The 140649-nt window shown below is 41.9% G+C and overlaps 15 protein-coding genes and 2 non-coding genes across 25 annotated transcripts in view; 9 read left to right on the top strand and 8 right to left on the bottom strand.

Annotated features, from left to right (window-relative positions):
* Nucleotides 1-2308, top strand: part of LOC109166145 (protein FAR1-RELATED SEQUENCE 5-like) — a 3934-nt gene extending 1626 nt beyond the window's left edge. Inside the window, exons 4-5 of the mRNA XM_019315029.1 lie at nt 1-504; nt 1198-2308. The exon at nt 1-504 is cut by the window's left edge and continues 568 nt beyond it. Of these exons, the coding sequence (XP_019170574.1) occupies nt 1-504; nt 1198-2308 (1615 nt within the window). The remainder of the gene's footprint in view (nt 505-1197) is intronic.
* Nucleotides 2309-6646: 4338 nt separating this feature from the next.
* LOC109166144 (zinc finger protein ZAT1-like) lies at nt 6647-7681 on the top strand. The gene has a single exon (XM_019315028.1). The coding sequence runs from the start codon at nt 6647-6649 to the stop codon at nt 7679-7681; it is 1035 nt and encodes a 344-aa protein (XP_019170573.1).
* Nucleotides 7682-8168: 487 nt separating this feature from the next.
* On the top strand, nt 8169-10885 carry LOC109166163 (60S ribosomal protein L13-1). Its single transcript, XM_019315057.1, has 5 exons — nt 8169-8274; nt 9428-9543; nt 9620-9753; nt 10214-10372; nt 10452-10885. Exons 2-5 carry the CDS (start codon nt 9438-9440, stop codon nt 10671-10673), a joined length of 621 nt encoding a protein of 206 aa, XP_019170602.1. The 5' UTR covers nt 8169-8274; nt 9428-9437; the 3' UTR covers nt 10674-10885.
* A 2837-nt stretch (nt 10886-13722) lies between these two features.
* LOC109166158 (S-adenosylmethionine decarboxylase proenzyme-like) lies at nt 13723-16346 on the bottom strand. The gene is made up of 3 exons (XM_019315049.1): nt 16330-16346; nt 16065-16247; nt 13723-15209 (listed from the first exon to the last, which is right to left on the bottom strand). The coding sequence occupies exon 3, from the start codon at nt 15035-15037 to the stop codon at nt 13904-13906; it is 1134 nt and encodes a 377-aa protein (XP_019170594.1). The 5' UTR covers nt 15038-15209; nt 16065-16247; nt 16330-16346; the 3' UTR covers nt 13723-13903.
* Nucleotides 16347-20718: 4372 nt separating this feature from the next.
* Nucleotides 20719-21786, top strand: LOC109166143. Its single transcript, XM_019315027.1, has one exon. The coding sequence runs from the start codon at nt 20719-20721 to the stop codon at nt 21784-21786; it is 1068 nt and encodes a 355-aa protein (XP_019170572.1).
* A 419-nt stretch (nt 21787-22205) lies between these two features.
* Nucleotides 22206-23315, top strand: LOC109166142. Its single transcript, XM_019315026.1, has one exon. The coding sequence runs from the start codon at nt 22206-22208 to the stop codon at nt 23313-23315; it is 1110 nt and encodes a 369-aa protein (XP_019170571.1).
* A 10283-nt stretch (nt 23316-33598) lies between these two features.
* LOC109166151 (probable LRR receptor-like serine/threonine-protein kinase At2g23950) lies at nt 33599-38331 on the top strand. Its single transcript, XM_019315034.1, has 11 exons — nt 33599-34083; nt 34156-34288; nt 34383-34454; nt 34568-34711; nt 34889-34960; nt 35120-35179; nt 35609-35709; nt 35779-35913; nt 36007-36351; nt 36878-37257; nt 37596-38331. The coding sequence occupies exons 1-11, from the start codon at nt 33930-33932 to the stop codon at nt 37959-37961; spliced, it is 1962 nt and encodes a 653-aa protein (XP_019170579.1). The 5' UTR covers nt 33599-33929; the 3' UTR covers nt 37962-38331.
* A 1965-nt stretch (nt 38332-40296) lies between these two features.
* LOC109166157 (eukaryotic peptide chain release factor subunit 1-3) lies at nt 40297-43538 on the top strand. Of its 2 annotated transcripts, none has more exons than XM_019315047.1 (3): nt 40297-40415; nt 41549-43006; nt 43105-43538. In XM_019315047.1, exon 2 carries the CDS (start codon nt 41566-41568, stop codon nt 42877-42879), a length of 1314 nt encoding a protein of 437 aa, XP_019170592.1. In that variant the 5' UTR covers nt 40297-40415; nt 41549-41565; the 3' UTR covers nt 42880-43006; nt 43105-43538. The 2 variants fall into 2 exon arrangements, with proteins under 2 accessions (XP_019170592.1, XP_019170593.1); XM_019315048.1 differs by having other exon boundaries at nt 40307-40478.
* A 1067-nt stretch (nt 43539-44605) lies between these two features.
* On the bottom strand, nt 44606-49238 carry LOC109166155 (lactation elevated protein 1-like). 4 transcript variants are annotated; one of them, XM_019315043.1, is made up of 15 exons: nt 48954-49234; nt 48237-48510; nt 48037-48116; nt 47814-47914; nt 47589-47711; nt 47428-47497; nt 47233-47319; nt 46866-46931; nt 46667-46759; nt 46513-46569; nt 46281-46409; nt 46020-46110; nt 45842-45930; nt 45476-45666; nt 44606-44905 (listed from the first exon to the last, which is right to left on the bottom strand). In XM_019315043.1, the coding sequence occupies exons 2-15, from the start codon at nt 48454-48456 to the stop codon at nt 44839-44841; spliced, it is 1464 nt and encodes a 487-aa protein (XP_019170588.1). In that variant the 5' UTR covers nt 48457-48510; nt 48954-49234; the 3' UTR covers nt 44606-44838. The 4 variants fall into 4 exon arrangements, with proteins under 4 accessions (XP_019170588.1, XP_019170590.1, XP_019170591.1 ...); XM_019315045.1 differs by lacking the exon at nt 44606-44905 and having other exon boundaries at nt 45559-45666; nt 46016-46110; nt 48954-49238; XM_019315046.1 differs by lacking the exon at nt 44606-44905 and having other exon boundaries at nt 45560-45666; nt 45861-45930; nt 46016-46110; nt 48954-49238.
* A 5909-nt stretch (nt 49239-55147) lies between these two features.
* On the bottom strand, nt 55148-58097 carry LOC109166159 (cinnamoyl-CoA reductase-like SNL6). The gene is made up of 5 exons (XM_019315051.1): nt 57736-58097; nt 57425-57585; nt 56210-56398; nt 55681-56030; nt 55148-55479 (listed from the first exon to the last, which is right to left on the bottom strand). The coding sequence occupies exons 1-5, from the start codon at nt 57902-57904 to the stop codon at nt 55386-55388; spliced, it is 963 nt and encodes a 320-aa protein (XP_019170596.1). The 5' UTR covers nt 57905-58097; the 3' UTR covers nt 55148-55385.
* A 3504-nt stretch (nt 58098-61601) lies between these two features.
* Nucleotides 61602-68445, bottom strand: LOC109166152 (5'-nucleotidase domain-containing protein DDB_G0275467). Of its 5 annotated transcripts, none has more exons than XM_019315035.1 (15): nt 68236-68445; nt 68011-68059; nt 67712-67927; nt 67481-67617; nt 67208-67357; nt 66408-66509; nt 65940-66104; nt 65720-65830; nt 65194-65291; nt 64894-65017; nt 64692-64781; nt 63845-63889; nt 62891-63211; nt 62236-62465; nt 61602-61857 (listed from the first exon to the last, which is right to left on the bottom strand). In XM_019315035.1, exons 1-14 carry the CDS (start codon nt 68278-68280, stop codon nt 62439-62441), a joined length of 1680 nt encoding a protein of 559 aa, XP_019170580.1. In that variant the 5' UTR covers nt 68281-68445; the 3' UTR covers nt 61602-61857; nt 62236-62438. The 5 variants fall into 5 exon arrangements, with proteins under 5 accessions (XP_019170580.1, XP_019170583.1, XP_019170584.1 ...); XM_019315038.1 differs by having other exon boundaries at nt 67712-67918; nt 68236-68444; XM_019315039.1 differs by having other exon boundaries at nt 68011-68044; nt 68236-68444.
* Nucleotides 68446-69181: 736 nt separating this feature from the next.
* LOC109166162 (HD domain-containing protein 2) lies at nt 69182-74164 on the bottom strand. Its single transcript, XM_019315056.1, has 9 exons — nt 73879-74164; nt 73151-73275; nt 73029-73066; nt 72314-72424; nt 72133-72212; nt 71731-71767; nt 70757-70798; nt 69676-69815; nt 69182-69454 (listed from the first exon to the last, which is right to left on the bottom strand). The coding sequence occupies exons 1-8, from the start codon at nt 74107-74109 to the stop codon at nt 69739-69741; spliced, it is 741 nt and encodes a 246-aa protein (XP_019170601.1). The 5' UTR covers nt 74110-74164; the 3' UTR covers nt 69182-69454; nt 69676-69738.
* Nucleotides 74165-74222: 58 nt separating this feature from the next.
* Nucleotides 74223-74296, bottom strand: TRNAN-GUU. The gene has a single exon. It is a non-coding gene; the product is annotated as a tRNA-Asn (tRNA).
* A 67-nt stretch (nt 74297-74363) lies between these two features.
* TRNAN-GUU lies at nt 74364-74437 on the bottom strand. Its single transcript has one exon. It is a non-coding gene; the product is annotated as a tRNA-Asn (tRNA).
* Nucleotides 74438-77073: 2636 nt separating this feature from the next.
* LOC109166140 (keratin, type I cytoskeletal 9-like) lies at nt 77074-77481 on the bottom strand. Its single transcript, XM_019315025.1, has one exon. The coding sequence runs from the start codon at nt 77479-77481 to the stop codon at nt 77074-77076; it is 408 nt and encodes a 135-aa protein (XP_019170570.1).
* An 18741-nt stretch (nt 77482-96222) lies between these two features.
* On the top strand, nt 96223-106411 carry LOC109166153. Its single transcript, XM_019315041.1, has 5 exons — nt 96223-96392; nt 97271-97875; nt 98764-98903; nt 105315-105727; nt 105802-106411. The coding sequence occupies exons 2-5, from the start codon at nt 97340-97342 to the stop codon at nt 106378-106380; spliced, it is 1668 nt and encodes a 555-aa protein (XP_019170586.1). The 5' UTR covers nt 96223-96392; nt 97271-97339; the 3' UTR covers nt 106381-106411.
* Nucleotides 106412-120460: 14049 nt separating this feature from the next.
* LOC109166139 lies at nt 120461-121491 on the top strand. Its single transcript, XM_019315024.1, has 2 exons — nt 120461-120874; nt 120953-121491. Exons 1-2 carry the CDS (start codon nt 120461-120463, stop codon nt 121451-121453), a joined length of 915 nt encoding a protein of 304 aa, XP_019170569.1. The 3' UTR covers nt 121454-121491.
* Nucleotides 121492-140649: the final 19158 nt, after the last annotated feature.

The following is a 140649-nucleotide window of genomic DNA, read 5'->3' as shown; positions in this document are numbered from 1 at the left end:
GAATGAACCCGACTTTTTCTTTGATTTTGAATTAGATGAGGATGCAAGACTGTGTAATTTTTTTTGGAGGGATACAAGAATGAAGGAGGATTTTGTGTTGTTTGGTGATTTGGTAGTGCATGACACAACGTATCGTACTAATAAGTATGATATGATTTGTGGTCCCTTTGTTGGAATGAATCACCACTGTATGAATATAATGTTTGGGTGTGGGTTTTTATTGAACAAGAGGACTGACTCATTTGTTTGGTTGTTTAAAACATTTTTGCGAGCTATGGGTGGTAAGTGTCCACAAACAATCATGACCGATCAATGTGCTGCTATGTCTGCTGCAATTTCTCTGGTTTTCCCAAGTGCAAGGCACAGACTTTGTATTTGGCATATTGGAGAGAATTCAAAGAAACATATTAAATGTCTAAGGAGTCAAAACGGCTTTATGGAGTTATTTAATTTTCTGTTGAAGTACACAGACACAGAAGCTGAGTTTGAATTTTATTGGAATAGGTACATATGCTATTAAATTTATCATTTTATATATTTGATTTGCCATTCTTGCATTGTGACATAGATTACTTTGTGCTTATAAAATCAAACACGTGATGTTTTACCTTTCATGTTAAGTTGGAAATTGTAGTGTTTAGAAAATGTACTTTATGGGTTATAATAATGTACCTTATGAATGCTGTAAATGTATCTTTGCAGCAGCAGCAATTTGATAAAAAAAAAATTTCCTTATTTTTCTAGTTGCATTTAAAACTTAGATCTTTTCCTTGTTCTCTATGTGTGATTCCTTTGTAGCATGTAGTAATTTGTACTAATAAAATGAAGTGTCACACAGTTTTACCTTTCATGTTAAGTTGGAAATTGTAGTGTTTAGAAAATGTACTTTATGGGTTATAATAATGTACCTTATGAATGCTGTAAATGTATCTTTGCAGCAGCAGCAATTTGATAAAAAAAATTTCCTTATTTTTCTAGTTGCATTTAAAACTTAGATCTTTTCCTTGTTCTCTATGTGTGATTCCTTTGTAGCATGTAGTAATTTGTACTAATAAAATGAAATGTCATACATTTTTACCTTTCATGTTAAGTTGGAAATTATAGTGTTTAGAAAATGTACTTTATGGGCTATAATAATGTACCTTATTAATGCTGAAAATGTATCTTTGCAGTCACACTCAGTTTTGTTATTTTCAGGTTGGTGACGAACTATAATTGCCATAAAAATGTTTGGTTAAACAAATTGTATGATATTAGGGAGAAGTGGTGCCCTGCTTTTAATAAAGATTACTTCTCTGGAGGTATCTTATCTTCTCAACGGAGTGAGACTACAAATCATTCAATTTCAAAAAGGTTATCTAAAACATCTGGGTTGTCTGATTTTTACAACTCTTTTGTTAATGTGGTTTCTGAGTGGAGGAGCAAAGAGAATGGGGAAGATGTGCGGTGTTCTCAAGGGTTGCCTACAATGGCATTGGATCATGTAAAACTTCTTTTACATGCTAGGAATGTATACACTATTGAGGCTTACTACTTGTTTGAGCAACAATTTTTGAAAGGTGCTGCTTGTCACCAAGAGAGTGTAGCGAGCAATGTTGATGAGCTTAAATATCACATATGGCGGCCGGATATTGACATTATTCGGCATGAGGTTTGTTTCAATATTAAGGATATGAACATATGTTGTACTTGCAAGTTTTTCTCCGAGATGGGTATTCTTTGTTCACATTGTTTGCGTATTTTGAACATTCATTGTGTTGAAAAAATTCCTGAGAAATATATTTGTAGAAGGTGGACAAAAAAGGTTGTTGAACACAGGATTATGGACATTGCATCTTCTTCTAGTATTTTGACAGTTGCTTCTCCAATTTGGGTTATAGATATGGGTAGAAAATGGCAAAGGTTAGTTCTATCAAGTCAAGACAATTGCAAAGCTCGACAAGTATGTGAAAACCTTATTGAAGATGGAAGAAGAAGGATTGAAGGTGAGGTTGGTCCTATTTGCTTTGATGATTTGGAAAGATCTATGCGAAGTAATGCTATACAAAATCCAGAACGAAGCGGTGTGAAAGGCGATCGTAATCGAAGGCCAGTTAGTACAGTACAAAAAAAGTATAATCAAGCAAGTGGCCGAAAAAATTATGCAAAAAGAGTTGAATCTAACACAAAGGCTGCCGTCCAATCTTCTATGCAGGAAGTTGTGTCTAATATTGTTGGCAGTGGGTATCTTGTTCATCCTAATGACACTACTAGTTCAGAATTGATTTGTGTTAGGTCTAAGTCTCAAAACAATTCAAATGATAATTAGGAGTTGTACTGAAATTTTGTTTACTTATATATGCACTTCACAGATTATGAATTGGTTTTATATTGTGTGAGTTATTTACAGATTATGAATTGGTTTTATATTCTGTGAGTTTTTAAAGGAAATATTTGCACTTGACAGATTATGAACATTTGTGTTTTATGCAATAATAAAATCTTTTCTGATTTGGTAATGTATTCAGTGGGTTATAATAATGTACCTTGTGCTCTAAAATAATGTACCCTATTTGTTAACAAAATGTATCCTTGCAGTCTTGATTTTGAGTAATGTACTTTATGGGTTAGAATAATGTACCTTGTGCTCTAAAATAATGTACCCTATGAGTTATCAAAATGTATCTTAGTTAAGGTCACATGTTCATGAATTGATCACCACTTAGAGTCTTAGAGATGATGGGTGGTATACTCCTCAACCCCAACCCCGTCCACGCCACCATGGGAAATTAGGGGAGGGGTTCGTTGGTAAAACGAACTATTATTTTATATTTTTAAAACATATTTTAATAATTTTTAAATTTGACTTTTAATTGTATGTTACTTTTTATAGTTTCTACAAACATATTTTTGATTTTATGCATTAATAAAATGTTTTCTTATTTGGTAATGTTCAGTGGGTTAAAATAATGTACCTTGTGCTCTAAAATAATGTACCCTATTTGTTAACAAAATGTATCCTTGCAGTCTTGATTTTGAGTAATGTACTCTATGGGTTAGAATAATGTACCTTGTGCTCTAAAATAATGTACCCTATGAGTTATCAAAATGTATCTCATCATGCTTAAACATTAGTGGCATTTTTCCAAGACATCTTCACCAATTCATGGTTAAACACATCATCCTCATCATCATGCTTTGTCATTTTGTTTAACAAAGTTGTGATCCTTTTAAATTTGCAATACTCTTTGAATGCATTAACCTGCACATTAGTTAATGTTCATTATAATATATCAAGTACCTAACAGTATTCAATTTAAACTCATAACAATCTTAGATTTTGCAACTTACTAGGTTTTGATCACAATTATCATATCTTTGTAGAAAGTTGGTATTCTTGCCCAGTGTTCTATTGTCAACTACTTGGACAACCCTTTTCTTGAAGTTCAAGCACATGATGAAGTAGTGATGATAGCGTATAACAGGGAAGAAAACCTAAATACATATGATTTTAGAAGTATATCCAATGAGTGTATATAAAATGAATTTCACATAATTTATTAATTTATAATATTATGCATGATAAATTACCAGTTCAGCATCAGAGATGTCAATGTTAGAGGCCAATTTAATCTCATAATCCAAAGATCCATTGAATCGTCTTTGTTTTTCCTCTGCAGAGAATTCTATTTTCCGTTCAGTAGCATCATCAATTTCCATCTGAACACAAAATTATATTACTAAGTAAACATATTACACCATCAAATTCTGTATTATATACACCAAAGCTTTATGTACACAAATAATGTACTCTGTGAACAGAAATAATGTACCCTGTGAACAAGAATAATGTACTTTGTGCAGAAAAACTAATAATCAATAAGAACTTGCATTATCAATTTTCTTTTTTAATATAAGAGAAAGTTCAAGCACTTACAAAAGGATTGGTGGTGAAGTAGATGCATTTTGGTTCACCCATTCCACGAGTGATATTTTCATAATTCATTCTTAAGCTCCAAACATCTATAATGGTCTTCTCTACTTCACCATCCCGTAGAGTCAAGAACTGGTCCCTTGCAATGTGGTACCTTTTATACCTAAACAGTGTTTCACTGCAAGAAAAATAACTTTTTAACACATATTAAAGACAAACATTAGTATTAAACATAATTAAAGTGAAAACCTACTCTATTGGATGTTGAATAGACGGTTCCATGAATGCAAAATCAGACAACATCTTCTCTTTCGCAGAGACAAAGGAGAGTTTTTCATTGTTTTTCGTCCAATATGGAGACCTCAATCGCAATGGAACATTTTTCAATTTTCTTTTCTCTCTCTCCCCATGTTGGACATTCTCCCTCTCTGATTCCTCAAGTGCACTGCCACATAAAAATAATGTACCCTACTCATTAAAATAATGTACATAGTGACCAGAAATAATGTATCTTAATCAGAAACACAACTTTTAGAGTTTAACTTACATGTCAAACAATGTTTGTTCCTTTTCTGTGCTTCTTTCCTCACCAGGGAGTGTAGTAGTTGTTTCGTTTGGTTTTTGAATATCCGGGGGGGTAGGTGTTAACAAATTGAAGCGTGGTGGTGAAAATGTTTCAGGATTAATAGGTTCTTCGGTGATTGTAGTGGCCTTTTCCAATGCTTCCATTGCTGCCTTTTCCAATGATGCAACTGCTGCAAGAAAGCTCTCGCTACTGAAGATTGGATCATCATCCAATAATGTCGAAGTCTTGTCAGGCTGGGAAGTTGAAGCAATGTTCAGCATATCAGACATCTTGCTAAAAGTCTTCTTTATAATTTCTTGTCCGGTGTTTTTGCTCCCAACTTCAGCCATAACTTCCCCAAATTCAACTATGGCTGCAGTCAATTTCTTCATTCCCATAGATATCTTCTCTACATCACTCATTTTAGTTTTATCACCAACTGCCTGTGCCTCCACCCCATCCCCAACAATGTTGTTTTCAATCTCAGCAACCGATTTCCTAACTCTATCCAAGACTTTTCCCCTGCCATACCCACCAGAATTCTTTTCATCTGCTAATCTTTTTTGGACCATATCCATTGTCCAAACTGATATCGCAGGGTATTTCCTTGGGATTTGCTGCCCTTTAAATTGCATCCTATCAAGGTATGAAACCTAAATAAAATAAAATAAAAAAAGTTAGTATGAAAGCCAAAAATGCATTAATAGAATAAGCAACATAAATTGAATTAAAGGTATTACCATCAAGAAGACCAAGGGTCCAGTGAAGAATGTACTTCTTGCCTTCTTCCATTTCTCCACTGTTGTAGTAAGACTATTAAAAATGTACCTACACCAATTCAAATTCTTGATGTTTTTCACGTCTATCAATGAGTACAAAATTTTGAAGTTTGATGTCCAATTAGCGTGGCCCTTGAACAAACTAGAAACAACAAACACCACAAAATCCCTTTTGAACATGTCCCCGTGGTCTTTCTTCTCAACTATACCATGGCCAAGTCTTTTCACCAATGGAGAACAATTGTCTAATTCCCAGCGTGTTCTCCATTCCTCCAACAAGGTTTTGTATTCTTCAGTTGCATTTGAGTTGTTCCCTTCAACAACTTCAACCTCACCCTTGGGGAGACCTAATGTGCTCTCCACATCATCCTCTGTGAGCTCCATCTTTGCACTCTCCAACATTAGGGAACAACTACAAACATCATAGTTTTCTACCAAATATGTATTTAGTGTATTGTCCATGCTGGACAATCTAAGCTCGAGTAATGATCCAAACCCAATCTCTTTAATCGCATTTTTTTGTTCATCACTGAGATTTGCTACCATTTTGTTAAACTCCATTGGTGACATCCTAGTCTTGAGCTGAATTTTCTTTGGAGCCTTTTCTTTCTTTACAGTCCTATTAGTGGCCTTTTCTTTATTTCCGTCTTCTTCATTACTGGTAGATCTTTTCCTTTTCCGATAGGTTTTGGTAACCTCTTTTAATGATAAATCTACTTCTTGGCTAGACATAGTTGCTGCAAGTAAAATGTTAGTTAAGGGAATAAATCCAGCGATGCTCTATTCACTACAAAATGTACAAAATAAATCATGCATAAAAAGAGGGTACCCTGTGTATTAAAATAATGTACCTAACGAACAGATATAATGTACCTAACGAACAGACTAAATAGCATTTTCATTTCCCTATGATCAAGATTCTGGTTGTCTATTTCTGATGTTGTTATAAATGATCATTTGACTTCCTATTTAGAAGATTTAAGCACAGTTTACATACAATAAGTAGTTAACATTCTGCATAGAAAGACAACAAAATGTATTTTGAAGCTCAAATACATTTATACAATTTCTATCTGCAAATTTAAATAGTGATACGGAGTACTATTTAAGGTCCTAAAATACAATTGTTCTACTGAGAATTTCAAATTACACTCACATTTTCCTTATTATTTCATAGTCCTTATATCCGTAAGGGCAGCCATACATCTATAACATTTTATCAACCATAATTTTGAAAGGTAAAGTCATAATTTATACAAAGCACTCCCTATATAAGAAATAATAACCTTATCAAACTATCAGTAATACAAATGCAGATGGGTGCAATCAAGAAACTTCCTTACAGTCTGTTGGCAATCAAATGGCAAGAGTATAGCAAATGTGAAAAAGATGGCATCTTTGAAGATGCAGGCAAGATTTGAGCTTGGTGGGAATTCTGGGTATGGCTTAAGAGAGAACCTTAGGAAGACATGGAGGGCAACAGACTCCAATCTCTCTGTGCCCCAAGAAAAGGTCTGTAAGCAATGTGGGAAAGTTTTCCAGTCCATCAAAGCACTGTGTGGGCACATGGCTTGCCACTCAGAGAAAGAGAAGGGTGGTGGGTTGAAGGATGAGCATTCTTGGACTAGTGAGAGCAAGAAGGTTATGGTGGTGGATAGCAATTCTGACACAGAGGCAGAGGACCTGAGGAACAAATCATCTTCTGCAAGGCCTAAGAGGTACAAGAAAATTGTCCACACTTGTTCATTTACTTTGCCTAATCATGTTGTTAATACTGGGTCTGAGATGTTTGAGCAAGATCAACAGGAAGTAGCCAAGTGTTTGATGATGTTGTCTAGGGATTCTGGGAACTGGAATGGTGTTAGTTCATTTATGGAGTCTTCTGATAATAACTCTGTGGTTCTAGAAACTAAATCATCTTCTATTGACATGAAAACTCCTAAAATGGATGCCTCCAATAGAGAAAAGTCAAGATCAGGATCAAAGGACTACGATTATCGTGATTTTGGAGTGGCTTCAAATGCAGGGAAGCATGATTCAAGAAAGAAAAGCAAAGATAGCTCTTATGATCCTGAATACAAAACTGATTCCTATAAGAAGATAAAGCTCAGTTTTTCTGAGACTAAGAAGAAGAAGAAGTACGAGTGTTTGAACTGTAAGAAGATCTTTAGCTCTTATCAGGCTCTTGGTGGACACAGACCGTGCCATAAAAGAACTCTCGAGTCAAGATATGAGACTGGTGAGAACCGCCTGGATGTTGATACTACCTATAATAATAACATAAATGGTGGCAACCATAGGGAGTCTCTTGGTAGCAGAAAAGCAGCTGCTGAAGGTTCAGCTTGCTACTTGGGGACAAAGATTAAGGCCAAGAACGCAAAGGGCCACGAACGCAAAGGCCAAGATAGTGTCAGGAATGAATAAATACACAGCTACAAGTAAAACCCTAGGTAGTTGAAAATGTACCTAATCAGTAGATGGAGATGGCGTCAACGGTGTACAAGAAAGCTCTTGTGGCGTTGGTTTGTAGTAGCGCGCGCTGGAGGTGACGTCGGAGACGGTGGAGATGCGCGAAGAAGCTGTTGAAGAAGCTGTCGGAGACGATGTAGAATTTTTTTTTTTAAACGTTGTTTAACGGCGCCGTCTCTCCTTAAATGGAGAGACGGCGTCGTTTTGGACCATGGTTCAGCAAACTTGGCTGGACCATGGTCCAGCCAATAATTTGCCTTATTTTCCTTCAATTAATTTTATTTTTTAAATAGGAACCGATTAGGTTCAAAATCTGAGTGTCAGCCCGATGGGCTAAGCAACTTGGTTGGGATGTAATTGCATAGGTCAATATTATATAAAGCCCAATATCAAATTGCAGCCCATAAAATGTACTAAACCAATATGTGCCGTCCGATCTAGGTTTTCTTACTTCAGTTGGAGATAGCACCCTTAAATACCTGTAATTGCTCAGCTCTCGCTTCTCTCCAGACTCCAATAGCAAGTGAAGCAGCAGCTCTTCTTCTCAGGTTTGTTATACCCTTTGCCCTAAATCCTAATTATTTCCCAAATCCGTGAATATCCTTAGATGGTAGGATGTTGAACTGGTTTAATTCTTCTGAATTATGTTTTCGATGATTAGTCTTCTGTTAGTTCTAGCATTGTTTGGGTTCCTATGTTTGATCTGATTATTTCGGGATTCAAAAGTTTTGAACTTGTAGCTACAGACTCATTCTTATGTTTTCTCCCCCCTCCCAAATTTTTATTGATATATGTTTTGCTGCAATATGAGGTAGGTATTATAGTAAGCATGGTGTTAATCTGCGATGGGTTTAGTATAAGTCCCAGAAAAGTTGTGTCTTTGGGGCTCTAAAGACAAGTCATGGGGTTTAAGGTTTAGATTGCTCAGTTTTAAGTAATTTGGTAATTATGTCTGCATTAATGGTGGAAGATTTCAAACATAAAACCCTAAAATGGTTTGGGTTTAGTATATGTCCCATAAAAATGGTGTCTTTGGGGATCTAAAGGCATTACCTGGGGTTTATGGGTTAGAGTGCTTAGTTTTAAGTGATTTGATAATTATGTCTTCGTTAATGGTGGAAGATTTCAAGCATATAACCCTAAAAATGGTTTGGGTTTTGTATATGTCCCAGAAAAAATGGTTTCCTTGGGCCTCTAAAGACATTACACAGGTTTATGGTTTAGAGTGCTCCGTTTTTAGTGATTTGGTAATTATGTATGCGTTGATGGTGGAAAGTTTCAAGCATATAACCCTAATATATTGATTAAACATGTATGTTGTCATATCATATATTCATATATGTGATTTATTTTGTTGGTTCATACTTTAATGTTTTGCAAGTGGTGGATTACATAATTTGCTTGCTATGACATCGTCTCCTTTTGCTCAAATTATAACAACAGAACATCCTTGTCGTGAGGCCTTCGTTGTTTCTCAAATGTTAATTTTGATAATTAGTTGTAAGTAGATGATGCCATGAAATTTAGTTGTACTCGGGGTTCATGAAGAGTTATGTTTCTTGCTCATGAATACCAATTGCTCCTATTATCCTTGAGGTCCTCGGTTCTTTGCATTCTTTATTTCAAAATAATAATAGAATCAATTCTACATAGCTGTATTGATTTGACGTGATTGTTATTTATTTGATATGTTGTTTGCAGGTAAGACAGAATGAAGCATAACAATGTTATTCCGAGTGGGCATTTCAGGAAGCATTGGCAAAATTATGTCAGAACCTGGTTTAACCAACCAGCTAGAAAAACAAGGAGACGTGTAGGTAAGTCATTGTCCTTTAAAGTTCTTATTTGCGGTTTTGATGGCATTTTCTCACATCAATCTGTATGCTTCTGCAGCTAGGCAAAAGAAAGCTGTTAAGATTTTCCCTCGACCCACTGCTGGGCCACTTCGACCAATTGTTCATGGGCAAACACTCAAGTACAATATGAAGGTCAGAGCAGGCCGGGGGTTCTCTCTTGAAGAGCTGAAAGTAAGCTTCTTAAATCTTACTATCTATCAATAAATTATGAGATTCTTGTCACTGTTATTGGCCACTTTTTGCTTATTTGACCACCATTAACTTATTGCTCCAAAATGCTAAAATTCAAGAAGCTGCTCAAAGTAGCTTATTCGACCAGCTTTTTGAGAAAGTCATTTTATATGTAATCAGCTAACAGCTAATTTACCAAATACTTTTCTACAATTAGCTAATGCTATCAACTAATCAAACCCTTGTCCGCTAGTAGCCATTTACCAAACACCCCCATTAACGGCTGAACCTACACTCCACTTGTTTAGATCTTTTGTGTTTTGTAGATGTTATGAAACTTGAAAATGAGCTACCTTTTGATTCATGGGGCCTCAACCAAGGCATGATTAGCAACTCGGTTTAACATTAGTTTGTTCTTTTACGTAATAAAAGATTAAAAAGTTGACTTTTTGTTCTGCAGGCTGCTGGCATTCCCAAGAAATTGGCTCCGACCATTGGTATTTCTGTTGATCATCGGAGAAGGAACAGCTCATTGGAAGGCCTCCAAACTAATGTCCAAAGGCTTAAGACATACAAAGCTAAGCTTGTCATCTTCCCAAGGCGTTCCAAGAAGGTTAAGGTAAGCAAAGAATCGTTTATATATATGTAGGTTGGAAACTTTCATGAATAAAAACTTAACCGAGCTGTCATGTTTGCAGGCTGGTGATTCATCTGCCGAGGAACTTGCAACTGCAACCCAAGTCCAGGGTCCATACTTGCCAATTACCAGGGAGAAGCCATCTGTCGAACTTGTGAAGGTCACCGACGAGATGAAATCATTCAAGGCGTATGATAAACTGCGCCTTGAACGCACAAACAAGCGTCACCTTGGTGCAAGGCAGAAGAGGGCTGCCGAGGCAGAGAAAGAGGACAAGAAGTAGAGGGCATGGATAGTGAAGTTTTGTGCTACAAACAATTTTTGAAATTTCTCCAGTTCATTTGTCGGAGTTTTATGTCTATTCTGTTGGAGTTATTGTTTTGCTTAGTGATGTTACAATTTGTATCCTTTGGATATCTTGAGTTGCTTTAACCTCTAAAAGAAAGTTGCTTGTTTTGCCTTTCATGAACCATAAGAATGGTGTGTTTAGTCCTTTCTTAGCCTTTTCTAAGCATGTTTTGGTGATGATGGGTACCCGTGCTGATAATATTGTTTTGTCTTCTATGAACCATAAGAATATCGTGTGTTGGTTAGTATCGGTGGTGATAATATTGTTGACAAGTATTGGTGTTGATAATATTGTTGACAGTATTGACGTTGATAATCTTTGTGAATAATAAGAATGTTGTGTGTTGGTGTTGATCGGTGCTGGTATTGAGTCAATTAGCCCCCTAAACTTTATAAAAGTGCAAAAATTGGTAAATGACCTGTTATTACAGGTCATTTCAATTCCGGCAACAGACTCTGGTGACAAATTTTGGTCACCGGTGACAAAATCCGGCCGTCCGGTTGTCTTCCACTGGAGAAGGCGGCCGTCCAGTCATCTTCTCTGGAAGATGACCTGACGGCCAGATTTTGTCACCGGTGACTGGATTTTTTTACTGGTTGCCGGAATTGAAATTACCTGTAATAACATGTCATTTATTAATTTTTGGGCTTTATTGATCCAATTTGACATGTTTGAAGGTTTAATTACACTTTTATAAAGTTTAAGGGGCTTATTGACCTTTGAAGTAAAGTTTAGAGGCCTGTTTGATCATTTTCTCTATTATTGTCTTTCATGAACTATAAGAATGTTGAGTATAACCATTGAAACTATTGGTACTAATGTCAACTAAATTTATATATTCATTTGATTTTGGGATAGACTTTTGACAAATTATTTTATAATCATAGCCCGCCTTTATCCATTGTCATGCATGCAATGTGGCTATATTATTTAGAATTTTTTAATTAAATAAAATTAATTAAAATAGATAAATAAATAAAAATACAAATAGAGAGGCAGATGGAGATGAAAGTGAGGACAACGAACGCCTGGCGTGGATGTTGTGAGGTAAGCAAAGAAGCTAGCATGCTCGTAATCTTGAATTAGTTGAATCAAAATCTAGGTTTAGTTGCTAAACACGGGATCATTAACGCATGCTTCATTGTTGGGTGAATCTTGTACTTGTATTTTGACTTGGTATTGTACCTCAACTTTCTGCACTGCCGTCTTTAAAGTTATTTAGAGCGACAATATATACATTGATTCATTTAGCTGTGTATATGTATGTTCAATCAACTCCAACCATCTAATTAGCAATTGTTATATATTGGACTAGGGTTCACTTTGCGTTGTGGAACATGCTCCAAAAATTATGTGTCTGTAAATAAATTGAAGGCACATAATAGGTTAACTAGTGACACATATATAATATGTTAAGTGTAGGTATATAATATTTTGCAGACAAATAATAATATGAAGGGAAAAGGGTCAAATACATATTCGAACTTTATACGAGAAGTCAATTAGGCTTCCGAAATTTTAAAATTACAATTAAGCATATGAGCATCAATTTTGTGCATCTAAACCTAAATTAAACCAATTAGTGACATGTGATAACATGTCACTAGGTTTCAAGTAATGTTCCAGCGATACTGTTGGCTACTCTCGAGAAAGAATCGGTGACGAAATACCTTTTTTGCGACCAGCAAGTTGCCTTCCCTAGACGTCGGATTGGAGAAGGCGATCCAACAACTAGAGGTGGCGGCCAACTGGTCGCCTTCAATTCTCCAACAACCTGCTGATCGCAAAGAAGGCAACCAACTGCCGATTTTTCCAGGAATATCGCTAAAACCTTAGTGACATGCTATCACAAGTCACTAATCGATTTGGACTTCAATGTACTAAATTAACATGATTGTGCTTAATTACAACTTTTAAAAGGTCAAATGCCTAATTGACTTTTCGTGTAAATTTCAAGGGTGTATTTGACTCTTTTTCTTAATCTGAATGTCATTTTTATTTTTAGACCAGAGTCCACCATACTTTGCATTGTGAATCCTGATCCATTTCCTCTAATTGGCACATTAACGCGTTCAAACCACATTAGCCAAGGCTGGCAGACTACCTCATTACAGGGACCCCTATCTAGCGAAAGCCTGTGCTATTAAGGACACTTTGACATGGATTAAAGGTCGGCCTGCTAGTGGTTACATTTTGGAGTCTGATTGTTTAAATTTTTGTACTACGTTTAATGCAAAAACTCTAGATTTTTCTTATGTTGGCTCGATTGTTGAGCAGTGTCGCATTACTGCTAGTGGCATTGGGAACATACTAGTTTGCCATGTCAGAAGGTCAGCGAACCAAGTTGCTCACACGTTGGCGCAGGTAGCTGGTTCCACGTCTGTCCTGTGGGAGTGGGTTTCTGTTCCTCCGGATTGTATTTCAACTCTTTTATAATACAATTTTTTCGTCCGTTTTCAAAAAAAAAAAAAAAAAAAGCTCAAACAAAAGGTTAATAATAATAATAGTCCTGTCAAATAATAATAATAATCAAACTCATAGTCTTTAGGTATGAGAATCATGTTTACTCACTCGAGTAGGGATTTCAGGGCACCATCTTTGTTTCTATGCAAGAATTACTCCCCTAATAGGCCACGCTCTTGGCACCTTTGGCTTCCCTCCAAAACATGCTTCAATTTTGTTTCAACTCTTATTCTTGAATGGAGTAATAATACCCTGTTTTTTATTTATTTATAGAAACCTATTAAATTTAAATCATTTTCGGCCTTTTAAGTACCCACCTATTCTTCACCTAACTCATTTGTCTTAAGAACACTTATTAAATGTGGTTCTATAGTTAGCCCACAATTCTTGGAGAATGATTTTCTTTTCTTGCGCTACATTTTATGTAGATAGTGCACCATGCTACTAGTAATTATCAACTTAAACTTTTTTCCGGATTTTAAATTTTTGATACCAAGACAAAAAAATTACTAATAAATAATTACAAAATTACTCTTGTTTAGTTACATACTTACATACATGGCTTGAAAAGCCTTTTTTTTTTAATGCATCTATCACTCATCATATCTAAGACCTAATTAACATAAACCAAAATATGGATTATAACTAAACCCTTTTCTTAATAATAAATTTCAACAACTTAATGGTACAAAATAACATGACTAGCAGACTAACTCACAAATCGCCGGTGACCCTACAGATGACGCCGTCGTACCAAAAGGCAAGCCACCGACAACTGCCACTTCCTCCTCTGTTTCCTTCCAGCACTGCAAAGCGGAGGGACGCGAAGCCACCTTATTGGTTGTGAAGCACCGGTAATCGATGCGACCGTCGCCCGGGAGCTCTTGTGTTACCCTGAATCGACACGCGTACCTGTCCACGTCAGCATTGCCGCCACGCCAAATCTTGTCTCGCGCCGGAACTCCAAAGCGAGTGACGGCCACGCTGAACTCGGCTGGCTCGAAGCAGTTGAGGACCCGCTTGACCAGGGCCTCAAGCCCGACGAGGCTTAGCTCGACCCCCATGGCTTCGTAGCTAGCGTAGCTGAAGCCTTCCTCCGGCGTCACGTGTACCGTGGAATAAGCCGCGCCGTCCATCCCGTTCATTGAGTAGCCGCAAGGGTCAAACTCGAAGTCGCAAATCACGTGACTCGGAATGACGTCACATATCCGGGACATTTTCGTCATTTCACCATCCCCACCGGGTCTCTTAAAAAACATAGCCGCCTTCTCCCGGCTCAACCCCGTCATACAAATCTCCACCGTCGTCTCCGGCGCCGGTGCTCCCGACCCCACCTCCGCCACGTACACATGCCAGTTCCGGCCTGGCGATTCCGGGTCTCCGAGCACGAAAGCGACGCCGTTCTTAAACTGCGAGTTCAGGAACGCCACTTCCTCCGAGAAGCTTCGGTGAGGAGCGGGCTGAGAATTCTGGAAGACGAAGGTTCCCCGCGAGTACTTGACCGAGTCAACGCCGAGCGATAGCAAGTCAGCAAGTTTCAAGATCACTGGAACCGATAACAGCAGCCTGGTAGTCCCACAGGTCTTGAGAACAATCTTCAGAGGGTAAATAAACATGCTCGACTCGGAGAGAACGTACGAGTCAAACTCGGCGCCGAAGAGCTCGGAAACAATGGTGCAAAACGCCGGTTCAAGAATGGAGTCGAGTTGATCTCGGGTCAGGCCCCGGAGCCCCATTCCTCGCGGGTCTCGGAACAATGGCGGCGGAGTGAATGAGATTTCCAAACGCTTTTCAAAGCCTTCAAAGCCTATGGCCGACGACAGAGCTTCCGCCATGGCAGCACAGATTGTAAAAAGAGTTCACTTTTCTATATTTCTATATAAAAAAAATCAAAAAACAAAGAAAAAACTGCAATCTTCTTCTTCTTCTTCTTCCTACTCTACTGGAGTGTCCATATTCATCTACCTCACCGACAGGAAAATTGTATCAGGATGGCTTCCTCACGCACTGCATTCATATAAAAAAGACATTGTCAAGAACAACAAAATGTTACCTAAAAAGAAAACACAATCTTGTGTTCTCCCAAAAGGTTGAATCCCTAACCCCAAGCGTTTCTCACACCTCATAGAATGTTTGGGAGGATGTAAGTGATTTAATGGCTTAGCACCAAATGTCAAGTCATGGTCAAATGTCGGTGTCACAAGGTGCCCACTGCCGTCACTTCGAACATTGATTTCTATGTGAAATGTGTATATGAAGTAGAGCCCTAAGGACAAGAGAATTTTGTTGCAGTTGATTTTTGGGTGATAAATTGTGTGCAAAACACAAGATCAAGTTTTAACACAATATAAGAGTTAGGACTACTTGTGAGTCTGAAGCACTTGTCCTCTCATCTAATAAAGGGTGGAGGGTTACCGTTATTTATCCTTCTATTATTCAATCAAGCTAGGGTGTGGAGACTGAGGGCGGCTAGAGAATTTTGACTTTGGATAAGGGCAAAAAAACACAATCTTGCTTTTAAGCTAGGACAATTCAATTGATTTTTTAGTGATAAATTGTGTCCAGAACATGTAATCAAACCCTAAAAGTGACAGTATAGAAGTTAGGAATCAAGGTGGAGCTCCTTGTGGGTACCCGGGCCCGAACAAAAAAACACAATCTTGCTTTTACGTTAGGATAATTTAATTGATTTTTGAGTGATAAATTGCGTGCCCACCCCTGAAAATGATAGTATAGGAGTTAGGAATTATGTTAGTGTTCTTTATGGGTACCAGGACCAAATAAGGCTGAGGACTAGAGAATTTCGCCTTTTGGACAAAGAAAAGAAAACACAATCTTTGCAGAAACCATATATATACACACGTTAGAGTAAGCAGGCGATTGGAATTTGTGAATGCCACCGTGAGGACGAACGTCTTCGATGATGAAACCGAGAGGGGTCTCGTATTGGGAACTACTGGAAGGATTCTTCTTGCCACCTTTGATCTCCATTAAAACATCAATCCTCGCTCTCTCCAAATTCCGAACGACCACGACCACGACAACCTTAAAATTCAAGAATGCGTACCATTCATGAGGAGAATATAATGAAACAAATGAAGAATGGACAATTTCTCCGGCAACTTACGGCGGTGAGCGGCGGAGGAGAGGAGACAATATTGGATGAGGATGGAAGCGGTTTGCGTTGAGGGTGTGTGTTGCGTGAAGGAAGAGGTTCCAAGAGAGGGTATTTATAGGTAAATTTGGGTGGGGGTAATATTGGAATTTCACAAATGGAATAAAACATTACAATTTTATCTCAATTCTTTAATAAAATTTAGTGTCTTAAACTATAATGTATTATACCGTGATCGATATGATTAAAAACAAAAAGGATATTGGAGTTTACCTTTAATGTGGGTTTGCAGACTAACATAAAAACATGGTTTACTCAATACGCATTATTGGTTTTTGCCCACTTTTATTTTCTACATTTATTACGTTCATTCGGCCCCAAAGCACAATAACTCATTTAGTCAATTAATTCAAAATAAAGTCATGAGTTTTGCTTTGTTAGCAGTAGTAACTCGTAAGGTAAAAATTATTGGGGTCTGTAGACAAGTTAAAGCACATTACGTGATTTACTTGCTTTACATACTCGTCTCCAATATCAATGAGGGACCCTTAAATTTGGGATTTAAATATATTTATTTTTATTTGTGACATTGTTTACAACTCAAATAAATGTCATATTTTCTCATTGAGAAGTTACATTTAAAACTTTCTCCCAAGTATGGATGCCAGACAATCTAAAGATGAAGAAGTGTATTATATTGGATATGTATTAATAGATTTTTCTTTAATTGATTCTTTATGCCTACTACTTATTAGAGCATCCTTAGAGCATCCAGACTAGTAGTTATTTAGGAGTTATTTCTACATGAATTCTCTCCACTCAAAGTTAATAGCTGATGTGGGGAGGAGTTATTTCAAAAATATTTATTATGCAAAGTATGGTATATTTGTGGTCCCAATAAGTGAGAGAAATAATTAAAATATAGTGTGTTAAATGGTGGGTGCATAAAAAACTGAGAAATAACTCAAAATTGATGTGGAGAAGAGTTTTTTGTAATTGAATGAGATGATAGAGGATGAGGTGGATGCTGGGACCCACAAATAATTGAGAAATAACCTCAACTGATAAGGATGCTCTTATCAGTTGGGGATATTAGGGGGAGAATGTAGGAGTGAGTAGGAAAGAGAATAATGTGGGAGGGGAGGGTAAAAAAATCAAAACTAATTTTATAAAAAAAAAAACTAAAAAAAATAAGCATGTCATTTCTCTATTGGTTCTCTTTCCTCCATCATTAATTTTTTTTCTTGGAAAAGTAATATCCCAACCTTTGCAGATGTTCCCTACCCCTTCTCTCTCTTTATTCTCTCTCTGCCACCATGAAATTTTAGTCTCAAAAATAGTAAATTCTCCTCCATTTCTCCTCTAATGTATATGCTCTTAGATCTTAATTTATGGCTCTCAAGAAAAGTGGACAAGAATCTACATTTTTGGCCCCGGCCCAAAATTTCCTAAACCATTGGTGATAGATTCTCCATTACCATAATTTGGCACCACCTAGATATGGGCAAGATTACTTGTAACTTACCCATTAGTTCATTACTGAATCTTTATAATATATACTCACTTTCACCCTATGAGTCACATTATAATTGTATTTTTTTATATTATCTCTCTATATATACACATATAGTGCATCCTTCTAGATGTAAAGTAATCACCACCAAATGTTTGGATAAATCACACTAGAGAGTATATGATGTGATATATTTTTTTTAAAATGTTGTCATTCTTATGCCTTTTAAGAAATATATTTGGTTGAAAAATTGTGACTACATTATCCTGATATTTATATTTTATAAAATGAGGTTAATTCAATCAAATTTTATTTGAATTGAACCATGAGTACTTTTTCTAATGACATATTCGATAGTATTAGTTCCATTCAATTAATTAAATTTCGTTCGAACTCTATTAGGGAGTACTACTATACATTTCCTAGTGACATATTGAATAGTGTTAATTCCACTTATATCAAATTTTTTAACTTAAAAAATTTGATTGTATGTACACCTCTACTAACATGTGCTTATTTGTCAAACAAATTAAACTTATATTAAAAAATATCTCTATATCGCATAGAACTTGTCTCGTACAAGAGATTCCATATGTATTTTCAATTGAAAACTTATTTATATTTAAAAATATCTCTCATCTCGTATAGCACTTGTTTCGCACGAGAGTCACACAAAAGATTCCATGCATTATTTGATTTAATTTATTTCAATTGAAAATTTCTTCTTTTTTTTTTTTTTTTTTTTTTTTTTTTTTTTTTGAAATACTAATAATTCTTTACAAGGTAGTATATATTCTATACATTTTTAAACATTTTGGACAAAAATAATCTAAGCCCCACCACGGGAGTTCAAGCCTATGATCATTCATTTGGAATAATAATCGGAATGCCATCAAACTATATGATAGTTGACAATTGAAAATTTCTTTATATTCAAAAACATCTCATATCATATCACATTATTTTGTATCACACAAGAGTTACACAAAAAGATTCCATGTATTTTTTTTTAATGAAAACTTATTTATTTTCTAAAGTATTATCCCATTTTATGTATACCCCCCCCCCCCCCCCTTCACCTCAGTTGGATCCCCTATTAGGTGGTCAAGTGGGTAAAACATGATTCTTGTGTATAAACATCTGAGTTAGATTTTTACAAACACTTTTTTTTCTTCTTGCTCGTCGCACTAAGTCTTTTTAATTTAATTTACCTCTCTTGTATATTTTGCAGACTATTATCTTTCCTATGTGATTCTTTGTGCAATTTATGAAATATCATGTTGAAATTTTTACCCTATATAAACTTTTAAGTAATGGTTACAAGTTTTTCTCCTAACCTAAATATTTTTATTTTTCTTTGGGTAGAGTTAAAAGACTTTTGAAGTATAAAGATAATGTGCATTTTTCACTAATTGGGAGAAGAAAAATAGAGGGAGAAAAAGAGCGTTGGAGGCGCATGCTGCTGCTCTATATATATTTTATTGTGCGTGCCGGCGACGTGCGTATTATGAATCGAATCTTTTCGTGCACTTGTCTCTTTACTCTTTTACCTCTTTATTTTTAACCCAATTTCTTTTGTCTTTATTCCCTCCGATTAGCATGGCATTATTAAAAAAAAAAAGTATAATGAAAATAATCCATCTTTATTTTTCACATCAGGTGGTAGAATTCGGGAGTATGTTTAATTTGGTATTGTGTCTCATAACTAGATTACTTCAATTTATCTCATCACAGGTCACAGGACAGATTCGTGGAATCCAGAATATAGTACGCGAAAATCTAATTAGGCTATCCAACTCAAGAAAACAGCAATTTGATCTTTGAAATATCTAAATTTATGTAATTTGACATGTTCCTCTAGTTATACTATTGTGGCAATCATTCTATTAAAAAAATATTGTTTTAAATTTATTTCAATAATTTTAAACAAAAAAAAAAAAAAACAAAAAACAAAAAAAACCTCGCCCTTCTCCTCGCCTTCGTCTCCAGACAAAGACAAAGAGCTTTCTTTGTCCCCAGGCCGGAGACGGAGACAGAGAGGGGGTGTGTTGTATAATTTTGGACAGTTTAAAGAGTTAACTATATTTTTTAAAAAAGTTTAATGGTCTAATTCACTTCCCCGTATAGTTCAATAGCTACTTTAAACATTTTTATCCCAAAAAAATGTATATAATTATATTCTTGGCTGGTGGACCTTCTGGGCCGAGTTAGTGATTATTGTTGAGCTCATAATTCAACATCCAATAGCCCATACAAAAATAGGCTAATGGGCCGACCACTCAATTGTACACCTCATTGGTGAAAAGAGGTCCATAAAATTAATCAAATTCCAATGTCAATTATGAGAAGTATAATATATTTACTTTGATGAATTAAATTTGAACCTATGATCTATTCAAATAATTAATCGTTGAAAAAATTGATATGGCCTCATGTTAGCAGAAACGCCTTCTGAAGTCGCCATACCGACGGCGACCAATCGGTCGCTGGAGGTACCTGATTCACGCGAAAGATCGAACAAGAAGACGAAGAGATCCCGAGACCAGTTAGACACGCCGGTGTCTACTCCACAAAACGACACAATTCCAGACGCCCCATTCTCGACAAGCACGAATTCCAATGCAGAGCTAGGCCCAGATACGATGGATACGACGGTCAAGAACAACCAGTCAGAGCCCTCGAATCCACCCCTACCAGCGAGCTACAAACTTAGCTTACGACAATTCATGACATACAAGAAAGACGATCTTGAAGGATTGGAAGAGGATACTAGTGATGATGAGGGCTTTGAGGAGTAAGATGACCCGGAATGCCCAAGAATTAGGTTATCAAAGGAGGAGAAGATCAGGATTAGGAGACCTTGGAGAAGAACGCTTATCATCCAGCTTATGGGGAAATCAAATGGATACAACTTCCTAATTCGTCGTATCCGCTCTCTATGGAAGCCAGAAGGACATATGGAACTCATCGACCTAGAGCACGATTACTTCTTGGCTCGCTTTGAGTTGCAGAGAGATTATGATATTGCTAGGTGTGAGGGGCCTTGGGTAATTCAAGATCACTATCTTATTGTTCAACAGTGGAAACCAAACTTTAGGCCTCAGACGAACAAAACTCAGAAGATCTGTGTTTGGGTTCGGCTTCCAGACATACCAATTGAATATTTCGATGAGGAGACCTTGATCAAACTAGGCGACAAAATCGGTAAAACCATTAAGATCGATGACATGACCTGCCTTGAGTCACGAGGGAAATTCGCCCGCATCTGTGTAGAGATAGACATAACCAAACAACTTCTGGCCAAGTTCACAATTGAAGACGAAGAGTACCCAATTGAGTACGAGGGCATCCACCTCATCTGCTTCAAGTGTGGAAAGTATGGACACAAATTCGATTCTTGCGGCCAAGATGTTCAGCAGCAACCTAAGCCTAGCACTGAGTCTATGGAGGATGATTCACCCAAAGAAAAGACAGACGACAACCCCCAGAAGCCAGTTGAAAACCTCCAAGAAAATACAACTAAAGCCCACCTTAAGGATAGATTTGGGCCATGGATGCTTGTATCAAGGAAAGACCGAAGACCACCCGGAAGAAGTGGAAATCAAGATGCCACACATAAGCAGTACATGACGGAAAGAAACCAAGATCCAAGTTCTTCCCGTGGCCCTATCCCCCAGAAATTTAATACCAGATTTGGCCCCCTCAACTACCTGAACGAGGATGATGAAGGCGAAGAAAGGAATGAAGATGTTAATACCACCCAGAGGAACCCGGGCAAAGCACCAATGGCAGGTCCACCGGCTAATGGGCAGAACAAGATTCGCCACCCATCTGCGCACCAACGAGCTGGGGGGAAACAGATTTTCCCAGATAAGAACCAAGAGAAAGGGAGGGACTCGTGCTCACCCAGAAGAGCCAGTCCAGAAACAGAGAGAGGAGCTGCTATTTGTCCTTAAGAAGAGGTCCTGCTAGCCGGCGGCCGGAAGGGTGGTGGCACCAACGACCTTCTCTCTCCGACAAGCCGACTCCCGGACATTAGGATCAATGAATCCTCTCAGCAAGGGAGAAGGGGTAGATCAGCCACTCCCCGGAGGGCAGCAGCTGAAGATGAACATACCCTGGTGCGAGGTTCGGCAAGAGGCCAACCAATCACAAGGATAACCGTCAACCACCACCAAATTAACCCGGGAATAATGCCTAACCGCTCGTCAGCAAGCACCAGTATTGAAGTACCCCCGGACGAGGGAGCTGACTTCTACGACTGTGATACGCCAATTGATGCCATGGAAGATGATATGACAAATCGTGGCCAGTCTAATCTGGCTATGGATCCAAATCTGCTCAATTGAGCAATCCCTTTACTCTTTTAGTTTTAATGAACGTCTTAGCTTGGAATTGCCAAGGGGCGGCGTCCAGAACGTTTCGCCGCACCCTCAAACTTTTCTTACAAGATTTTAAACCCAGCATATTGTGTCTATTGGAACCAAAAGTTTTTGGTGACCATGCTAACGAAATTTGCTTTGATCTCTCTTTTGATCATTGGATAAGAGTTGAAGCTTATGGCTTTTCAGGTGGAATATGGGTTTTTTGGAAAAATGAGATTCAAGTTAGGATCTCTAGAACCCATCCCCAATTCGTCCTACTAGAAATTATGGAAGATAACACAACACCGTGGAATCTTTCCTTCGTATATGGTAGTCCTGACCATGCCCTCAGAAGACACCTCTTTGAGGACTTGTCTCAGGAGGGCCTTAATTTCCATGGTCCTTGGTTAATAGCAGGGGACTATAATTCAGTTCTCTCAGTAGATGAAGTGTCCGGCAGTACTAATTTTTCGTCTTCCAGATGTGCAGGTTTTAGGAATTGGATCTTTGAGGAAGGACTAATAAATGTCGGATTTGAGGGCCCTCAGTTCACATGGTGTAGAGGACTAAGCTTAACATCTTTTAAAGCAGCTAGGCTAGATCGTGCTCTGTGCAATTCGGAGTGGAGAATGCGCTTCCTGGATGCAAGTGTACTACATTTGCCCATGGTCGGATCGGACCATGCACCTCTCCTTATAAGAACAAAGGAAAGTCAGAAGTGTGCTGGGCTGAGAAACTTCAAGTATAATGTAGCTTGGTCCACTCACCCCGATTTCTCGAAATTCATTAAAGAAAATTGGAATGCTGATTATGATCTGGATCATGCTAAGGAGGAACTAGCAAGGAAACTGCAAGATTGGAATCATAGCTCTTTCGAGAACATTTTCCAAAGGAAACGAAGGGTACTAGCCAGGATTAAAGGGGTCCAAAGGGCAATCGAAATTCGTCCAAGGTCGGACCTAATAAAATTGAGCAAGAAGCTGCAAAAAGAGTTAGAAAAAATTTTGAGCCAAGAAGAGCTCTACTGGTTCCAGAGCTCACGAGAGGAGTGGATAGCAACGGGGGACAGGAACACGAGGTTCTATCATGCCTCGACAGCTGCCAAAAAAACCACATTCTAAAATTTCTAAGCTAATGGACAGCCAAGGTGAATGACTAGAAACGGAGGAGGCCATCCTAGTTTATATTACAGAATTCTTCTCAAAGCTGTACACGGAAGATGTGATCAATCGTGACAAGCCTGACTGGAGAAAGACCTTTCCAACTCTCCTAGAAGCTTATTGGAATTATGTAAATGCCCCCTTCACACCAATGGAAGTCAAGCAAACATGTTTTGATATGTCACCCGTTCAAAGCTCCTGGGCCGGACGGCTACCATGCTGGATTTTACCAACATTACTGGGTAGTGGTGGGAGAAAAGTTGACATCTTTTGTGATGAATTACTTTGCTACTGGAAACCTTGCCGAAAAATGTAATGATACTGTTATATCATTTATGCCAAAAGTACAGTGCCCGGAGAATGCAAAGCAGCTAAGACCCATAAGCTTGTGTAATGTATCATACAAGGTAATATCTAAGACGCTTACCTCTAGATTGAAAGTAGCTATCCAGAAGCTTGTTGGTCCAAACCAATCGAGCTTTGTCCCCGGTAGGCAGATAGTGGACAATATAATTGCCTACCAAGAAGTGTTGAACACAGCAAATCACAAAAAAGGAAGAGTGGGACTGATGATCCTGAAAATTGACCTTGAGAAGGCCTACGATAGGCTGTCATGGAGTTTTGTGCAAGATACTCTCCGGGAAGCAGGCTTTAACGAAATATGGATTAGGAACATTATGAGATGTATCACATCTACTAGGCTGGCAGTTACTGTGAATGGACAAAGGTCGCATTGGTTCAAGCCCACGAGGGGTATTCGGCAAGGTGATCCTATATCTCCGCTAATTTTCATGCTTTGTATTGAAAGATTAAGTCATTTGATTAATGAGATGGTTGAAGGAGGTCACTGGAAAGGAGTTAGTGTATCTAGAAATGGCCCTTGCATCTCGCATCTCCTATTTGCGGATGATATGGTGCTATTCGGGGAGGCTACACCACAGCAAGCACATGTGATTAAACGATGTTTGGACCTATTATGCAATAGCTCAGGGCAGAATGTTAATTACCATAAGTCCCTTCTCTACTTCTCTAAGAACACACCTGAGACTGAAAGACGCTAAATTGCGGGAATCCTAAACATTACAATGGCTGATAACTTAGGTAAATACCTGGGGGGTACCCTCGCTGCATGGTAGGATGAAAAAAGATTCGTTCCAAGGGCTTGTGAACAGAGTTCGAAGCAGGCTTGCAGGTTGGAAAATGAAATCTCTCTCCATGGCAGGTAGGAGAGTCCTTGCTCAATCGGTCCTCTCATCTATACCTATCTATGCATTACAATCTACAATGATACCACTGGGAGTACTCGAAGAAATTGAAAAGCTAATTCGGAAATTCTTATGGGGAGGGTCAGCTGACGAAAGAAAATGCAGTCTTGTAGCTTGGAATATAGTCACTAAAGACACGGAAAATGGAGGCTTAGGCATCAGGAAGTTGGAAAACATGAACCTAGCATTCATGACAAAACTTGGGTGGAGATTACAATCAGGAGAAGAAGGTTTATGGGCACAGATTCTGAGAGCGAAGTACGGGATTCAAAGCTCTGACCCCAATACATGGCAACCAAAGGCAGGTATGTCCAATGCCTGGAAAGGAGTCCTCAAGGCAGCACCAACACTCACGAAGGGCATCAAGAAGCTAGTTGCAGATGGCAGAAATACTCTCTTTTGGATGGAGCCTTGGATAGACCAGCAGCCCTTGATTAATCTAGTTACCATTAACCTGTTGTTACCAGTCCTATATGCTAGAGTCTCGGATTACTGGGATGCTACTACAGGATGGAAATGGGATGATATAATAGACCTACTGCCGGCTCATACTTTGCAAAAGGTAGCGGCCTTCGTTCTAATGGATGATGAAGAGGAAGATAGAGTTGGCTGGGGATACAGCTCTTCAGGAGAATTTTCAGTCTCATCAGCATACTCACTGTTAACCAACCCACAGTCACACCCCGAGACGAGTAAGTGGAGTAATATATGGAAGTTAAAGGTCCCTAGCAAGATACAGTTTTTTCTCTGGTTGGTAAGGCACAACAGGATCATGTCCAACGAAAACAGAGCCAAAAGAGGATTTACGGATAATAGCAGATGTGATTTATGCAGAGACCAGGTGGAATCAACGGAGCATATTCTCCGAAAATGCCCTAATACGAGGCAGCTCTGGGAACAAATAATGCCAAACACAGGTAATACAAGTCAAGCTTCGTCCTTCTTGGAATGGTTTGATGCAGGGATCGAAGGCTGGAATTGCAACAGACGTAGCCACAACAACAAAATTATGTTTGCAGTCTCCCTATGGTGGCTGTGGAGATGGAGAAATGACAGAATTTTTAACGAGAAGAATCTAAGCCTTAACCAGAAGGTCTACTGGATACATCTGCAATGTAAAGAGATTAATGAAGCATTTAACAAGGCTAAATTGATGGGTCCAAGGGCATCATCACGGAACTGGAAACTTATCAGATGGTCCAAGCCCCCACAAGGTTGGTCGAAGGTGAACATTGATGCGTGCCTCAGCTCAACTTCAAATCTGGCTAGGTGTGGCGAGGTGGTCAGGAGCGATCAAGGGAACTGGATCAAAGGATTTACATATTCAGTCGGGGCATGCTCAATTGATGCCGCCGAAGCCTGGGCACTCCTTAAGGGTATTCAGCTAGCAATCTCTCTAAATTTGGAAAAGGTCGTTTTTGAAAGCGACTCTTTGAGCACAGTAAAGGAAATCAATCAGGATGGGGTTGTTGATAATGTTACAAGGAACATATTACATGCATGCAGCCGAGAACTTAGCAATATTGCTACTTGGACAGTTTCCTACGCTCCGAGAGAACAAAACCGTGCCGCAGACTGCCTAGCCAAAGAAATCGATTACTCCAATGGCCTAAAGATCTTTGATACTGCGCCGGAGGTACTGAGCCAAATCATAGAAGAAGATAGAGTCGGTCTACAAGTTTGGAGACAGTTAGACTGCCCCCTTTTGTAATTACCTGGGTTTCCCCCTTCCATATTTTCTATAAAAAAAAAAAAAATTGAACCTATGATGATAATAATTGATGAGTGGACTATGCACTTTTGCATTTTCTGTAAATGCAATTTTTAAAATTAAATGTAAAAAATGTTAATGCTAAATGTACAATATGTTAATACTAAATGTGTAAACCTCAAAAATTATGAGAAGCGTAGATTTTAAAGTTTAAGTTTGCATAGTAAAATTGATGATAATAATGAAAATGTCACCTCATTTTTTTAATTTGATCTGGTCCGTCCGATATTTTAGTTGGATGTCCATTGTGCAAGATATGATAAGTTAATATTTAATGTTTTTTTAACTGTTTTTTTTCTCCTTAATTTAAGTGACGGGTATGATCAGCTGAATGAGAAGTTGCTCCCACACGGTAACTAATGAGACTCAATTCTTAGTCAAACTTTTCAAACTTTACTCTTATAACCAACTGAGTTGTTCATGCGAACATTTCGGAGTATTACGTAACTATATACATAATTACATATGTGTATAAGTGTATTGAAATTGGTATTGTTTTTATTTTTTGGGTGGAGGGGTGGGGGTGGGGGGATAATGTGAAGGCAGGGGTGGGGGTTAACTTTAGGGTTGTCACCACCACACCACCATACATACCCAACGTGGAAGAATCAATTCTTCTCTTTGGGAATGAGAAGGAGAAAAGAAAGAGTAGAGAATAAACTCGCACCCCAACAAAGATTTTACTATCTATTTCCCAATATTATTTTATGTTCCCTCATAATTACTCCTTCCTCTCTCTGTAAATTGTGAACTACGAGGAAATATTTAATGTTTTTTTCTTGTACTTTGTTTTTCCTTTTATTATTTATCTGAAAACTCATAATACCCTCATAAGTCATAATCAAAGTAGTTCTCTAGGTTGGGTAGGTCGAATTGTCTATCACACTATTTTTAACATGATTTGTAAACTATTACACATGAATATAATTTACATGTAATGCACACTCTCAAATAATGACTGTGATTTTACGTATCCAATAAAAAGATGACACATCATAGATCATAGAGTAGCTAATATAGATGGATAATTGTGCACGGTCATTATTATTCTATTGGTAGATTTGTAGATATGTAGTATAGATAATGTTATTCTGAAATTGTTTATAAAATGAGTTTTTATTTTAATTCATGGTTCCAATTTATTAAACTTTGGGGTGAGTTTGAGTTGTTTTAGTATGAGGTCATAAGTTCGAGCTGTGTATATATCAATATTATGGGGAGAGTTGTGCTATGTGTGGTCCTATCGGGACACGATTGAATTAGTCATACCTATAAAAAAGAGTATATTTTATTATCAAATTATACTTTAACCATACAATGGAGTTGATTATGTAATTAATACACGATAATAATTTATAGTTGTTAGTAAAGAGATAAAGAATTTTTATTTATTTTTCAATGACGGCGAAGAAAATTCACAGTTACTATTTGAGTGTGTATTGAATAAACTTCGTTCCTATGTATTAGCTCGTAAATCATATTATATATATTTATATATATATATATATATATATATATATATATTGAGTATCTTTACTTTATTATATATGATATCGACATTAATTAATGTTAATGATGTTGTGATGAGTGTTTGTTGTGTTGCCCTATCATCTCTTCAAGTATTGCTCTCCATTCTAGCACTTTCTCAACGTTGGACTTTTTTAAAAATAATAATAATTGGATCATAATTAACCATAATAGAAATAACACTTGAAAATAATGATTAAAAAGAAAGTACAAAAGTTTGGTATCCCTTCACTAGTGTAAGTAATCCCCCCCTCCCCTCCTTTTTTTAATATACTAATTTTATACGCATATTGTGCGATTGATTTAATGCACAATATTTATATTTATATTTAAATAAGTAATTCAAAATATATCAATGCAATGTTTATATTGGCGCACCTTCAGTCTTAGAAATGATGCACTTTAAGTGTTAAAATGACGCACCTCAAGTGTTAAAATAGCACACCTTAAGTGTTAAAACGATGCACTACCTTAAGTTTTGAAAATACGCACATTAAACTTTACAAGTCCACACCTTAAGCTTTTAAGTATGGAACTAACGCACCTTAAGTGTTAAAATGACGCATTTTAAGTGTTAAAATGATGCAGCTTAAACTTTAAAAATACGCACTTTAATTAAGATTTCAACAATACACAAAATTATCATAATGTAGTCAAGTTTTTTTTTTTTAATATATATTTATCTTCATTCTAGGCTGTTGATTTTGACAAGATCAATGGTTATAATTAATCCGCATATTTTATCTGGAGACCTTCTTCACATTTGATCTCGTGTGTGTATTTTGACAAAATCAATGGCTATGATTATATATATATATATATATATATATATATATATATATATATATATATATATATATATGCACACATCTCAATAAATTCTTTGGAATTTTAATTAGAATGTGGAAAAAGCTTCTAACTGCGACAGTGCTATCTCCACTCTCTTTATAACTTTGTCACACTTTGCTTTATTAGCTTTGTGCGGATGTATATGTATGTGCATATGAATGGGCCATAAAGTGGAGTTATATGTTATTCTTTATGCACTTGGAACTCCATTCTTTTAGGCTTTTAGAATGTCCACTTTGCTTTCCTTTTTATCTCATATATCCCTATAAATCCATGTTAAATAAAAACTACGTAACAGAGTTTTATTGGTAAAAAAAGAACACAAACTTTTATGCCTTAAGAATTATATTTAAACTTATGTGTTAGAACCGCAAGTCATGCTAGGAAGACCATGTATGTGCAGTATGCATAATTGAAAAAGTGTTGACAAAAATCAAATCAGTAACCATCAGGTACAAGATAGGGGTGATAATTTGCCTAGTCCTCGATAGGGATCGTCGATCCCGGCCCCGACGAGAACGGGGATGAGGAAAATTTTTGAAGAACAGGGACGGGGATAGGGACTAGGATACCCCTCCATGCCTCGCCATGTCCCCGAATAATTATTATAATTAAAATAAATAAATATATATATATATATATATATATATAATTAAACTTAAATTTTTAGTTTTTAAAATTAAAAATTACACTATTTTAAGATTTGGACTAAGAATTACGTTGACCATCCCCGCATAATTTACTACGAGAATGAGAATGGGAAATATTTTCAATTCTCCGCCGGGAATGAGGACGGAAACGGAAACGAGGTCTGAGATTCGGGGACAGAGACGAGGCCCTCACTTCGCTCCCTTGTCATGCCTAGTGCGAGAGTCATACTCTACCAACTCGCCCACTCCTCCAAGCAAACACAAACTAACCTATTTGGTTTGCCATGTGAAATTCTTGTTCCACCAACAAACCAATTCTCTATTTCTCTTTTGATTGCTTTAACGTATAACTTATCTTCATAAATACAGACAAAACATAACCTCAATAGACACTCAAACAGATTTCTTGATAATGTACTCATAAAAAACCAGATGTCACATCGGACGACAATGGAACCATGCAAGGACATTATTGTCAACAACAATATATCTCCATGACGATTGATCAATCATTTTTAGAAAATTATGGCACCCTTTTCCAACAGTGATGAAGTATCCCTAAGCCAATTGTGGCAGAGGACAAAAGATGTGTGATCCTATGATGTAGTTCAAATCCACACACAATTTGCATGTACCCTTTTTTGGGAAATTAATGACCCAATTCTCACACATTTGGTGCAATTTATACCACTCCTTTGATCTCATTTTATGTATCTGATTTAGTTAACGAGATTCCGTAATGTAATTCAGTATAGTATTAATATATACAATTTAGGAAAAGCTATGGTCTCATAATGGTCTCTTTGTATATGGTGCAAAACCCCTAGTGCAAACCGAATTGTATAGTAATTCAGTGGGAAAAAAAAAGGTGTGAATAAAATAGGAATTCAAATTACGTCGTTTGGTAAGGAAGAATAGAAGTATTGAAATTGAGAAAAAAAATAAGTGATAATAATAATAACTAAGGGTAGTAGTGTCATTTCATCATTTCCTTTCCCATAACCATTGAATGTTGCAACATAAGAATACTGGAAAAAGAGTTAGTTTTAACTAACGAATAGTGCTAAGACCTTGTGGTATGATCTAATGGCATCCGGGTTGGACTCTCATATGAGAGGTTGTGATTTTGAGTCTCATTGGTTTTTTGTGCTTCAGTAGGAACATGTATTACATTGTAATAGAGTCAATAACATTCAAAAAAAAAAAAAAAAAAAAAAAACTAACGCATAGTGAAACGAGATAAATGTACTATATATTAATTTTCCTAACTAAAAACATCATAATTACAACCTTAATAAAGCATTAAGGATCTCTTTTTCACCTTAGACTTGTAAAGTTGTGTGTTTCCGTTAATGGGGTCCAGTGGATTTCCAGGCTTCCAGCCTAGCTTTCAGGCAAATAACTTCAAAAGCTTGCACAAATTATATTGGATAATGTGACATTATACTATAAAAATAAAATTAAAAAATAAGCATACTTAGTTAATTATATTTTAAAACCAGTAGTAATTATATGTTTAAATTAAATATAAGTTTGGTAACACTAATAATTATTTGTTTAATTTCTTTCAAAATAATAATTGAGTAAATGACGAATCGATCATCTCACTTGACAGTTGACACTAATTAAATAAAAGAAAAAAAGAAAAATCGAGCATTAACTTCATTTTTCATGAATATCTAAACACTAAAAATTTAAGAAATAATTTTTAAAAGTCATTTTCGTATTTTCAAAGACACTCTAAATAAGTGATTGGGTCATAAGTGTCTTATAAAATTATTTATATATAAAAAGGCACACAAATTATTTTTATTTTAAAAGATACTCCGTAGATAATAACAAGAATAAAAACAAATATTTTTTTTTTGAAAGCTAGGTGTATCTTTTAGACATTGTGCGTATATTAATAATAATAAAAAAAATCACTCTTTCTCCTAGAAAAATGAAAAAGTAGAAAAAGAAAAACAAAAATTATTTAATTAATACTGACTGAAGCTGGGGAATTCTCCATTTTTAAATTGTTTTTAACTAATCCTAAGTAGGGGTCACTATTTTAAAAAAAAAAATTGATATCAAAATCTTTTGAAAAAAGTTCAAATATGTCATTGAATTTTTACACTTTGTACAATTAAACCATCAAACAAAAGAAAAAATAATAATTAGAATATTAAACATGTAAAAAATATGCAATTATCATTTTTTTTACATGTTGCTCTAAGTAAAACAAGTTAAATGAATGACTTGACATTTAATTTAATATAATTAATTTTAAAATGCTAATGTTTATTGGATGATTATGTGGTTGTGACATGTCAAGTTATATATACAAATTTATTTTAATTATTATTTTAAAACTTTTTAAAAAAATACTTTAGACGGAGGAGGCAACCATGACTATCTCCTCCCTTGTTCAATTTGGACAAATGAGAGACAATCATGGCTGCCCCTTCCGTCGTCCACCACAGACGAAGGGCAGACATCCATAACTACTACCCTTCCTTTGTCTTGAACCTCTTTTTTTTTTTTTTTTTTTTTTTTTTTTTTGCAAAATCCCCTCCGTCGATAGTGGAGGAGGATGCCTCATCCATCTACGTAGAAAGAAACCTCCTCCATCAATGTTGACCATGGAGGAGTCCACCTCCTTTGTCAACGTTGACGGTGGAAGAGGCCGCCTCATCCGTTAATGTCGACGGATGAGGAGACCGCTTCCTCCTCTATCAATCTAGATGGATGAGGCTCCGTTTTTAAATAAAAATTAATATTATATTATATTTGTTAAATAATTAAAGAAAAAAAGTTATTTTATTTTTTCATGTGCATATTAAATCAAAAGTTATCAACAATTTGTTACTTACCTACTCAATTGCACACATTTTTAATGCTAAATCGTTTAATTGCGCACACTCTTTTTGTGGTCTAATTGCATGACCAATACAAATTTGATGACTTATTAACACTTTTTTCAAATCTTTTTATAGAGAATTTCGGAATTACACCACTAAATAGAGTTCCTTTATTCTTTTTTAACAGGGCGTTTGGTTGGAGGGGGGAATTATGTGGAAAAAGAATTGTAATTCCATGGGAGTTGAATTACTGAGAATAAAGTGGGAATTTAAATTATAGTGTTTGGTTGATAGAAATAGAATTCTAATGTTTGGTATACACGGAAATTGAAAGGGAATAAGTAGTATAAAGTCTAAAATGCCCATTGTTGTTAAAAGGAAAGATCAGACATTCATTTCAGGTTAAAAAAGAGAAGGGTAATTTTGTCTCATTAGTATTTTTTTTCTTCCTAAAATCCTAGGAATTAAAATCCCGGGGATGAGATTTTAATTCCATGAAAATGGGGGAATTGCAATTCCCTCCAACCAAACTACGGAATTTAATGGCCTTTGGAATTAGGTGGGAATTAAGTGGAAGGGAATTTAAAATCCCTCCAACCAAACGCCTTGTAATTATATATTGATATTGATTGATACCAGTAGCAACTTTTAATCATCGACTTAACCTTTTTTTTTTTTTTTTTTTTTTTTTAACCCATTCTTGTGTAATAATTCACAAATTATAGTAGAGAAATAAATTGTTATAGAAAGATCCTATGCAATGGATTCGATCAAGAATATGTTGACAAGAATCAAAATTAACTCATTTTAGTATAAGAATCATGTTCCACCCATTTGGTCACCTATTTTAAAGTGTATACTCTGTACGACGGGTTCAACCAAGAGAATATTGACAAGAATCAAACTCAAAATATTTTAACATGAGAATCATGTTCCATTCATTCAGTCACCCATTTCGAGTCATAAACCAATTGTGCTAACATGCTCAACACAGAAAATATTTATAAACATCAAACTTAAAATATTTTAATATAAAAATGATGTTACACCTATTTCGGGACAATACACTATACACTTGACATTTTTGGATACATAATCCATTGGATTCAACCTAGCTCTTAATGAAAATAGGCATAATAATTTATAATAGTAGGGGGATTTTGTAGACCATTTTGTCTGGTCTTTTCTCATTTCATAGCCTATCAAAAGGAACAAATGAGAAGAATTAACATCTGTATTGTGTTGTGTGCCTACATCAAACCTCTCGAAAATCCCCTCCCCCCTACCCACCCCACCACCCCCACCCCCTCCCCCCACTCCACATTGCCATTTTACCTTTCTTGCCGTGCATCTCCTTCCCTGTGTCCTTGACTGTAACAACCACTGCATATATACAAACACGTATGTTGAAAGAGAGAGAAGAAAACAAGAAATCAAGAATGGGTTTAGTGAGAGAAACACAGTGCATATTATATATTCCTGTCACTCTCAATTTCTGAGCTTCAAACTTCCCCTCCTCCCTCACTGTCACTGACATCCCGTATCATCCCCACTTACCCACCACTCCTCCATTAAAACAATGCCATAGTTTGTGGTAAAGCTTTCACCTTTTCCTCTCTTTGTCTCTGGGCTGTGGAGGATTTGGAGGAAACAACATAATACAGATCAAAATGCTGGTCTTAGGGAGCAAATGTAGTAGGAGAATTCTGTCTTTTTTTTGTGCTGTCAACATGCATCTCTGCCATGGATGGAGCCTCTTTCTTCTCTGCATTTTCCTGGCTTCTGCCACTCTTTCTCTCTCATATGAAGGGAGGAACCCTGAAGGTACTCAAAACACCAAAGAAAAGCCATTTTCTCTGGTTTTTGGTTTATGGGTTTTTATGTTTTTTGCTGCAGTTGAAGCTTTGATAGCTGTAAGGAATTTCTTGAATGACCCAAATGGAGTTTTAAGGAATTGGGATGTTGATTCAGTGGACCCTTGTAGTTGGGCTATGATCACTTGTTCTTCTGATAATCTTGTCACTGCCTTGTGAGTGTTTTTTCCTGTTTTTTTTTTTTTTTTTTTTTTTTTTTTTGCTGTTTTGTAAAAGTTATGGAGAATAATTTATGTCTGGGTTTTACAGCATAGCACCAAGTCAAGGTTTATCTGGGACATTGTCTGGGTTGAATGCAAACCTCACAAACCTCAAACAAATGTAAGAATACAGACCATGTTTATGTGTTTTTTTTCTGATAAAAAGAGGTTCAGATACCAATTTGTGTTAGAGTCCAAACACTAGAAATAAAATTCCATCTTTTTGGCATGCAGATTGTTGCAAAACAACAATATCTCAGGACATATTCCAAGGGAGCTTGGCAGGCTTCCTAATCTTCAGACTTTGGATCTATCCAATAATAAGTTTTCTGGTCATGTACCTGAAACTTTGGGTCTTTTGAACAGCCTCCAATATTTGTATGTGGTAGATAATAGATTGTTCTTTTGGAGTTATCTCTCTTTCTAAAGAAATTTTCATTTCTTCCTTTTTAAGGTTTTATTGTTTTGACTATGTTGGATTCTTTTCTTTTGTTTGACCATGTTTGGTTTGTTATGTTCTTGTTCTGATTCTGGTTCTGTCATTTTAATGAACAGGAGGTTGAACAACAATAGCTTGTCTGGGGCTATTCCACTGCCCTTAGCTAGGGCATCTAAACTTGCTTTCTTGTGAGTGTGCCCTTTTTGTTTTATTCCTCTCTTTTTGTGTTTCCTTTCTTTTCTTTCATTAGTTTGGAATATGAACTGTTTTTCTTGAAGTGAAATTGTTTTGGTTCAGAGCAGCATTGTGGTTTAAGGTACTAAATATGTTTTTTTTTATCCTTCCAGGGATTTGTCTTACAACAATTTCAGTGGACCTGTCCCCAAGTTTCCTGCTAGAACATTCAAGTATGGTTTCTCTGCTAATCGTTCTTGTTTTTCTTCTTTTGGGTGACGAGTGAAGCCCGCAGCCACAACCCGAGAGTGTGCTCTGGGTAACGAGAGAAAGGAAAGAAAACATACTAAACCCCCCCCCCCCCCCGCCCCGCCCCGCCTTGTGACCCTAGCTAGCAAAAGACGGCAAAAGACCACAAGGAGTTAAACCAGCCTGTAACTGACCATCTCAAATCAAGAAGAAGGCTAACCTGACCAATTTGGCTGGGGTTGCCTGCATAATATTTATATATTCGTTTGTATGATATATTAATTTGTTTGATATAAGTTGTTCGTTTTGTGTTGTGCACAAAAGTTTTGGTATATGAATTATACTTTACTCCTCGAACGTGGCTATGTTTGCCTTGTGATTGTGCTTTAACATTGTTATGAATGGTGGTGTAGTGTTGCGGGGAACCCGCTAATTTGTGGAAGCCTCTCCTCCGGGACGTGCAATGGATCGTTCAACCCAATCCCGCTTTCATTCTTCTTGAATACTTCAACGGGTAAACTATGGAAATCTCTCTCTGCCTGTTTATGTCATTAATCACTAAACCGAGTCTCGTGAAATCCAGGAAAGAAGGGCTCGAAAAGACTTGCCATTGCACTCGCAATCAGCTGTAGCTTTGTCTCCCTTTTCCTCATAGGAATCGGGTTTATCTTTTGGAAACGAAGCAAACAGACAAAACAGTCCATTCTAAATGTTAACGGTTAGTTAGTTAGTTCTTGAGCAAAATCGTCCATATTAGTTCTCGTTTTTGTTTAGTTGCTTCTACTAACGAGCTTTGAGTGTTATGTTTCAGATTTGCAAGATGAGGAGCTAATAAAACTAGGCAACCTCAGAAGCTTCGCGTTCAAAGAGCTACAACACGGTACTGATAATTTCAGCTCTAAGAACATTCTTGGCACGGGGGGATTTGGAAACGTTTACCGGGGAAAACTCGGGGATGGCTCACTGGTAGCGGTTAAGCGGCTAAAGGATATTAGCGGGACAGCGGGGGAATCACAGTTCCAGACCGAACTCGAACTCATTAGCTTGGCAGTTCATCGAAATCTTCTCCGCTTAGTTGGCTACTGCGCCACGCCAAGCGAGCGCCTTTTGGTGTATCCCTACATGTCGAATGGTAGCGTGGCAGCTAGACTCAGAGGTGGGTACCTTACTGTTTTTACGGTGTTACGAAAGTAAAGAGAGAGTTTTTGAATGTGTTGTCGTATATTGTCTCGACCTGTCATATAGAGAAGAGAATACAAAACCTTATAAATAGGTGCTAGAAGACTAGGAATAGGAAATAAGTTTTCATATGCCTTACCTACCTGAATCTCTAAGACTGCCTAATCTATAGAGATTCCATATATCAAATATATATTCCATAACATACGGGTTCTTGACCCACAAAAAGTTCGGTTCTTTAACTTGCAATAGACATAATTTCCAGTGGGGCCCTCGTGTTCTATTCTGTAACTTCAGACCAATGTGGTTGGGTGTTGGGGACCATGTTTAACTACTTGAAGTGTGCTTCGGGTTTGTGTATGATTTTGCTGATGTCTATAGATTTCTGGCCCGTGGTTAGAAACAGGAAAGGATGAAATGTGTGTTTTTCAATCTTTACAAACTTCGCGGTGCAAAACCATATTGACTATACATTTCTCGGGCTTTTGTGTTTGTAATGACAGGAAAACCGCCTCTAGATTGGTACACCAGGAAGAGAATTGCGATTGGAGCTGCCCGGGGTCTTCTTTATCTCCACGAACAATGTGATCCGAAGATAATCCACCGAGATGTGAAGGCGGCTAATGTGCTCTTGGATGACTATTATGAAGCTGTCGTTGGCGATTTTGGCCTCGCTAAGCTCCTTGATCACGCGGAGTCACATGTGACCACTGCTGTTCGTGGCACTGTCGGGCACATTGCCCCCGAATACCTCTCGACTGGTCAATCGTCTGAAAAAACCGATGTCTTTGGATTCGGGATTCTCCTGGTAGAGCTCATAACGGGAATGAGAGCTCTCGAATTAGGCAAGACAGTAAACCAGAAGGGTGCTGCACTTGAATGGGTAACGCTTATTTTGCAATTGGTTTTTCGTTAATTCGCGGAATAGGCCTGGAATGACATAACATTTCCAGTAATAGGCTTATTCCTTTGTTTGGTAAATGTTCCTGGGAATGGCCTATTCCCCCTGTAGGGGACAGGGGAATAGCTATTACTAGGAACCCCTGGTCCCCCTGGTATTAGCCAATTCCATTCCCGGAATGAAATAGTATTCCTATTCCCTCAAAATTCATTCTGCGAACCAAACGTACTGTAAAAGAATCCCTCGTTTACACTTATGGGCATTGCTAATATTGATGAGCCTCCCAAGAACAGTTGTGACATAAAACTCGTGAATTTCAGGTGAACAAAATGCAGCAGGAGAAGAAAATCGATGCACTGGTTGATCGAGAGCTGGGGACGAACTACGACAGGATTGAAGTCGGGGAGATGCTGCAAGTGGCCATACTATGCACTCAGTATCTGCCCGCCCAACGCCCCAAGATGTCCGAGGTTGTTAGGATGCTCGAGGGGGACGGTCTTGCTGAGAAATGGGCAGCCTCGCACAACTGCAACAGCCCGAGCATCCACTTCTCCCGAGCCAACAGCACCAACCCCCCCGTGGTCCCCGGGTATGATGACAACGAGCATGACCATTTGCCCATCTTCGGGACAATGACAGATGATGACTATGATGCGCATGCCATGGAGCTTTCGGGGCCAAGGTAATAAAGACTGGACAGGAGAAGTAGATAAGTAAAATTCTTTTTTATTCTTTACTGAAATAGTATCAATCTTTCTTTCACTCTTAGGTAGAGAAAACAGTAAAAAAAAAAAAAAGGGCAAAAAGGAAAAAAGAGAGAACATAATAGACCACTCAACTTTCTGTTTGATCTCAGTTTATCATTTCACCTTTTCCCCCACTGTCTTCTTCACAATGGTAACTTGACCTCTTTGGGTTTGGAATGGATGCCATTCTTGGAGCTTTGAGATTCTCAATTTGCAGTTAGATTCTTAGGCACTTTGTGCTCCCCCTTTGAGGTCTTGTTCTAATGTAGATAACCTTCTTTGTTAGTAAATATGTTTGGAATTGTGTGGCTATTGCTGTCTACTTTCAATTTTTTTTGCTCTCTTTGATGTCTTATGTATTTTTAGACTAGAAAAATGTTATATTGCAAAGCGGCTGCCAGACTCAATCCTACGTCTTTGCACACAATCTGTTTGGGCTATGATTCATTGTCCCCAAAGGTTGAATTTCCAACTGCAAATCATGGTAATTCAGCTGAATACTGAGACTAGATCTTTGTTTACTGCGCACAAGAAGCCCCTTTCACTTTGAGGGGTTGGTTGGTGAGATTCGATCTCGGGAACATTCACTCCTGTGACTAACTGAGCCGCCCATGTGGGCTCAAAATTTGATTCATGGTTAAGATCAAAGATTCCAAGCTTAAAACAATTAGAAATAGCTAAAAGATAGTAATTGCTACATTGGCCATGGCATGATACAAGGCATCTCACCCCGAGCACAACTTTTTTTTTTTTGAAAAGAGCCTGTGCGGCATTTATTGAAAGTAAGTTGAAATAGACTCTGGCGGGCCAGAGTCTGAATACATAGCAGCTGAGTAATTAAAAGCCGAAGTTGCTAAAGTGTGTGCTAAGTAATTATCTGATCTAAGAATAAAACTACTATTAATTGGTTTATCAATCTACAATTAAGAAGACCCTATTTAACGGATTCGACTTAGATGACCAGTAAATCACACATGAGAGGTATAAACTTTGTGTCGAACTTGTGGTGTGATACAAGAATACAAGATGAGTGTTGGTATATGCCCTAAGTGGGTTTGCTTAGGGAATGTGAAGAAAATATAAAGAAATGAATGCAGAAGATGCCTTGCCCAAAAGGTGTGAGACAGAGAGTAAAAGGAAAAGCAAAAAGGGGATATTGACTGAAAGTAATTGGATGAAGGGTTTGAGGTGTCCCTCCCTTCCTCCATCATCTTTTACTTGCTACCTTCCTCAATTACTACTGACATTTTTCTGGGTTTGTTTGAAACTACCAAAATGGGGTCTCTTTCCACTTCTTGCTTTTGCAGGCCTCATGCGTTTCTTGCAGGTTTTTGGTCTTTGCATATTGGAAAATGTTTGTTTCACACTACACATATGTTGAGTTGCCCGTACCTTAGTGTAATGGTTTAATAGGCAATATTTAAGAGAAAAGACTACCGGGTTACGGCATTCAATTGCGCGCTAACTTAAATCCCACAAAGGGTGTTGGTGGAATAAGATAGCAGGACGGTAGTCATGGAAGATTCGAATTTCAGCAACGACAATGTAGGGATTATGTTAAAATGGACAGATCTTTTGTGCCCTGTCGGGCCGGGGTGTAGGGGGACTCTTGCAATTGGGAATTCAACCTTTTGTTGTTGTCTGTTCCACGAAATTTTCTTAGCACGATTTAAGCATGAATTTTCAAGTGCACATTCTCGAAAAGTGATTGTGAGTCTCCCTTGTCAAAAAAAAAAACATTGTGTGCCTTTCATACTTGGACACAATTAACGTTTTGATTGATTGTAAATACGTGTCTTATTTACTCACATATAATGTCTTCTAAATAATAATAATTGAGAGATCTGTTAGCGTCTATTCTCTGTAGCGCTAGCTTAGAATAATGCTAAGATTAATTATTTATAAATATCTTAAACCATCTAAATGAATGTTCTCAACGCCTTAAATTCAATAATCAATACACAACGAGTGTCATACTATCATATAATATAACAATAAATCATAATGAGATTATAAATTGCTATTTACGTTACAATAGTATTTATACTTTAAATATTTTCTCTAAGTTAAATTAACTTTTTTGACCATTTATTATAGGAATTTTTTTTGTATATTCTTGCACATTGTTTCTTCAATAGCCAATTAGCCACACAAAGTTTTATACTTGGGAAAATTATGTGAACAAGGAAAAAAATAAAAATAAAAATAAATAAATACATAACTATTTTTTTTTTTTTTTAAAAAAAAGCCAAATATATGGTGAAAGTCGGCTGGAGAAGTTTGTTTGCCCTAGACTTCTATTCCGTTTCTCCTATACCATAAAACCACTCCCAATTGTTTCCCCCTCAAACGCCGCATAGTTTCGTGACACTTCTCGCATCTTTGATCTTTTAGGTAAGCGTTCGTCGTAACCCTAAATCTCAGACGCTTTTGATCGTCGAATCTAAATTGCGTAGCGTAAATGCTTTCGCTTGATCTGAATTTGCTGTTATCTACGCTTTTTTGGTGTTATACACACACGTATTGGCGGCTGTTTACGTTTTGATTCATATATCGTATGTATTTGTTTTGGTTGTACGTTTCATGTGACGTTTTGATGTATATATGTGTATTGATGATGATGCATGGTTGATGTATCGAGTGTTGCGTGTGATTGATTGGTTTGATCGGATATATTGGTCTGAGCTGAGGTTTGTGAATTGAGATTATGTTGAATTGTATATTTTTATTTAATGATAATGAATGAATTGTTTGTATCCTGAAGGTTGTGATGCCAAGGTATGGTTTAGCTTGAGTGAGCGTTTTTTTAATTTTAATTTTATTTTATTTGGTTATTTGTTGTTATAGTTCAAATATTCTGATTGATTTATTGGATTGATGATACCTGCATGTGTATTGGATTTGTTGTATTTGGAGGGGAAGGATTGCGATTTATGTTTCTGTTTGAGATTGTGCAGTTAAATATGATGATGCCTGCATACGCATTGGATTTGCTTAGATGCATAGTGTTTTTCCTTGAAATTCAATCAGTATGTTAATTTTTTGTCTTAGTCATCCAATTTATGATGCTTTTATAAAGTAAGTCATTCGATTGATGATACATCTTTACCTGTGCCTGATTGGTTAGCATTGAAAAGAAGAAAGAACAGAAGCCGTACCGTAATATTTAGGAACACCCTCTTCACTGCACCTTCTCCTAGATAAATAAATATTATGTCAAAAGTAATTCCTTCTTGTTTTAGTAGCAATTCTTTTTTCAATGTTTACTCTCCTTTGAATAAGAACCAAACTAGTCTCTGAAATACCTATGCTGGTTATCAGGTAGAATCTATATTTAGTAAATTATCCAATGTATTTTAATCTCTTTACTGTGGTCACTTTATGGTGTTGTGCCATTGTTTGGTAATTGGTCTACTTAGGGTTCTGGTGCTTTTGGGTTTTCAAGTTTTTCATCATCCACCACTGTATTTGAGTTTACCATGTTTAACGTTCTTGATTGTTTAAAGATTTCACCCCTTTTTTTGCAGCTTCTTTATATCTCACAATGGCTGATGCACATGAAAGTGATAAGAACATTGAGATATGGAAAATTAAAAAGCTAATTAAAGCATTGGAAGCTGCTCGAGGCAATGGTACCAGCATGATCTCTCTAATTATGCCTCCTCGTGATCAAATTTCTCGTGTTACCAAGATGCTTGGCGATGAGTTTGGAACTGCATCAAACATCAAAAGTAGAGTTAATCGGCAATCTGTTTTGGGTGCAATCACATCTGCCCAGCAGAGGCTGAAACTCTATAACAAAGTGCCTCCAAATGGTCTTGTACTTTACACTGGAACTATTGTTACAGATGATGGGAAAGAGAAGAAGGTCACAATTGACTTTGAACCATTCAGGCCCATAAATGCATCTCTCTACCTATGTGATAACAAGTTCCATACTGAAGCTCTTAATGAACTTTTGGAATCTGATGACAAGTTTGGATTCATTGTCATGGATGGGAATGGAACCCTTTTTGGGACATTGAGTGGCAACACTAGGGAGGTTCTTCACAAGTTTAGTGTTGACCTCCCTAAGAAGCACGGTAGAGGAGGACAATCTGCTCTTCGGTTTGCACGTCTTCGAATGGAGAAGCGTCACAACTATGTGAGGAAGACTGCTGAACTTGCCACCCAATTTTTCATTAATCCTGCAACCAGTCAGCCCAATGTTTCAGGACTCATACTTGCTGGATCTGCTGACTTCAAGACCGAACTCAGTCAGTCAGATATGTTTGATATCCGTCTCCAGGCAAAGATCTTGAATGTCGTGGATGTTTCTTATGGTGGAGAGAATGGTTTTAATCAGGCAATTGAGCTGTCTGCTGAGATATTGGCTAATGTGAAGTTTATACAAGAGAAGAAACTGATCGGCAAGTACTTTGAGGAGATAAGTCAGGACACTGGCAAGTATGTTTTTGGTGTTGACGACACATTGAAAGTACTGGAAATGGGGGCTGTTGAGACACTTATTGTGTGGGAAAATTTGGACATCACAAGGTATGTGCTGAAAAATAACACATCTGGAGAAACTATCATAAAACACTTGAATAAGGATCAAGAGGCTGATCAGAGTAACTTCCGTGATCCGGAAACAAATGCAGAGTTGGAGGTTCAAGATAAGATGCCATTGTTAGAGTGGTTTGCAAATGAGTACAGGCGTTTTGGTTGCTCTTTGGAATTTGTTACCAACAAATCTCAAGAAGGATCTCAGTTTTGTAGAGGTTTTGGTGGCATAGGGGGTATCTTGCGCTATCAGCTTGATGTTCGAGCTTTTGATGACTTTTCTGATGATGGCGGAGTTTATGAGGACTCAGATTAGCAATTAATCAACAACTGCACTGCTGGTGCAGGGATGATGGAGTGGGGATCCTGCACCAGTGCGCGAGGGCTCGCCCCTCTCTAAGGCCACTCATACATTACATGAAACATTCCTAGAAGCTGCTAACGTAAGTGATATTTCTCTACTCCTTATCATACTATATCCACTCAAATCATAAGATTCTCAATGCACAGACCAACTTTTACATTTTTTCCCAACGTGCAGTTTAGTAATGCTGAAGAATTGAACGTGACTGATTTTAAGTGCAAAGATGCCCCTTGGGTTTCTACGTAAACTTGGCATTTTGTGTACTGCGAATGGCTTATCCCCCCACCTGTCTGCTCAGCGTATACAACAAAGATTCTTGTGTAGCAGCCATCCATCTAGGAAAGTTTCATTCAGGTTTGGAGGAATTAAGGTTTGCTGCTCATTTCACCTCATGAGAAATGACATGTTACTTGTAGAGTTTAGAGTGCCATTACTATGCAGACAGAGTAGAACCAGTTGAAATTTACTGTAATAAAATTGTGGGGGTTGGATGAAACCCCCAAGATTGGGTACTGTTGTGTTGGATTATTGACTGCTTGTCTCATGTTTTATTTTAAACTTTTAAGTTCATCAAATTTTCTGGATCTTAAATCTTAGTTGATTTTGTTTAATACTTTTAATTTTTTTATAAAATTGAGAAAGATTTTAGAATATGTTGAAGTGATAGTTTTATATTACTATTCAAATTTGGATTTATAATAATCTCTAATGCCTTTATACGGTTATATTAGTTAATACTCCGTATTAAAATTTGTCAATGCTACAATCCAAAATTTTCATGTTGACAAACAAATACAATTGTTTTTATTAATATATTTAGGACTAAAAGCCATTTTTCTTTATTATTATTACTATTATTCTTATTATGTACGTAGATCAAAATAGCTCAATCTTTTAGTTATTAGGATATTTATATCATCTATATAATGAATGGTTATATTAACCATCAAAATATAACGAAGGATGCGTTTGGTTCAAATATTGAAATTGAAATAGTGATGAGAATCAAATATATAATAATGAGTAATGAGTCTAAATAGAAATCACTTTGTTTTGTGATAAATAAGAATCTAAATCAAAATGAGTAGTTAATTAATTAAATGAGTTAATATCCATTTTAGTCCTTCAACTATTACGTATTTTGCATTAGTCCCAGAATTTATAAATTACTCAATTTAGTCCTCTAATTTGTAAAATCGACTAAATTTAATCCTCCGTTACAAATACCATCTAACTAATAGGCAGTATCTTCATGGTAATATTTTGGAGTTTGCTCACAGTGTCCATAACCACACAGTACAAAAATCACTCAGCTTAAGCACAAAAATCACGCACCTTAAAAAGAAAAATCACGCACATTAAATTTGACCTAAATACAAAAAGACTAAATTATCACCGCGCATCTTTTTACTCACTATTAATCCTGGATGTTGATTTATACAATATTAATGGCTCATATATACTAAAATTTTATATTTAAATATTTAATGCATAAACAATAATCTTAGAGTGTAAAAATCCCTAACCAAACACAACTAAATGTGGATACCTAATAGACAAATTGTCATTAAGGATTATATTTGGCCATGAGATGATTTATTAACAAATTGTCCCGAGGATTTCTCCATAGTTAGATGACCAAAAGTGCTATTTTTACTTCAAAAAAAAAAAAGTGCTATTTTTACTAATAAAAATAAAGATAATAATTCAATTACTGTTACAATCTTGTTCATCTATGGAAAATGTTGAAAATGGAATATATCATAGTTACAATGGTTCACTAAACTAAAGATTCTACACCATTATTAACTGTGTTGATCTTATGACCACAAAAACGATCAACCTGCGACATTATTATATAAAAAAAAAATCCTACAACACAACAATGGTCTGTCTTCCTCTTCCTATCTATTACATTTCTCCTCCAAACATCTCTGCATGTTGCTCTAAATATTCTCTGCTGTTCATCTCTGTCAGCCTGCATATCCATCAAACATTCATCTTTTATTCACTCAAAAACAACCTAGTATGGCGAAATACAACTGCGGGTCTGGTCTTATGTGAGACCGTCTTACATTAGACGAATAATACGAAAATATAACTTTTTTTTTTACAAACTTCACTGAAAACTGTTGTGTTTTCAAGGATACTCTTTAAAGAACAAATAACACTTTTTTGGTAAAAGTGCGATACTTTATTTTTTTTATTTTTTATTTTTTGGTGACTAGGGAGACCCGCAGTCACTACCCGAAAGTGTGCCATGGGGGTAAACCATAGCTCCTGTGTACTAACCCACAAACCACAGAAAAGGGGTAAACCGCACTAGGAAGACACTGTACGAGAATTGAACCTGTGACCTTCAAGTACAAGAATTATGTTTTACGCACTTGGTCACCGCTTTCGGGGCAAGAAAGTGCAGTACTTGTTAACCTATAGAAAAGTATTACATTTTTGCTAAAAAGCATGACATATTTGAGATCTGTGAAGATGGTTTCGCACAAGTTTTTGTGAAATAGAATATGTAACCGCAAGGCGTAGTAGTAATTACCTGCTAATGGTACGATCTTTTGCAAAACCGAGCTCGTTGTCTACACACAGGTCAATATCGTCTTTCTTCACGGATCTCGAAGACCTCGGAGCGATGTACTTGGCATCGGAAATCGTTACGATTCTTTCAAAAAGTTCCACAGGAGAGCCCTCGGCCGTGCACAACAGCCTGGCTTTATTTTCATACATCACCTGCAACAATCCCGCGAAAAAACATCAGTCTGTGTACTGTATGTATATGTTTACAAATGTTCGAGAATCTTAGGATTTCGTTCTTTCCAGGACACGAGAACATCATGCTTTTTTCTCAAATTACAAAACTAAAAAAAAAAAACTCGGAAGCCATTCTAGAAGAGAAATGACTAACATCAACCAAGGTAACGAACCGATATGCTGCAGTCCTATTGTGAAGTCCAAAGACGGGTACTCCATCCAATGCGAGTGTATGAAATTTTTCTGGATAATAGAGTGCAGAAATTTAAGAGCGGGAAAATAGCGGGAAAATGGACAAATAGCGGGAAAAAGGACGGTGTCAAACTACTTACTGCATAATCCGAGATAGTCTGCTGCCCCGAGAGGTCTGTCACAGAGTTCGTCAAAAGGGGAATATGCACATCCATTGGCTCCTAACGGGACCTGAAATTTCGCAGAATAGACAAGAAAAAAACGATGACTTCTTGTTTTCAAAAACTATATAAAATACACGGAAATTTCGCACCAAATGGGACCTCGGAAATTTTCAGAATAGACCGAGAAAAAAAGACTCGAAATTTACAGGAAAAATTAGGCGGGACGAGTGCACAAACCTGCAATTTCCTTCCCATAACAACTTCTACCTCTTGTGGAACGGGCTCGTGCTGTCCTACAAGTATTAGAAATTTTTGAATGAGAAGGCCCGACAAGTCTTTCCCGATGAAGTAGAAACCCTGTTCCGCCTATACTCGAGTAAACCACAAAAAAAAAAAAAAAAAAAAAAAATTCAAATAAACATCAAACCGTATTTTATTTTAGAAAATCGAATTCCAATTTAATATTTACCGAAGTCAGTTTCCGATAATCCACAGACGAGCCGATTTCATGTGCCACACATCTTTCCTACAAAAAAAAAAATGTAGTTTTTCTTAACCTTAAACGCAATGAACATAACGTGGAAAAGAATAATTAGATATCGATTCGGGAGTTTATATGGAACCTTCAAAGTAGCAATAAAAGGCAGGAAAAGATCCCTCTGAAGTCCACCTTCATAAAGATTATCCGGAGCCCGATTCGAAGTAGAAACAAGAATCTGCAGTTGTGTTCCCCGTAACCCAAAAAACACACAAATTAGTTTTTTCAGTTTTCAATCGCCATAGTCGAAATTTAATAACCAAGAGAGACGGGAATATACTAACAGCTCCGTTACTAAACAAATGTCCAAATAACCGGTTCAGAATCAATGCGTCAGCAACATCGGTCACCTGCACAAACCCGTGAATTTCAGCAGCCGAGAATATGCGGGCCAAAGATACTAAAACTCGTTTTATGCATAAAAAAGATCGTAAACTATTTCTCAGTGTTGCAAAAATAGCGCCTAGGCGCCTATTAATCGGCGCTAGGCGCTAGGCGGTCGGCCTCCTAGGCGCCCCAAGTGCCCGCCTAGGCACCGCTCCAGGGGCCCGCCTAAGGGCCACTCCAGGCGCCCGCCTAGGCGCTCCAGGCGGTCCCCAAGCGTCTAGAGGGCGCCTAGCGATTTTTACAACATTGCTAATTCTTGCTTACCATGAATTCATCGAGGCATAACAGAATGGCTTCGTCACAGATCTCTCCGGCAACAACTTCGAGGGGATCCGGCACGCCTTTGTGCTTCTGGTGTTAAATAGACAGTATCACACAAACATTAATAATCCCGATAAGCATATGATGCAATGTGGTAAAAAAAAAAAAAAGCCCCGTAAACGCAGTTAGGATTCATACTTGCAATCGACTGTGGACATTCAACATGAAGTCGTGAAAATGGATTCTCTTCTTTCTCCAATTGCTCGGCCTGAGAAAAAAGCGCAAGTACAATTAGTTGCAAGACGAGAACCGAATGTAATATTAACTATCATAACTATACTGGCAATTACGGTGCTTACAACTGATCGTAAAACAAGTCCATTAACATAGTCTTCCCGGTTCCTACTCCCCCGTAAAGGTACAACCCTTTTACGGGCGCATACCTAGACTGCGGGATAAAACGAGACCACAACCATCTACTCCTGAAAGATTGGAAACGAGACCGTCAAATACATGACAAGAACTTCTAGGAAAATTCAAGAAACTCGTAAACAATTTATGAAAACCGCAGATTCAATACAGACCTTCCGTCTTTATCAGAAGCAGCGTATCGGTCCAACCGGCACTCAACCGCTTTCTCGTTTAGTTCATCGTAAAGTCTCTGAAGTTCTCGCAAGGTGCCTACCTTTAAAGAAGAAAAGAAATACCGAACTTCGATATTTTACCATCTACTCAAACATTAAGAACTCCTTTTTTTTACTAATTTGCATCAAAGTTCGGTCATCGTAATAAAATTTTATGACATACCTGGCAAGCATCCCCGTCGAAAAGGTCACCAGAAGCAATTCTTCTTTCGTATTCCACAAGAGGCCCTCCACTGTTTAGCTCTACAATTCAATGAATTTTACAGAAAAATCAACAAAGGCGAGAAATTTATCCTCAAAAAATAGCAACCGAACAAATAAACAACCAAAAAATCAATAACAAATAGCATTCCAAAACGCCACCTCTATTAGCAACTCCAGCAGCACTCGTGACCAAATCTCGGGATAGCATAGAAGACGGGTGTTTGCACATACTAATCTCGGGTTTGCTAGACAGTTTATACAGAGACCGTTGTCTTGAATCAACCCAAAGCTTCCTTTGTGCCACAAATCCATAAAAATTACGATCTCTATATCGAACACTCGAACTAAATCGCCTTATTGACCTCAAAATCATCCTCATATTCTCGAACACTCCCAACAAAATCTGGGCTTTTATTTCTGCCCCTTCAACACCCTGCAGAAAAACACCAAATACCCTTCACATTAACACAACTACACATAATCATTACTCTCTACTATTCACAAGAATATGCTCACTTTTGCAAGAACAGAGAACTAACACTAACAAAAGTCAAAAGATTCAATCTTTATAACACAATCAAACAGTTTTTGAAAACCCAATCTGAAATTTCAGCCAATAAAAGAAACTAAAAGACCATGACAATAATGGCAGAGTATATAATACAGAACACAGTATTCACTCAATCTGCTTTTTCAACAAAATCCATTAATTCAGATTCTATGAGCAATAAATCCCACTTCCAAATATAAATTAACACAATCCATCCAATATAAACAAATTCAAGAAAACCCATTTATTTAAAAAAAGAAAGAAAAAAGGGTACAGTTCTTTCCAAAAATTAAAGCAAATATAAGAGAGAAAGCTATTGGAGTCACCTGATTAGCTGATTGGGCAAAGATCCAAATTGATCTTCCAAGATTCAATAAAGTTTCTGTCTTTCAACCTCTCAAGGCTAACCCACGCAAAATTTCAGCATATGCATTCCAGATAATGTATATATATAATATAATATAATAATCTATTAAATGGAAAAGAATATACATACTTCTTTTTATATTTGGATTACACCAACACAGAGAAACCTATTTTTCAGGAATCTTTCTTCTTCGAACAATAATGGGAAGAGACAAAGGGAGCACGAAGAGAAAAAGAGAAAGGTGATTCTTTATATATATTTGACTAGGGGGGAATGGGAGAGCCGAGCCGTGGGGTGGGGGTAGTTGTGGGTTTAATTTCACTTTGACCCCCAAACTTTTGCTAATGTTATATTAACCCTTGCTTGTTTCAAGAATTACATTATGGCCCTATCAATTTGGGGTGTGTACAATTCTATAAAAAATCAGTTAATTAACAGGACCGACAAATTTCAGTTAGCCATTTTTAATCAAAATATTTTGGTTTGTTTAACGATTAATAATTTTAAAATTTTGGATTAATTTGTTTTGAAAGTGTCGCTAACTAAAATTGTTCGTGTGTGCACCCGTGCATGTTTTAGTAATTCATAAATTATATTATTAAATTAGTTTTTAAAATTTTATTATTTATATAATGATATAATGACTATTTTCGCGCACATTCTCCTACCCAGCGAACTGTAAGGGTAAACTCGTCATAAATCAATAGAATAGGAAAAATCACATTGTCGTGTGTTTTATTTCATTATTGGTGCATGTTGTCAATATTGTTGGTGTATTCTAAAACCCGACCACTATAAATGGCCACTGTAATTACCATAACACGGGAATACACCATTGGTGTGTTTTACTGTGGTGTGTTTTATTACACTATTGGTGCATGTTGTCAACACTGTTGGTGTATTCTGGAACCGCCCGCTATAAATGGCCATTGTAATTACCATAACACTCCCACTTACCAAAACGCGTGAAAATCCTCAGAATTACCACTGCCGTTAGATTAAATTGATTCAACGACACAGATACGATCACACCGTCACACCTAATGACATGACCACATATGAGCGCTCTTTTATATATATATATATATATATATATATATATATATATATATATATATATAGAAGTAAAAACATGTCTATATTTTTCACTTGTTCACATTTTCAATTTTCCCTTAAAACAACACAATATTTTCTAATTATTTCCCCCAAAAAATATAATTTGAGCTTATTTTTGAATTAAACGCAATAATTAAGTACTATGTGGTTTAGGTTTCATCTCTAATTGAAATTCAAATAACTTAATTTAGAACAAATTATAAATTTATTGAAAACTGAATTGATAATAAGAGTACCTAAAAATCTAAAATGACTTCTCGTTATGGATTTTTCGATGTAAGTCAAATAATAAAAGTCTAGGTTGAAATGATAAGTTTTTGAAAAAAGAAAAAGAAAAGGCAAAGACTTAAAGTGTCATTACTCATTAACCTAAAGATTAGATCTAATTAAAGTATCCCTACATTTATTAAGTATTTGGACAATGACAGTTTAGATTTTGGATATATTTATAGATCTTAGTCATTATCGGGGAAATTTATAAAAATGAGAATGTTTTGAATATTGTGGATAAATATTGGTGACTTTTAAACTTTTTTTTTTTTTAATGTTTTTGTCAATTCATCATTATTATCTAATCAGATTTTTTAAAATGACATAATCATCCTGCATGAATCATGACTCATGAGAGCATCCCATTAGTTCAATATCTTCGATTTTATGTCCTTTTTTTTTTTCTCTAAAAAAATTGAATTTTATGTCTTTGTTTCTCTCAAAAAATTGAATTATTAATTTCAAGAGCTTTCCGTACCCCGGCTTTGTAAACCAAGATGACGCAACAGACATAGTCAAATGTCAACATCAGTGATCTGTCTATTTTGGACATAATTTCCACATTGTTATTGTCGAAATCCGAATATTGATCTTTTTTGCCAAATATTATTTACTGAATCACTGCACTAAACTCGTGAGGACAATTTTATGTCCTTTTTGCATATATTGGGGGAGGGCAGAGGGAGTGGAAAAAAAAAATGGTGCATAATGCTAAGTTGAGTTTTTGTGTTAAATATGAAAAATAAAAATAAAAAAATCTCTATCACACGCTAGCGAGACACGTCGGGTAGCCACCAACGTACAACTACCCTACAATTTATATCTCCTTGTTCTAATCCACTTATAAAAAATTGATAGTTAAGTTCAACCATAGTGGTTGATTTGATAGCTAAAGAAATTAGCAATCAAATTACACACTAAAGTATAATTGTGCTATTTAGGGATGACAATTCTATCCGTACCCAATGGATTTCCCACATTCCTATCTTGCGTGTTTTAAAATACTTGCACAATTTAAATAATGGGTGCGAGTATAAGAAATATTTGTATACTCGCGCGGGTATGGGGGCGAGTGCGGGGGAGGTATCCCCGCCCCGCACCCGCACCCGCACTTATATATATTGTTATTAGTATTCATTTATTATATAAGTTTATGTATATTTTATAATTAAAAATGCATAATGAATTAAACTCCTTAGTTTTTTGTTTATGAAATTTAATAGGAACAACACAAATAACATAATGAGTAAACACTTAATACAATTTATACTACCAACACAATTTTAGTTCCAATTAAGAACTAACTTCATTGGCTCTTATTCAATTTTATTATTAGAGTTATGTTCAAACTTATAAAAAATCCATGTGATAATTACAATTGTAGTATAAGATTTTTATTAGATTTAAGTGTAATATTAATAATTAGAGTTGCGGGTTGGGTATTACCCGCACCCGCAAAATTCCCGCGGGGCGGGTATGGAATAGGATTTTCATTACCCGTGCGGGTGCGGGGCAGGGGATATATCCCCCACCCACCCCGTCCCATTGCCATTCCTAGTGCATCTAACTCAAAAAAGTGCAATTAGGTCCTTAAACTATCAAAAATTATGCAATTCGATAAATTTTGGCCAATTCCTCAGATCATCTCTGAGACTCTTACGTATCGGTCATTCTATTACAAATTACTCCATATTATTTTTAAATTTATTTTAATAATTTTAAATAAAATAATTTTTGTTTTAAAAGGAAATCCTTGGGAGTGGATTTTTTAAAATTTTATTTTATTCATAATTATTAAAATAAATTTAAAAATAATTATTTTTAATAGGATAATTTTCACGTCAGTAATGACTTTAGAAACATGTAAAATTTAATATAATTGTATATTTTTAGACAATTGAGAAATCCAATTACATTTTTTTATTAAAAGATCTAATTACACTTTTGTGTAATTCTATGACCTAATTTAAACATTTGCCACTATAAAGTATGAAAGAGGTGATTATAGAAAAAAAAAAAAAAAAAAAAAAAAAAAAAGGATGTGCATTGCTGAGTCATGCATGTATGAAAAAGAAAAAAAAGAATGTACTGCATTGCTGACTCATGTCTGATTCACTGTATGAACTTCTATAGAAATTTTAGAGGGTATTGCTATTTGCACCACCCTTTGACCAGAAGTAGATATAAAGTATCTTGAAATTGTAAAAGGTGAAAACTTTTAATAATTGCATAGGTGGTGTAAATAGCCAAATAAGAATTTATTTTGCTATTTGCACCACCTTGACCAAACGTCATTTATGAGGTATAATTAATAATATTTTAATTCAAAACCTAATTAATTAAAACATTAATTTTTATTTAAAAAAAAAAAAAGAAGATGAACCCAGTCACTGTTTTGCTTTTGTTTTTTATTTTTTGTTTTTTGTTTTGTTTTTTGTTTTTTTTTTTTTTGTTTTTGTTTGTTTTAATGCCTAATTATTTATGCAATATTTTTTTAAGTTTCAATAAATATTTCTTTTAAGTTTCTATTTTCAATACATTTTTTTTTGTTCAATATATATATTTTTTGTTCAATACATATTTTTTTAAGTTACTAATTTTAATACATTTTTTTTTTAAGTTTCTAACTTCAATACATATTTTAAGTTTATAATTTCAATACATATTTTTTTAAACAATTAGTCAATATTGATGTTTGTGAGATGAAATTACTGATAATTTGGGCGACAGAAAATACAAATTGGACTCATAAGACTCTATATATATGTGGGGTGTGTGTTATGTATATGTATCACACAATCTATAAGCCATGGATGATTGGATATAAGATTTTTTTAGTTACAATAATCAGAATCAAAGCCAGTTACTTAGTTACAATGATCAAAATCAAAGTCAAGGACATTATGAGGTATTTTAAGTTCTTATTTGAATTTGAATTGTTATTTATTTCTATGGGTGTTGCTATTTGTATTTTAAGCCAGTTTGTTCTTGCTTGCTAGGTAATTAGGACTCATTTAAATTAGATATAATTTCTCAATTGACTAAATAACAATCTCTTTGTTCCATGTCAAGAGAGAAAATTATAGTATTAATCAATTTTGTGAATATAGTTGTAAATTAATTTAATTTGTTGTGAATATAGTTGCAAATTAAGTAATTTATTGTATTTACAGTATAAACAAATAGGCAGAATTGAATTGTTATTTATTTCTGTGGGTGTTGCTATTTGTATTTTAAGCTACTTTGTTCTTGCTTGCTAGGTAATTAGGATTCATTTAAATTAGATATAATTTCTCAATAATTGACTAAATAACAATCTCTTTGATCCATTTCGAGATAGAAAATTATAGTATAAAGAGTAATGAATTTGGGATTTTATTTATTGGGTGACTGGTGAGTCTATCTATATACTGAATTAATTTAATTTGTTGTGAATATAGTTGTTAATTAATCAATTTATTGTATTTACAATATAAAAAGATAGGTAAAATATCAATTTATTGAGTAATATTGAGTACATAGAGAAATATATACTACAAAGAATACACAATTGTAGGAAACTATTCTACCGAGACGGAAGGACAACCATAAATACAAAATTCAAAATAGAAAGAGTGTAGGAACGCATGGACTTATTTTATGATTAGAAGCCTTGACCTCCACTTATTTTATGATTAGAATTTTAACTACCTCAAAATTGTTAGAACTCTAATCCACATATCTTTATAAATTGTTACAGTATTTACAGTATAAAAAGATAAGTAGAAAATCAATTTATATTTCAAAGTCTCAGTAGAACTCTAACCCATATCTTTATAGAATTTTAACTACATCAAAATTGTTAGAACTATAACCCACAGTCACACATATATCTTTATAAAATTGTTACAATATTTACAGTATAAAAAGATAGGTAGAAAATTAATTTATATTTATTCATTTCAAATATCACTAGTAATCATTTTATATTTCAATTTATAGTTAAAACAATTTAAAATAATGTATACAACAAATTTGAGTTATAAAAAAAATTAGAATAACAAAATTAATTATTATTTCTCTTTATTTAAAATTAAAACATAAACAAAAATAAGTATTGAAAATATAAACTTAAAAAACATGTATTGAAAAAAGAAACTTAAAAAATATATATATTGAAAATAAAAACTTAAAAAAATATTGCACAAAATAATTAGGCATTAAAACATAATAATAATAATAATAATAATAATAATAATAATAATAATAATAAAGAGATTGATTATTAAATAAAAATAAAAAAATAAAGATTAATGTTTGACTACATTTAATGAGGTGGTGCAAATAGCACTTTTTTATTTGCACCACCTATAAAGTTATTACACCTATTAAATAGGGGGTGTAAATAGCAAAATGGATGGTGCAAATAGAATTTCCCATTTTAGAATACTTATTAGAGTTGTACTAGGGCAATTCATTAATTTTATTCCATTAATTATACTCTTCTTCTCCCAAAGGTTGAATCCCCATTAATTATACTCTCTGATATGGCAAGTATGAATAAGACATTTTTATTTTATTCTTTCCAAAAAAGTTAAATTCCTAACTGCAAAGGCCCCACATTCCGACCTAACAGAATATCTAAGAAGATGTAAATCATGATAACTCAACTGAACACACAAATGCTAGATATTTGCTTATTGCGCACAAGGAGAACTTTGGTTATAATTTTGTCCCTATAATAACCAACAAGCTTCACATATGCAATAAAGAGACAAAAACTATCACTTTATATAATGCTCACCATTTTTGTATAAATATACAGATGAAAAAAAAACACTAAATTTCTGCACTGATAAAATACATTTCACTTTTACAAATACACACTCAATAAAAGAAAAAGGATAATTATTTAATGGAAATATTGGGGCTAATAGGAAAATGGACTAACCCACCAATCATCATATCATACATTATATTCCAATAATATTGGAATTGATTTTTTTCTACATTTCTTGTTTGGATGCTAACAAGCAGTGGCAGCTGTACCCTCAACCAGCTTGCTCAACTTCTTGGTTCTTAATCTCTCACCATACACTTCATTAGCTTCCCACTTGTACCTGCAAAATCAATCATAAGAGAAATTAAGATTGAACTAGGGTCACTCAACTGGGCTATAATGTATATGGACTAAACCACACTAAAAAATTGAATTCAACCAATTAGCTAATCTAACACATGGACTTATAAATCCGTATATCCTCTCTTATTTTTATGAATGTGAGACTCTTAACAAATATACTAATTGAACAATGTGTTACCTTGCAGCTGGTAAGGGTATCAAGGGGCCCAAGCTCTTAGCAAGTTTCACAGCTTCTTCCTCAGTAGTAATACTTCTGCTGAAGCAGAAGTACCTGCCACAAGTCGAATGATCGGCGAATGCTCGAACATGAACATCCGCAAGAAACTCGACGTCAACCACCGCCAACAGCTCGTTCTCGAACATCTCTGCCGCCCCTTGAAGATAAGACAGCGTCGGGACAGGGCTCAGCTGCGAAACGCCATGGCCAATAACCAGGCCCGCGTTTATAGACACCATGTTCAGCATCCTGTCCATTGCCAGCGCCCACGCCGCCTGCTCAGACAGCGTTTTCGCCAGCGCATACCATAGCTACACAAGCATATATACATATAAACGTACAGTCTAATCATCAGTCATCACTATCAGCTTAAACTTTTAGTCAGAACGAAACACATCTGGCTAGAAAAAGGTGCACTAAACATTCATCATCATAGTCTAATTGTTCCTTAAACAGATGTTTTTTGTTTTCTGAGATTGAATGAAGATACCTTAGTTTTTCGACAGAAATCTGTACTGCTCCATGATGTTTCATCAACATCTTTGAGGGTGGAAATGTTTTCTCTCCAAATAGCTGCAGTTAGAGATGAAGTGAACACAATCTTGTGTATGCTATCACTCTGTGCACATGCCTCCATCACATTGATTATCCCCCTAACCTCCAAATCTACAACTACATCCTAACAAAACCCCCAAAAAGATATAAATTGTGTCATCAGATACTATAAAGATAAAAGTCCTAGTGCATAAATATAGTCCAAAAATATAAAGTTCCTAACTTTTTTCTTCTTTGAAAGTAAATAGGATTTTTTAAATACATGAGACTGAAACTGGACTAAATTAGTCTTGTTTTGCGGGATGAGTCCAGGACTCTTGTCTTAGTCTTATCGCTCTGGATGAGACTATGGCTTAAATAAAGAGTTCTACTATATGTACCTTTAAATTCTATTCCCTCACTTTTACTCCATGATATGACAAATAAGGATTTGATATTTTCATTATATGGGTCCCAGAAAATGTGTTTACATCAAGAATTTATGAGAGGGAGTAGAAGTTGAGAGTAAAAAATGAGAGTACATGTAGTATTTTTCTTAAATAAATTAGTTTTTAAAAATTAATTAGTCTTGTCCTGCGGACTCAACTTAATTGGTCTTGTCTTGCGGGACGAGACCTATACTCGACTTAATTAGTCTTGTCTTGCAGGATGAGGATGAGACAGAGACTCGACTGAATTAGCCTTGTTGAACAGGATGAGACCGAGACTCAACTAAATTAGTCTTGTCTTGCGGGACGAAACCGAAACCCAGACTCGATTGAATTAGTCTTGTCTTGTGTAATTATTCTTATCTTGAGGGATGAGACGGAGACTCGACTGAATTAGTCTTGTCCTGCGGGATAAGACCGAGACTCGATTAAATAAGTCTTGTCATATGGGATGAGAGTATGAGACCGAAACTCAACTGAATTAATCCTGTCCTATGAGATGAGATCGAGACTCGACTGAATTATTCAAGTTCAGCATATGAGACCCATATTCAACTGAATTAGTCTTGTCCCAACTAATTGATGAGACCCAGACTCAATTGATTTAGTCTTGTCTCACGGGATTAGACTTGGTTGAATTAGTTTTATCCCACCAAAACTCAAATGAGCTGAAGATACTACTACAGGATACATTTAAAAAATAAATAAATAAATAAACTTACATCATAGCCATCTGGGCTGTCAAGGCAACAAAAAAGACCACAACAGCCTTTAAGGGCATCAACAATGCTTCTGTAATTCAACACATCTACACTATATATCACCACTCTCTCTTTCTCTGTCCTCTCCAACTCCTTTATCTTCTTCATTATCTCTTTCTCTCCTACAAATTCACAACACACATTATATTATTTACCCCCAGACAGACTACCTTAATTAAAACAACCAAAACCATATATGATTTGGTTACATGGCATAATTAACCTTAAACATAACCATAAAAATTAAAGGTGACATTATTACATTACATTACCATTCTTCTGGACAGCTGCATGAACTTTGTAGCCTGTAAGCAGCAGTTTCTTGAGAATCCAGTAGCCCACAAAGGTGGATGCATCAAGAACACAAACTGTTTGATTCTTTTCCTCACTGTCATCTTCACCTGCAAAAACAGATTCTTCTTCTTCATATTTTCCCCCCATTTTAATTTTCTGGAAACTCAATTTGGGAAAAACTATTTAATTTACCCGTGAAGAAAATATATGGTGTTATGGTGTGTGTGTGTGTGTGTATATATATATATATATAGAGAGAGAGAGAGAGAGAGAGAGAGATGGAGTGTATGAGAGGGGAATTTAAGGGAAGCGAGAGTTGGTGAACAATACAAGTTCACGTTCTCATCTACTTCATTGCCTTTGTGTTTTCCCTTCTTTTTGGCATTTATTCTTTTTTATTTTTATTTAAAAAAAAATTTGATGGCCTAAATTTCATGATTTGACCAAACTATATTTGAATCTTATAAACTCAATTATCTCTAATTTTGAAATTCAACACCAAATTATAAACTTCTTCACAATTTTAAAAATTCTTTTGTCTCATCAACTTTTTACAACTAATTTTTCGAACATTAGGGTGCAAATAAATTGAGCCCAACTCGAACCTAGACAAGATTAGGTTTAAACTCAATTGAATTTAAAAATTTAGGCTCGAGCTCAATTGAGCTTGAGCACAAATAGTGTGTGTGTATATGTGTTATATATATATATATATATATAAAGAGAGAGATCATAAGCAGCTTGACATAAAAGAGCCACAAAACTTTTAAGCTCAAGTCTAGTTCAATTACTTAACAAGCCGGCTCAAGCTCTTCTCAAGTTCAAATTTGGCTAAATTCAAATAAAGCTTTAACTAAACGACTTGCAAGCGACTCAACTTGTTTTTACCCCTATAAGTTGTGCTTGCAGGGTTTTACGGAACTTACCTATTATTTAAATTTGATGGGTTATTATTATTATTTTTTAAATATAACTAAATAAACTCACATAAAAATATTTTTTTACTCGATATAAAATAATATATAGTTGTTTTGTGTAATTTGATATGTCAAATATATATTAAAAAAAATTTATAAATCTAACACTAGTTTAAAATATTAATCTGTACATATACTCAGTATAATATACATAAGTCAACATTATTTTATAGGTTTGAAAGTAGAACACATGAAAATTAAGTATACATTAGAACCAGTTTGTTGCGATAGAAACGTTTGGACCATGCAAATAATTGATGGAATACAGTTTGTTGCGATAGAAAGGTTTGGACCATGCAAATAATTGACGGAATAACAATCATAATCAAGTTAATTCAACCACATAATAATTATAAAGTTATAAGTTTTTTTTTTTTTTTTATAAGTTGTCTTTAAACATTATTGTTTGTTCCGATCAGTTAAAATAACTTATGTTGGTTTACTTTTCTGTGATGACTAAATCACAAGGTGAATTTTATCCAAAATAAACAGATTGAAGATTTTTTTCTTCTCAAAAAGGTTAATCCCAAACCTCAAAGTTCCCTCACACTCCGACCCGACTGAACAGTTGGGAGGATGTAAATCATAGTGACTCAAGACTCAGAGGATGTAAATCATAGTGATTCAATGGCTCAGATGAAGTAAATCATAGTGACTCAATGACTCAACAGACAAGGTCAAATGTTGATGCGCATATAATTCACATATTTTCATTGTCGAGGTTAAATCTTGGTCTATTCTTTGAAATACTGCTTACTAAATCATTGAGCTAAACCCGTGCGGGTGAAAATATTTTTTGAAATCAAAGATTGATGGAGGGAGGTTGCCAAACCTTGTGAACAATTGTCAAGGTTGTGACAGATTCACACGTTGTCAAATGCGACATTTGTCCTACAAGCTTGGATAAGAAATAATGGCCACACTTGTTAACACGTAATACTATATTTATTATCTTTTTTTTTTTGGTATAGGCACGTGTCATCCGGTATTTTTAGCACATACTTTTGGTATAGGCACTTGTCATGGCCAATTCAACATTTTACTGCAAATGAAAGAAATCATTTTGAAATATTTTATTAAGTTTTCATAAATTTATGCAATAAATTAAGACACGTAATGAAAAATTAAAACGCTACCATACTTCTATCATTTTCCATTGCTAGGCAACATAATGTAGGTGGGCAATTTGTAAGAGGCAAATTATTGTGTAGACCATGGCCACACAGTGCGATATGAATCATAATAAAAAATACATTTTAATATATTAAAAATATATTATTTGTGTACTGAATGTAAATTATATAAAATAATAGGCACAAGTGTCAAATAAGCCTATCTACTACTGTGAAATGCTCCATTCCTACCACGAACTAAATTAAGTGTCAAATAGGTCAATCTATCAGCTACATTTGTTCAACTAGCTTTTTTTACAGGTTACCTATTTATTAATTATTTAAAAAAAATAAATTAATTAAAATAATTAATTTTTTTTTTTAAAAAAAAAGATAATATCAGCCACTGGCTGTCCGGCTGCCCATCGCAGACAGCCGTGGCACGACTGTCTGTGATGGGCAGCCACCGGCTGTTCGGCGACTGATATTATTTTTTTTTAATTATTTTATTTTATTTATTTTTTTAATAATTAAGAAATAGGTAACCGGTTGGTAACTTGTAAAAAAAGCTAATTGAACAAATTTAGCTGGTAGATGGGCCTATTTGACACTTAATTTAGTTTGTGGTGGGAATTGAACACTTCGCAGTAGTAGATGGACCTATTTGACACTTGTGCCAAAATAATATGTTTTTAATACTTAAATAATATATTTTTCTTAAATATAATGTACATTTTTAATATATTAAAAATATATTATTTGTATACTAAATATACATTATTTGATAATATGATTCACACAGCTATATAAATCATGATCCATACAATAATGATGGTTTGGGAATTGGGAGACCGTTGAAAGTTGAAACTATCCAGTTTTAGAAGGCATCACCACGTGGCTCTTATTCACAGCTAATTGAACATTCTGGATTTCTAGTTCTGCAAGTTTTCTTCGGTTTATTTATTTATTTTGGTTTTAGCTATTTGTTATGGAGTACACATTGAATTCAATAATACTATAAATTCTACACCAAAAAATTAAATAAATAAAATATTTAAGAGGCATTATTCACACTCGTATAATGTATGAAACAGACTCAAATTTGAGAATAAAGAATAAAATTCCAATTCGATTACACAAGTGTAGGCTTCCATTTCCTAATTTACCAAACATTTTTCTACAATCAACTAATGCTATCAAGTAATAAAATTCATTAACTCAATCAGCTAAAAACTATTTACCAAACACTCTTATACTCTTAATTTTTCCTTCTTTAGTTTTTCATTTCTCCGAACAAATAAAAAATTTCTCTGATTAATAAATACACCAAAAATTTCCCTTTGCAAGTATTTAATAGGCATAGGATAACATATAGGGAGTAATAAAATATAGATAATAATAATATAATAAGAATAAGAATATAAAGGGGAGATAACCTTGAAGTAGAAAGGGTAAAGAAGGGGTTAATGGCTTAATGCTAATCTGTTGAGAAATTACCATTTAAGAGGAAGTTGTGGACAAAAAAGGACAAGGGGTTGAAGATTCATGAAAAGTTGGAAGGAATAATAAGCCAGCAAGGAAAGTTCTGTAATAGGTGAAATCGTAAAAACACCAGCTTCATTTTCTCTTCTTTTATTTTTCCAGTGACTGCATTTGATAAACTTCAGTTATGTGTAATAATCCACAAACTATACAGAAGAGGTAAATCGTACAAAAAAAAAAAAAACTAAGTCGACAAGCTCAAACAAAAAGATGTTGACAAAAATCGAACTTGTGACCTTGTAGTCTGTATTTCCTCTTCCACTAGTACCACTTTGTCAAGATACTTTCTTGAGGAAATGATCATTGAATTTGACAATGATGATCATTATTGAATATTCACATGAATGTTATAATGATAAAAATCAATCAGGGACATACCTAACACCTTACAACAAAAGCCAGTGCAAGATACAAACAGACAGAGAACAAGAAGCAGCGTCAAAGTACATGTTTCATTCCAATGTAGGACCTGTGAATGAAAAGCAAACATGTTCATGTTTTTTGTATCAATTCCTCCACCAATATTCACAATCAAAGATACAAAAGATAGAAACAATGCACTATATCATATTTGATAACCTCGAGCAGAAATCTTTAGCCTACTAAGAATGGTATCAATCACATTTTATTTCAAATAGAGGGAAGGGATCGAGGAGATTGCAAATAAGATTGAAGCTCTTGGCAGAGTGTACATAATACGTCATAGAAAATAAAGACACAATATGTAACCAAAAAGTGAAAAGTTGACGAGGAAACTATACCAAAACTAAATATTAAAGTGTACAAGGAACTTCAATGCTTTCAAGAAAACTTATTACGAGACAAAAGAATGGGATTGTGAATTTACTTGTATTGTGGCCTTCACATCCTCCAACCTTTGCTTGCAATTAAGGATATGATGCAGTAGTATACTATTAGCCTCACTAAACTCTTGAACCTGGGGATAAACCGCCTTTCTATTGAATGGTACAAAAAAATGACTACATAAATAACAGTAATGTCCCTACTTAATGATCCAACTTGTTGAACCATCTTTGGCCAGAAGAGCACTCAAGTCTTGAACAAGTCTGATGAAACCTGTGTGAAGAAAACCTTATAAAAGAGTTGCACATATAGTAATAACTGCAAATCTGCAATACATGTTCAGAAGTTGAGCAAAATCTTTGTCTATTCATGTGAAATTGTCATTAAAAAAAAATATGTGGATCAGATATTTGAGACCAGGACATTAGTATTGCAAGGGGTACAAGTCTACAACTATGACTGTTGACCATTTCAATCAGAAGTTGGGGTGTGGACAATTTTCAATATTTTCTTGAAAAACTTGAAATTTCATGCTGGAAAAAAAAACCATGGCATGATAAAATCAGCATAATGTAGTCCATAGCTAACTGATATTGAAGTGTCATTCCGATGAAATTAATTGGGCAGAGCCAAACCTTCAATATATCTACAGGTTCAAAGTCTTAGCAACGTAAATACGACAAGGTAGAAAATAATACCTTGACATGGTGAGGCAATATTTTTATATCATAAGGCACATGAAGCCAAGCCTCAGGTAGATAGAACAAAAAGTTCTCTGGTTTACTGGTGTACACATCAGCATATTGATGGATGTGGTAAGCAAAGTCAGATTCTTGACCAGAATCAGTAAGGAATGTAGCTCCAAATGACCTATTAAACATTTCCTTCATCGCGTAACGTGCCTTCTGCCTCTCATCATTGAGCTCCCAAAGAAGGGATTTGTATGTTTCACTAATCTGACAGTTGACAACTTTAGCATGCAGCTTTCCAAGAAGTTCTTGGATTATATGAAACTTGGCCTGAAACAAAAGCAGGAGAGGGAAAACGAAACAACACTCCATTAATAATATTTAAGAATGAAATTTTTAATTTAGATAAATGTTCCTAATAGGTAGCAGTGTATAATCTGCCTGATGATGAGCCAGTTAATACCACATCCTTTGTAAAAACTAATGTTCATTATGTTGTTAATGTGGAAAGAAGTTGGAACACGTGGTATGAGAATATATCAACTACCAAAAGAGAGAGAGAGAGAGAGAAGTAAAATAACGGCAAAAGCCTTGTGAGTTTAGAACAATTAAAACAAATAAGGGATTCAACATCCAACATAGGAACTTCTAGCTGAAATTGAAAATGAAAGCAGAAAACATGCTTAGAAAGTTAAGAAGAAACCAGGTACCAAGTGCAATTTATTAAATGAAAGTTAACCAATTTAAGGCCCTGTTTGAAGCTCAAATGCTGTTTGTGGGGTTTTGGAGCTTCAGAAGCCCTGACTGCCATGGTTTTTGCTCCAGTAGATAAAGACATTATACCAAGTGCAATTCATAATGCCCCTATGGTACAAAAAGGATGCATCTAGAGTCTACAGAATAGTGTTTAACACATGTTTGTGTTGTTGCAAATAAAGCATCAAAAACTTGCAAGTGGGCTACCTGTTCGAACCTGTAACTATCATCGTTCTGAATACTGATCTCATTCTGAAACAAACAAACAAACAAACAAACAAAAGACAAGATATGAGGACTGAGGAGAAAATTATTGTTAAACCAAATAATTGGATGAACAAAAATTAATTTGGATCAACAAGAAGATGACAATAATCAATCAGAAGAAGCTGCTGTTTTCACATGAAGGTTCAGACTCTGCTTTCATTACATACTCTGGTTGTCAATACAAAGGAGTAGAATCTGGGATTTAGGAAATAACAAGAGGAAAAGAAAAAAAAACAAACAAACAAACAAAAAAAAAAAAAGAGAGATACAACCCAATTTCCACTCAGAAGTTAGGAGAAAGAAAGGGTTTCTCCAAAAAGTAAAAAAAATCAATTTCCACTCAGAAGTTAGGATATCGAGATAATTGAGGTAGGAACTTACATCCACATCGAAAGGCCATTAATTTCCAAAGCCAAGTATAAAGTACAGATAGGAGATTAGATTTCAAGCCTAAAATTTAACTGAAAGGGAAGAGATACAGCCCAACTCCTAGAAGCAAACTTAACACAATGGTAACTCACATAATAAACTTCACACCCATAACTTATCAAACCTCACTAAATGTACTTTTAAATTCTATTATTACTTAATATGTTCAAAGAAACTATAAGTTCTTCTTTCTCTTTTAGAGCTCTATGTCCAAAAACTCAATCCAAGAATATGGAAAATCATTTTTTGCAGGCACATCCTATTTATTATGAGATAAAGATGTTAATAATGTTATCATGAAAGTAGCAATTTCAGAAGTCCTCAAATTAATGAGGATAATAAAGAAAAAATGGATTACTTCCAGTTCATGGATGATAGCTGCAGTATGCCATCCAGCTTTTGAAGGCCCTCTCAGATCACTGAACAGGTGATCGCCAAAATATATAACCTAAAATTGTATGGGTAACAAATAGAAAAATGAGGATATTATATCATTGGAGACACCCTAGCAGATAAAATCCTATAAAGGTGTACAGAGTAGTGCATAACACAGAAAATACCTCTGGGCCTTTCCACTTTGTGATTTGCAAGAATGTTTTGAGGCATCCATGGTAATAAACTTTGTCAGGAAGAAAAGAATCAACTTTTGAGAATTGTAAGGTGTCCTTCTCAACATCATAACATCTATGGTAAAACCCCAAAAGAGAACAAGGGCATATATAACTCATACAGCCAACAGAAATGCATAACAAACACAAATCTGTAATTTAATTCTTGCATCACAGCATCACACTTTTGTAAACAATTATCATCATTTTTTATTTTTATTTAAAAAAAAAAAAAGTAATAGAGCAACAAACCGAAATGGATGTTCAGATGTGTAAAAATCTGGCTTTTTTGCTTTAGCAATCACAACATCAAAAAGTTCCCTCCAGGAGTCTTGCTGAGCTAAAGAATCCTAATAAGACGTGAAAAACAAAATTAATTTCAGCAATTTTATAGGTTTAACTGAAAGGAAATGTAGAAAGAAAAACATGACAAGAATAGGATAGGAGGAACATTTATGGTGATTCAAGATCACTGCTCTCATATACTGAAGAGACAAAATACTCAAATAACATAATTGGATATAGTTTATGTGTTGTATAGCTGTGACCATTAGATTTTTTACATTATTAATCTTTTGAAATCTAATTTTTAACCATAGTTACATTTTAGCTAAGCAAAGAAAAAAGCAGAAAAAGAACTCTGAGAATGAAAATACAGATACAATTTCATAAATTCATACTCTCTCTCAGTCAATCACATGTTTTACTTAACTAATGGCACAAACTGCAAGCACGTTCTTATAAACTGCTAATTCAGAAAACATGAAATGAGTATTACTTCGAGCATAAAACGCATTCCTCCGTCCACAAAAAAGAAGGGAGAGTTGGTTAACATGAAGAGTTTCTTCCCTTTGTCCTTTAGCTTCCTTAGAAAGCTTAGTAGCTGCCCCTGGAACACAGCATACAATATATGAAAAAGAAAGAGAGTCAAGAGACCCACAACACAAAAGACTGCAAGCAGCAATACATCTGCCTGACAAACTATGTAATTCACTTACATTCTTTACAAGATACTTCTGAGGATCAGAAAGAATTCCTTTATGAACCGAGTGACTTTTGTGAACATATTGTATAGCTCGATTAACATCTTCGTAAATATAACCAGCATCAAATTCCAATTTAGCATCAACAAAATGTTGCACAACATCAGCAATAAGGCATGCCTGCAGAGAAAAAGGTGAAATATGGGCACTTTTGAGAATAAGAAAATTCCTGAAAATGCATCACAATTTACCATTATATATGTGTGTGTAAAATCTATCATTCCAAGTGCCAACCTAATGCTAGTTCAATTAATCAAGCTACATTGGTTGGACCCTAACTCAGGCTTCAACCTAATTAATAAAATGTTGATGCCCCATCCTTATTAATACAAACCAATAAATATTTAAAGAAAAAAAAGAAAACACAGGTCCTACATGCAACACCTAATGTAAGTAATAGTTTAGAATTACTAAGAAACTAACCTCACTGAAACAGAAGAAATCCATCAAGCACACAAGTTTCCCTGCTTGATCACGGCCAATATGTCTGCTACCATATATCTCATCAATTTCTTCATGACTAAGCTGTAAAATAATATTAATTAAAAAAACTCTAAAGGAATATACAATGAAAACCAACTTATTTGACTTGACTTGTCACTTGAGTTTGAAGTTCACTTCTATTTTCTATTGAGTTAAATTGGCTGACAGAGAATGAGGCAATAATATCACTAAACTGACTAAAGCATTCACAGGAAATCAACCCAGCCAGATTTGTTATAAAATTCTTGAAAAATGACCACAAGGCATACATACAGATAAGATGGAGACTTCGTTTAGTTGTGTTGAGCACATGGAAGTGAAATAAGAGTTCACATACATTAAACTGCAGTGGTTTCTGACAACAATGATAAGAAACATAAACTAGCAACGTAATGGAGCTATGCAAATATTTCATTGTAGACTCAGAATCATTCTGACTATAGAGAAGAAATTCATGACTAACAACATAGCATAACATGGAAAAGGTTAGAATTGCATGCAGTATTTCTTGGCCAATATACAAGCAGTAATCACAAATTGTGTGTGTATACTATATACACACAAACACTTCTTGCTAATTTGACAAAGTTTCTAGATGAACACATATTGACCCTAATGTGCATGGATGCAATTGACCACATTTCAACAGTAGGATCATCCAAGAAAGTAGCAACAGTAATCATTCATCGAAGCAAATACAAAACACAAACAATTTTGTTCAAAAACCTAAATAGCTGTACCTTGCGCCTACCAAAGTAGCAACTGCCAGGCTCAATTGATCCAAAGAAGTCCAACTTCATGAGATACCCTTTTACTTTGTCATAGTATAACCCTCTAATAGGAAATGAAGGGTCATACTTGAATTCCATGCAGCTTTCAGGATATTTAAACTGAAGGAACCAGAATTCACAGGAAAACAACTCACTATTCAGCATTCCCCTTTCACCTAAAAACCATAATAAGAACCATTGGGGACAATGGAGTAAAGAAACTTAGTCCATGTTGAAACTGACCTCATTAACAAGATGCTGCTTTGCTAGATCATATATCAAGGTCTGCAAATTAGAGGAGTAATGTGCCAATGTATAATCATAATCAAATCCATACACTTCAATATTATCTAGCCGCAGGTTCTTATTCACATATATTCCTATATTTGCATCAAAACCAGCACCACGTCAGTTCAATTCTCAACCACAAACAGTTAAAATACACATGAAGTAAAAAAAGAAAAAGCAAAAAACCTTTGGGATTCGCTTTGGGCATATCTTTTAAAGCATCTGGTATTTTCAGAAACCTCTCTTTAGCAGCATTGAATTGCTCCCGAATTTCAGAAATTTCACTCTCAAAAGTAGGATCACTCTCATTAGCTAACTGCTTTTGTTGGTCTTCTATTTTCAACAGCCTCTGCTTTGAATATGCAATCGTGCTATACTTCCATGAACCGCTCCCTAAAAAATTCCAAAACCAAGGCATACATTCAACACTATTCACTTCCTCCACACATATCAGAACTAATAATACTCCTTGTCAATGGCCATACCTTGCTGAAATCCAGCACAATACAGACTCGTCCTCTGCAACAAAGAATACTGTTCAGTGTTCTCAAGTGGTCACGTCATATACAGACATAAACTACTTCTTATTCAAATCAGTCGACGGAGTATATAGCGTATATGCAAAAACAGCCACACATTCTACGAGCGAATATATGCGTATAAACCACTCTACAGACAAATGAACGGAGAGAGAAATGAGAGGAACGTACGTGAAGAGATGAGCGGAGATGGCGCAGGCTGCGACCGGAGGCCATGGCGGTCGACGAGAGGTGGATCTGATTGCGATTGCGTCGCCGGAATATCCAGAAATCAGAAGAAAATGAGGCGTGAAGGAGCGGCGGCCATAAGTGAACGTTCAAACCTTCAGGACAGGTGGTCCGGTCAGTACGTCAGTATTAATTCTTATTTGTGGAAAATATATAATCATTTCCTAATTGATAAAGATAAATCGCAAAATGTATTCTTATCTCATATTAGAAACTTTTTCAAAAATCTCATATTAGAAACTTCAACGTATTAGAATCAAACTGGCATTCCATATTTGAATACTCTGTTCAGGACATCCCCATATTAGAATCAAGAATCAACTATGTACAAGAGTCTATAAAGCAGATATAAATGCAAGGTCCTTTGTTCTAACCTTTTGGGGTAACCAAATAGTCCATTTTGAAAAGCCTTAAGAAGGAAAATATTTTATTTCATCGCTTTTTGGAACTTGAAAAACTTGAAAAGTCACAATTTCATACCCACAGATAGTCAGATACCCTATGGAGTTTTGTAGTCATCATTACTCAATAGCTGTAAAGTTTTTATTCTCTCACAAGAATTACGATTTTTTTTTAATATGATAGAAAGAAAACCTACAAAATACACATAAGAAGGAACCACATTAAGGAATTCGTATAAATTTGACTAAAAAAATTTCATAAAAATTAAATTTATGACTTTTAAATGCGGAAATCAAGTTTTACCCACTCAGCTACCCCTTGCAGGGTTGCAAGACACAAAAGTTACAATTTTTTGGTGACGAAAGAAACACACCCCTACTATTTAAGGATATGTACTAGGTAAATCATATTCATATGTAATAACCCACAAACCATACAAGAAAAGTAAACTGCACTAGACTTTGTGACAATTTCAACTAAGAGAGTGTTGACAAAAATTAAACTCGTGACATTTAAAGTAGAAGAATCATGCTTCATCAACCGGACCCGGGCACAAAAGTTGCAATATTATGACTATGGGGGTATTGGAATCAAAATAACTATCATTTGTCATTTTTTTGGCCTAATAACCTCCCCATACAAGTGTCTTTGCTGCTGTTCAAATTAGGTGTCTATTCAGATTCTTGCAATATCTAACGCTCTACAAGACTACAACTCCATAAAAACCACGCAGATACAGCTTCAGTTTCCAGCTTCGCGACTGAAAAAAAAAAAAACACAAGCATCAAAAGTGAAACCATGCAAGAGACGCATAATGACAGAACGTTTTCAACATAGATGGCCTTGAATGAAAGAAATCAAAACTGAACAAATGTCACATTCGGGGTGTATATCAACAGGAAACGGGACAGTGCATCAGATGATATATCATTCTTGCAACAGGAAAGACATGAAATGAGAAGCATTGATGATTCTTTTTACCTTGGGTCAGAAAGGACTAGTCTATGAAGAATAGCTGCCATGAATCCAATACATTTGAAAAACTTATGCCTTAGTTGTGTTTGTTCGTCTTGATATAATCTCTGATGCCCAAGCTTTGCCCACATCTGTTTGAAACTTCCCTGCAGAAAGAAGCACGAGTTAAAACCTTTATCTCTCAGAAACATGGTGAGAAGGGAAAACAGAAGCAAGTACATTGAGAAGACATTCTACATAAATCAAATAAGCCTTAAATCGTACCTAGTTGGTATAAGTTTAAGGCATCCAAACAGGAAAATTACAATTTACAAAGCAGATTAACAACAGGATATGAAATTATGCAATTTATTTTTCTTTTAATTTTTTTTTCAAACTTTTTCCAGCTTATTCATTTCTTGTAAAAAGAAAAATTAAATAGTAAATTGAAGTTATGAATCATGAATCAACTTAAGCTGATTTTGGAGCAATGTATATGCAAAGTTAATGAAAGGTTAAATTTAAGGTGTCATCTCTTCTTTCATATTTGTGTTTCGAAAATACAAGGATATTTATTTGGTATTCCAGTTAGATTGTTTTAAACGACTCCATTAAACAGTTCTCTAGTTTCTACTTCCTTTTTCTCGCCTTTTCTTTCTTTCTGTTTTGTCTATGCAAACACATCAGTTTTAATGTCACCACATCGCCACTTCTCCCAACCAATATACCCATTTTGCATAATTCTGTCATCATCTCACAAATTCGCACATTCCTTAGTTTGATGGCTACCATCAAAGGTACGAACTTCTACTTTAGGAAAGCCTCCCTAGTGAGGAAAGCTTTTCCATCTTAGTTCTCGTACTATATCTTTGCATGATGCATCACAATTTATATAACATTAGTATTTCTCAAGCAACTTTTACATCAATTTTCAGCTGATTGAAGAGAACAAAGATTAATGTAATTGCTAATTACATAATTACTTGACAAGTTATTTATATCTTTAGAGCATAATAGATACACTGTAAGACAGGGGAAAGAACAAATAAGGTGGAAAGTCTAAACATAGTAACTGCATAATAAGATGCTTAGATAGTTAGATATGAACCTGCTGTTGACTGGAAAAACTCATCCAAATCCTTTCCCTGCTCTGCACAACCACAAAATGTGACATTAGTGTGAGTGTTGAGTGCTCACAGCTCTGTTCTCATATTAAAGAATTCAACAAATCACTACATAATCAAATACATCATGTTTCAAGTGTTATCTGGAGAAATATTTATTACTCCTATCAAATTCTTCTAATTAGAATTTTATTAGAGATAAAAAGAAAACATCCAGAGTATTGCTCTGGGCCATACAGTAGTTATAAATATAATGGCTCTCTTCCAAAGGTCTTACTGTAAACTTGCATTTCTATCTTAGACGAAGCAGGTGTTTTTTCCTACTTACCAGAGGGGGGAAAATCAAGCATTTTCTTTGTATGTCATAACTAATTTTGTTTACAAGAATTACTTTGATTTGTAATAATGAATGGAAAATGCATTAGTTAGTAAGTTAGTTAATTCATCACCACAGGAAGATGGAGTAGATTTTGCTAGAAAACCAAGAGATTGAGCAGATTCTGTTATTATCTCATGCTAGCATCGTGGACTTAGTTGAGTCTTAATTTCAATATCAATGCATCTTGGAATACCAAGAGACCCCTTCGTTATCCATCATGTCTTGCTATGCATAAGGTTTACATGAATGACAAGAAAAAATAAAGCTAAACTGGCAATTGAGTGCCAGATAAAAATCAAAGTGCCAAGTGCTGTTAAAGTAACAAAGAGATTTACAACAGGCCTATCAGAACTCAGAAGCATAAGTAAATTGGAACCTATACATGAAATGAATTCACTTGAACATGTTAAAGACCCCTAATACGGGACAAGCCAAGAAGAAGTACAAATTTCATCCCAGCATAGTATTCCATCAAAGGAAAGAAACATGTCCACTCTGGTGTGTGCTAGCATACACCTAGAAATTACTCTGTACAATAAATTTACATTACATGGAACTTGGAAGAAACAGAAAACATACCTTTTTCATATTCCAAAGCCTGAAGTATCATCTCAATCTGGAAGAAAACAGATGGCATGATCATTTTTTGATGTAGACCAAAAGTGCTCGGCACCACAACACAAGTTCATCGGCAATTCAACTTCAAATCATTTAGAAACGAATTCACCAAAACTAGGGCCCCTGGATTTTATCATTGATTTCAAACATATTGACCATTATTATGTTAACCAATATCTATCCTCCTAAGTCCTAGGAATTCGTTTTGGCTATGCTTGATTTCATACATATGTTGCTTCTTCATTGATGACGACACAGCTTTTGTCCAAATACCAGTTTTAAAGTTTCATTACAGTAAAAGAAAGCTTGACACAATGCATCAAAATTTATTTGTTTGAATCTTAGTACTAATGCTCTGGATACCTTGTCAAAATCTTTAACAACTTTAGCTTCTAATGAAGAACATTCTTCATATTCCAACCACAAATCCTTGATCTCCTTGGCTGCAATTGTCAACATCAAATCATCAGCTGGCAAACAAATTCATAACTCCTCAGTTAGCTTAAAACCTCAATATATGAAGGCAGGCAGTGAAAAGTGGTACCCCGGGGCCCTCCACCTAGTAGTTTGCACATGTCCTCTATTGCTTCTCTCTCCCGACGACTCTTTTCAGCTTTTGAAATCCCATCAGAAGGAGTAATATCTCCAACAATTGCTGTTTATCATACATGTGCTAATATTTGTGAGAAAGTAAAGTGAAACAAAGGGATAAGTAGAAGTAAAGCAAAATCACATTATAAATAACATCAAACAATACCCAAAAGGAGAAAAATCATACCACTCTTACATCTAATCTTTTAAATTGGTTTTAGAAATGAATTCCTACACAATGCATTTAGAAAATTTCTAAAACTACTTTTTTCTGATTGGTATTCAATTATCCAAGAACAATGATATTTTTGTCGCTAGGCAGGAGTCTAAGAAGAACTATTTTTTGTGTGCCAAATTTGGGGAGGTTTATGGCTATTGACTGCTTCCTTCTACTTGACTACATGATAACATTTTATATGCAAACATTTTTGAACATTCAATATGTTTCTGATAAGTACTCTGTAATATAATAAGTAAAACAACAGTATCTTATTGCATCCCTAGGCTCTGTTAAATAGCTGCACGGCTGTCTGCTGTGTGTAGCCATGACTCAATGACAGAGGAGCAAGGAAAATTTTCTACACGCATCGATTTACATACATCATTCTTTAAATGTTACTCCATAGTATATTAAAATAGACAAAATGGCTCGCAAGAAGCATTCTCACCTTCAGCAATATCATGCACTATTGCCATTTTTACACACCTGAATTTGAAGCTTACATTAAAATGGTCAATTTATAAAATATAGAGAGACTCAAAAGATCAAAAGAAATGATACACGGCTCACTTGTCACGATCCACACCAGGAATATCAGCTGAAATAAGAGCCATCACTCCCATTCGGTACATGTGATCAGCTATCGATTCAGGACCCTGCACATCCCTAAGTACCCAACCAGCCCTCTTCGTGGTCTAGTAAGAACACCACATCATTCAATTTAGCTCACTCCAGTTTATTTAAAGTAACAATGTTCATAAACCAAGAACTTGATCACATTGATTCATTTCTAAAGCATACAACACAAACATATCTAAGGAGAGACTGAAAATTCAAAATTCAGCAAACAAAAACTTAAACACGATCCATTAAATTTATGAATAAAAGCAAACCACATAGAAATGCTATTCAGTTCGGTGAAGTGCAGATACAACGAAAATTCAAAATAAATAAATATACACGATCATTAAATTTATGAATAAAAGTAAACCGCATAAAAACTGCGATTCACTATTCAGTTCGGTGAAGTGTAGATTCAACGAAAACTCAAATTTCAGCAAGCAAAAGTTTAAACGCGATCATTGAATTTATGAATAAGAAAGTAGACCACATAAAAACTGTGATTCAGTCAGTTCAACAGCTCAAGTGTAGTGTTACTTCGGTGTACAGTGTGCAGCAACAGTTGTACGTTGCCTTGGGATCGGAATCATCCTATCTAAAGTCCTACTGATGTCTATTAGTTCACCATATGCACACAAATGCATCCATATCACAGAACTTTTGTGTACGGTGTATACCTTGAGGCGGCGGCAAAGCGTGAGAAAATCGATGGCGGAGGAAGGAGAGGGAGAAGATGAGGAGGAGGCGGCGGCAGCTTCCGTCGACATTCTGGGAACTCTAGGCTGCGGCGACGGCGGAGGCGGAGAAGAAGGAGAGAAAGGTTTGAATCTGATGAGAGTAGAAGTAGCAGTGAGGGAGGAGGGTAGGAAACGAGCAGCTAAGGTTGATTTGCAGAGTAAATGGCTCATTTTTTTGGGTGCTTGGGCTCGAGAGTTAATTTTGGTTGGACTTGGCGACTTGGATAGTTGCATTACATGAGGAGCATTTGGGGTAGGAAAATAATGGGGCTAAAAAGTAAAAACGCTAGAAGGAGGGCTCGAACCTTCGACCTTGTGGTTAACAGCCACACGCTCTAACCAACTGAGCTATTCCAGCTTTTGATTATAAAAAGACAAGATAAATTTTTATTCAGACTCATTTGTTGACTATGTCAAGCAAAAAACGCTAGAAGGAGGGCTTGAACCTCCGACCTTGTGGTTAACAGCCACACGCTCTAACCAACTGAGCTATTCCAGCATTTGATTATAAAAAGCAAGTTTTAGATTTTATAACTTATTTGATGACTATGTCATATAATTGGTATCTGACCCTCTCGAATCTTGATAGGATATGGGGTTCGAGTGGTTTATAGGCAGTTTATGAAATATTTGGATATACACCCTAATTGAATAATAATATCGGTAGTTAGTAAAGACGACATCTCAAATCGAATTTAAGTTAGCTATTTATTTAAAGCGGTATTGGTGTGTCTTTGTGGACAAGTTCTTCCTGATTTTTTTATTGGTACTGGTTCGTAGCACATTTTTTTATGGTTAAAGTTATCCCTCTTGGAAATTACTATGGTATTTTTAGCGTGATTTCTGGATTGCTGAAATGTTTTGCACTTTTGCATATGCAATTGGTGACCTTTTGCCTGGTTTGATCTTGTGCACCCCCCAAACCCCAACTCTCTCTCTTCTTGGTTGTCTTTGTACTTATCGAGGATGATTGTGGTAAATGGTGTGATGAGTTAATGCTTACATATTCAAGTTGTTTGGTATTACTTGAAATTTCATATAAACCAAATACTTGAAATAGATTTTCAAAAATTCCAACTGCTGAAAAAACTAAACACATTCAAAACGAAATACAAGTTTAAAACTTTTAACAATATAAAATAAAATTAACAAACTTCGATTATCATTCCAAATAGGTGGTCATATGTTTGAACTCCGACAGAGGGAGTTTAGATTCTTTGTACTGAATATGTTTGAGAGAGTATATTATAAAACATATACTACTTTAATTTCTAAATAATCATGAGTATTTTAACAATGAAGTAATTAGCATTTGTTATATAAGTAATGATGGTCATATCATCAACAACAAGAAATTTTGGTTCAAAAGTCTTCACTTTAGGGCGTTTAGTTCACGAAATGTGAAATTACATTAGGTAATAGAGTCATGGTGTATTTACATACATTTATCTTTGATCTACATGAAACTCTTAACTAGGTAATAGACTACCAGAATGTATACTTTAAGTGACTCTAGATGGCAAAGAACTATAATGAGGTAAACTAATATAAATTGTCCATAATTGACTGGTTCAAACCTAGAAAGTCATTAAACAACTACCACATTGAGTCGAATTTGAAATATTGTAGTTACCAAGTTAAATGTTGGTATAACTTTTCTAAGCTAATAAGTAATAATGATATAAAAAAATACATGTATTGCGTGTTTGGTGGCCTGCGTGCCATTTATTAGTTTTTTGGGCATGTGTGCCTCCTTTTTGTTTGTTTGCCTTGTGATGAATGTTGGGAAGTTGTTGTTGTGTATTTCTGTCCTTGTGAGATAGCCCTGCAGTAGGTTATGCTGACGGATATCTTACAAAATGGGCTAGCATTCTTGGAGGTTTGTGGCCAGCCAATAGATTTAGTTTGACGAGACGTGGGCGTGAAGCGTTGCGGCCATGTTGGCACTGTTGCATCGTTGCATTGTGGCGCAGAGTTGCAGCATTGCAACTTTGTGATGGTGCGGTATGGTGGCGCACTAGTACATGGTAGCACACACGTGCAGCTATTCTCCTAGAAACAGCCGTTATGCTGCTGGTTTTTGCGAAAATTGGTGCGACGCCAATAGGGGGATTCTGCGCCTCCATTTCAGCACCCCTATTATTTATTTATTTTTCTTCATTTACTATTCCTTTGATCTGGCTTATTAGTTGGGCTTGGATCTATTATTTTATTCTTTCATTCTTTAGGCCTGGCCTGTTAGGGCTTGAGTCCATTCTTTATTTTAGTTTCTTTATATTAGTATAGGCCCAAACTCAAGGGCTGAGTATGTGTTATGGTCACTTTTGGATCATCAGTTGTAAGACATTTTTATTCCTTTGCTTAATAAAGTTTTGTTTAAAAAAAAAAAAAAATAATAACCATGCAAAAGAGGGTTGCAACTATAAATCATGATTATTTTGAAGGTAGTATATTATTTGAAATATACTTTTTTTTTTTTGAAATCTGAGGGTGTGCTCTACCTATCAATTTTTTTTTTTTTTTTTTTTGAAATACTCATGATTATTTTGAAGGTAATATATGTTCTATACTTTCTCAAATATTTTCAGCCCAAAGAATCTAAGCCCTCATCACCGGATTCGAACCTATAACCATTCATTTTGAATGATAACTGGGATGTCATCACAATACATGGTAGTTGGAACCTATATATCAACTTATTTAGTATTAATTACTTGAACTATATATTTCGATAATTACTATACCAATTTTTAGTTAGAACTAAACATTATATTTTTGTTCTTTAATTTGGTCATTACAATAATCTATATAATGACTAACTGGCATTTTAGTTCATGCAGTGAAGAAAGATACTACAATGGATTGATATGAGGACATATGATGATATTGAAACATAACTTTTCAATATATATATTTTTATGGACAAAGAGAAGGAACCAGACAACATTACAACACCACTACAGACCCGACCACAGATCAGACTCGAGAATAATAAGATAATTCAAACTATAAACACACATATATATAGGACATCATATGATAATATTATTAATACAACTATTTTATTTCTTTATTTATTTTATTCCAATCTAGTAGTGTGTTAATAACGTAACATGAAGTGGCAAGCCCAAGCTTTTAGTGCCTGCCGCTACCTCCACCGTAGCCACTTCCCTGGCCACCTCCGTAGCCGCCCGATCCGGATCTTGATCCGGCATACGACCCGGCAGAGGATCCGGCTTCGGATCCAGCCCCACCACCACCACCAGAGCTAGAACTCGAACTTGAACTCGAGCTCGAGCTTGAACTACTGGAGCCACCGCCTGAACCCGAACCTGCTCCTGCCCCTGACCCACTACCGCTACCACCTAATCCAATACCAATGCCCGCACCAATACCGATGCCAATACCACCCAGGTCCAACCCTAACCCCTCCGTCCTTACTTGGGCCGCCTTTTCGGCCTTGATGTCCCGACTCTGGGACACCACAAACACACTAGAAAATACAAGCAAAGCAACTAGAGCTGACGCCGCGAATTTAGCCATGCTAGGAAGCTCACCAAGAGTGGCAAATCCTAGGTTGTGTGACAAGGTTTCTTGTTTAGCTTCTATGGTGATAGTTGAGGGTTTTTGTGTATGGGTGGTGACAACATATGGGGAAATCTAGTGGTATTTATAGGTGAGAAATCATAGGCTTTTGGCATGTAAAATTAAAGATTTGCCCAAAGTAGAGAAGGTGGTGGTGGACGGCTGCTTTAATTAATATGGACATTAAACTAATAGTATAGTTTTTGGAAAATTATATTTTAAATAACTCTACGATATCTTTTCTTTCTAAAAACAACAAAAAGAGTAATAATCTGTTTGGTTCGCAAGAAATGTTACAAAATCCTTTCTATAATATATAATTTGTTAAAAATGTGAATTCTTATGTTTGGTCGGTGTCAGAGTTTTTTTTCATTGGAGTTTGAATTTATAGAATATATACTAGGAAAAAAAAAATCTTTCGATACCATAGGTATTTCAATTTTGTAGTTTTTTTTAAAAAATTTCTTTAAATTTCACTCCAACTAAATAATGAAATATAACTTGAGGTGTGGTTGAGTGGAAGAGACTCATTTATCCTTAACCAAATGTTAAGGGTTCAGTTCTTGGCTTTGGGTATGGAGCAGTCTTAAATCTACAAGTCGACTGGCACATCCAAAAGAGATGTCTATAATTCAGCGAGGCTTCGACGGTAAAATAACGAAATATGGAATCTTTCTTTATTTCTTTTTCATGAATTTCCATTTATTATATATTTATCTTAGTGAGCCAAATGGGATCTAGATATATTTTGGTCATATCATCAATTGATTTATTTTTTTTTAATAAAAAAATAGTATATGATAAAAATGACACATATTTCTTATTTTGACGAAAAAGACATTGTAGTATAATGTATAAATATTGTAAATGGCCTATTATATTTATATTTGTTTGGGTCAATTGAAATTTATTGAATAAACAACATTTACCCAAAAAAAAAAAAATCTGAAATTTATTGAAAAGAGATTTTTATTTGTTTCCAAAACTTTTTTTTTTTAATATTTAGTTCACTTTAAACTTAGGGTGTGTTTGGAAAGCAGGAAAATGACTTCTGAAAAATGAGTCATTTTCTAGAAGATATTTTTTTCCCGTGTTTGATTGCATTCCAAAAAACTGTCTTGGTGTGTTTGGTTTATTTTCTGAAAAATGAACATAATTATTGTTAATTTTAAATATTTAAAATATACAATGATGGTGGTGGTGGTGGTGGTGGTTGGGGGTGGTTGTGGCGGCGGTGAATGATTGGCTGCTCCACCGTTGCAAACAGAATTTTTCAGAAAATTCCCTATATTTTTCATTGACCACACCCCTATTTTCCATTGACTTCTATTTTTCCCCTCTAGACAAACACTGAAAATCCAGAAAATAATTTACAGAACTCATTTTCCGGTTTCCAAATGCACCCTTAGTAAATAAATTTCAATAGTTTATGGATTAAACAAACAAACATTAAGTTACTATCACTTAAGAGATGTAACAACGGGTTCAACCGATTAAACATTGCTTTTATGTAATAACTCGCAAATTACAAAAGAGGTAAACCGTACTAAGAAGACCTTATGCGACGAACTCCATCAAAAAAATATTAACAATAATTTGAACTGTGACATTTATGTACTATAGATAAACAAATTTTTTTATCAGTCAAAATAAAATAAACGTGGTTGGTATTATATATGTTTGGTGAGAAGAAGATTGGGACAAAGTTTGTGGTGGAGAAAGATAAGGGCCGCATGCAGTGGGAAAAAGGCTGTTGGAGTATCGGTCATGTGGAAGCCAAATGCTATGATGAAAATAGTGTGTCCACCCATCATTCCACTAACAAAGTGGATGGGCTATTTCGTGCATTCACATATACATCCAACCTAAACATAGCTTAAAATTTTTATTCATTTTTTAATAACTCAAATCGCGGAATTATATTCTGGACTACTTCATGAACTAAGTCTACGGGTCCATGAGAAAGTAAATGGCAAATTATATCATGCACCGCGCGTCAGACACTTTTCTAAACCGACACTGTCAAAACGACGTCGTTTTATTTAATGAAAAGAAACAGAATTTTCGCAAAAAATAACTCTGTTCTTTAGTTTTATTTTGTATACACTGCAGTTTCAGTTCAACACAACTACAGTTTCATTTCGATATAACTACAGTTTCATTCAATATTTATACACTCAAATATGTGAAAATGTTATTTAATTTTATTTTATATACACTATAATTTCATTAAAACACAACTACATGATCATTTCAATATAATTACAGCTCCATTGTACAATATACACTCAAATATGTGAAATGTTATTCACTTTAATTTTATATATACTGTAGTTTCATTTCACCACAACTACAGTATCATTTTGATATAACTGTAGTTTCATTTGATAATATAAAAATAATACGCGAGACAATGTCGGTTCAGACACACTGTACTGTCTAACGCGCGGTGCATGATATAACAACCGAAAGTAAATCGAGTCAATCTAACTTCAAGACTCAACTTCAACTCAAACAATACACTTATGCACACAAGGAGGCTAACGCTAATCCTAACTCAAATTAAATTCACACTCTCAATGTTCGTGGCATGAATCAAAATCCCACTAACTGAAAGCAAGTCTTAAGTGACACTTCAATTCACATTAGCCCCTGATTCATATTTTGTCATGGCACAAATAATTAACCTAAGTTTGAAATGTTCATACAATATAATGCATTATTGCATGATCGCAGATCAGAGTATTATTGTAGGTATCAGTTGAAACGAACTTGGGTACTAATTAGAGTTAAGCATGTGTAAAAGGAGCCGATCGAATAGAGTTGTAGATAGGTAGCTACACTGTTGCAAAAATCGTGCCGTCTAACCGCGGTAAGGAAGGCCGGAACCGGCCTCCTCCGTGGCCGGGCGGATAGGTGATGCTATCTAGCACAGCCGGCTGAATCGTTTTTTTTTTTGTTTTTTTTTTTTTTTTGGCAAGGCATAACTTTTGACTCGGTTATTCGTTTTAGACAATTTTTTTTTTGAAATCGCATATTTTTTCGAGATCTATCCAATACAAACAGTCGTAGGTAGTTTGTCCCTCCGATTTCTCAAAAAAAAATGCTTCTTTTGCTCTTAATTTTAATTGTTTATGTATTTAGATGGTTTCAACAATATTTTGAATAATTTTACAACCACTTACGCAAATAGTTTGTAAAAAAAAACTTGAGGAACCTTATGTTTTATTAGTGAATTTTTAAAAAAATCGGACGCCTAAGCGTTGAAAAATCAGCGTCTAACGTATTTTGCAACATATAGCTAGATAGGAGAGATTTTTTTTTTTTTTTTTTTTTTTGGCATGTTACGGAGCCCAAATGATTCAGTATTCTCCGTATTTCTCAATATATACCTAATAATGAACTATTAACATGAAGCTTAACATAATATCTAATTTGGCAATAACAATGTGAAATAATTAAGGCTTGAAGGGTGGTATTTGTCTTCATGCTACAATGGTGGACCAAATCAACTAATGACTTATGGTTGAAGATAAAATGGGAATAAGCAATGTTTTCCCCATAATAATATAATAATAGAACATTCAAAAAAAAAAAAATTACTTACTACTAAAAATAAAAATGAACAATGTCATTTTTGTAAATAAAATGATCGTTATTTAAAAATATCAATATCCCTTTCTATTTATTATAATAGGCATGATTCATTTTCAATATTATACAGTTTATTTATTGATTACTCTCTATAATTTAATTACCATATATATATATATATATATATATATATATATATATATATCTAATAAGAGACTATTTAATTAATCCATTGTAAAGGTTTTTTTTTTTTTTTTTTTTTTTTTTTTTTTTTTTTTTTTTTTTTGGTGTATCTAGGGTTTTGCCTATCGTCAAATACAATAACTAATCCCCTTACTGAATTGTAGACGCGCACTTCTATTGAGTAAGACAGCGGGCTTGGAGATTTAAGTTGTAAAATTTTCTAATTAATACAAAAAATAAACATGGCCAAACAATTAATTAACTATACATACATATATAGTGGGAAGTGTGAACATGCATCGTCTTTATTAGTTTGACATTAGTAATTAATTATTATCTTATTATATACATACATCAGCGTGTGTTTTGTCAAAATAATATGGAATGATGATTAAGAAGACACAAATGAAGGTGGAAAAACTATTGAAATACAATAATTAAGCTAAGGCTTTAGAAGCAAAGTGTGAATACAATTAAATATGCCGTTGGTATGTGCATAATAATGTATAAGTTGTAGTGCTCTAGGTATTATAGTCACATAATGCATAAAGTCAAAAAGGATTGTTTGATCATTGGCCTTGCATGGAATTCAAGATAAACATGAATTTAAGATTATTGGTAAAATAATATAAAAATAAGAAATTGGCATTATATTGACATGCTACGCCTACTCATCATATATATAATGTGATATTGATTTTGCTCCACTTTCTTTGACCCAAACGAATGATGATAGCCAATGGAATGTAAACGTGTAGTTTATAAGAGTTTGTTTCACTTCTTATCTCTTTATTATAACTTATAAGAGTTAATTCCATTTTTAGTCCTATTGTTATGGGGTCATTCTAATTGCAGTCCACCATTATCTTTGGTAGGGAGTATTCCGACCGACGTAGCTTCACCACGACCGAGGAGTCTTTGTCTCTTTCTCCTTGTCTTTGCAGGTAACAGGTCGGGCTCCTTGAGAAGAACCCGGTCGGGAACCGACCGGGAGTCGCCCGAGCGAGGCTGTCAACCCCGAGCGGTAGTCCTTCGGCGAGAGAGCTGACTAAAGACACGTGGCGGCTCTTTACGTCGACAGGCAGGGCACCCAGGAGGAAGGCACGTGGTGGCTACGTGGAAGACATGCCGAGCAGCGGGGATCTTGTCTCCGGCACAGCGGCTATAAATGCCCACAGTAGCTACAGTGTAGGGGACTTTTGGACGATCGATAGGTTGTTATTAGAGAATCCCGACCGCACTCAATCGGTACTCAGAGCAACCAAGTAGATTGTGCTTAGGAACTCTACCTTGATCAATAAAGACTTTACCTGCTTTACTTGGTCTTGTGTTATTTATATTGCTTACGTAGAATTAGCAGTATCATTTTGGCGCCGTCTGTGGGGATCCGTGCAACAAGCCAACGTCTTGACGAGCACCCGATCACCATACCAGCATGTATCCGTGGGCACACAACAACTTCGCCGACGACCAGGCGGATGCAGCGAGCTCCTCCGACCACTACGCTACCCAACAGCAGGGTCAGACGATGGACCTCAACCTCAACCTTTCACCACCGCACCTTTCAAATGCTTACCCGGCCGCCCAACAGCCGGTCAACTACATCCAACCGGGATACCCACCACCCGGTCTGCCATACCAGCAGCAGCCGATGATGTATCCCGCCCAGTACCCGTACCCGGTCCCACCTCCACCATACGGGTATTGGCCAGGCCAACCGATGTGCTACCCTTCCCCGGCCGGTTATCCACCATATACGCCTGCCTATATAGCTCCAGCCGCCGCCCCTCCAGTACAACCAATCGCACAGGTAGAGCCGCAGCGTCAGTCCACTTCCCGGGCTCGACGCTCGGCTCATTCGCGGTTGGGGTCGGGGGGTGCCGATGCGATGGAGGCACCAGCTCAGGCCGTTCAAGCGGAGGACCCCGAGGAGGTTGCCCGTGCGGTAGCCTTCGATCGTCTCCGACCAGAGATGCGCCAGCGTCTGGGACCCCAGGACCCGAATCCCAGGCAAGAGGACGTACAAATGCAGGAAGCTAGCCACGAGGCTTCGTCCGGGTACAGCGGGTCGAGATCACATCGACGTCGACGCGCTCGGGATACAGCCCAAGCCGCCCAGAACGCCGAGCTCAACGAAACCCGAGGATTGCTCTACAACCTCTAGGCTGAAGTTGCGCAGCTCAGGAGTGCGTATCCTACAGCACCCCCGACCGACCGATCGACCCTCCACCAGACGCCTTTCACAGCAGCGGTAATGGCTCAGCCTTACCCGCTCGACTTAAAGGTCTCGGGAGAGAAGAGTTACGACGGTCGAACAGATCCGGAGGCCCACGTCAACGATTTTTTCAGCAACATGATGCTGAAGGGCATTTCGGACGCCGTGATGTGCAGGGCTTTTTATTCGACCCTGACCGGTCGGGCAGCGGAGTGGTTTCGAACCCTGCCACCCGGGTCGATCGACAAGTTTGAGACCCTGGCGATCAAGTTTGTACGGAAGTTTATTACTTCCAAAGTGGTGAGGAAGTCTTACATGTACCTCGAGAAGGCCAAGCAGTTGGAAGGGGAAAGCTTGACCGACTTCCTTATCAAGTGGAAAGCGGCGGTCGGAGAGGTCGAACCCATGGATGATGCGACCGCCACCCACATGCTCCATATCTCCCTTCGGGCGGGGCATCTATACTAGGATTTCATCCTCCACCCCCCGACCACGTATGAGGAGGCCCTCCGAAGGGTCACGGATTACGCCAATGCTGGTGAGGCGAATGCCGTGAAACGTTCACAAGAGGTCGGGTCTTCGTCCCGTAAACCGGCCGGCCGGGCGGAACATCGATCGGCAGACGATCATCCCCGATCCCGCACCAGGCCTGGTGAGTTTACGGCCTTAAACCGATCTGCAGCGGAGGCCATGCAATATGCCCAGTCCTGCAACCTCATCAAACTCCCCCATCCCGATCGAGACGGCCCTGATAAGAGTAAGCATTGTGCTTACCATCGATGCGCCGGGCATGACACCGAGGAGTGTACCCACTTGCGCCAGTTGCTGGAAGATTTGCTCAACTTGGGGAAATTGGACAAGTGCGTGGGGAAGAGAGAGGAAAGCAAGAGGAATACCGATCGGAGGGATCACAGGCGATCTCATCACCGCTCCGATCGGTCGGGTCAGGACCGAAGAGACGATCGAAGGGACGATCGTCATGAAGACCGACGGGACCCTGATCCCCGACCAGCAGTCGCCCGGTCGGCAAGCCCACCATCCATGTCATATTTGGTGGCCTAGAAGACGCTTCCCAGCCGAGGACGAATTGCCCGGTGGCGATCGTAGATTCCCGAGAGACCGGGAAAAGACAAAAAATGGAGCCCATAACCTTCACCCTAGAGGACCAACCTAGCAGCGGTGACCACGGCATGGAAGCGCTCGTGGTCACGATCGACGTCAAGGGAACGGACGTCCAGAGGGTTATGGTGGACACGGGTAGCAGTGTGAACGTCCTATACTTGGACGTGTTCGAGAAGCTTGGCCTCGACAGGAAGGAGCTGACTCCGGTCGGTGTACCACTGTCAGGATTTACCGGGGCCCTCATTTACCCCGAAGGCAAAATCACTCTCCCGGTCGAGATCGGCACCCCCCCGAAGTCGATCAAGACAGAGCTTGAATTCGTTGTGGTCAACCTCCATTGCGTCCACAACATCATCCTAGGCCGACCCGCCATCATGAAGATCGGTGGGATAATTTCCATGCCCCATCTCTGCATGAAATTCCCCACCCCCAATGGGGTCGGCGTGGTCCGTGGCGATGTCCAGTCCGCCCGGAAGTGCTACACCCGAGCGGTCAACAAACGCGATTCCGGTCCGTCTTCCCGGGTGAATACTATAGCCAAGGAAGAGGCTAAAGAACGGAAGGAGCAACCCGAACCTTCCGAGGAGATAGAAGAAGTTCCCCTGTCCGAGGACCGCCCGGATAGGAAGATTAAAATTGGCCGGGCCCTCACCCCCGAGCTCCGAGCAGAGGTTCTGAGCATACTCAGGGAGTATGCTGATATTTTTGCGTGGGGACCCGAGGACATGCCCGGGATCGATCGATCGGTCATTTGCCATAAGCTAGCCGTCGATCCCGCAGCAAAGCCGGTCGTGCAGAAGACACGACACTTATCTTCCGATCGCCGTGAGTTTGTCAGAGATGAGGTCAAGAAAATGGCGGCGATCGAGCACATCCGCCCGGTTATTTACCCCGAGTGGGTGGCAAACATTGTTCTAGTTCCGAAGCCCCCAGCTTGGAGGATGTGCATAGACTTCACGGACCTCAACAAGGCCTGTCCGCTCGACCCTTATCCTCTACCCAGCATTCACCAGATGGTCGACGAGACGGCCGGGGCCGAGTTAATGAGCTTCATGGATGCCTTCAAGGGATATCACCAAATAATGATGCACCATGAAGACGAGAGCAAGACAGCCTTCGTAACCCCGGACGGGCTGTATTGCTACCGAGTGATGCCGTTCGGCCTCCGGAATGCAGGAGCGACCTATCAGAGAATGGTCAATATGCTCTTCGCCGATCTATTGGGCCGGACGATGGAGGCTTATATTGATGATATGCTGGTCAAGAGTCGTGACCGATCCGACCACACTCGGGACCTCCGGGAGTGCTTCCAGATCATGAGGAAGTACCAGTTGCGGCTGAACCCGACCAAGTGTACATTCGCGGTTCAGACCGGCAAGTTCCTCGGCTACATGATGACCAAGAGAGGAATTGAGCCCAACCCGGCCAAAGTTAAAGCGATTCTGGACATGCAACCACCTTCTACCGTTCGGGAGGTCCAGCAATTGACCGGTCGGTTGGCAGCCCTTAGCCGGTTCCTCTCCAAGTTAGCCGAGCGCGCTCTACCTTTCTTCAAGGTATTGCGAAAAGTTAATGGGTTCGTCTGGGACGAAGAGTGCCGAGCAGCTTTTGACGAGTTGAAGGAGTACCTCATGTCACCTATTGTGCTCTCAAAGCCCGAGCTCGGAGAAGAGCTAGACGTGTACCTCGCCGTCTCCGATCGTGCAGTAAGCGCAGTATTGTGCCGAACCGATCCGGAAGGGGTCCAGCGACCGGTGTACTATGTAAGCCACGCGCTACATGGTCCCGAGCTCCGGTACTCCCGGTTGGAGAAGGTCGTCTATGCCTTGTATATAGCCGCGAAGAAGTTAGCTCCCTATTTCCAAGGTCGAGCGATCAGCGTTTTGACCGATCAGCCGATCGGACCAGTCCTCCGAACCGCTTCATCATCAGGCCGCCTAGTTAAGTGGGCGTTAATGCTGACCCAGTACGCGATCGAATACCGACCAAGACCTGCTATCAAAGGTCAAGCCCTTGCTGACTTCTTGGTCGAATGCACCGCCCGGGATACTCGACCCCCCGAGGTTGCAGATCCCGAGGCCGAGTGGTGGTCGCTGGCTACTGATGGGTCAAGTAGCAAAAAAGGAGCAGGAGGAGGAGTAGTAATCACGAGCCCAGAAGGATTCAAAGTCTATTTTGCTCTCATGTACCAGTTCAACCCGACCAACAACGAAGCCGAGTATGAGGCGTTCGTGAATGGCTTGCAATGCGCTCGGGACTTGGGGGCTGAATACATCCGAGCCCAAACAGATTCTGCGCTCGTGGTCGGGCAAGTTCTCGGAGATTATGAGGTTAACGGAGAACGTCTACAACTATACCGAGACCTCGCCATGGAGAAGCTTGCACAGTTCCGGGGGTACACCGTCCGACATATACCCCGATTGGATAACGCCGATGCGGATATCTTGTCCAAATTGGCCCAAGATGCCCCGGAACACATGTCGAAGATAGCTCGGATCTTGGTGATCCCCAAACACAGTATCCATCGCTTGCCGGTCAATCCAATCCAACCGGTGGAAGATAGCTGGATCACCGATCTGAAGGAATATCTCGAGCACGGTCGACTCCCAGACGACCCGCAACGTGCTCGAAAAGCTAAGCTGAGAGCCCCGAGGTTCCAAGTCGTGAACGATCGTCTATATCGACGATCGTATGGAGGCCCTCTCATGCGATGCCTGACCGCGTTTGAGGCGGAATTAGTGATGAAGGAGCTTCACTCGGGAATCTGCTCCTCACACCAGGGAGGTCGATCCCTGGCCCGTCGTATCATGCTGATCGGGTACTATTGGCCGTCCCTCCAGCTAGACTGTGAGAAGTTAGCTCGGGACTGTGAGACGTGCCAACTGTACGCCCGGATGCCTGGACGACCGGCAACGTTCTACCAGCCTGTCACGACCGCAGTTCCTTTCGCTAGGTGGGGGGTAGATATTTTGGGCCCCTTTCCTCAGCTGTCCGGTCGGAGAAGGTTCGTGATCGTCGCCGTTGATTACTTCTCTAAGTGGATAGAAGCCGAGCCCTTAGCCACGATCACATCTCAGCAGTGTGCTCGGTTCCTTTGGCGCAATGTCGTTTCCCGTTTTGGCGTGCCCGTACATCTCATCAGCGATAACGGTCGCCAATTTGTGAGCCAATATTTTCAGAATTTCTTGGCCACGATCGGGACGACTCATGTCCGGTCGTCTGTCGCTTACCCGCAGGGAAATGGACAAGTGGAAAATGCTAACCGGACGATATTGGAAGGTCTAAAAAAGAAGTTACACTCGGCCGGTCGTAGTTGGGCCGATGAGTTGCCATATGTCTTATGGACTTATCGGACGACCCCGAGGGAGGCTACTTTGGAGACCCCTTTCGCCCTGGTTTACGGAGCTGAAGCCCGACTCCCGATCGAGGCTTGGATCCCGACCGATCGAGAGAGAACCTACAACGCGGAGGATAACGAACACGCCATGGCTGTGGATCTCGATGCGGTCGAAGAAAAAAGAGAGCTAGCCGCTCGGCGTATGGCCGAGTACCAGAAGCGCGTCAAGAGCTCGAAGGACGTTCGGGTCAACCCTCGTTATTTTCAAGTCGGAGATTATGTCTTACGACGAAGGGAGGCCAGTCAACCTTTAGAAGGGAGAAAGCTAGCTCAGAACTGGGAAGGGCCGTACATCATCAACGCTGTCATCCGGCCGGGAACATACCGACTAGAGACAACGACGGGTCGGCTAATACAGGGGACTTGGAATTCCGAGCACCTCGTTCTTTTTAGGCATTAGCCTATTTTTTGTACTTTTAGACGAAGTGGGGGCTGGACCTGCGAGTTAGTCCCGGTCGTCATTTCTATGTAAATGTTATGGTTGTAAAATTAGTTCAACCGCCTGTGAGCGGGAAAATTTAATGTATATACGATCGGTGATTGCTCGACCGTTTGTATGCGGCGGCACGATCGGTTATTTTCTTTCACCCTCGTCATGAGCAGATCAATTCAACATTCAATCGATCGGGCGAAGTCTGTCGACCGGTCAAAACGCGCTCCATATAGGCGGACGCTCAAGTCACGCCACCGATCGGGGATGCCAGGAGCTCTCGGCATTATTCCCCGGTCCGTCCAACTTCTTTCCACGACTGCACCCACTCGTGCCTCGAGCGCACAATCGTGTGGGGGCTGGGATGAAGGAAGTGTTTGCAGGCCCGTCGTTCGGTTATATCATGACCGAAGAGGCTTGCGTATTTTTCAAAACTTCGTCAAGGCCTAAGAACCGGGTAATCCCGCTCAGGTTGGCCAATTTGACGGCGAGTACTTACGGGCCCGTCGCTCGGTTATATTCCGACCGTAGGGGCTTATGGATCTTCACCATTCTCGGCAAAGGCCTCGAGATCGGGTAAACCCGGTCGTGTGGCCAAGTTGACGTCGAAATCTCAAAGCTCCGATCGGGCCGTTGGGCCATAGGATCGGGTCTCGAACAAGTCGAGCTATGCAAGACCGGGCCATAAGGCCGCAAGGTCGAGCATTAAGGATCGACATTTCTACGTTATTCAAAAGGAAAAGTACGAAGGGAAAGACGAGCGCCACGAGATGGAGCAAAAATAAAACTTTATTAACTAGCAAAAGGTGCCCGGTACAATGCGGGACCGGGCTCCCGATCGATCGTCATTACAAAAGGGGGAGACAGCCTAGTCTACTTCTTCGCCTCCTGAGCGCTGGTGGTCGCCTCTTTTCCGCTCGAGGTGGCCGCCGACGAAGCCCCAGGCTCGGTTGCCTTGGCTTTCGGGGTCGGGGTAAAGGGTGAGGGACCGGGATCTGCCACGTCCGGGGGCAAGGCCGACAAGACCAGTTGGAGATCATCGGCGTCGAGGGCCTCCTCCAACCGCTTGCGGGTGCGTTCGAGCATTTTCTGCTTCCCGGCCGTGAAGGCCCATTTCCCGAACGAGACGATCAACTCGTTCCCGACCTCGTCTCCTCGGGCTGCTGTTAGGAAGGCCGTGCCCAGCTCCTTGTTCTTGAAGGCTGCCCGCACCAGCTCGCTCGGGTTCTCGAGCTGCGCCTTCAGCTCCCTGGCCTCCCCAATCGCCCGGCTGGCGACCTTCTCGGCCAGCGCCCGCTCCTCGTCACCCTTCTTCAGGGCCTTCTGCGTTTTCTCCAGCTCGGCCTGGAGCTCCTTGATCTCCTTCAGACGGCGAGCGGCCGTCTTCTTGTGGTGATCGGCCTCCTCGGCCAGCATAGCTTGACCCTGAAGAAGTTGGGTCGCTCGGGAGATCTGCAAGGCAAAAATGGATATTCAAGATTAGCCCGATCAACGATACTTAGGCAAAGAGAGATTAAAAGTGGGGACTTACCTCAGCAAGATCGTAGCCGATCCGCTCAGCAACCTGGGTCGGGGTCATCTTCCCCAGGTCCGCTCGGGCTGGCGCGGCATTGCCGATCCGTGCCAGCACGGATGTAGGCTCCCTCTCCCGCCCGGCCGAAGGGGTCGGGCTGTGCTGTTCACGGCGGCGCTTCAGGCCGCCCACCTCGGTCGCGCCCTGGTCGGCGACCTTCTCCTTGCCCCGGGCGACCTCCACCCGAGTGACTAAAACGTCCGGCTGCTCCACGATGAAGCCCTCGCCCGTCGTCACGGTCGAGGCGCTCAGAGGTCGGGCCGATGGGATCTCCTTCTCCCCGGCCGCCTTGGTCTTGGCCTTCTTCTTCCCGCCGAGCGAGATCTTGACGGGTGGGGGAAGGGCGGTGTCTTCATCACCGAACTCGGCCATACCTGCAACGCAAGAAAGTTAGTTAGATCGAGGTAATAAACCCGGTCGAGAGAAGTAGCTCGTGCCAAACCTTTCTTCTTTCGTTTTGACGGCTTGGCGACCGTCACGCCCATCGGAACGGGCAGATACTTCTCCGGCAGCTTGTACGTGGGGGGCGGGAGCATGGCAGCTGCGAGACTTTCAGCCGTCCGGTAGATTGTGTATTCGTGCACCTCGCTCGAAATCCGGCTGACCGCGTCCCTCAGCGCTTGCGTCTCGGCCGGCACCACTTGCTTTCTGAAATGTGTGCTCCAGACGCGATCGACCGGGAAGATCCAGGGCTCGTACTTGAGGGAGAAAATCCTGTTTTTCCACCCCTTGTTGTTCCCGGGCAAGCCTCTAATCGAGCACATATCCGCTCGGGATTGCAGCATCAGGAACCCACCCCCGTAGCGGCTCGGGAGAACCTTGATCTGGTAGATGAAGTTAAACAACTCCATCGTGCACTCGGCCTCGTGCCGAGCGCATATCTGTGGGAAGCAGGCCAGGATCCGATGTGCGTTCGGGCAGATCTGGGCCGGGACGACTCGGTAATAGGCCAAGAAGGCGTTTAGGAGGGGGGTGAAGGGAACGGCGATCGGGGCCGTCAGGGAGTCGTAGTGCATCCCGATCCACCTGCCCCGATGCCTGTCAATTACGTTTCCCAGCTGCCGGCTCGTGTCGAACTCTGCCCGACCCCGGAGTATTTCAGCAATCCGAGCCGCCTCGCCTTTGGACAGCAGGCTCATTTCTTGCTCGACGCTCTCGCTGTTCAAGAACTCGAGCTCGACGGCTGGTGTGGCCGGCCCGGCCGGGTCTTCTTCGGTCTGCTCGGGGGTATTTTCTCGATCACCCCCTCGAGGAGCAGCCTCCGGGTGGTTCCCAACCACCCGGGTAGGCGTTTCCCTAACGCCCTCGGTTGGAAAACCTCGCCCGCTTGACGTGGTCCTCTCTTCCTCTTCTTCGCTGGAGCTCCCCGATCCGCTCGAACTTGAGCTTGACGATCCAGAGGAGCTTGATGCGTTGTCTCGCTCGGCGGCTTGCTCGGGGGCTGGCGTCGCTCGGGGGCTGGCGTCCGGGGTGTAGGACATTATGTCCACCTCGTCGCTGAGGTGCTCGACCTCCTCGTCGTAATCAGCAATCGAGGCGTTTTGACTGTCTGAGTCCGTCATATCGATCTACCTAAAGGTCGGTCGGGGTTAGTAGGGACTTGAGACGCCCGGGACAGTTAGTTGACCTAGCAGTTCTACCTATAAATGAGAGCCTAAAGTAAAGAGGAGGGTTGAGAGCTTACCGGTTGGAGGAAGATTGAAGGTTGAAGCTTGAAAGTTGAAGTTTGCTTGTTCGACTGCCTTGATAAGCTGCTCTGCTCGGGACTCTCTGAGGTTACCGACTGATGCGAAAGAGTGAGGAAAGTTCAAATGAGGGCCTCAAGGGCCTATTTATAGGAGGACATTTAGGCGGGAAATGGGCCAACTTGCCTGACACGACCCGCGCTGAATCCGAGGCGACGGATGGGATCGCCGAGGCCGGCGGAGGCCGACACGTGGCGTAGGGGGGAATGACAGCTGGCCGGTCGGTCTAATGCCTGACGGTTGGGCTTCTTCATCCCGTCCCGTTTTTTCCCGACTGATCAAAAAGGCCCGGGCTGGGGGGCTCTTGGTAGGGAGTATTCCGACCGATGTAGCTTCACCACGACCGAGGAGTCTTTGTCTCTTTCTCCTTGTCTTTGCAGGTAACAGGTCGGGCTCCTTGAGAAGAACCCGGTCGGGAACCGACCGGGAGTCGCCCGAGCGAGGCTGTCAACCCCGAGCGGTAGTCCTTCGGCGAGAGAGCTGACTAAAGACACGTGGCGGCTCTTTACGTCGACAGGCAGGGCACCCAGGAGGAAGGCACGTGGTGGCTACGTGGAAGACATGCCGAGCAGCGGGGATCTTGTCTCCGGCACAGCGGCTATAAATGCCCACAGTAGCTACAGTGTAGGGGACTTTTGGACGATCGATAGGTTGTTATTAGAGAATCCCGACCGCACTCAGTCGGTACTCAGAGCAACCAAGTAGATTGTGCTTAGGAACTCTACCTTGATCAATAAAGACTTTACCTGCTTTACTTGGTCTTGTGTTATTTATATTGCTTACGTAGAATTAGCAGTATCAATCTTATTCCAAAAGGCTGAATCCCCAATTCTAAGGGTCCCTTACACTCCGACCCGACAGAGCATGTGGGAGGATGTATATCACGGTGACTCAATGAAGTCCACCATTATCTGTCTTGCCACATTACAACCACTGCACTATTATTATAAGTGTTCCACTTTTGTTCAATAGTTAAAAATTTTGTCTCCCAACCGTGTAATTTAGGGATATTTTCGTCATTCTATGTTTAAGCTTTCCCTTCACCCTTTCCTTCCCATATGAGACCATGTTCCTCACCTATGTGTGTTCGAACAACCACCCCAAAAATAGATGAATTGCAGTTTCTTGATGCACACCGCATAATGGGCCTGCTGAGTTCTTATAAATTAAATTTTAAATAAAACATTGTGTTTTTTATTAAAGTTTGACTCAAAGTTGCTGGAGGATCGGAGTTGCAGTGATGGGCTGATAATGGAGAGGGGTTAAGTTGTTGTTTTATGGTGGTTTCAGGTTGTGGACTCAACACCGTTAAAGCTTGATCATCGAATGTTCACTCTTCCGGACGGTATTCCGGTGAGTAGGATAACAATTTACGTCAATGGAGCTGAGTTGTTAGACGATCGGACGCTGCTTGACTACGAACTCTCCTATCACTCCGAAGTGGACGGGAGCTTTAAGTCATTGCCGACGACTACAATGACCTCGTACGGATCTTCCGGAACATGAACAATTCGAAGGAGCAGTGACAACGACTACAATGAACCCTCGTAGGGGAGTTGAGGAAAGAACTTGAAAGATTGAAGGAGCAGTGGCAGCGACTCCCGGAGAATGGCAAAGGTACTAGAAAAAAAAAAGTTCTTGTCAACATAGATTACCTGCAACCTGTAGGTAACCCGTAAAAAATTATAGGTGGAAAATTTTAATGGTTTGTGGATCGAAATAACACTTATGAAAATTCAGGGTACGACATGAAGAATCTGATATAATTTATGGTGCAGGAAGACACTTTTTTTTTTTTTTTTTTTTTTTTTTTTTTTGAGTTTCTATGCAAAACCTCAAGGGTGAGTTTGTAATTTCATAATCATTAACTCTCTCTGACAAGGTTGCAATACTCCACAAGATTAAGCAGGAGCATCGTCCATGTCTCCAGTAAAACATCTTACCGTGTTTTGAACGTATTTCTTAATTGTAGTATATTTACAACCTTTAACACATGCAACACATAAATTCCATGCGTGATCCTCAAACCTCGACTTCTAACACCTCACAAAGTCTTAGGGGTCGTTTACTTCATTTCTCTGTTTTTCCATTTCCAGTTTTCCATTTCTCCATTTTTTCAGTTTTCCTTCTCCATTCCTCCAGTTTTCCATTTCTCCATTCTTCCAGTTTCATTTCTCTAATTTTCTGATTTTATTATCAACCTATATAACAATAATAATAATAATAATAATAATAATAATAATAATAATAATAATAATAATAATAATAATAATAATAATAACAACAACAACAATAACAACAACAACAACAATAATAATAATAATACAAATTTAATAATAATAATAATAATAATAATAATAAAAATAATAATAATAATTTAATAATAATAATAACAGCAATAATAATAGTAGTAATATAATAATAATAAGAATTTAATAATTTAATAATAATAATACTAATTTAATAATTAATAATAATAATAATAACAATACTAATAATAGTAATAAAAATTTAATAATTTAATAATAATAACAATAATAATAATAATTAGTAATAATAATTAAATGATAATAATAATAATAATAATAATAATAATAATAATAAAATCTGAAGAGGTGTCAAAAATCTGAATGCCACGCTTTGCTTGTACGCCAGTGTAAAAATCGGAAGAAGAAGTGTGCGCCAGTGTCAAAAATCAAAATCGAAAGAAGAAGGGATCAACAGGATTCGAACCTGGGACGCCACACTTGGCTTGTACTGTTCACCCGTGTGTTTCCATTTCTCCATTTGGAGAAGTTGGATTTTCAATTCTCCAAATTCCTTAAGAAGAGTGGAGAATGGAGATGGAATAAGGATTTGGAGGAACAAATTTAGTAAACAACTTTTCCATTTTCCATTTTTCTACCTCTCCAATTTTCTATTTTTTTGAAAAATTTTCCATTTCTCCACTTTGGTAAACAACCCCTTAAATTGCAAGAAAAATTATATTCTCAAGCCAATTTTAGGGAAAAAAAGTGTTATATAGTATCTGTTCAACCTACTAAAACACAAAGAGTCAATATCGCTTCCATTGAGACTTGAACCCACAACCTCCTATATGGGAGTCCAACTTTAATGTCAATATGTCATTAAACCACAAGGTCTTAACCCAATCATTATGCCATGGAACCGTGTTCACCATCCATGGTGAACACGGTCTCAACGGTAACGACACCGTTATTATTATTTTTTTTGGTTCTCTCTCTTAATTAATAGGGCGACTTTTACGATATTATGAATTTTCTGTTATGAAATTATGAATTTTCTGTTATGAGATTATGAATCTTCTGTTATGAGATTATGAATTTACAAAACATTTATAATTACATAACTGTAAATTCATAATCTCATAATAGAAAACTCATAATTTAATAAATGTAAATTCATAATCTCATAACAGAAAATTCATAATCTCTGTTATGAGCATGGTTGAAAAAAATCGTTAGGCGCTCCTCGGACGTTTGGGTAGCGCCTAGCGCCTAAGACGCCTAGGCGGGGATTAATCGGCGCCTAGGCGCCCGTGTATTTTTTTATTTTAAAAAAAAACTGTTTAAATTTTTAAAATTTTTTAAAACTTGATAATTATAAACTATTTAATATTTTAATATTTAAATATTAAATATTAACAAAAAACATAGAGTTTGAATAATTTAGGATTATTTCACTCAAAATGAGACATCGTTTTGAGTGAAATAACTCATTTATAAAAGAAGAAAACAATAGCTAATCGGCCGACTAGGCGACCAGTCGGTGCCTAGGAAGCCTAGGCGGTCAGGGCCTAGGCGACCTAGGCGGCGCTTAGGCGGCCTAGTCGGCCGCCTAGCCGGCTAACCGCCTAGATCACCAATTATGGTGATACGCTAGGCGGCCAGCCAACGCCTAGCGCCTAGGCGGGGATTAATCGGTGCCTAGGCGGGATTTTTGCAACACTGGTTATGAGATTATGAATTTTCTGTTATGAGATTATGAATTTACAGAAAATTCATAATTACATATTGTAAATTCATAATCTCATAACAGAAAATTTATAATTTAATAAATATAAATTCATAATTTGAACATAAAAAGCAAAACGCCTGTTAACAGCGCATTAACTAAATTTTTTTTTCGTAAAAATGACATTGTTTGAACCCGTATTCACCAGTTATGTGAACACATTTTCAGGACATAATTGCGATTTTAACTTGGGATGATAACTCAGATGTTAAGTGAGCTCTCTTTCTGAGAGAGAATTTCGAAATAACCCAAGTTCGGTTCCTCGTCCCTCGGAGCGAACGGCGCTTAATTCCATCTACAAGGTTTTTTTTTTTTTTTTTTTTTTTTTTTTTTTTTTTTTTTTTTTTTTTTTTAATCTTAAGGGCGAGTTTGTAATTTCATCAACATTTATATCCAAAGGAGAAAAAAACGTTGGGAGAGAAAGAGAGAGAGAAGAGAAAGACAAGCCTTCCTACTTCCGAGTACATAGTACTCTAATTCTCTCTCTCGCTCCTCGTATCAAACTCTCAGAACGAAGTTCTTCCCTGGTCACTTGCTTCCTAGAGAGGAAGCTCTGCAAGTGTCTCTATATGAAGGTATGATCTACCGTTTCTTATACCCACGCATGATATACATACAATTTTGTTTTTGTTGTTGTTTTTTGAATGGAATATGATGTTTGTATCGAGCAACTGAACAAGCAAGAACATCCTGTGAATTTTGAGTCTCTTATCCTATCGCAAATGTATCAACATTGTTAGAGCCTTTGTTGAGGTTTGGAGATAATTGTGCCCTGAATTCGAAACCCTAGCTCCTGCACGCACGCTAATTGCACAATTTGTTATTTTTTATTTTTCTTCTTTCTGGAAAGTGCAATCCATTATTAGAGATAAAAACATATTCTTTATCATTCTTGATAGAACTTATGGTTGATTTCAGAACTGTTTCTGGATTTCTATTGCAGTGTGTATGATTGAATTCAGAATTCTTTTTCTTTTCACTCTTTTGTCAGTTCCTTAGAGCTCTTTGATTCCTTTTTCCTAATGTTTACACATTTTAGTTGTTATGTGCACTAATTGGGAGATGAATTGTGATGCCATTTGTGTGGAAAATGTTGCGAAAGTAGAATGCTTTTGAGTATGATGTCTGGGGATTTAGAAAAAGGGATATTGAAGCTGCCAGAAAGAGGAGAAAACTGGAAATGTTTTTGTTTTTGTCACATTGAAAGAGAAAGCTTTTATCTTTATGGTGAAAATGTTAGGAATGAAGTTGTATTGGGACTCAACATTCTAAATTGATGAATGTTTCTGTATAAAATATGCGATTCAGAAGAAAGTAGATGTTGTGGGTAATAGCTGTTTGTCATTTTAATGGAGACAGGAGACCGCTTTTGATTTTTTTCCCTGAATTGTATTGACTACGTTGATAGAAAAGCATGTTTTTTTCTAGCGCTAATTCTTTGATAAAATTATAGGTGGTTTCATCTCGGCAACCGGAGACCAAGTAATCGTTTGCCCCTTTACGATAGTGACAAATTGTATATATGGCGAACGGAAGGCATATTCCACAAGTGTTCGAGGGACATTCGACTCCTGCTGCCGGAATGACATCTTATGGTTTTTTGCCCGCTGCACATCACTCCGTTGATCCACTTCATCGTGAAATTTTGGAGGGCAAATTAGTCTCTCAGGCGGCAGAAATAGAGCAGCTCGTTACCGACAATCATACATTAGCGTCTACTCATGTGACCTTGAAGCAGGACATTTCTGCAGTTCATGAGGAAATAGAGAAACTCCGAGATCATGTTAGAAGCATTCGAACTGAAAGTGATATCCAGATTCGGGTCACATTGGACAAGATGGCAAAAAAGGAAAGTGCCGTTCAAGCTTCTGATAGTATCAAGAACGATCTACAACAATCCATTAACGAGGCACAGAATTTAGTTACCATTACTCAAGAGTTGGATGCTAAATTTAAGCCCGCTACTGAAGAATTAGAAAAAACTCGTTTAGAATTCAAGAAATTACCAGAAGTGCGGTCTGAACTTGAAAATTTGCAGCAAGAACACCAACAGTTACGGTAAGCAAATCTTTTAGTATTGCTCTTTATTATTATTATTATTATTATTATTATTATTATTTGCTTATATTGCTTAAGAGTCGTATGTTTGGACTAACCACATGTTGAATCCTTGAATGTGCATACGCATTTATCAAATTTCTTATGATTTTCCTTGGAGTTAATACCCAATTTAGTAATCGACTATAGTGGTTTTTCTTGATTTAGTCTTAAAAGTCTTTTTGTGCTTAATTAAGTCCTGAACTTCGATGGTTTTACCTAATTGAGTCATTTGTTAGGATAACTTGGTAATTTCTCCTCTATTAATACCCAATATAGTCCTTCTGCCCAATTTAGTTCTCAATATCCAATTTAGTCCTCGACTATAATGGTTTTCCTGGATTCTAATAGCCGATGACTCAATTAAGTAAAACAATCGAAATCCAGGACCCAATTAAGCATTAAAAGACTTTTAGTACTAAATCGAGAAAAATCACTATAATCGTAGACTAAATTGGGTATTAACTCCTTTTCCTTGTGTTCTATGTAGTGTTTTTTGACCTTTACAAAAATGTTAACACTACTTTAGTATTGGTTTGGGATTCACATCGATAAATATGTTTTTAGATGTTTTAGCTTTGAGGATGCTTTCAACTATTGAATTTTTTTTGTGTTGATGCGGGCTTTTCTCTGGTTCTTTCTTGTGTTTTCTGACATTTAATGGATTGTAGCACTTCCACTCGAGTTAGTGCAAAGGGATCAAAATGTGAAAATGTAGCTGATGTGGTTTAGGCATGTTTTTGAAATATTATAATGAGATAGCGTTATTTGTGTGTGTGTTTTTTTTTTTTTTTTTTTTTTTTTTTGTTTTTTTTTTACTGAATTGATCTTTATTTTTCGTGGCAAAAGCGAGACATTTGAGTTTGAGAAAGGTAAAAATGTAGCGAAAGTTGAACAAATGAAACTTCTGGAGACCGACGTTGTTGCCAAGGCTACTGAAGTGGAAAGATTGCGAACCGAGTTGCTAAATGCCGAGAGGAGAGCGAAAGGTATAAAATTCGTGCTAGTATTTAACCCTAATTAATTTAGACTAACAAATAAAATTGCCAATATACTATTTCACTTACATTTTTTGTTTTTTGTTTTTCCTTTTTTGCATGTTACGAGGTTCAAATGATTCAGTATTCTCCGTATTTCTCGATACCTAGGCTCTGTTTGGCAAAACTTATTTAGGAGCTTATATCTTATTTTAAGTTATTAATAAGCTATAAGCTCTGTTTGGTAATGTTCCCAAAATAAGCGTGTAGCTTGAAATAAGAGCTTATTTTGAAACGCTACCTTAGGTAGTGTTTCAAAATAAGCTAGTAGCTTCCTAACTTTTTTTTTTCTTCTATTTTTGTCCTTATTATTTTAAAGAAATGACATCATTTACCCTTTCCAATTAAAATCATTTTCTATTCTCCTTTATCAACTTTCACCGCAATTATTATTATTATTATTATTATTATTATTATTATTATTATTATTATTATTATTATTATTATTATTAGATGAAGGTGATTCGCAACAATATTGCTACTTTATTATGGGATGCTAGATCATGATTGATAGTGTAAATACACGGGTGACCTAGTACAATATAAATGACTGCTCCGAGGGCCGATTGACTGCGGTCAGGCTGCTCTGTAAGTAGCATCTTGATCGTTCCAAAAGTCCCTTTCGCCTTATGCGCCATGGATACTTATAGCCTATCGCCGAGGACAGCGTCCGGCTTATTAGCATGTACTCCACGCAGCATCCACGTGCCAAAGCCTGGTGGCCACCCTCTGTCAACGCCTGGCGTTGCCATGTGCGCCTTTCGATCGATATCGCTTCCACATGGTGCAAAAGTATGGCGGTCGAGCAGAACACCGATCAGGAGGTGGGTTGGTTGATCGGGCTCGAACGCCTCTAAGCAGAAGGTCAGCACAAGGTCACACGGACGATCGGTACCGACCGTCTTCCCGCTGCAGCGCTCGAGCAAAGGAGTTGTAGCGAAATGACGTGGAGAACATCATAGGTCGGTCGGGATATATCCTACCAAGAGCCCCCTAGCACGGGCCGTTTCGGACCGTCCGGGAGAAATCGGTGTGGGATGGAAAAGACCACGTCACATGGGCCCTCAGCCCCGACCTCCCAGCTGCCCTCGCCCGAGACACGTGTCGCTCCGCAGACATCTTGAGATTCGGAACGGTCACCTCACGCAAGTGGCTGATTTTCCCGCCAAAAGGGTTCCTATAAATAGGGCCTTGCAAAGCTCATTTCTAGTTTTACCCCGCTGTGGAAATCAATCGGAGCTTCCCGAGCCATCAACACTGTAGATCGATCGAATTCTGTACTTCCTCAACCGTTTCTCAAGTTCTACCGATCGGTAAGTCCTCCCTTTCTACCTTCGTTTAATTTTCTTTTATTTTTCGTATAACACTCGTCCCGTCGACCCGATAAACTCTATTTACTATACTCCGACCCCTTCCGCTGAACCGACCGTCTCCTTTATGAAGGGGATATGTCAGGCTCAGATAGTGAAAACATATCGGGGGCGGACTACGACAACACGATCGAGAGCGGTGGCGAAGAAACGATGGTAGAATAGTCCTCGCCCGAGGTTACTAACGCCGATCGACGACTAAGATCGGTTACTGAATCAGAAGAAAGTTCTTCGAGCTCGGAAGGCTCGTCGAGCTCGAGCGGCAGCAGCGACGACAGCGAGAACGCATCTACCAGCGACCACAAGTCCTTGCCCGATCATGATCGGGAAACGCCCACTCGGACGATTGGGTCCGGTTCTGAAGCTCACGCGTCTCCCCGCATTCAAGAAGTTTCGCACGATACGGCCGACGAAGGGCCCTCCCACTCGGCGCCTGAAGAGATCGAATTCGTCTTCCTCAATAGCGAAAGCGTCGAGCAGCAAGAATGTCTATTGTTGGCCCACGAAGCGGCTGAAATCTCGGCCACACTAAACGGTCGGGTGAGGTTCGATACCCGCAGGAGTCTCGGGGGAATTAAAGAACGGCACTACGGGAAATGGATCGGGATGCACTTCGATTCCTTAATAGCCTCGATCACCTTCCCCTTTTCCCCCCTCTTGACCGCGTTCTTGGGCTACTACCGTGCGTTGCCGGCGCAGATTTGCTCGAACGCTCATCGGATATTGGTGTGCTTCCCGCAGATATGTGCTCGGTACAAGACCATGTGTACGATGGAGCTCTTCAACTATATTTACATAGTTAAACCCCTTGCCAGCCCTATACGGTGGAGGATTCCTGATGATTCAATCCCGGGACCACCTGTGCTCGATCGCCAATCTTCCCGGGAACAACGAGGGTGGAAGAACAGGATCTTTTCGGTCGAGTACGGCCTCTGGATCCTGTCGGTCGACCGAACGTGGGGGACATATTACAAGAAACATATACAATCACCAGCCACTCGAGCCCTTCGAGAAGCCACCTTCCACATTTCATGCGAGTTTCATGAGTACAATATCTTAAGATCGAGAGAGGCATACGAGAACGCCCGATTGCCGCCTCCCCTATACGACTTAGAACTGAAGTACACGCCACGATCGCTTTCGGTTTCGATCGCTGTACCACTTTCGGGAGGAGAGCTGGACCATAATGGAAGAGGTCTTCGAGGGCGAGGATCTGAAGGCGGTGTTGACCACTTTTCCATATGAGATCCCCGACCCCGGGCCTACGCCTTTTACTGAGCCATCCACATCTGGAGCTACGTCCGAGCCAACTGCGTGTGAAAAAGTTGAAGGGAAGGTTGTGTGACCGACGACCAAGCCTAAAAGCTTTTCTATTTTGTAAAATTTTGTATCTTAACTCGATCGAGAGTCCGGTCCGTTTGTATAGGGCAACTTTTAATTTTTCAACGAATCGATCGATTGTCTATTGCCTACCTCTTTTTTATTTTCTCGCATTTTTTCGCTTATTCAAGCTTATCATTTTATGCTCGTTCGCTTATTCACGCTTAACATTTTATGCTCGTTCGACCTACTTTGTTGTATCTTAACCCTTAGCCCCCATACTGCCGGACACACGAGGGACAAGTGAGTGCGACAGTGTTTAAGAGGTTGGTTAGTGTTGGGATTGATCGGGCACATACTGCTTGACATGCTTTATCCGATCGATGTCGCAATACGACTGTTCGGCGGAGATGAGACTCGTTTGTCGAGTATTGTGATCTGCCCGGGTGAAATGTGAGCGACTTTTAAAGTCGTTGGGTTTTTACCTCCATCGGTCGGTGCCGAATGAAAGGCCTTTACCCTCATCAGTTATAACCGACAAGTTAATCCCGATATTTATTGGGCAAGTTTTAGCGACGTTGTGGTCGTGGGGCGTTCGCCCGTTTCGGTCGTTGTCACCGAGTCTTGGAAGTTGCAAATTTGTTGAATCACGATCGAGGTTGAACTTCTGGAATTGATTTAATAACCTGCATACTATTTACATATTATGGTAATCGATCGAGCCCTCGTGCGTAGACGAGCAAGCACTCAACGATTGATCTTACAAAGTTAAATCCTGTTCGCAGACGGTTAAACCTTTAAACATTCACTTACACATAAAGAAAAAACGAGCGTGCCCACTCGCAGGTTAAACACGCACCACGTCTAAATAAAACGTCAACATTAATGGCGGAATAACACTAAATTTTCTGAATTCTAAGTTCCGTCGATTGATCTCCCCGTGGTTGTTTCAAGACGGTAAGTGCCCGGGCGAACGACCGATGTGATCACATACGGTCCTTCCCAATTTTGGGTCAACTTGCCTCCTTCCAAGGGTTGACTTGCTTCACGTCGTCGTAGCACATTGATAGTACTAATATCCACGTGTATGCGGTCAAAGCACTAAATGAGAATAATGATAGTGTTAATTGCCACGTAAGCGATAATTAAATAAATACGAGACCAATTAAAGCAAGTAAATAACTCTTATTGATCACTGTGAAGGCCCTAAATACAATCTACTTGGTTGCTCTGAGTACCGACTGACTGCGGTCGGGATTCTCTAACAACAACTTATCGATCGTCCCAAAGTCCCCCACACTGCAGCTATGGCGGGTATTTATAGCCGCGGAGCCGGAGACACAAATTCGGCCGTTCGGCATGCTTCCCACGTAGCAACCACGTGTCGTTTTCCCGAGTGCCCTGCTTGTCAACGCGTGGAGCCGCCATGTGTCTCTCGTCAGTTCTCTCTCGCCAAAGTGCTACCGCTCGGGCAATCTCCCGGTCGAAAGCCGATCGGGTTCTTCACAAGAAGCCCGACCTGTTACTTGCAAAGACAAGAAGACAAAAATAAAGACACATCGGTCTGTGTAAAGATATGTCGGTCGTGATATTCTCTACCAAGAGCCCCTAGCACGGGCTTTTTTGACCGTCCAGGAAAAAACGGGACGGGATGAAGAAGCCCAACCGTCGGTTACCAAACCGACCGGCCAGCTGTTATTCCTTCTCTCGCCACGTGTCGGCAACTGCCGGCCTCTGCGACTGCAACGGTCGTCTCGGAATCAGTGCGGGTCACATCGCACAAGTGGATTGGTTTTCCGCCCAAATGCTCTCCTATAAATAGGCTCTTGAGGCCCTCATTTGAATATTCCTCAATCTTCTGAATCAACCGAGCAAACTAACTTCAAGCTCCATCAAAGTCTTCCTGGTCGGTAAGCTTTCTTCTTCCTTACTTTGTCTTTTATTTCTAGTTTTGCGTAGAGGTAGGATAGGACTAACTCCAACGCACCGTCCTGAGCCCTGTACTAACCACGACCGACCTTTAGGTAAAAAAAGATGTCAGACTCAGACAGCCAGAACGTCTCGGTCGCAGACTACGACGATGGGGTCGAGCAAATTAGCGAGGAGGTGGACATCATGTCCTATTCTCCGGAGGTCGAACAACGACCGCAGCCAACCCCCGACCGAGCCCCCGAGCATGAAAGGTCATCCAGCTCTTCGGGGACGTCGGGGTCGAGCTCCAGTGGGTCGGGGAGCTCGAGCGAAGAAAGCGGGAAAGCGTCCACGAGGGGACGGGATTCCCCGGTCGAAGGCGTTAGGGGAACGCCTATGAGGGTATTAGGGGATTACCCTCAGGTTGAGCCCGAAGGGGACCACCGGGCAGACGACGCGGAGGCGGTCGAGGAAGACTCGGCCGGGCTTGCAGCGCCAGGCGGGGACGGGTTTGAGTTCCTCAATAGCGAGAGCGTCGAGACCCAGATGAGTAAGCTGACGAAGGGTGAAGCAGCCAAAATCGTCGCAACTCTCGCCGGTCGGGTCGAATTTGATATAAGCCGGCAGCTCGGGAATATTATCGAGTGGCACTGGGGAAGGTGGCTCGGGATGCACTTCGACCTCATGGCCCCGATCACTTTCCCCTTCTCGAGCCTCCTCACCGCATTCCTGGGTTATTACCAGGTGGTGCCCGGGCAGATCTGCCCGAATGCGCAACGGATGATTGCATGCTTCCCGCAGATCTGCGGTCGACACCAGCTGGCCTGCACCATGGAACTCTTCAACTTCATCTACCAGATGAAGGTGCTTGCGGCCACATACGGGGGCGGGTACCTGATGACCCAATCCCGAGCGGACATGTGCTCGATTGAAGGTCTGCCCGGGAACAACCGGGGATGGAAGAACCGGTTGTTCTCCGTAAAGTATGAACCGCGGCCACCAAAATATCCGGGAAAATTTACGAGTACCGGATCTTCAGGACGACCAAGTCCCTTGAAGCGGCCGACCTGCCCGAGCCCGTATACGACGTGCCCGAGAAGTACAAGCCCGAGCCTCGGGGCGTGACAATTGCAAGGATGCCCGCTCGGGGCCAGCGGAAGGTTAAAGGTTTAATGCTGATACTGCTAATTTTACGTAGCAACAATTAAATAAACCCGAGACCAATTAAAGCAAGTAAATATCTTTATTGATCACGGTGAAGTCCCTAAGTACAATCTACTTGGTTGCTCTGAGTGCCGACTGACTGCGGTCGGGATTCTCTAACAACAACCTATCGATCGTCCCAAAGTCCCTCACACTGTAGCCACTGTGGGTATTTATAGCCGCTGCACCGGGGACACAAATCCGGTCGTTCGGCATGCTCTCCACGTAGCCACCACGTGTCATCCTCCCGGGTGCCTTGTCTGTTGTCGCAAGGAACCGTCACGTGTCCTTTGCCAGCTCTCACGCCAAAGGGCTACCGCTTGGTGGTCGACACTATCGGTCGGGCAACTCCCGGTCAGATCCCGACCGGGTTCCTCACAAGAAGCCCGACCTGCTACGTGCAAAGACAAGAAGAAAAAAGACAAAGGCATACCAGCCGGGGTAAAGTAATGTCGGTCGGGATATTCCCTACCAAATGCTAACCACATTTCCCGATCCTAACAGCCCGAACGATTCTACTTTTCCCGAACTAATTGCCTTATTTATTTTTATTTTGCAGAAATGGCAGAATTTGGAGACGATGCCGCTCCTCTTCCCCCGCCCGCCAAGATCTCACTTGGCAAAAAGAAGCCAAAGGCCAAACCAACCGGGTCGAAGGAGGTTCCACTGGCCCGACCCATCGGGACCTCGACCATCACAACAGGCGAGGGCTTTGTGGTCGAGCCATCGGACGTCTTGGTCAACCGGGTGGAGGTCGCTCGGGGCAAGGAGAAGGTGCCCGAGAAGGGCATGACCGAGGTCGGCGGCATCAAGCGTCGTAGGGAGCAGCGCAGCCCGAGCCCCTCGGCCGGGTGGAATAAGGACGAGTCGTCCATACTGGGCCGTATCGGCAATGCCGGGCCGGTGAGGGAGGATCAAGGGAAGATGACCCCGACTCAGGTGGCCGAAAGGATCGGCCACGACTTGGCCGAGGTAAGCGTTTTCCAGTTGATTTTTTATACAAGTGCCTCTGACCGGGCTAACTTTGAGCGTTTTCTGTGTTGCAGATCTCCCGAGCGGCCCAGCTCCTTCAGGGTCGAGCCATGCTGGCCGACGAGGCCGATCGATATAAGAAAATCGCTGCCCGACGCCTTCAAGAGGTCAAGGACATTCAGGCTGAGCTGGAGAAGGTCCAGAAAGACCTTAAGAAGAGCGAGGAAGATCGGGTCCTGACTGAAAAGGTCGCGCAGCGGGCGATCGGGGAAGCCGCGGAGCTGAAAGCCCGACTGGAGAACCCGAACGAGCTGGCCAAATCCGTTTTTAAAGACAACGAAACGGGCTCGGCGTTTCTCACGGCGGCCCGGAGGACGAAGATCGGGGAGGACCTGATCCTATCATTCGGTCGGTGGGCCTTCAAAGCCGGGCAAAGGAAAATGCTCGAGAGGGCCCAGAAACGAATGGAGCAGGCCCTTGAAGGAGACGACCTTCAGCTGGTTTTGTCTGCCCTTCCTCCCGACCTTGCCGACCCCGGTCCCTCTCCGTTCGCCCCCAAGCACAAGGCAGCCGACCCGAGCGGTCCTGCGGCGACGGTCCCGAGCGAGGCGGAGGCTTGTAAGAAAGAGGAAGCCAAGGGAGCGAAGAAATAGAAGTAGTTTTACTTCTCTCTTTTTTGTAGACGCTGATCGGGAGCCCGGTCCCGAGTTTGTACCGGGCACTTTCTTACTGAATGAAATTCATCTTTTGTCAATCTTGTGTCGTCCGTTTCTTTTATTCATATTTATCTTCATTCAAACATGCACTAAACCCTTAACGCTCGACCTCATAGCCTTTTGGCCCGGTCATGCGTTACTCGACTCGTTCGACACCCGACCTTGTGGCCTTATGGCCCGGTCGTGCATCCGACGTTTCGACGTCAAATTGGCCTGCCTGATCAAGTTTACCCGATCTTTTGGCCTTGTCGAAATTTTTAGAATAGGTAAGCCTCCCCAGTCGGGGTTTTCCCGAGCGACGGGTCAACAGTACTTCATCCCAGTTCCCACACTATTGTACCTTCGAGGCACGAGTGAGTGCGATAGTGGAAAGAAGTTGGACTGATCGGGAAATTATGCTGGGAGCTCTGGCTTTCCCGATCGGTGGCGTGACCCAATTGTCCGCCGAAGAGGAGCGCATTTGACCGGTCGATTGACTCGCCCGGTCGAAGTAACTTGGTGATGAGATGTCCTGCGTGCAATGAAGGTAAAGAAAATAACCGATCGGACCGCCGTGTGCAAACGGTCAAGCAATCACCGATCGTATATACATTAAACCCTCCCGCTCGCAGGCGGTTAAACAAAGATTTACAACAATAAATTTAAATATACATGATGATCGGGACTAACTCGCAGGTCGAGCCCCCACTTCGTCTAAAGATTACCCAAAAAAAAGGCTAATGCCTAAACATCACGAGGTGCTCGGAATTCCAAGTGCCCTCGATTACTCGACCGGTTGTTGTCTCCAGTCGGTACGTTCCCGGCCGTATGACGGCACTGATGATGTACGGCCCTTCCCAATTTTGAGCTAGCTTCCCGCCTTCCAAAGGTTGACTGGCCTCTCTTCGTCGTAGAACATAATCTCCGACCTGAAAATAACGAGGGTTGACCCGGACATCCTTTGAACTCTTGACTATCTTCTGATACTCGGTCATACGCAGAGCGGCTAGCTCTCTTTTCTCCTCGACCCCTTCGAGATCCACGACCATCGCGTGTTCGTTCTCCTCCGTGTTGTAAGTTCGTTCTCGGTCGGTCGGGATCCAAGGCTCGATCGGGAGTCCGGCTTCTGCTCCGTAAACCAGGGCGAAAGAGGTCTCCAAAGTTGCCTCTCTCGGGGTCGTCCGATAAGTCCATAGTACATATGGCAACTCATCGACCCAACTACGACCAGCCGAGTGTAGCTTCTTTTTTAGACCTTCCAAAATCGTCAGGTTGGCATTTTTTACTTGTCCATTTCCCTGCGGGTAAGCCACCGACGATCGGACATGGGTCATCCCGATCGTGGCTAAGAAATTTTGGAAATACTGGCTTACGAATTGGCGGCCGTTGTCGCTGATGAGATGCACAGGCACACCAAAGCGGGAAATCACATTGCGCCAAAGGAACCGAGCACATTGCTGAGAGGTGATCGTGGCTAATGGCTCGGTTTCTATCCACTTGGAGAAATAGTCAATGGCGACAATCACGAACTTTCTCCGACCGGAGAGTTGAGGGAAGGGTCCCAAAATGTCTACCCCCCACCTAGCGACGGGAATCGCAGTCGTGACCGGTTGATAGAAGGTTGCCGGTCGTCCACGCATCCGGGCAAACAATTGGCACGTCTCACATTCTCGAGCTAACTTTTTACAGTTTAGCTGGAGGGACGGCCAATAATACCCGATCAGCATGATACGACGAGCTAACGATCGGCCTCCTTGATGTGAAGAACAAATGCCCGAGCGCAACTCCTTCATAACCAAATCGGCCTCAAATGCGGTCAAGCAACGCATAAGAGGGCCTCCATACAATCGCCTGTAAAGCCGACTGTCTAAGACTTGGAAACTTGGGGCTCTAAGCTTGGCCTTCCGAGCACGCTTGGGGTCGTCTGGGGGCCGACCGTGCTCGAGGAACTCTTTCAGATCGGTAATTCAATTGTCTTCTACCGGTTGTATTGGATTGATCGGCAATCCGAGCAATCTTCGACATGTGTTCCGGGGCGTCTTGGGCCAACTTGGACAAGATGTCCGCATCGGCATTATCCAATCGGGGTATGTGCCGGACGGTATACCCCCGGAACTAGGTAAGCTTCTCCATGGCCAGGTCTCGGTATAGTTGTAGACGCTCTCCGTTGACTCGCCCGGTTGAAGTAACTTGGTGATGAGATGTCCTGCGTGCAATGAAGGTAAAGAAAATAACCGATCGGACCGCCGTGTGCAAACGGTCAAGCAATCACCGATCGTATATACATTAAACCCTCCCGCTCGCAGGCGGTTAAACAAAGATTTACAACAATAAATTTAAATATACATGACGACCGGGACTAACTCGCAGATCGAGCCCCCACTTCGTCTAAAGATTACCCAAAAAAAAGGCTAATGCCTAAACATCACGAGGTGCTCGGAATTCCAAGTGCCCTCGATTACTCGACCGGTTGTTGTCTCCAGTCGGTACGTTCCCGGCCGTATGACGGCACTGATGATGTACGGCCCTTCCCAATTTTGAGCTAGCTTCCCGCCTTCCAAAGGTTGACTGGCCTCTCTTCGTCGTAGAACATAATCTCCGACCTGAAAATAACGAGGGTTGACCCGGACATCCTTTGAACTCTTGACTATCTTCTGATACTCGGTCATACGCAGAGCGGCTAGCTCTCTTTTCTCCTCGACCCCTTCGAGATCCACGACCATCGCGTGTTCGTTCTCCTCCGTGTTGTAAGTTCGTTCTCGGTCGGTCGGGATCCAAGGCTCGATCGGGAGTCCGGCTTCTGCTCCGTAAACCAGGGCGAAAGAGGTCTCCAAAGTTGCCTCTCTCGGGGTCGTCCGATAAGTCCATAGTACATATGGCAACTCATCGACCCAACTACGACCAGCCGAGTGTAGCTTCTTTTTTAGACCTTCCAAAATCGTCAGGTTGGCATTTTTTACTTGTCCATTTCCCTGCGGGTAAGCCACCGACGATCGGACATGGGTCATCCCGATCGTGGCTAAGAAATTTTGGAAATACTGGCTTACGAATTGGCGGCCGTTGTCGCTGATGAGATGCACAGGCACACCAAAGCGGGAAATCACATTGCGCCAAAGGAACCGAGCACATTGCTGAGAGGTGATCGTGGCTAATGGCTCGGTTTCTATCCACTTGGAGAAATAGTCAATGGCGACAATCACGAACTTTCTCCGACCGGAGAGTTGAGGGAAGGGTCCCAAAATGTCTACCCCCCACCTAGCGACGGGAATCGCAGTCGTGACCGGTTGATAGAAGGTTGCCGGTCGTCCACGCATCCGGGCAAACAATTGGCACGTCTCACATTCTCGAGCTAACTTTTTACAGTTTAGCTGGAGGGACGGCCAATAATACCCGATCAGCATGATACGACGAGCTAACGATCGGCCTCCTTGATGTGAAGAACAAATGCCCGAGCGCAACTCCTTCATAACCAAATCGGCCTCAAATGCGGTCAAGCAACGCATAAGAGGGCCTCCATACAATCGCCTGTAAAGCCGACTGTCTAAGACTTGGAAACTCGGGGCTCTAAGCTTGGCCTTCCGAGCACGCTTGGGGTCGTCTGGGGGCTGACCGTGCTCGAGGAACTCTTTCAGATCGGTAATTCAATTGTCTTCTACCGGTTGTATTGGATTGATCGGCAATCCGAGCAATCTTCGACATGTGTTCCGGGGCGTCTTGGGCCAACTTGGACAAGATGTCCGCATCGGCATTATCCAATCGGGGTATGTGCCGGACGGTATACCCCCGGAACTAGGTAAGCTTCTCCATGGCCAGGTCTCGGTATAGTTGTAGACGCTCTCCGTTGACTCGCCCGGTTGAAGTAACTTGGTGATGAGATGTCCTGCGTGCAATGAAGGTAAAGAAAATAACCGATCGGACCGCCGTGTGCAAACGGTCAAGCAATCACCGATCGTATATACATTAAACCCTCCCGCTCGCAGGCGGTTAAACAAAGATTTACAACAATAAATTTAAATATACATGACGACCGGGACTAACTCGCAGGTCGAGCCCCCACTTCGTCTAAAGATTACCCAAAAAAAAGGCTAATGCCTAAACATCACGAGGTGCTCGGAATTCCAAGTGCCCTCGATTACTCGACCGGTTGTTGTCTCCAGTCGGTACGTTCCCGGCCGTATGACGGCACTGATGATGTACGGCCCTTCCCAATTTTGAGCTAGCTTCCCGCCTTCCAAAGGTTGACTGGCCTCTCTTCGTCGTAGAACATAATCTCCGACCTGAAAATAACGAGGGTTGACCCGGACATCCTTTGAACTCTTGACTATCTTCTGATACTCGGTCATACGCAGAGCGGCTAGCTCTCTTTTCTCCTCGACCCCTTCGAGATCCACGACCATCGCGTGTTCGTTCTCCTCCGTGTTGTAAGTTCGTTCTCGGTCGGTCGGGATCCAAGGCTCGATCGGGAGTCCGGCTTCTGCTCCGTAAACCAGGGCGAAAGAGGTTTCCAAAGTTGCCTCTCTCGGGGTCGTCCGATAAGTCCATAGTACATATGGCAACTCATCGACCCAACTACGACCAGCCGAGTGTAGCTTCTTTTTTAGACCTTCCAAAATCGTCAGGTTGGCATTTTTTACTTGTCCATTTCCCTGCGGGTAAGCCACCGACGATCGGACATGGGTCATCCCGATCGTGGCTAAGAAATTTTGGAAATACTGGCTTACGAATTGGCGGCCGTTGTCGCTGATGAGATGCACAGGCACACCAAAGCGGGAAATCACATTGCGCCAAAGGAACCGAGCACATTGCTGAGAGGTGATCGTGGCTAATGGCTCGGTTTCTATCCACTTGGAGAAATAGTTAATGGCGACAATCACGAACTTTCTCCGACCGGAGAGTTGAGGGAAGGGTCCCAAAATGTCTACCCCCCACCTAGCGACGGGAATCGCAGTCGTGACCGGTTGATAGAAGGTTGCCGGTCGTCCACGCATCCGGGCAAACAATTGGCACGTCTCACATTCTCGAGCTGACTTTTTACAGTTTAGCTGGAGGGACGGCCAATAATACCCGATCAGCATGATACGACGAGCTAACGATCGGCCTCCTTGATGTGAAGAACAAATGCCCGAGCGCAACTCCTTCATAACCAAATCGGCCTCAAATGCGGTCAAGCAACGCATAAGAGGGCCTCCATACAATCGCCTGTAAAGCCGACTGTCTAAGACTTGGAAACTCGGGGCTCTAAGCTTGGCCTTCCGAGCACGCTTGGGGTCGTCTGGGGGCCGACCGTGCTCGAGGAACTCTTTCAGATCGGTAATTCAATTGTCTTCTACCGGTTGTATTGGATTGATCGGCAATCCGAGCAATCTTCGACATGTGTTCCGGGGCGTCTTGGGCCAACTTGGACAAGATGTCCGCATCGGCATTATCCAATCGGGGTATGTGCCGGACGGTATACCCCCGGAACTAGGTAAGCTTCTCCATGGCCAGGTCTCGGTATAGTTGTAGACGCTCTCCGTTGACTCGCCCGGTTGAAGTAACTTGGTGATGAGATGTCCTGCGTGCAATGAAGGTAAAGAAAATAACCGATCGGACCGCCGTGTGCAAACGGTCAAGCAATCACCGATCGTATATACATTAAACCCTCCCGCTCGCAGGCGGTTAAACAAAGATTTACAACAATAAATTTAAATATACATGACGACCGGGACTAACTCGCAGGTCGAGCCCCCACTTCGTCTAAAGATTACCCAAAAAAAAGGCTAATGCCTAAACATCACGAGGTGCTCGGAATTCCAAGTGCCCTCGATTACTCGACCGGTTGTTGTCTCCAGTCGGTACGTTCCCGGCCGTATGACGGCACTGATGATGTACGGCCCTTCCCAATTTTGAGCTAGCTTCCCGCCTTCCAAAGGTTGACTGGCCTCTCTTCGTCGTAGAACATAATCTCCGACCTGAAAATAACGAGGGTTGACCCGGACATCCTTTGAACTCTTGACTATCTTCTGATACTCGGTCATACGCAGAGCGGCTAGCTCTCTTTTCTCCTCGACCCCTTCGAGATCCACGACCATCGCGTGTTCGTTCTCCTCCGTGTTGTAAGTTCGTTCTCGGTCGGTCGGGATCCAAGGCTCGATCGGGAGTCCGGCTTCTGCTCCGTAAACCAGGGCGAAAGAGGTCTCCAAAGTTGCCTCTCTCGGGGTCGTCCGATAAGTCCATAGTACATATGGCAACTCATCGACCCAACTACGACCAGCCGAGTGTAGCTTCTTTTTTAGACCTTCCAAAATCGTCAGGTTGGCATTTTTTACTTGTCCATTTCCCTGCGGGTAAGCCACCGACGATCGGACATGGGTCATCCCGATCGTGGCTAAGAAATTTTGGAAATACTGGCTTACGAATTGGCGGCCGTTGTCGCTGATGAGATGCACAGGCACACCAAAGCGGGAAATCACATTGCGCCAAAGGAACCGAGCACATTGCTGAGAGGTGATCGTGGCTAATGGCTCGGTTTCTATCCACTTGGAGAAATAGTCAATGGCGACAATCACGAACTTTCTCCGACCGGAGAGTTGAGGGAAGGGTCCCAAAATGTCTACCCCCCACCTAGCGACGGGAATCGCAGTCGTGACCGGTTGATAGAAGGTTGCCGGTCGTCCACGCATCCGGGCAAACAATTGGCACGTCTCACATTCTCGAGCTAACTTTTTACAGTTTAGCTGGAGGGACGGCCAATAATACCCGATCAGCATGATACGACGAGCTAACGATCGGCCTCCTTGATGTGAAGAACAAATGCCCGAGCGCAACTCCTTCATAACCAAATCGGCCTCAAATGCGGTCAAGCAACGCATAAGAGGGCCTCCATACAATCGCCTGTAAAGCCGACTGTCTAAGACTTGGAAACTTGGGGCTCTAAGCTTGGCCTTCCGAGCACGCTTGGGGTCGTCTGGGGGCCGACCGTGCTCGAGGAACTCTTTCAGATCGGTAATTCAATTGTCTTCTACCGGTTGTATTGGATTGATCGGCAATCCGAGCAATCTTCGACATGTGTTCCGGGGCGTCTTGGGCCAACTTGGACAAGATGTCCGCATCGGCATTATCCAATCGGGGTATGTGCCGGACGGTATACCCCCGGAACTAGGTAAGCTTCTCCATGGCCAGGTCTCGGTATAGTTGTAGACGCTCTCCGTTCACTTCATAATCCCCGAGAACCTGCCCGACCACGAGCGCGGAGTCCGTTTGGGCTCGAATGTATTCAGCCCCCAAGTCCCGAGCACACTGTAAGCCATTGATAAAGGCTTCGTACTCGGCTTCATTATTGGTTGGATGAAACTGATACATGAGGGCGAAATAGACTTTGAATCCCTCCGGGCTCGTGACCACCACTCCTCCTCCTGCTCCTTTCTTGCTACTTGACCCGTCAGTAGCCAACGACCACCACTCAGCCTCGGGATCCGCAACCTCAGGAGGTCGGGTATCCCGGGCGGTGCATTCGACCAAGAAATCAGCAAGGGCTTAACCTTTGATGACTGGTCTTGGTCGGTATTCGATCGCGTACTGGGTCAGCATTAACGCCCACTTGTCTAGGCGACCGGATGATGAAGCAGTTCGGAGGATTGGCCCGATCGGCTGATCGGTCAAAACGCGAATTGCTCGACCCTGAAAATAAGGAGCCAACTTTTTCGCAGCGATATACAAAGCGTAGACGACCTTCTCTAACTGGGAGTACCAGAGCTCGGGACCATGTAGCGCGTGGCTTACATAGTACACCGATCGCTGGACCCCTTCCGGATCGGTTCGGCACAATACTGCGCTTACTGCACGATCGGAGACGGCGAGGTACACGTCTAGCTCTTCTCCGAGCTCGGGCTTTGAGAGCACAATTGGTGACATGAGATACTCCTTTAACTCATCAAAAGCCGCTCGGCATTCTTCGTTCCAGACGAACCGGTTGACTTTACGCAATACCTTGAAGAAAGGTAAAGCGCGCTCGGCTAACTTAGAGAGGAAACGGCTGAGAGCTGCCAACCGACCGGTCAATTGCTGGACTTCTCGAACGGTAGAAGGTGGTTGCATGTCCAGAATCGCTTTCACTTTGGCGGGGTTGGGCTCGATTTCTCTTTTGGTCATCATGTAACCGAGGAATTTCCCGGTCTGAACTGCAAATGTGCACTTAGTCGGGTTCAGCCGCAACTGGTACTTCCTCATGATCTGGAAGCACTCCCGGAGGTCCCGAGTGTGGTCGGATCTGTCCCGACTCTTGACCAGCATGTCATCAGTGTAGGCTTCCATTGTTCGGCCTAGCAGATCGGCGAAGAGCATATTGACCATCCTCTGATAGGTCGCTCCCGCGTTACGGAGGCCGAACGGCATCACTCGGGGTTACGAAGGCTGTTTTGCTCTCATCTTCATGGTGCATCATTATTTGATGATGCCCTTTAAATGCATTCATGAAACTTATCAACTCGGCCCCGGCCGTCTCGTCGACCATCTGATGGATACTCGGTAGAAGATACGGGTCGAGCGGAAAGGCCTTGTTGAGGTCGGTGAAGTCGATACACATCTTCCAAGCTGGGGGTTTTGGAACAAGAACAATGTTAGCCACCCACTCGGGATAGATCACCGGACGGATGTGCTCGATCGTCGCCATCTTCTTAATCTCTTCTCTGACAAACTCGCGGCGATCGGAGGGAAGGTGTCGGGTCTTCTGCACGACCGGCTTTGCTGCAGGATCGACAGCTAGCTTGTGACAGATCACCGATCGGTCGATCCCGAGCATGTATTCGGGCCCCCATGCAAAGATATCGAGATGTTCCCGTAGTATGGCCAAGATTTCCGCTCGGAGCTCAGGGGTGATGGCCCGACCAATTTTAATCTTCCTGTCCGGTCGGTCCTCGGACAGGGGTACTTCCTCTATTTCCTCGGAAGGTTCGGGTTGTTCCTTCCGGTCCTTAGCCTCCTCCTTGGCTATAGCGTTCACCCGGGAAGACTGACCGGAGTCATGTCTGTTGACCGCTCGGGTGTAGCACTTCCGGGCGGATTGAACGTCGCCGCGGACCACACCGACCCCATTGGGGGTAGAGAATTTCATGCATAGGTGAGGCATTGAAATTATCCCACTGATCTTCATGATTGCGGGTCGGCCCAAAATAATGTTGTGGACACAATGGAGGTTGACCACAACGAATTCTAGCTCCGTCTTGATCGACTTTGGAGATGTGCCGATCTCAACTGGGAGCATTATTTTTCCTTCGGGGTAAATGAGCGCCCCGGTAAATCCCGACAGTGATACACTGACCGGAGTCAGCTCCTTCCTGTCAAGTCCAAGCTTTTCAAACACGTCCAAATAAAGGACGTTCACACTGCTGCCAGTGTCCACCATAACCCTCTGGACATCCGTCCCTTTGACATCAATCGTGACCACGAGCGCCTCCATACCGTGGTCACCGCTACTGGGTTGATCTTCGAGGGTGAAGGTTATGGGCTCCATCTTTTGCCTCTTCCCAGTGTCCCGGGAATCTACAATGGCGACCGGGCAATTGCCCCTCGACCGGGAAGCATCGTCAATCCACAAAAAATAACGTGGATGGTCGGCTGCTAGATGGAGGGTCAGGGTCCCGTCGGTCATCACGACGATCGTCTCTTCGGTCCTGACCTGACCGATCGGAGCGTCCCTCACGATCATAGCGATCGGAACGGTGATGAGAGCGCAAGTGATCTCTCTGATCGGTATTCTTCTTCGTGTCTTCTCTCTATCCCACACACTTGTCCAACATTCCAAGATTGAGCAAATCCTCTAACAGCTGTCGCAAGTGGGTACACTCTTCAGTGTCATGCCCGGCACATCGATGGTAAGCACAGTGCTTACTCTTGTCAGGGCCGTCTCGATTGGGATGTGGGAGTTTGATGAGATTGCAGGACTGAGCGTACTGCATGGCCTCCGCTGCGGATCGGTTCAGGACCGTAAACTCACCAGGCCTGGTGCGAGATCGGGGATGATCATCTCCCGATCGGTGTTCCGCCCGGTCGGTCGGTTTACGGGACGAAGATCCGACCTCCTGCGAGCGCTTTACGGCGTTCGCCTAGCCGGCGTTGGCATAATCTGTGACCCTTCGAAGGGCCTCCTCATACGTGGCCGGGGGGTGTAGAATGAAGTCTTGATACAAATAACCCGCCCGGAGGGAAATGTGGAGCATGTGGGTGGCGGTCGCGTCATCCATGGGCTCGACCTCCCCGATCGCTGCTTTTCATTTGACGAGAAAATCGGTCAAGCTTTCCCCTTCAAGCTGCTTGGCCTTCTCCAAGTACATGTAGGACTTCCTCACCACCTTGGAGGTGATGAATTTCCTCACGAATTTGATTGCCAGGGTGTTAAAATCAGCAATTGAGCCCGGCTGCAAAGTTCGGAACCATTTCGCTGCCCGACCGGTGAGCGTGGAATAGAAAGCCCTGCACATCACGACGTTTGATACGCCCTTCAACATCATGTTGCCGTATAAATCATTGACATGGACCTCAGGGTCCGTACGACCATCGTAACTTTTCTCACCGGAGACCTTAAAGTCGAGCGGGTAGGGTTGAGCTATTACCTCCGCAGTGAAAGGCGTCCTTAACAAAGAGGACTGGTCGACCGGGGTACCACAGGGTGCGCATTCCTGAACTGCGCAAACTCCGCCGGGAGGTTATAGAGCAATCCTGTGGTCTCGTTGAGCTCGGCTGTCTTGGTAGCTTGGGCTGACTCCCGAGCGCGTCGTCAACGGTGAGATCTCGACCCGCTATGCCCGGATGAAGTCTCCTGGCTAGCTTCCTGCATCTGTACATCTTCCGGTTGTCGGTTTGGGTCTTGGGGCCCCAAACGTTGTTGTATCGCCGGTCGAAGACGGTCAAAAGCTACCGCTCGGGCAGCTTCTTCGGGGTCGTCCGCTCGGGCTGGAGCCTCCGGTGCTTGCTGGGCCTGCCGTGGTGCCTCCATCGTATCAGTACCCCCGACTCCAACCGCGAACGAGTCGAGAGTCGAGCCCGGGAAGTGGGCTGATGCTGCGGCTCTACATGTGCGGCCGGGTAAAATGGAGGGGCGGCGGCTGGAGCCGTGTACGCAGGCGTGAATGGTGGATAGCCAACCGGTGGTGTGTAGTAGATCGGTTGGCGGGGCCAATACCCGTACGATTGAGGTGGGACCGGGTATGGATACTGGCTGGGATACGGCATGTGCTGTTGCTGGTACTGCGGTTGAATGTAGTTCACCGGCTGTTGGGCGGTCGGGTATGTATTTGAAAGGTGGGGTAGTGAGAGATTGAGGTTGAGGTCCAAATTCTGATTTTGCTGCTGGGTCGCCTGATCGTCAGCGAAGTTGTATGCCTACGGATACATGATTGTATAGGGGACCGGGTGCTCGTCAAGACGATAGCTTTCTTGCACTGCTCCCCACAGACGACGCCAAAATGATAGTGCTAATTGCCACGTAAAGCGGTAATTAAGAAGATATGAGACCAATTAAAGCAAATAAACAACTCTTATTGATCACAATGAAAGCCCTAAGTACAATCTACTTGGTTGCTCTGGGTACCGACTGACTGCGGTCGAGATTCTCTAATAACAACCTATCGATCGTCCAAAAGTTCCTCCCACTGTCGCTATCGCGGGTATTTATAGCCGCGGAGCCGGAGACACAAATCCGGTCGTTCGGCATGCTTCCCACATAGCAACCACGTGTCGCCTCTCTGGGTGCCCTGCCTGTCAATGCGTGGAGCCGTCACGTGTTCCTCGTCAGCTCTCTCGCTAAAGGGCTACCGCTCAGTGGTCGACACTGCTACTCGGAGATCCGACCGGGTTCTTCACAAGAAACCCGACCTGTTACCTGCAAAGACAAGAAGAAGAAGGACGAAGGCACACCGGTCGGGGTAACGCTTATGTCGGTCAGGGTATTCCCTACCAACCAATTAAAGCAAGTAAAACTCTTTTATTGATCAAGGTGAAGGTCTTAAGTACAATCTACAATGGCTATTTCGAGGGCCGACTGACTGCGGTCGGGATGCTCTGAGAATAGCCTATCGATCGTTCAAAAGACCTTCATACTGTTGCAACCGTGGGTATTTATAGCCGCTGGACCAGAGACACAAGTCCGGCTGTTCGGCATGTTCCCCACGTAGCAACTACGTGTCCTCCTCTCAGGAGCCCTGCCTGTCAGTGCGTAATGCCGCCACGTGTCTCTCTGCGGCTCTCTCGCCTAAGGGCCATCGATCGAGATTCAAAGGCATCGGTCGGGTGATGCCCGGTCGACAACCGACCGGGTTCTTCTAAGAGAGTCCGACCTGTAACTTGCATAAACAAGAATAAAAAGGCGAAGGCATGTCTGTCGGGGTATTCCCTACCAAGAGCCTCCCAGCCCGGGCCTTTTTGACCGTCCGGGAAAAAACAGGACGGGATGAAGAAGTCCAACCGTCCGCCGCCAAACCGACCGGCCAGCTGTCATTCCCTTGCACCACGTGTCGACCTCTGTCGGCCTCTGCGACCCCAACGGTCACCTCGGAGTTTGGAGCGGTCGCGTCATGCAAGTGGGTCGTTTCCCGCCCAAATGCTTTCCTATAATTAGGCCTTCATGGAGCTCATTTGAACTTTTACCAATCTTCCTGAATCGATCGGTGCAACCAGAGCGTCCCGAGTGAATACTTCAGCAAGTCAGTCGAGCAATCAGCTTTCAACTTTTCTTCGTCAAGTGCTCTCATTCGGTAAGTCCTTCTTTAGCTTTTTAGTTGCTTCTTTCATATTTGCTTTCCATAGCCAACTCTAGGCCTTAACCGACCATAACCGGGTCGTACCCGACCCTAACAACATCCCGACCACCCTTTAGGTAGTCACCATGTCGGATACTGATAGCCAGAACGCTTCGATCGCGGATTATGACGATGCGGTTGAGCAGATAAGCGAAGAAATAGACATCGAAGCATCCTCGTCGGAGGTCGTTCAATGACCGCGACAAGCCCCCGAGCAACAAAGGTCTTCGAGCTCGAAAGGGTCAACGAGCTCGAGCGAGTCGATCAGCTGCAGCGGCGAGACCTCTACAAGCAGGCAAAGTTCCCCGACCGGTGGCGTTCGGGAAACGCCTACCAGGATTATTGGGACTACCCTCAGGCCGCACCTCGGGTTGATGATCGAGAAAATACACCGGAGCCGGTCGAGGAGGACCCGGCCGCACCAACTGTCGATGGATTCGCATTCCTGAACAGGGATAGCGTGGAACAACAAATGAGTAAACTAACGAAAGGGGAAGCGGCCAAGATCGCTGCAAGGCTCAACGGTTGGGTGGAATTCGACACGAGCCGTCAGCTCGGGAATATCATCGATCGCCATCGGGAAAAGTGGATCGGGATGCATTTTGACTCCCTGATGGCCCCGATTGCCTTCCCCTTCCCGGCCCTCCTGACGGCATTCTTGGGCTACTACCAGGTCGTCCCGGCCCAGATCTGCCCGAACGCCCACAGGATCCTCGCCTGTTTCCCTTAGATTGCGCCCGGCACGAAGTGGCCTGCACGATAGAGCTTTTTAACTTCATCTATCACGTGAAGGTTCTCCCGGCCAAGTATGGAGGCGGGTTCCTAATGATTCAGTCCCGGGTAGATTTATGCTCGATCGACAACCTGCCCGGGAACAACCGGGGGTGGAAGAATAAAACTTTTTCGGTCAAGTATGACCCCTGGATCCTCCCGGTTGAGAGGTTGTGGAGCACCCATTATAAGAAACAAGTGATGCCGGTCGAGACTCATGCTCTCCAGGATGCCGTCGCCAAGATCTCGAGTGAGATCCACGAGTACAAGATCTTCTGCACGGCCGAGCGTTACGAGGAAGCCCGATTGCTCCTGTTGCAGTACGACTTAACGGAGAAGTACTTGCCCAAGCCGATGGGGGCGACAATTACAAGGGTGGCCGTTCGGGTCGAGACGGCAGATGAAGATCTAACACTAACCAATCATCCCCGACTCTAACTTCCCGATCACCCCATAGTCCCGATCTAACTATCTTTTCTTCTTTGTTTGCAGAAATGGCCGGCTTTGATGAAGAGGAAGCGCCCCAAGCCCCCATAACCAAGATCGTGCTTGGGAAGAAGAAACCCAAAACCAAGCTGGCCGGGGAGAAACGAATCCCGACCGCCCGACCGATGGGCGCATCAACGACTGTCACCACAGCCGAAGGCTATGTGTTCGACGCTTCGGACGTCCTTGTCACTCGGGTGACTGCCCCCAAGGGCAAAGAAAAGGCGTCCGAGAAAGAGGCGGAGGAGACCGGCGCGTTGAAACGTCGAAGAAACCAGCGGAGCCCGAGCCCTCCGGTCGGGGCTATCAAGGGCGACTCGTCTATCCTCACCCGGATCGGTAATGCCGGGCTGGTTAAGGAGGATATGACCCAACTCACCCCGACCCAGGTGGCTGAGAAGATTGACCACCGCCTGGCCGAGGTAAGAACTCTTCTTTCTTCGTTGTTTTCATACAAGTGTGTTTGCTCGGGCTAATCCCGATTGTCTTTTGTTCTGCAGATCTCCCGAGCGACCCAGCTCCTTCAACGCCGAGCACTGCTGGCCAATGAGGCCGATGCTTTGAAAAAGGTCGCCGATCGGCGACTAGAGGAGGCCAAAGACCTCCAGGCGGAGCTCAGGAAAGCTAAGGAGGAGCTCAAGAAGGCCAAAGAAGATTGGGACTTTTCTGAGAAGGTCGCCCAGCAGGCGGTCGGCGAAGCGGCTGAACTGATATCCCGACTGAACAACACGGGCGAGCTGGCCCAGTTTCTCTTCCGGGATATAGAGTCGGGCACCCAATTCCTCCGGGAGGAACTGGTCTGGACGTTTGGTCGATGGGCGTTTAAGTCCGGCCAACGAAGGTTGCGGGAGAGGACGCAAAAGAACATGGAGCAAGCGCTTGAGGGCGATGATCTCCAGTTGGTCTTAACGACCCTCCCAGCAGAAATTTCCGACCCCGGCTTGGCTCCTTTTTGCCGCGAGGATGAAGTCGCCGAGCGGAGCAGTGCTGCGAAGAAGTAACTAGGTTTTGCTTTCTTCTTCGTTTTGATGTAAGTGAACCTGATCGGGAGCCCGGTCCCGCTTTTGTACCGGGCACATTTTAACAAATTAATGAAATTCCTTTTTTAGTCCATCTCATCTTGCTCGGTTTATTTTAATATGTTTTACTTTTAACTGCTTGTACGTCAGTCGTTCATTGCCCGACCCTTTGGCCTAATGGTCCGGTCGTGCGTGTCTCGACCGAATGGCCTTTTGTCGAACTTCTTGGCCTACCCGTTCGGGGTTTTCCCTACCGTTCGGCCTTGTCGAAAATTTGAAAAATATTTTGAAATTTTGGCCTTCTCGCTCGGGGCGTTCCCGAACACTTGGCCTTGTACACTTCCTTCATCCTAGCCCCCACATTGTTGTGCGCACGAGGCACGAGTGAGTGCGACAATGGAAAGAAGTTGGACGGATCGGGAAAATTTTGCCGTAGCTCTGGCTTTCCCAATCGGTGGCGTGACCCGAGTGTCCGCCAAAGATGAGCGCAATAGACAGTCGTAAGATTTCGACCGGCCATGTAATAGGTGGCTATTAGAGCCAAATAGGTAGACGACTATTAGAGCCATTGAAGTATATGGCTATTAGAGCTAATTTGTTGCACACCCCTATCGGTCGGAACCGAGGGAGAGGTGTTGTGTTGGGCGTGAACCCCGTCTTCATTGTTGATGCCGAGGCTCGATCGGGTGGGTTTCGAGCGCGACTGGTTGGGGAAGCAGATTCAAAATAACCTATTTCATGGTAAGAGAGTTAAAAAACCGATCGGGCCGCCGTATGCAAACGGCCGAGCAATCACCGATCGTAGTTACATTGAGAATTCCCGTTTGCAGACGGTTGAAAATATTTACAGCAAATAATTTACAAACATTTGAACGACGAACAGAGCCCACTCGCAGGTTGAGTCCCCACTTCGTCAATAATTACAATAAACAGGCTAATGCCTAAATAAAACGAGGTGCTCGAAATTCCAAGTGCCCTCGATCTGCCTACCGGACGTCGTTTCCAGTCGGTAGGTTCCCGGCCGTATTACAACGGTGATATCATACAGCCCTTCCTAGTTTTGAGCTAGCTTTCCTCCTTCCAAAGGTTGACTGGCTTCCCATCGGCGTAGGACGTAATCCCCGACCTGAAAGTACCGAGGGTTGACCCTGACATCCTTCGAACTTTTCACTCGCTTCTGGTACTCGGCCATACGCCGAGCGGCTAGCTCCCTCTTTTCTTCAACCCCGTCGAGATCCACGACCATCGAGTGTTCGTTCTCTTCTGCATTGTAGGTCCGTTCTCTGACAGTCGGGATCCATGCCTCGATCGGGAGTCGAGCATCGGCCCCATAGACAAGGGCAAAAGGCTTCTCCAAAGTCGCTTCCCTCGGGGTCGTTCGATAAGTCCACAGAACATAAGGTAACTCTTCAGCCCAACTACGACCTGCCGAGTGTAACTTCTTTTTCAGACCTTCCAAGATTGTCCGATTAGCGTTTTCTACTTGTCCATTTCCCTGTGGGTAAGCCACCAACGACCGGATGTGGGTTGTCCCGATCGTGGCAAGAAAGTTCTGGAAATACTGACTTATGAATTGCCGGCCGTTGTCGCTGATGAGATGCACGGGCACACCAAACCGGGAAATGACATTGCGCCATAGGAACCGGGCGCATTGTTGAGAGGTGATCGTGGCTAACGGCTCGGCCTCGATCCATTTGGAGAAATAATCGATAACGACAATGACAAACTTTCTCTGACCGGCCAATTGCGGGAATGGTCCCAAAATATCCACCCCCCACCTTGCGAAAGGAATTGCAGTTGTGACCGGCTGGTAGAAGGTAGCCGGTCGTCCGGGCATCCGAGCGAACAACTGACACGTCTCACAATCCCGAGCAAGCTTCTCATAATCTAACTGGAGAGACGACCAATAATAGCCGATCAACATGATTCGACGAGCCAACGATCAGCCTCCTTGATGCGATGAGCAAATGTCCGAGTGCAATACCTTTATCACCAAATCAGCTTCGAACGCGGTCAAGCAGCGCATGAGAGGTCCTCCATACGACCGCCTATACAAACGACCGTCTTGGATTTGAAATCTTGGAGCTCTGAGCTTGGCCTTCCGAGCACGCTGAGGGTCGTCTGGGAGCCGACCGTGCTCGAGGAATTCCATCAGATTGGTGATCCAGTTATCTTCTGCCTGTTGAATAGGTGCGACCGGCAATCGATGAATACTGTGCTTCGGGATCACCAAAATCCGAGCGATCTTTGACATATGTTCCGGGGCGTCTTGAGCCAACTTGAACAAGATGTCTGCATCGGCATTATTCAATCGGGGTACGTGTCGAACTGTATATCCCCGGAACAAGGCGAGCTTCTCCATTGCGAGGTCCTGGTAGGCTTGTAATCGCTCCCCGTTCACTTCATAATCTCCCAGGACCTGTCCGACTACAAGTGCAGAATCTGTTTAAGCCTGGATATACTCAGCCTCCAAATCCCGAGCATATTGCAAGCCATTGACAAAGGCTTCATACTCGGATTCGTTGTTGGTCGGGTGAAACTGATACATTAAAGAGAAGTAGACCTTGAATCCCTCCGGGCTTGTAACAACCACTCCTTCTCCTGCCCCCTTCTTACTGCTAGACCCATCTGTTGCCAACGACCACCACTCCGCCTCGGGGTCCTCGACCTCCGGAGGTCGGGTGTTTCGAGCAGTGCACTCGATCAAGAAATCTGCAAGGACTTGACCTTTGATGGCTGGTCTTGGTCGATATTCGATCGCATAGTGGGTTAGCATTAACGCCCACTTGACTAGGCGACCGGACGATGAGGCAGTGCGGAGGACCGGGCCGATCGGCTGATCGGTTAGCACACGAATGACTCTACCTTGAAAGTAGGGAGCTAGCTTCTTCGCGGCGATATACAAGGCGTAGACGACCTTCTCTAGCCGGGAGTACCGGAGCTCGGGACCATGTAGCGCGTGGCTTACATAGTACACCGGTCGCTGGACCCCTTCCGGATCAGTTCGACACAATATTGCGTTTACTGCTCGATCGGATACGGCGAGGTATACGTCTAACTCTTCTCCGAGCTCTGGCTTCGACAGCACAATTGGTGACATAAGATATTCTTTCAGCTCGTCGAAAGCCGCTCGACACTCGTTATCCCAAACAAATCCGTTCACCTTGCGCAATACCTTGAAGAATGGTAGAGCGCGCTCGGCTAATTTGGAGAGGAAACGGCTTAAAGCGGCCAACCGACCGGTCAACTGCTGGACCTCTCGAACGGTAGTAGGGGGCTGCATGTCCAGAATCGCTTTGACCTTGGCCCGGTTGGGCTCGATCCCCCTCCTGATTATCATATAGCCGAGGAACTTCCCGATTTGAACCACAATTGTGCACTTGGTCGGGTTCAATCTCAGCTGATACCTCCTCATAATCTTAAAACATTCCCGGAGGTCCCGAGTGTGGTCGGATCGGTCTCGACTCTTGACCAGCATATCATCAATGTACGCCTCCATCGTTCGGCCTAATAGATCAGCGAAGAGCATATTGACCATTCTCTGATAGGTCGCTCCCGCGTTGCGGAGGCCGAACGGCATCACTCGGTAGCAATACAGCCCGTCCGGGGTCACAAAAGCTGTTTTGCTTTCGTCTTCATGATGCATCATCATTTGGTGATATCCTTTGAAAGCATCATCCATGAAGCTCATTAACTCGGCCCCGGCCGTCTCGTCGACCATTTGATGGATACTCGGGAGCGGATACGGGTCGAGCGGACAGGCTTTGTTAAGGTCGGTGAAGTCTATGCACATCCTCCACGCTGGGAGCTTCGGAACAAGAACAATATTTGCCACCCACTCGAGATAGATCACCGGTCGGATGTGCTCGATCGCCGCCATCTTCTTGTCCTCTTCTCTGACAAACTCGCAAGCGATCGGAAGATAAATGCCGCGTCTTCTGGACGACTGGCTTGGCTGCGGGATCGACGGCAAGCTTGTGACAAATGATCGTTCGGTCGATCCCGGGCATGTCCTCGCCCCCCCCCCCCTCCCACGTGAAGAAATCAACAAATTCGCGAAGAATTGCTAACACTTCTGATCGTAGCTCGGGGGTAAGGGCCCGGCCTATTTTAATCTTCCTATCCGGTCGGTCCTCGGACAAGGGAACTTCTTTAACCTCTTCGGAAGGCTCGGGTTGTTCATTCCGGTCACTGGTTGCCTCCTTGACGATCGTGTTCACCCGGGAAGACGTGCCAGTATCACGCTTATTAACAGCCCGAGTATAACACTTCCTCGCAGATTGAACATCTCAGCGAACGACGCCCACCCCATTAGGTGTGGGAAATTTCATGCATAGGTGGGGCATGGAAATTATCCCACCGATCTTCATTATTGCTGGTCGGCCTAAGATGATGTTGTGAACGCAGTGCAGATTGACCACAACAAACTCTAACTCGGTCTTGACAGACTTGGGCGGAGTGCCTATCTCGACCAGGAGAACAATTTTTCCTTCGGGGCGAATGAGGGCCCCGGTGAATCCAGACAATGGTACACCGACCTGAATCAGCTCGCTTTTGTCCATATGAAGCTTTTCAAACACGTCCAAATAAAGGACGTTCACACTGCTCCCCGTGTCCACCATAACCCTCTGGACATCGGTCCCATTTACGTCGATCGTGACCACGAGGGCTTCCAACCCGTGGTCACCACTGTTGGGCTGATCCTCCAAGGTAAAGGTTATGTGCTCCATCTTCTGTCTTTTTCCGATATCATGGGAGTCTACGATCGTGACCGGGCAGTTCTCCCTCGGTCGGGAAGTGTCATCCAATCCACCAAAAATCACGTGGATGGTCGGCTTGCCTGCCGATCGGCTGTTAGATGGAGGGTCGGGGTCCCGGCGGTCATCCCTGTGGTCATGACCCGACCGATCTGAACGTTCAGCACGATCGGAGCGATCAGAGCGGTGATGAGAACGTCGATGATCTCTCCGATCGGTATTCTTCTTCGCTTCTTCTCTCTTCCCCACACACTTATCTAGCTTTTCGATACTCAACAAATCCTCCAAGAGCTGGCGTAAGTGCGTGCACTCTTCCGTGTCATGCCCGGCACACCGGTGGTAAGCGCAATGCTTAGATTTGTCCGGTCCGTCTTGTCCGGGATGAGGGAGTCGGATGAGATTACAAGATTGGGCGTACTGCATAGCTTACGCCGCTGATCGGTTCAAGGCCGTAAACTCGCCAGGCCTGGTGCGGGGTAGGGGATGGTCATCATCCGATCGATGTTCCGTCCGGCCGGCTGACTTACGGTAGAGCCGTCAAATATGGGTTTTACCCGTCAGGTCGACCCGTCCCGTACCGCCGTAGGTAGGGGACGGGTTCTTCAAATTTTGATCTGCCAGGAAGCGGGCTTTTTAGCCCGTCCCGCCTGGGTCACGGGTCCAGGCGGGGCGGGTCACGGGTTTAGCCCGCGACCTGCTAATACATATATATTTTGTATATATATTTAGTATTTAATACATGCTATTTTGGTTTGTGTAATTGTGTTAGTGTGTTATAAGTTATAGGATTATAGATTTATAGGAATACAATACTAGGTAGTGTTACTGCACGTCTATACAGTGATTTTTTTTTTTTTAAGGATATTGTACAGTGATTTTTAATAAAAAAATAAAAAAATAACAAAGTGAAAAAATTGATTGGCGGGCTAGCGGGTTTTGACATGGCGGGGCGGGCCGGCCACATTCCAAGCCCCCTAAGAGGACGGGCTTTGGTGTGTTTTGGCCCGTCCCGCCTCGTGAGACCGTTTCGACGGCTCTAGCTTACGGGATGAAGTCCCGACCTCCTGCGATCTTTTGACGGCATTCGCTTCTCCGGCATTGGCGTAATCCGTCACTCTTCGAAAGGCCTCTTCACAAGTGGTCGGGGGATGGAGGATGAAATCTTGATAGAGGTAACCCGTCCGGAGAGAAATATGGAGCATATGGGTGGCGGTGGCATCATCCATCGGTTCGACCTCCCCGACCGCGGCCTTCCACTTGACAAGGAAATCGGACAAGCTCTCCCCTTCAAGCTGCTTGGCCTTTTCCAAGTACATGTAGGGCTTCCTCACTATCTTGGAAGTAATAAATTTCCGCACAAACTTCATTGCCAAGGTAGGAAAGTCAGCGATAGAACCCGGCTGCAACGTTCGGAACCACTCCGCCGCCCGACCGGAAAGCGTGGAGTAAAAAGCCCTACACATCACGACGTCTGATACGCCCATCATCATGTTGCCGTAATAATCGTTGACATGGACCTCAGGGTCCGTACGGCCATCGTACCCTTTGTTCCCCGGGACTTGTAGATCGAGTGGGTATGGCTGGGCCATAATTTCCGCCGTGAAGGGTGTCCTCAATAAGAAGGCTGACTGGTCGACCGGGGGCCTCACTGCGTGCTCGTTTCGAAACCGAGCAAACTCTGTCTGGAGGTTATAGAGCAGTCCTCGGGTCTCGTTAAGCTCGGTCGTCTAGGCCTGGGTCGTCTCCCGGGCGCGTCGTCGACGATGCGATCTCGACCCACTGTGCTCGGATGAAGCCTCCTGACTGGCCTCTTGCATCGGCACATCTACTGAGCGCCGACTGGGGTCCTGCGGTCCCAATCGTTGCCGCATTGCTGGTCGGAGGTGCTCAAATGCTACTGCCCGGTTGACTTCTTCGGGGTCTTCCGCTTGGGCTTGAACCTCCGGCTGTACCTGTTGGGCCTGCCGTGGTACCTCCATGGCCTCAGCACCCTGCGACCGCAACCGCGAACGAGCTGAGCGTCGAGCCCAGGAAGTGGGCTGATGCTCCGGCTCTACCTGAGCAGTCGGGTAAATCGGAGGGGCGGCGGCTGGAGCCGTGTACACAGGCGTGTAGGGGGATAACCAGCCGGTGGTGTACAGAACATCGGTTGACCGGGCCAATATCCGTATGGTGGAGGTGGGACCGGGTAGGGATATTGCCCGGGGTATTGGAGCTACTGACCAGGTGTTGGATATCCCGGTTGGATATAATTGACCGGCTATTGGGCGGCCGGGAACTGAGCTGCTGGATGAGGCGGTGAGAGGTTGAGATTGAGGTCAACGGTCTGACCTTGATATTGGGTCAGTTGATGATCGGATGAACTCGCCGCATCCGCTTGATCGTCGCCGAAAAGGTTGTATGCGAATGGATACATGCTGAAAGAAAGGACGGGTGCTCGTCAAACGTTAGCTTAGTTGCACGGGTCCCCATAGACGGCGCCAAAATGATAGTGTTAATTCCCATGTAAGCGGTAAATAAAATAGCACAAGACCAATTAAAGCAAGTAAAACTCTTTTATTGATCAAGGTGAAGGTTCTAAGTACATTCTACAATGGCTATTTCGAGGGCTGACTGACTGCGGTCGAGATGCTCTGAGAATAGCCTATCAATCGTCCAAAAGTTCCTCACACTGTTGCAACCGCGTGTATTTATAGCCGCTGGGCTGGAGACACAAGTCCGGCCGTTCGGCATGTCCCAACGTAGCAACCACGTGTCCTCCACCCGGGAGCCCTGCCTGTCAGTGCGTAATGCCGCCACGTGTCTCTCCGCGGCTCTCTCGCCTAAGGGCCATCGATCGGGATTCAAAGGCATCGGTCGGGTGATGCTCGGTCGACAACCGACCGGGTTCTTTTAAGAGAGTCCGACCTGTAACCTGCATAAACAAGAATAAAAAGGCGAAGGCATGTCGGTCGGGGTATTCCCTACCAGTAAGATAAGGGCCGATAATCGGGTAAAAGACCCCTGTCGGGTCCGACCGTCTTCGTTTACGAATATCCGACCTGTAAAACCTGTACAAAGAACGAGAGAAACCAAGCTGGGTCAGTCGGGGTATACCCTACCAAAAGCCCCTGATAGTGTAAATTCCACGTAATGCGGTCAAAGAAGCCAACACGACCGAATCAAAAGCAAATAAAGTCTTTATTGATAGAGTGAAGGACCTAATACAATCTAAAATGGCTATTCCGAGGGCCGACTGAATGCGGTCGGGCTGCTCTGTAAATAGCCTATCGATCGTTCCAAAAGTCTCTCACACTGTAGCCGCCATGGGTATTTATAGCCGCTAGGCCGGAGACACAATTCCGGCCGGCCGGCATGTAACCCACGTAGCACCCACGCGTCTTCTCCCAGCGAGCCCTGCCTGGCAACGTGGGACGTTGCCACGTGCTTCTTCTCGGATCTCTCGTTCAAGGGCCACCAACCGGGTGTTGAAAACATCGATCGGGAGATACACCGGTCGAGTCCGACCGGTTTCCTTCAGGAATGTCCGACCTGTAAACCTACACAAACAACAAGAAAAGACGTGGATCGGGCAACAGGAATGCTTGCTGACGACCGGAGAGGCAGCGAGGATCGCCGCAAGGCTCAGCGGTCGAGTTCGATTCGATAAGCGGCGTTCCTTAGGTAATATAGTGGCACGCCACCAGGGAAAGTGGATCGGGATGCACTATGACTCCCTGATGGCCCCGATCATTTTCCCATTCTCCGGCCTCCTGACCGCGTTCTTGAGCTACTACTGGGTAGTACCTGCTCAGATATGCCCGAACGCCCACCGGATCCTGGCGTGTTTCCCACAGATCTGCGCTTGGGACGAGGTCGCCTGCTCGATGGAGCTGTTCAACTTTATCTACCAGGTCAAGACCTTAGCAGCAAAGTACGGGGGCGGCTTTCTGATGATACAATCCCGGGCTGATTTATGCACGATCGACAACCTGCTCGGGAACAACCGCGGATGGAAGAACTGCATCTTCTCGGTTGAGTACGACCCATGGTCCTCCCGGTCAACCGGACCTGATCCACACATTATACGAAACAAGTCCAGCCGGTCGAAACCAAGGCTCTCCGGGATGCGGTCTTCCGGATCTCCAGTGAGATCCACGAATACAAGATCTTCCGGTCGAGGGAGAGCTACGAGGCTGCCCGGCTGCCGCCACCTCGATACGATCTAGAGGAGAAGTACAACCCCGACCAACGGGCGTATCGATAGCGATAGCGGCTACTCGGGCCAAACCGACCAAGAAAGGTCTAACACCTATCTAACTTTCCCGACCCTAACTCCCCGATCAAATCTTGATCTTGTTCTAATTGTTTGCTTTTTGTTTGCAGAAATGGCACAAGGTTTTGACGAGGAGGAAGCACCCCGAGCCAAGATCGCGCTCGGGAAGAAGAAGACAACGGCCGGGTCGTCCAATGAGCAACAAATCCCGGTCGCCCGGCCAATAGGCGCGACTACTACTGTCACCACAGCCGAAGGCTATGTGGTCGAGTCATCTGATGTCCTGATCTCCCGGGTGGCTGCCCGTAAAGGCGGTCGAGAAAGAGGCCGAGGAAGGCGGCGCACTGAAGCGCCGAAGGAAGTAGGGCAGCCCGAGCCCTCCGGTCGGGGCCATTACAGGGAATGCGACAATCCTCACACGGATCGGGAGCCTCCGGCCGATCAAGGAGGACCAAACAAAGCTGACTCCCGTTCAGGTGGCCGAGAAAATTGGCCACGATCTGGTTGAGGTAAGAGTCTTCATCTTCAATTCTTCATGTACGTAATTTGTTATTGCTCGGGCTAACCCGATCGGTTTTGCAGCTATCCCGAGCGGCTCAAGTCCTCCAACACCGAGCGTTGTTGGCCAATGAGGTCGATGCGTTAAAGAAGGTCGCTGACCGGCGATTGGGGGAGATTACCGACCTCCAAGCTGAGCTGAAGAAAGCGAAGGAGGATCGGGAGCTTGCGGAGAAAGCTGCCCGGAAGGCGAAGGGCGCCAAAGAGCTGGTTGAGAAAGCCGCCAAGGAAGCTCTTTGGGAGGCAGCGGAGCTCAAGTCCCGACTGGGCAACCATAGCTACTTAGCGGGGTTCCTCTGTCGGGACGAAGCGTCGGCCCGGGAATTCTTCCGTGAGCTGCGGAAGGACAAGGACGGGGAAGCCATGATCTGGACGTTCGGGCGTTGGGCGTTCAAGTCCGGCCAACGTAGGATGCGTGCCGCGACTCGGTCAATTATGGAGGATGTGCTCGAGGGCCATGACCTTCAGCTGGTCCTGATGACCCTCCCTGACGAGGTCCCCGACCCCGATCCGCCACCTTTCGGCCCCGAGGTGGATGTAGCCCAGTCAAGTAGCGCCACAGAGAAGTAGCTTAGGTCGTGTAGCTTCCGACCGTGTACTTTCTTCGTTTTTTGCTAAGCGAACTCCGTCAGGAGCCTGGTCCCGATCTGTACCGAGTACTTTTATTAATTAATGAAACTGTTTTGCCCAACTTGACTCGTTCGATTTTTCGTTTTTATTTTTGTTTGTATATCGGTCGTTCGTGTCCCGACCCCTCGGTCTATTGGCCTCTTGAAAATGTGTGGCCTTTTGGTTCAGGATTTTCCCGATCGTTCGGCCTCGTGCTTTCCTTCTTTCACCCTAGCCCCCACACTGTTGTGCACACAAGGCACGAGTGAGTGCGACAGTGGAAAGAAGTTAGACGGATCGGGGAGATCTTGATGTAGCTCTGATTTCCCCGATCGATGGCGTGACCCAAGTGTCCGCCGAAGATGAGCGTTATAAGCCGAGCGTTGTTAGTTGTCCGGCTAAAATGTAAATGACCAATTAGGTGTATACCCCTATCGATCGGGACCGAGGGAGAGGTGTGTACATTTATCAGTTGTAACTGAAATTAAGCGACATTGTGGTTGTGGGGCTTACGCCCCTCTTCGATTGTCGATGCTAAGTCTCGGTCAGGCGAAGCACGAGCAAGACCAACTTCTGAAGTAGATCTAACCAAAACTACTCAACATTTAACTGATGCGCAAACTGATCGGGCCGCCGTGTACAAACGGTCAAGCAATCACTGATCGATATTACATTATTAATTCCCATACATAGACGGTCAAATATTTACAAACTTAACAAAAGGCAATTAACGATGGACGTGCCCACTCGCAGGTTGAGCCCCCACTCCATCTACAATTATGTAATTGCATTAATGTCTAAATAGAACCAGATTTTCCGAGTTCCAAGTGCCCTCGATTACCCTCTCGATCGTTGTTTCCAACCGGTAAGTGCCCGGGCGAACCACAGCCGTAATAACATAGGGGCCCTCCCAATTTTGGGCTAATTTGCCGCCTTCTAACGGTTGGCTTGCCTCTCGACGTCGTAACACATAGTCTCCAACTTGAAAATAGCGGGGATTGACCCGGACGTCTTTCGTGCTTTTGACTCTCTTCTAGTACTCGACCATACGCCGAGCTGCAATCTCTCTTTTCTCTTCTACACCGTCTAGGTCCACGGCCATGGAGTGTTCATTCTCTTCTGCATTGTAAGATCGCTCCCTGGTGGTCGGGATCCATGCTTCGATCGGTAACCGTGCTTCAGCCCCATAAACTAAAGCAAACGGTGTCTCTAGCGTTGCTTTTCTCGGGGTCGTGCAGTATGTCCAAAGCACGTACGGGAGCTCATCAGCCCAGCTACGACCGGCCGAATGCAACTTCTTCTTCAAACCCTCCAAGATGGTCCGGTTGGCATTCTCAACTTGTCCATTGCCTTGCGGGTAAGCCACTGACGACCGGATTGAGGTTGTCACGATCGTTGCTAAGAAATTCTGGAAATACTGGCTTACGAACTGCCGGCCGTTGTCACTGATAAGATGAACGGGCACACCGAACTGGGAGATAGCATTCCGACATAGAAACCTGGCGCACTGCTGTGAAGTGATCGTGGCTAAGGGTTCAGCGTCGATCCACTTTGAGAAATAATCGATAGCCACGATGACGAAACGTCTCCGACCGACTAACTGTGGGAAAGGTCCCAAAATGTCTACCCCCCAACGAGCAAAAGGAATTGCGGTCGTAACCGGCTGTTAGAACGTGGCCGGTCGTCCAGGCATCCGAGCATATAACTGGCATGTCTCGCACCCTCTCGCAAGCTTTTCGCAGTCAAGCTGGATAGATGCGCCGAGCAAATACCCGAGTGCAATTCTTTCATCACAAGGTCCGCTTCGAATGAAGTCAAACAACGCATCAATGGGCCTCCATACGACCACCTATACTGTCTGCCTTCCTGAACTTGAAACCTTGGTGCTCTTAACTTGGCCTTCCGAGCGCGCTGAGGGTCGTCTGGTAACCGACTGTGCTGGAGATATTCAATTAAATCCGAAATCCAAGTTTCCTCGGCCGGCTGGATAGGTGCGACCGGCAATCGGTGTATGCTATGCCTCGGGATCATCAAGATCTGAGCTATCTTGGACATGTGTTCAGGGGCATCTTGTGCCAACTTGGATAAGATGTCGGCATCGGCATTGTCCAATCGGGAAACATGACTAACGGTGTACCCCCGAAACAAGGTTAACTTCTCCATGGCAAGATCCTGGTAAGCTTGTAACCGCTCTCCATTGACCTCGTAGTCGCCCAAGACCTGTCCGACCACTAGTGCAGAGTCAGTTTGAGCCCGGATGTACTCAGCCCCCAAATCTCGAGCGCACTGTAGGCTATTGACAAAGGCCTCATACTCGACTTCATTATTGGTTGGGTGGAACTGATACATTAATGCATAGTAAACTTTGAAACCCTCCAGGCTCGTAATCACGACCCCTCCGCCTGCTCCTTTCTTGCTGCTCGATCCATCGGTGGCCAACGACCACCAGGCCGCCTCAGGATCCTCGACCACCGGGGGCCGTGTCTCCCGAGCGGTGCACTCGACCAAGAAATCTGCCAAAGCTTGACCCTTTATAACTGGTCTCGGTCGGTACTCAATTGCATACTGAGTCAGCATCAATGCCCACTTGACTAGGCGTCCAGAAGAAGAAGCGGTGCGGAGAACTGCCCCGATCGGCTGATCGGTTAACACATGAATGGATCGACCTTGGAAGTAGGGGGCCAACTTATTTGCCGCTATGTACAAAGCATAGACTATCTTCTCTAGCCGGGAGTAGCGGATCTCGGGACCATGGAGCGCATGGCTCACATAGTAAACCGGTCGTTGCACTCCCTCCGAATCTGTTCGGCATAGAACCGCACTTACAGCTCGATCGGAAATGGCGAGATAGACATCTAATTCTTCTCCGAGCTCGGGCTTTGACAACACGATCGGTGACATCAGATATTCTTTGAGCTCGTCAAAAGCCAATCGGCACTCGTCATCCCACACGAACCCATTAACTTTGCGCAATACCTTTAAGAATGGTAAGGCGTGCTCGGCCAATTTTGAAAGGAAACGACTCAAGGCTGCCAACCTGCCGGTCAACTATTGCACCTCCCGAACTGTCGTGGGTGGTTGCATATCAAGAATAGCTTTAACCTTGGCGGGGTTGGGCTCGATTCCTCTCTTTGTCATCATGTAGCCGAGGAACTTTCTCGTTTACACCGCAAACATGCACTTGTTGGGATTCAATCGCAGCTGGTATTTCCTCATGATTTGAAAACATTGCCGAAGATCCCGAGTGTGGTCAGCTCGGTTCCGACTCTTTACCAGCATGTCGTCAATGTAAGTTTCCATTGTTCGGCCTAATAGGTCCTTGAAGAGCATATTGACCATCCTTTGATAAGTTGCCCCTACATTGCGGATGCCAAACGGCATCACTCGGTAGCAATACAACCCATCTGGTGTGACAAGGCCGTCTTGCTTTCATCTTCATGATGCATCATTATCTGATGATAGCCTTTGAATGCATCCATGAAAATCATGAGCTCGGCCCCGGCCGTCTCATCAACCATCTGATGAATGCTCGGCAGCGGGTATGGATCGAGCGGACATGCTTTGTTGAGGTCAGTGAAATCGATGCACATCCTCCAAGATAGAGGTTTGGGAACGAGTACAATGTTGGCCACCCATTCGGGATAAGTGACCGGGCGGTTGAGCATCTTTTTCACCTCCTCTCTGACAAACTCTCGGCGATCGGATGATAGATGCTGAGTCTTCTGAACGACTGGTTTCACCGCGGGATCTACAGCTAGCTTGTGGCAAATTACAGTGCGATCGATCCCGAGCATGTCTTCAGGCCCCCATGCAAATATATCAGTGAATTCCCGGAGGATCGCTAACACTTCCAAACGTAGCTCGGGGGTGAGGGCCCGACCAATCTTGATTTTCTTCTCCGGTCGTTCCTCAAATAAAGGTACTTCTTCAATCTCTTTGGAGGGCTCGGGTTGTTCCTTCCGATCTCCGACGGCTTCCTTGATAATGGTATTTACCCGGGAAGAATTGACATCATGTCGATTGACTGCCCGGGTATAGCATTTTCTAGCCGATTGGACATCGCCTCGTACAACTCTGACCCCAGCAGGGGTCGGGAACTTCATGCACAAGTGAGGCATCGATATGATTCCGCCGACCCTCATAATGGTCGGTCGACCTAAGATGACGTTGTGGACACAATGAAGGTTGACCACAACGAACTCCAGCTCCGTTTTCACGATCTTGCCTTCGGGGCGAATGGTGGCCCCGGTAAATCCTGACAACGGAACACCGACCGGAATCAGTTCCCGCTTGTCCAATTTCAGCTTTTCAAACACGTCCAAATAAAGGACGTTAACACTGCTCCCGGTGTCCACCATTACTCTCTGTACATTGGTTCCCATAATGTCAATCGTGACAACTAGGGCTTCCATACCATGGTCACCGCTTTCCGGCTGGTCTTCAAGAGTGAAGGTGATGGGCTCCGTCTTTTGCCTCTTACCGGTTTCCCGGGAGTCGACGATCGCGACCGAGCAACTTTCCCGAGGTCGGGAAGCATCTTCCAAACCTCTGAATATGACATGGATGGTCGATTTGGATGCCGGTCGACTACTAGATGGAGGATCGGGATCTCGCCGATCTTGATCTCTGCAATCGGAGCGATGATGAGATCGCCTTTGATCTTTTCTCTCGCCCACTCTTTTGTTCTCTTCTCTTTTCCCCACACATTTATCCAGTTTTCCCAAGTTAAGCAAATCTTCCAACAGTTATTTTAAATGTGTGCACTCCTTCGTGTCGTGTCCTGCACATCGATGGTAGGCACAATGTTTCGTCTTATCTGGCCCATCTGGTCCCAGTTGAGGTAAATCGATAAGGTTGCAGGACTGGGCGTATTGCATGGCCTCCGCCGCTGATCGGTTCAACGCCGTGAACACTCCTGATCGGGTACGGGGTTGGGAATGATCTTCCGACTGATGATCCGCCCAACCGGAAGGCTTCCGGGATGATGTCCCGACCTCTCGAAGGCATTTGCCTCACCAGCATTGGCATAGTCCGTCACTCTACGGAGGGCTTCCTCATAAGTGGTTGGAGGGTGGAGTATATAATCTTGATAAAGATAACCAGCCCGGAGGGAGATATGCAACATATGGATGGCCGTCAGATCGTCCATCGGCTCAACCTCCCCGACCGCCGCTTTCCACTTGACCAGAAATTCCGTAAGGCTTTCCCTCTCCAACTGCTTGGCTTTCTCAAGGTACATGTAGGGCTTCTGAATGACTTTGGAAGTGACAAAATTCCGCACGAACTTGGCCGCTAAAGTCGCGAAATCGGAGATGGATCCCGGTAGCAAGGTTCTGAACCACTCAGCCACTCGACCGGAAAGCGTTGAGTAAAAGCCCCTACACATCACGGCGTCTGACACGCCCATCATCAACATGTTGCCATAATAGGTGTTGACATGCACTTCTGGGTCTGTTCGCCCATCATATTCCTTGTTGCCGGGGATACGCAAATCCTCCGGGTAAGGCTGGGCCATAATCTCCGCCGTGAAGGGTGTCCTCAACAGAGAGGTTGACTGATCGGTGGGAGGCCTCACATCGTGCTTGTTTTGCCAGCGAGTGAATTCCGCCCGGAGCTCATTGAGCATTACTCGGGTCTCGTCTTGTACGACCGTTGGGGCCGGTTCCCGAGCCCGGCGTCGTCGATGTGATTTAGACCCACTATGCCCGGACGATCCTTCCTGGTTTGCCGCTCGCATGGGCGAATCAACCGAGCGTCTGTTCGGATCCTGCGGTCCCAATCTTTGCCGCATTGCTAGTCGGAGTCGCTCGAATGCCATTGCCTGGTTGGCTTCTATCTCAGGGTCCTCAGCTACCTGAGCGTGTGTTTCCGGCTGAACAGGTTGAGCCTGCCATGGTTTCTCCATGACCTCGGCACCTTGCGACCCCAACCTCGAACGAGCCGAGCGCCTAGCCTGGGGAGCGGGCTGAAGCTCCGGCTCGGTCGGCATGGTCGGGTAAATCGGAGGAGCGGAAGCTGGAGCCGTGTACGCAGGCGTATATGGTGGATAACCGGTCGGTGGTGGATAATACATCGGTGTCCCGGGCCAATACCCATATTGAGGAGGTGGAACAGGGTATGGATCCTGTCCGGGAAACGGATACTGTTGACCGGGCGGCGGGTATACCGGTTGAATGTAATTGACTGGGTTCTGAGCCGCCGAGTGAGGTGGTGATAGATTTAAGTTCAGGTCAACGGTCTGACCCTGATACTGTGTACGCCAGTGGTCAGATGAACTTGCTGCATCCGCTTGATCATCCTCGAGTGCTTGGTACATGAAAGGATACATGATGTTGATCGGGATCCGGACACATCTACGATAGCTTTCTCGTACCGGGTCCCCACGGACGATGCCTAAATGATAGTACTAATCCCACGTGTTAAGCGGTCAAGGTACTTAATACGATCAAGTCAAAGCAAATAAAGTCTTTTACTGATCAAGAAGGACCAAATACAATCTAAGTGATTATCCCGAGTGTCGACTGACTGCGGTCGGGCAGCTCTGTAGATAATCTATTGAGCGTTCCAAAAAGTCCCTCACACTGTAGCCGCCGTGGGTACTTATAGCGGCTAGGCCGGAGACACAGCTCCGGCCGGCCGGCATGTAACCCACGTAGCATCCACACATCACCACCCAGCTAGCCCTCTCTGTCAACGTGTAACATTGCCACGTGCCTCTTCTCGAGATCCTTGACTCTTCGTAAGATAAGGGCCGATAATCGGGTAAAAGACCCCGGTCGGGAAGTCCACCGGTCGGGTCCGACCGTCTTCGTTTACGAATATCCGACCTGTAAAACCTGCACAAAGAACGAGAGAAACTAAGCTGGGTCGGTCGCGGTATACCCTACGAGGCATGTAACCCACGTAACGTCCACGTGTCTTCACCCGGCAAACCATATCTGTCAACGCATAGCATCGCCACGTGCCTCTCCTTAACATCTTTGTCTCTTCATGAAGTAAAGGCACGATGACCGGGAATTAACACCGGTCGGGAAATCAAGCGGTCGGGTCCGACCGCTTTGTCTGAACAACTCCTGACTTAAAGATCCTACACAAACAACAAGATGAACCCAATTCATGTTGGTCGGGATATATCCAACCAAGAGCCCCCCAACCCGGGGCGTTTTGGACCGCTCGGGAGAAAACGGAACGGGATGAGAAGTCCTTGTCACTCGGGCTTTAGTCCCGACCGGACAGCGTGCCACGTGTCGGTCTGCAGGTGTCTTGAGGTCTGCAACAGTCAAATCGCGCAAGTGGGCGATTTCCCGCCAAAATTTTTCACATAAATAGGCCTCTCCGAGGTTCATTTTAACTTTTACCACCTCGTGAGAATCGATCGGAGCCTCCCGAGCAAGCTGAACTGTAGATCAGTCGAGCAACACAATTTCACCTCCCGACAAGCTTCACTTACCGGTAGGTCATTTCTTTCCCTTCTTTTTACTTCTTTTTTAGCTCGTTCTTTTTTTAGCTTGTTCTTTTGCTACTCTTTCCATATCGGGTGTTGCCCGCTCAGATATGCTCGAACGCTCATCGCATACTGGTGTGCTTTCCACAGATTTGCGCTCGGCATAACGCCACATGCCCGATGGAGCTTTTCAACTACATCTATACGGTCAAGCACTTGGCGGCTAAGTACGGAGGCGGGTTCTTAATGATTCAATCACGAGACCACCTATACTCGATCGACGACCTCCCGGGCAACAACAGGGGATGGAAAAATAGGATCTTTTCGGTCAAGTACGACCCATGGATCTTCCCAGTCGACCGGACTTGGGGAACGCACTATAGGAAGCAAGTGCAACCAGCAGAGACCCGGGCACTTCGCGAAGCAACCTTCCGGATTTCGTGCAAGTTCTACGAGTACAAAATCTTCGGGTCGCGGGAGTCTTACGACAACGCCCGATTGCCGACACCTCGATACGACCAAGAGTGAAAATACAAGCCACGACCGACTGGCGTATCGGTTGTCGTAGCGGCGCCACAAGCCGAGCCAGCGAACGAAGGTCTAACATTAACCATACTTTCCCGGCCACATCTTGCCGATTGATTATTGTTTTAACCTTGTTCTTTTTTATTGCAGAGATGGGTCCAGCCCGTGGCTTCCCCACCGCCAACACACCCCGAGCCCCCCGGGCAAAGATGACGCTCGGGAAAAAAGCTGCTGCTGAGGCCGAGACATCGGCCGGGCAAGAGGGCGCTGATGTTTCTATCCCGACCGCGCAACCGGTCGGTGCTTCCAGTGTGGTGTCAAGCGACACCACGACCGATCAGCTAGCCGCTCGAGTCGCCGGGCAAAAAGGCAAAGAAAAAGCGTCTGTGAAGGACGTAGAAGAGACGGGCGCTCTTAAGCGCCGTCGCAAGCAAAGCCCTCCGACCGGGGTCGTCTCGAGCGGGGAGCAGTCTCTCCTCACCCGGCTAACCAATCTACTTCCGGTCAGGGAAAACAGGAGCAAATGGACGCCGGCACAGATAGCCGAGCGGGGTGTCCAAGACTTAGTCGAGGTTCGTTTTACTATCTCATTATCTTTTATTTTCTCAACTTTAATCGCTCGAGCTAACGTGTTAATTTTGTAGGTATCCCGAGCGATCCAGAGTCTTCAATATTGGGCGTTGCTGGCCAATGAGGCCGAAGCCCTGAAAAAGGTCGCCGAGCGGCGCGGGAAGGAGAACGTCGAGCTTTAAGAGGAACTGAAGGCGGCGAAAGAAGCTCAGGCGATCGCGGAGAAGGCCGCTCGGGTTGCGCTTCGGGAGGCGGACGAGCTGGAAACCCGGTTGGGCAACCTTGGAGGATTGGCCAAATTCTTGTGCCGGGATGAGGCCACAGTCGATAAGTTCTTCCGAGAGCTTATGAAGAATAAGCTCGGGGAGGAGAAGGTGTGGTCGTTCGGCCATTGGGCCTACAAATCCGGTTAACGGGCCATGCGGGAAGAGACCCGGTCCATTATGGAGGAGGTCTTTGA

This window comes from Ipomoea nil, unplaced genomic scaffold, assembly GCF_001879475.1.
Source record: "Ipomoea nil cultivar Tokyo-kokei standard unplaced genomic scaffold, Asagao_1.1 scaffold3087, whole genome shotgun sequence".
NCBI lineage: Eukaryota > Viridiplantae > Streptophyta > Magnoliopsida > Solanales > Convolvulaceae > Ipomoea > Ipomoea nil.
This window is presented reverse-complemented; position numbering and strand designations above follow the sequence as displayed.

What these genes read in the sequence shown, in the direction of transcription:
- LOC109166140 (XM_019315025.1), bottom strand. Translation starts at nt 77,481, where the DNA reads ATGGCTAAATTCGCGGCGTCAGCTCTAGTTGCTTTGCTTGTATTTTCT.
- LOC109166142 (XM_019315026.1), top strand. Translation starts at nt 22,206, where the DNA reads ATGAACGTCTTAGCTTGGAATTGCCAAGGGGCGGCGTCCAGAACGTTT.
- LOC109166159 (XM_019315051.1), bottom strand. Translation starts at nt 57,904, where the DNA reads ATGGGGGGAAAATATGAAGAAGAAGAATCTGTTTTTGCAGGTGAAGAT. An exon ending in ATTTCTGTCGAAAAACTAAG is followed by an intron (nt 56,031 to 56,209) that starts GTATCTTCATTC and finishes ATGCTTGTGTAG; the next exon opens with CTATGGTATGCGCTGGCGAA. An exon ending in ATACCCTTACCAGCTGCAAG is followed by an intron (nt 55,480 to 55,680) that starts GTAACACATTGT and finishes TTGATTTTGCAG; the next exon opens with GTACAAGTGGGAAGCTAATG.
- LOC109166151 (XM_019315034.1), top strand. Translation starts at nt 33,930, where the DNA reads ATGCTGGTCTTAGGGAGCAAATGTAGTAGGAGAATTCTGTCTTTTTTT. An exon ending in GTCCATTCTAAATGTTAACG is followed by an intron (nt 35,914 to 36,006) that starts GTTAGTTAGTTA and finishes GTTATGTTTCAG; the next exon opens with ATTTGCAAGATGAGGAGCTA. An exon ending in CGTGGCAGCTAGACTCAGAG is followed by an intron (nt 36,352 to 36,877) that starts GTGGGTACCTTA and finishes TTGTAATGACAG; the next exon opens with GAAAACCGCCTCTAGATTGG.
- LOC109166144 (XM_019315028.1), top strand. Translation starts at nt 6,647, where the DNA reads ATGGCATCTTTGAAGATGCAGGCAAGATTTGAGCTTGGTGGGAATTCT.
- LOC109166143 (XM_019315027.1), top strand. Translation starts at nt 20,719, where the DNA reads ATGGGGAAATCAAATGGATACAACTTCCTAATTCGTCGTATCCGCTCT.
- LOC109166153 (XM_019315041.1), top strand. Translation starts at nt 97,340, where the DNA reads ATGGCGAACGGAAGGCATATTCCACAAGTGTTCGAGGGACATTCGACT. An exon ending in TGCCGAGAGGAGAGCGAAAG is followed by an intron (nt 98,904 to 105,314) that starts GTATAAAATTCG and finishes TTTATTTTGCAG; the next exon opens with AAATGGCAGAATTTGGAGAC. An exon ending in TCGGCCACGACTTGGCCGAG is followed by an intron (nt 105,728 to 105,801) that starts GTAAGCGTTTTC and finishes TCTGTGTTGCAG; the next exon opens with ATCTCCCGAGCGGCCCAGCT.
- LOC109166158 (XM_019315049.1), bottom strand. Translation starts at nt 15,037, where the DNA reads ATGGCGGAAGCTCTGTCGTCGGCCATAGGCTTTGAAGGCTTTGAAAAG.
- LOC109166157 (XM_019315047.1), top strand. Translation starts at nt 41,566, where the DNA reads ATGGCTGATGCACATGAAAGTGATAAGAACATTGAGATATGGAAAATT.
- LOC109166162 (XM_019315056.1), bottom strand. Translation starts at nt 74,109, where the DNA reads ATGAGCCATTTACTCTGCAAATCAACCTTAGCTGCTCGTTTCCTACCC. An exon ending in CGCTTTGCCGCCGCCTCAAG is followed by an intron (nt 73,276 to 73,878) that starts GTATACACCGTA and finishes TGTTCTTACTAG; the next exon opens with ACCACGAAGAGGGCTGGTTG. An exon ending in CCTGGTGTGGATCGTGACAA is followed by an intron (nt 73,067 to 73,150) that starts GTGAGCCGTGTA and finishes CTTCAAATTCAG; the next exon opens with GTGTGTAAAAATGGCAATAG.
- LOC109166152 (XM_019315035.1), bottom strand. Translation starts at nt 68,280, where the DNA reads ATGGCCTCCGGTCGCAGCCTGCGCCATCTCCGCTCATCTCTTCAC. An exon ending in ATCTCCGCTCATCTCTTCAC is followed by an intron (nt 68,060 to 68,235) that starts GTACGTTCCTCT and finishes AACACTGAACAG; the next exon opens with TATTCTTTGTTGCAGAGGAC. An exon ending in ATAGTTACAGGTTCGAACAG is followed by an intron (nt 63,212 to 63,844) that starts GTAGCCCACTTG and finishes CTTTTGTTTCAG; the next exon opens with GCCAAGTTTCATATAATCCA.
- LOC109166163 (XM_019315057.1), top strand. Translation starts at nt 9,438, where the DNA reads ATGAAGCATAACAATGTTATTCCGAGTGGGCATTTCAGGAAGCATTGG. An exon ending in AAAAACAAGGAGACGTGTAG is followed by an intron (nt 9,544 to 9,619) that starts GTAAGTCATTGT and finishes ATGCTTCTGCAG; the next exon opens with CTAGGCAAAAGAAAGCTGTT. An exon ending in TCTCTCTTGAAGAGCTGAAA is followed by an intron (nt 9,754 to 10,213) that starts GTAAGCTTCTTA and finishes TTTGTTCTGCAG; the next exon opens with GCTGCTGGCATTCCCAAGAA.
- LOC109166139 (XM_019315024.1), top strand. Translation starts at nt 120,461, where the DNA reads ATGGCCGGCTTTGATGAAGAGGAAGCGCCCCAAGCCCCCATAACCAAG. An exon ending in TTGACCACCGCCTGGCCGAG is followed by an intron (nt 120,875 to 120,952) that starts GTAAGAACTCTT and finishes TTTGTTCTGCAG; the next exon opens with ATCTCCCGAGCGACCCAGCT.
- LOC109166155 (XM_019315043.1), bottom strand. Translation starts at nt 48,456, where the DNA reads ATGAGGATGATTTTGAGGTCAATAAGGCGATTTAGTTCGAGTGTTCGA. An exon ending in TGCTGGAGTTGCTAATAGAG is followed by an intron (nt 48,117 to 48,236) that starts GTGGCGTTTTGG and finishes ATTGAATTGTAG; the next exon opens with AGCTAAACAGTGGAGGGCCT. An exon ending in TTATGGGAAGGAAATTGCAG is followed by an intron (nt 46,111 to 46,280) that starts GTTTGTGCACTC and finishes GCGAAATTTCAG; the next exon opens with GTCCCGTTAGGAGCCAATGG.